This window comes from Gymnogyps californianus, chromosome 2 (genome assembly GCF_018139145.2).
Source record: "Gymnogyps californianus isolate 813 chromosome 2, ASM1813914v2, whole genome shotgun sequence".
In the NCBI taxonomy this organism is placed as follows: Eukaryota; Metazoa; Chordata; class Aves; order Accipitriformes; family Cathartidae; genus Gymnogyps; species Gymnogyps californianus.
In genome coordinates, this window is record NC_059472.1 from 79084933 (window position 1) to 79220162 (window position 135230).

The 135230-nt window shown below is 40.7% G+C and overlaps 3 protein-coding genes across 5 annotated transcripts; 2 read left to right on the plus strand and 1 right to left on the minus strand.

Annotated features, from left to right (window-relative positions):
• Positions 1-1860: 1860 nt before the first annotated feature.
• Positions 1861-59188, plus strand: MARCHF6 (membrane associated ring-CH-type finger 6). Of its 3 annotated transcripts, XM_050890713.1 has the most exons (26): positions 1861-1879; positions 6774-6870; positions 7736-7809; positions 17602-17745; positions 21976-22048; positions 24674-24842; positions 26287-26473; positions 26778-26839; positions 28849-28881; positions 31181-31232; positions 34666-34724; positions 35340-35420; positions 36646-36714; positions 36829-36903; positions 37721-37855; positions 38345-38464; positions 41257-41357; positions 42063-42200; positions 44052-44253; positions 48589-48658; positions 49852-50033; positions 51431-51565; positions 53680-53769; positions 55234-55366; positions 56341-56476; positions 58791-59188. In XM_050890713.1, the coding sequence occupies exons 1-26, from the start codon at positions 1861-1863 to the stop codon at positions 58879-58881; spliced, it is 2727 nt and encodes a 908-aa protein (XP_050746670.1). In that variant the 3' UTR covers positions 58882-59188. The 3 variants fall into 3 exon arrangements, with proteins under 3 accessions (XP_050746670.1, XP_050746671.1, XP_050746669.1); XM_050890714.1 differs by lacking the exon at positions 17602-17745; XM_050890712.1 differs by lacking the exon at positions 1861-1879 and having other exon boundaries at positions 6758-6870; positions 26281-26473.
• Positions 59189-66631: 7443 nt separating this feature from the next.
• ROPN1L (rhophilin associated tail protein 1 like) lies at positions 66632-76973 on the plus strand. Its single transcript, XM_050890751.1, has 6 exons — positions 66632-66666; positions 68328-68485; positions 70563-70686; positions 70858-71019; positions 73370-73545; positions 76516-76973. The coding sequence occupies exons 2-6, from the start codon at positions 68355-68357 to the stop codon at positions 76577-76579; spliced, it is 657 nt and encodes a 218-aa protein (XP_050746708.1). The 5' UTR covers positions 66632-66666; positions 68328-68354; the 3' UTR covers positions 76580-76973.
• A 412-nt stretch (positions 76974-77385) lies between these two features.
• SNRNP48 (small nuclear ribonucleoprotein U11/U12 subunit 48) lies at positions 77386-87146 on the minus strand. The gene is made up of 8 exons (XM_050890752.1): positions 87033-87146; positions 86750-86810; positions 85766-85840; positions 82910-83098; positions 81866-81987; positions 81284-81399; positions 79470-79634; positions 77386-78536 (listed from the first exon to the last, which is right to left on the minus strand). The coding sequence occupies exons 1-8, from the start codon at positions 87054-87056 to the stop codon at positions 78497-78499; spliced, it is 792 nt and encodes a 263-aa protein (XP_050746709.1). The 5' UTR covers positions 87057-87146; the 3' UTR covers positions 77386-78496.
• Positions 87147-135230: the final 48084 nt, after the last annotated feature.

Here is a 135230-nt window from a genome sequence, read left to right on the forward strand (position 1 = left end):
TTAGGTAATTTAAACGTCTGAATAGATAGATACAGACAGGAATGAAATTATTCACTGGCAACATACAGCGACTCATTTCAAAAGCTTTCATCTAATTTAAAAAAGCCTACCATGAAAGACTGAAATTGGAGAATTATTTACATTAATCCTGCCATGGTCTTTTGAATGCAAATGATAATTTAGAGACTTCTGTATGACATTTAATTTATGTTTATCACAGCAGAGTAGCAAAAATGGTTACATGTTTGGGAAATAAAGAGTGGGAATTACAAATGTACCTGGAAGTTGAAGTGCCCCATTTCTTGTTTTTTTCATCTGTTTTTTTCATTGATTTTTCCTTGTTCAGACAAACTGAATATCCTGGCATTTCTCACATCCTCAGTACTACGCTGGCACTTTTTTAATATGCGAAGATAATTTGTCAAGATGAAAATGAGCTTACTTTTAAAATAAACTGATTTTTTTTTTTTAAGTTACAAGTGGGAGTTTTTTCACTTTGCCTTTCTGAGAGGGAGGACACAGAAGAGCTTAATATGATCGCACAGCCCACGTGTTTTATTGCAGCACTTTACCGTAATTATACAGCTACTGGAGAGCCACACCAAGCCTTCACATTTTCCTGAATTTTTTTGCTTACACAGGCCAGTATCATATATCCCACCAGCTTAAAGAAGGTAATCTTGAAGGTACTAATGTGGTTAAAGTTGAGGAAAAAAAAAGAGTTATAAAATCGTAACTTGGGCATGTGCCACCTCTGCACTCTAAGTTCAGACTTGAACTACCATCCACTGTACTGCTGACACGATGGCCAAGGGCTTAACGCAAAGGATTTAATGACTGGTTGGACACAAAGGGTCATATGGTAAAGAGAGCTGAAAGTTGCTACGACTCGTTGATCAACTAGAGGGGTTAAAATAGCTGCCACCATGGAAAACTAAAATAATACACACATGCATTTCATCAGTATAGAATTTCTCTTTACCCTTAATAAAATGAACTTCTGTTCTCTTCCTTAATAAGATTCTTCCCAACTCACCAGAGACTGTCTGACAGCTTTCTGTGCACCCGGCAGAGCACAAAGTTTTAATGTACGCTGCCTCAGCTACTTAGGCCAGCAAGACCTGAAAAGATAAATGATTAAGCTAAAAGATATTTTTGTGTTTTACTGAAGAGTTTATTAGTTCTGTTGGAAATTTCAGGCTCAGGAAGGAGCGATGGGAATTGAAGAAGAGCACAGGTAACAACCTCCCCCTGAAGAGGAGGAAGGCTGTTTCCAGGGCGGCCACAAAACCCGTGGCCCACGCATTCCTGATCCCTGGAACACTGACCCTCCCAAAAGCTTGGCCGACCTCGACTATGAATGCGGTGTCTCTCTTTGGTTTGGGGTAGAATTTAGAATCGGTTTTCGCTGCGTTTTGTCCCACTTCCGTGCTCTTCCCGGCACAGCCGCGGCCCAGAGTGCGCCTCCATGGCCACCGACCGCCCTGTCCCGCTCGCCCTTCGCCGCCCTGACCCCCGCCTCCTGCACGCTCCCGCCCGCAGAGGCAGGGCCAGCCGCTGCCGCAGGGGGCAGTAACACAGCAGCGACCATCGCGCTGCCAGCCTGAACGCCGGGCGGCCCGCCCCTCCAGCCCGCCCCGGCACCGGGTAACCCGGCCCGGCCCGCCGCCCCGCAGGGGCCCCCGCTGCCGGGCCTCCCGGCACCGCCACCCCCGCCAGGCGGCGCCCGCGGCGACAGCGGCGCTCTAGCCCTGCCGGCTCGGTGGTGCGGTCTCTACGGTGCCCGCACCGCTTATCCGCGCGGCCCCGCCCCCCGCGGTCACACCACTCGCTCGGCCGGCGCTGCGTCAGCCAGACAAGATGGAGACCGCGGAGGAAGGTACCGCGCTCGCTCTGCGCCCGCCGCTAGCCCCCTCCTCCCCCCCCCCCTCCCCCGGTCGAGCGGAGACTCTGCCCGTGCTGCCTCGAAGGGTGGAGGCGGCGTCACTGGGCCCGGTAGCCGCTGGGCAGGCCGGGGGCTGTTTATGCCCGGAGGGGCTTCGCGTACCGGGGCTGCAGGTGCCTGAGCCGCCCCCCCTCCCCCCGCGCCCCGCCCCTCCTCTACCGGGCCCGCTGGCCTGCGGGGGGGGGGGGGTGGGGGTGGGGGAGCGTCGCGCGCGCGGGCTGGTGCGCACGCGGGTGCCCCTTACATAACTGCGGCCGTTGGGAGCCGGGCGCTGCGTGGGGGGTGGGGGAGGGGAGGGCGGTGCTGTGGTAACACCCCGGCGCGGGGCTGGCCGTTACCGGTGCTCGCCCCGGCCGCCTCGGGCGGCGGGGACCCGCTGGCGGCTTCCACCGGCTACGTTCTTTTCCGGCTGGGGCTTTGCTGGGGGGGGAGTGGGGGGCTCGGGGGCGGGTTAGAGGTTTTGTGAAAGGAAATCCCGGCGCGGAAAGCAGAAGCCGGGGTGCTTACGCTGGGGCGGCGTAAGAGGCCGTGAGAAAGGGGCTGCCCCGAGTCGTGCAAAATCCTCCCCGGGTCCGGTTTTGTCTTGGCCGGCAGACGCTGTCATACCCGGTCCTGTAACTTGGCGAGTTTTAAATTTCCGCTTTCAGCTGAACAGTAATCGCAGCTTTAGCTGCTGCTGCTTCTTTTGCAAGGCTAACTTTGTCACGTATGCTGGAAGATCTATTTGAAAAATTGAAATAGTAAAATGATGCAGGAGTTGGCATGTTTCTCTGTCTCTTCTACAAGAGACTAATAGATAGTAACTTGCCTCATTTTTAAAAAGAAGTTGTCAAAGAGATCATAGTCGTGTTTTTTAATGTGTAGTTTCCATTTTTAAGGGTATTGCTTTACTTGAGATCAAATGTGGTTATGTTTTGTCAGCACGTTTGCTCTGCTCAGATAACGTTGAGGAACTATGTAGTTCAAGCTGATAATGCAGAACTTTCATAAACCAGGACTTCACATTGTAGTGTAAACCAAAATAAATAAAGGATGTGTGTTGTGCTATGTTTCTTGCAGTATTTGAGCTTTGTTTGTCATCTTAAGCAATAACTACAAATATATATTACAGTAACAAGACAGATCCAAGGGTAGTGTTTTGTGTCTTGGCTTTTGTTACTTTGGCATCGTTTTGAATGTAGCTTTTTATCTAGTGGCACTTGATTTTCCAGCTTGAGAGGATTAAAAAGAAAAAAGCCTGGAAAAACGTGAAACACCGGATGAAATAAGACAGCACCTTTGTAGAAATGTCCCTTGGGTTGTGCTGTAGACATGTTTAGTACTTGTGAAAACAGATGGTTTGTCAAAATGTTAGTGTTTTTAAAATCTGACAGCTTTTAAAACTGCTTGCTGCAACTCTGTCATGTCTCTGTAGACCAACAGTTACTTACACTGATGAAATTAACAAAGTGAAACTTTGATTGTTTGGCCTCTGTTTGCCCAGAAAACCTGGATTATTTCACACTGTGAAATGGGTACTCAGAAATGACCAGCTGAGTTCCCACCGCTCCAGTAGCTGGTAAATCCATCTCGGTGGATTTAATTCAAACAGCATAGTTGATAATTTGTTACAGGCTGTTAACAGCAGTAGTCTTTGATCATACCTGCTTTTACAGGAGTTAAGTAGGTGAACAGAGAGGTGAGGAACAGAAAGAAGAGGGGGCTGTTAGTTACATCCTAAGGCATTGTCTTCTTTAACTAAACCTTCATGTTAAACTCTGCACTTGGAATTTGGACTTTTCTGATTTGTTTTTTTATATATATATATATAAACACACACACGCACAAACACATACACATGTAGCCTTAGATATTACATTGTAGTCTTATCAATGTTACCTTAGCCTTAGATATTATATTGTAGTCTTATCAGTGTTACCCTCAAAAGCTCTGAGTAGTAGGATGAAAGTAACTAGTCTATATACTCACTTTCCATAAATACCACTAGAATGTTACAACTTCTACAGTTTCAAACTTCAGTTCCCACTATTAGAATTTCACGACCCTTGCCAGAACGCTGAAGAGACTTCCCAAGGTTAGAAAGCTTTAAACACTAGTAGCAGAAAAGACTGCGTTAGTGCCTTAAGGAAGAGGAAATCTGTGCTCTAATATTATTGTGTGCCTGAACTGCTGCTGCAAAGCGTCAGATGGACTTCCCTAACTATTGATAGCCCATTAACGATTTTATGGCCATTGTGTTTCTGATGGGCTTCCTGCTTGACTGAATTGTATTGTGGAGCTAGAAAACTTAACTGGATGGTGAGAGCTCAGATAAGAGAGGCAGTTTAGGGTAATGACAGACCGAAGTGGCAGCTTCTTCACCTCAGAATGAACGTGAGAGTTGCATCTCTGTAGCACCTGAAAGCACCAGATACCAGGTTTTGCTGATGAGAGGTACTTCTGTTTCTTTCTAGTTAAATCAGTTTGTTGCTAAATAACATAATCTTCGCTTTTGGATACTACATTGGTGAACATTCAGTTAGAGAGGTGATAGGCAGAGAATCATTCTCTGGGGGAACAAAAAAGAACTCTAACACCCAAGGTCATTCTTTCCAAAACACATGCATGAAGAACAGGATGCAAAGTGTGTGTGTAAGTAGAAAAATAGTGTCTGTTACACAGTGGAATTCCGTCTGAACATGACAGTAGGTCATAAGGTGCATAGCTTTATATGTTAACCCTCAGCAGAGTTTATTGATTTGAAGCTATGGGCTGCTTGGCAGTCCAGATTGTTACACTCATAATATATTTATTTGGATTTATAAAACAAGTAGGAATATCTAGAAATTCTTCTAGCCTTTGAAAAAATAAAATTTAGGTTTAACTTATTTTAGTAAGCTAACAGAGGAAATCCTTTTCCAAATAAAGAATTCATTTGCTTTCAGTAAGGCAAATTATGTTTTTTCCCCAACAGTCTTGAGAATAAGTGAACAGTCTGCTGTGAAAGCCAGTGGACCATTAAAGAGTGGGTTCAGAGAGCTATGGGGGTCTTTCAGAGAACAGCGTGCTTTTAACTTGCTTTCTTTGGTGCCAGAGAGTATTCTTAAAGCAGCGGTTTCACATCCTGTCTCTCTTGCTTGCTGTAGTGCTTGTCTGACCCTTTATGAGGCTGATACAGCGTACAAAGTTGTCAGCTTACTGTAGTGAAATAGCTCTGTTTGAAAGAATGCTGGAGGAAGGTGGGCAGGCCACAGCTAGTGGGTAGGTCCTGCCTGTTGGTTGAAGAGACCTGTCCTGTGCAGCCATCTGGAAATACTCTCTATGATAAAAGAACCATTTGTTAGGTCAAGTAGCGGTTCTGGTCATACTTGTTGGCAAAGAAACCAGGGGCTCTTGATGTTTGCAGCGATATGTCATTGATCGATATGGCTGTGATGGAAGTACTCTTTATGTCTCTGTAGCATCACTGATGTGGTATTGAATACGTTTCTATTAATTCTAGGTTTTTGGCCTGCATGAATGAATTCAAATCTTTCTTTTATAGATGGAAAATTATTTTTCTTTGGAATCACTTGAATTCATATACTTTATATGTAGAAACTGTTCTAATACTGTGCAAACTATGGATATGGTCATATTGTGACGTCTTTGTAGAAGAACATTCATATTTTAATGTTTGGTACCTTTTGGAGCTTCTTGTGGAAAAACATTAACTTTTGGAGATTTCAACCAAGAACAGAGATAGGTGATTCAGACTTGAAATTGCATATTTTCAGTATTCTTACATCAGTACTTTAAGTTGGTATTTTCCTAACAAATATCTCTGATGTGTATCTGTTATACTCTTGCAGCTTTGCTGAATGGTAGTTGATAGAGAAATAATTAACAAAAGAGAAAATCCTAAACTTAAATCTTCTATAAAAATGGATGTTTTATGTTCATTTCCTTAATAGAAGTAAAAGGACAAGTAAAGGGAAGATAACATGCATCTGTCAATAAGCGAATAAAATACTTGATTTTTATTTATATTTAGTTGTGTGTTTAAATGCTCTGGATAACCAAATGGTATTAAAATAGACATCTGTTCTTTAGAGGGAGAGGTTTACACTCACTTCTTTGTCCACAAAACATCTTGCAATCTTTAGTTGTAAGAAAATGTCAAAAATAGAGAATAAAGAGGGTGCGGGACCTATTGGAATATTATTGAAATTGAAATTACAAAATAGAGAATGTCTTTCCTCTTGTGACTGAACTGTAGACTAAGTGGATGGCCTTATTCAACTCAGGTAGCAAACTCACAAAATACCTATTTCTGTTTATTATGATGGGTTTTTTTCCCCCTTTCATCAAGAGCACCAAGGAACATCTGTTTTAGGTTCAAGAGTAGCAAATGGCCTGTTTAAGTCATTGTTAGAAATTAGTAAATCTCTTCTGCTCAGCCTCCATTTAACTTGTTCAAAACTCAGATGGAATTTTTCCATTTCAAAGTCTCCACTTTCAGGAAGATTATCCTTGACAATCTATATGTTGTTTTAGTGATAACTTTTTTAGGGAAAGAGCACCTCTGCATGTAGTTTTACTGTGTCTATTTCCTAGAAATCTTAAAAATATAATAAGACATGTTTTGGGTTTTTTATAACATGATCAGGCAGATAACATTCTTGTTTTTCTGGTGATCTCTCAGTCGTCATGTCTTGCATCAGATGAAATCTGTCTTTCATCCTCTGTCAATTTATTCTGGCTTCATTTTGCTACATGCCAAACTTTCTAGAATTTAATTGTATAATTTGTCTTGTAAATTTGAGTTCTTTAAGCAGTAGTGTAATAAGCTTTATGTCCTTGTCAGCAGATATATGCAGAGTCTGTCGGTCTGAAGGAACTCCTGAGAAACCGCTCTATCATCCGTGTGTGTGTACTGGCAGTATTAAATTTATTCATCAGGAATGGTGAGTTCTGTGTTTATGGGTTTTTTAATTTTTTTTTTAATAAAACATGTTAACGTGTTTCTAAAAACAATACTTCCTAAGTCTTCAGGTTAACTAGTAAGAAAATCCAGTTTTCAGTGGAAATGTGTTAGGGGTTTTGATGTTTTTTACATGATGGTTCATTACAGTTCATAAAGAATTTAGTAATTATATATGAAAAGAAAGTACTCATAATTGTTTGTGTTTAGGACTACAGTTCTGCTCATATGTCAGCTTTATGAAAATTAGGCAGAAAAATTAGTATGTTGGGGCTTTTTCTGTCCACTTATAGTTGTGAATAAAAAGAACATCTAACCTCATAGCAAGAAATAAAAATACCCTAGTACTTTTTGGTCGTTTTGAGGTGCGTGTTGGATCAGGGAAATGCTAAAGTGAAAACTGTAATTCTGGTCTATAGGACACGTTCCTTTTGATGCTATTTTAATAGCCATTCTTTCACAAATACAACAGTTCTAAATCTTAGCTGTGTGCATATATGTGTTATATCTTGAAAAGGATTGGTGTCACTAATGGGTGTCCATGTCAGGATATATGCTTTTGAGTTATTAGCCTTTTCAATAACGTACTCAAAGAATGTACTTTATCAGTAATGTAAGTGATGTAATTAAAGAGTTGCTATTACTCATAGTCAGCTTATGTTTTTTACTTTTTGAAACTTACTTGATGGCCTAAATGGACTTAATAAACATGCTAATTTAAGTCCTGACTGATAGTACCAATATCCTGATTTATGTTTGGAAACAGAGAAGTGGTGTGTTTTCCTTAATGGAGGGATAAGGTGGAGAGATACAATAGCGTGTATTAATATGATCACCTTTTATTGCAGCTTAGTTCAGTGGCTTAAACACAGCAGAAAAGAATACTGTGAATTATGTAAGCACAGATTTGCTTTCACACCAAGTAAGTATGTTTTACTGCTCCTATTTTTTCAGAATTTATTTTCTTTTTTTCTCTTGGTATGTATGAAGTGATTACTTTTTCATTCAGCATGATAGATCCAAACTTGTGTTTTAACATTTATATTCTTGTTTGAATTGCAGTTCTTATTCCTATTATCGCAGGCTGCGTGAATTGTTTAAATAATGGATAATCTGGTTCTTTCATAATCTTACGTGAGCCATAAAAGAAGTATTACTCTGTACCTTTTCTGACTGCCTCAGTCCCATTCTTTTGTTGCCAACATTACAGCGTATGGCATGTTTTCAGCTTCATTGATAATTTTGAGTGTTTGGAAGTCTGAATGTTGAGGTGAAACCACAGCAAAATTTGAATTTGAAAACCAGTTTTCAGTTACCTTTGAACTATCCACCTGCAATGCTACGACATGACTTCTGTCAGTTTCAGGTCAAATGATCCTGACAGGTAATACAAATGATAATTATTCCACTTGCATTTCAGTCAAGATACAGCAACTACCTAGTATTACATCGCCTTTTATGTTAGATTCAACTAAATAAGTTAGGCAACTTATGGTGAAGAATGACTGTGTCTTTATATAGTTCCCAGATGATTCTTAATTACATTTTAACAGATAGTAGTGAAAATAAGTGAGGTCCTTTGGTTTGGTGGCAGGCTAGGCTCATTATTTAGTATTGCCAACTTATTACCTGTTGAACAGGTAAAGTGGTTCTTGTGCTATATATTTTTCTCATTAAGTTTATTTGTGCTGGTTTATTCTTTACAACTGCTGAGCTCGGTTATTCATGATGCAGATATGTAATTTAATTTTTTTTTTTAAACTGACAAGTATCTGCACTGTAGAAGCTGTCCTGAGTTGGGAAAGATGATGAGGTTTGACTATTTTAGGTGTGTGGTACAATCAAAATCAAAGCTCCTTTTCAGGGTAGCTCATCCCAGTTTAGAAGGATAGAGTGCTCATCCCATTTCCTGCTCCCCTCTCACCTTTTTTGGTTTTTTACTAGTTTTGTACATTGGTAGAGAAAACTGAGGCTAAGGAGCCAGGTGGTTTAGTTCATGTATTTTCTGTTCCAAAAATCCTTTAATCCACCTTCCTTCTGTATATGGAACCTCAGAATTTTCCATTTCTGCCAACAATTAATTAAACACATTAGACCATTTTTTAAATGATCAGCAGTGAAATGTACAATATTAACTCTGTCTTACTACTGTGAGGAGAACAGCATGTTTTATGTTGGTCACAGCAATGCTTTCAGGTTATTCTTTTTAAATACTAGAGAGACCTGTATAAGAAATGTAAGAGAGATGTCATCTGCTTGCAGGTTTTATTTGTTAAACATTTTTATAAAGGCATTGTATTGCTTCTGTTTGGAAGGTTTGCAAATTAAGAGTGATCCCCAGTTGTGGAGCTCCCTACAAGCTAATTAGCCACTTTCAAAATTGCATTCTGCTACTAGGTCCTGTACAGAATTTAGTGTGCAAGACCAGAAAACTGCATTTCGGTGATTTACTAGTTGTTAAAAAGAAAGAAGACTTTCTAGTTTTGTGTGAAAAAAAGACAGAAGTGTATAGTGTTTTCCTTAGGGTATAGAAAAAAGAGGATGAGAAGTTCTGAATGAAATGCACTTTATATGTGTGTTACTATTGATACTAGAAAGCTTATTCACTGCCCTTATCAACAGAGGTGTTCGTGCAGAAGTTTAATCCTTGACTGACATAGCCGTTACCAGCACAGCTTGTAATGTAGCTGCAGATTACGGACACGTGAGAAAACATAATTGAATTACTGTGGCTTAACAAGTTACCATTTGTCATAGGAGCCTTCAAGTTGGTAATAAGTGAACCTCTTTCTTCCCCATGTAATAGAGTACTTCCTCCACGTTCAGCCTCTAGCAAAGGTCTACTTATCTTCCTGTCACACGCTGGCCACTCCCCACACTGAGCACCGTCCGCTGATAATGTTTTCTTCTTGGCTTTCCGCATTGCGCAGTGTGCTTTTTCTCTACCAGGCTGCACACACTGGTAGCATATGTCAGGTACCTAGCACAGATTCCTCCAGCGCTCTCTACCCAGCGTGTCTTGTTTCATTGTTTCCCTTGCACCCAATGCTCATGCAGTTAAGGTTTCCTTAGTTTCTCTTATCCCTCTTTATTTGGAGGATAATGTGGATGTCCAGTCTGGAAGCTGGATCTGCTTGTGGGAGCTGGGAAAGAGTCACAGGTACTGGAGAGAGAATGATAAGGCAGAGATGGGATTGGTGTATATGCCAGTCATCCAAAACGAAGTTGAATCTGGCCTGTAACCGTGCCAGGTTTAAAGCACTTTCGGATAAGTTAATTCACCATGGGATGTGGTCAAATAAACGCATGTACATAATTAGTATCTGTGCTTCAGTGGACAGGCACTAAGGTGAGAATAATAGTGCAGTAGTACCAGCAACTCCTCTTTTAGTTTAGCTCGGTTCGCTTGTTAAGGCTGTTGCTGTCATTCTGTCAAAAATGCTCCTTTGCTAGTATAACTTTTTGTGTATGAAGTACTCGTAAAATATTCCTAGTGCATATATTCTTTAAGTCCTTTACTATCTTTAAGTTCTGTAACATCTTGTGACTTTAGCACCTAAACTGCTAGGTTAGTTACTGTTTGGAAGGAAGGAAGGAAAGAGTAGAAGGTTCAACTTGCGTCTTGGCAGCAGTACAAAGGAACTGATTTTTCTTTTGAATAATAGCATCATTCTCTAAAAATGTTTAGTCATGTAGGCAAATGACTCAATTTTCAAATGTGCACTTTGAAGCTAAATTTTGTGTTTTAAAATTCATTCCTTTTCTGCAGTTCTTCAAGTTATGAATTAATACAACTATTTAAAAAAAAAGTAGCTTTGGACTTTTTTGAATTATGTCAAGGTGCTTGTTCATTTTTAACTTGTACGTTTTCTTTCTCAGTTTTTAAAGAGCAACTACTCTATAGTCTTCTCCTCCCCACACATGCACTTTCCTTTGTCATGTGCTAGGATGCACTTTTCTTGATGTCACACTAAACATTCATAAGCACTGACCCATGAAAGGTGAGGCTGTATTTCCCATGAGAAGATAGTTTTCAAAACTTCGTTTTTTTGTAGAAGGTAACATTAACATAAATTTCTTCAAAAATACAAATACGGAAGTAGACTAGCCTGATCTTTGGCTGGAGATAGGGATGGGTTCATTCCTCTGCTTCCTAAGCAGCTGCATTGCTGGTAATTGATCAATACGATGTCACAAGCTTATTTAATACAAAGATTGTAAAATGGAAGGAAGACATGTCGGTAGGATATTCTTCAGTTTATGAATTATTAGAATCTGAAATAAGCTTTTGATTTATGCATGCAAAGTTACTAATTCAAGGCTTGCATGCACTTGGACCGCACTGTTTGTATTGTAATCCTGGTTTGTTACTCTTCTTCCTCTTTCTTGTTGTTTGCCACCTTTGTTCACATGTAACTGTTAATATGAAAGTTTGTTGGATCAGGAATTATTTGTTCCTATGAATCATTTGGATTGATTGAGCTCCTAAGCTATCCTATAGTACATTGAGATTCTCCATGTTAAATACTTAAGGTGGGTTTTGGTTTTTTTAATTAATCCATAAACCTTGATACTTTTTCGATCATCTTAAAACCTTCCAGATGTGACTAGCATATCCAGCTTAATGTGAAAGAGTTCATGGTTCATAGACTTTAAGGCAAAGAAAAATGAGTATCACTCTGACATAATTGTAAAATATTGACTTATATATTCATATTTTTAAGTAACTTGTGCAAAAACTATCACTTAGTAACTGCATGTTGTTTGTAGTAGCACTGAATTTACTAAGTTCCAGACTTTTGGATCTTTAATTTTGTACAAAATGATCTGTAAGAAGCTATGTAATTATAGTAAAATGAGTGACCCATTTTCTTGGGCTCATCATTCAAAGTAATTAAGATTTTATTGAACGACATAATGGGCTAATTTTTTTATCTGTTCATTTTGACAAACCTTAACACAGTGGTCCATATCTTCACCATTTCTAGAAAGTCTAGTTTGGAAAAACGTAAGCTTCTGAAACGAAATACTACATGCTGGCACAGAATTCAACATGTCTGCTGCCAGCTCCAGGGTGTGGAGTAAACATGCAGTTGAGATGCATATGAGTGTCATTTTGTATGTTTTGTTAGACCCGTGGCTTGCACGAGAAGGGGTGGTGTTTTTCTCCTTTTACCTTAGCAGTCTGGAGCAAAGTCTGTGTATGTCTCGAGTGTAAAACGTAGAAACATAGAATGGTTTGGGTTGGAAGGGTCTTTTGAAGATCATCTAGTCCAACCTAAAGAATAACTTACAACCCGTGTTTTACCAAACTAGTGGTTTAACCCATGAGCTATAAAACGCACAGTTTTATACTTATGAGTTATATAGTCTTAATTCGTGATTAGTGCACAAGGATGATTGAGGTGGCATATAAATGGCTTGCAAGTGTAATAGTAAATAGAAAATCTATGGGTAAGAGGGCTGTAAGTGTGGAGAGTCTATGAAGTAGGCTAAATGACAGTTTTACCTAATCAAAGAAAGATGTCTTGCTTTCTTCCACACCTAGGCATGCACCTGTTTAGGTTATGGGCAAATAAATAGGCTGACTTGGATGGGGAAAGAGTGAGAAATGAAATAGGATACAGTTGCATTGTGACAGCTGTGGAGAAAAATAAGGCTATTAAAAAAATTTGGGCCTTCATAATAAATAGTGGTAGGGGTTTTCTGATGCAGCATATGTCAGAGGGCTGTTGCTTTTCTAGTGTCTTTCGGAAGCTCTGCTTCCCTCAGTGAAAAGTAAGATGATACACTATAGGAAGGGACTCATGGGAGGCATGAAATCTGTAGGTATAACATAAATAACGTAACTGGGGAAATATATTTAGGATCTTTATTTCCTTCTAGGGGAAAGATTTGCGTTTTCAAAATGCTACTGGCCAGTAACATGAAAACTACGGATAACTTTCTGTTGTATTTTATACTAGTTCATAATGATCATATATCTGACTTCTCTGCAGATGTTTGCATGCTTCAGAAAGTATCCACTTTTTACCTTGTGGTGGAACTTGCCATAAATGGGGGAGATAAACATATTTAAACCTGCACAACCTGTTCTGATTCATTGGGAGTAAGCCCTTAGGAGACAGAGAAAGTCTTGGACTGTTGCTTTGGGACCAGCTACACATTGCTGGTGATTCGTTGTGGCGGTGGGTTTGTACAGGGATTCTACTGCTGGTGTGGGACAGGAAAGAGGAGCAAGAGAATTTCGAGATTAGGAAGAGCCTGGTGTTCTCTCTGTATTGGTCATTTGTTTTTGTTGTGCAGCTGGCATTTATAACTGCAGAGAGTGCCAGTGCTCCTGATGTTGCTGCTTCTTTTTTTCTTCTTTTTTCATTTTTTAATACAAGCAACAAAAGTGAAGTCTGAAACTATCCAGGTTTGCTAATATTTATAATTATCATTACATATTACATTATCATGACAGAACATACAGGTATTCAAAAAGCCCCTGTTATTGCCCAGATATTACTCTCATGAGAGCTCCTTTCTGTACTGCCCATGTCATGACTAAATATCTCTCATATCTCCTTGCAAGGGAAATTGTGAGGGCAATATAGCTTTTGTTTGGATTAAGTTTTGGTACTTTGAAAAGATTGGGAAAGAGGTTAAATTGAAAGTGTTAGTTTGTTTTATTTCTTCATAAGTTTGGTGGGAATTACAGCATTCGGGTTCAGCAGATTGTCCCTCTTGTGTTTGTCAAAGTACAGTTGTGCGATGTTTGTACTAAATAGCTTCTGAGGAAATGGGAATGATGAGAGAGCTTCCTGTAATAAACTTAAAGGTATCACTTCGGTAGGCCAGAGCATTGGGAACTTCTTTTTTTTTCCCCACTTTCCTGTTCTGGAGTTTTTTTGTCAGCTGAAATCTGTTGACAAACTGTTTCCCTGAAGACTACTAATCATTATTGTTTGCTTTCTTCCTTATTTTTTCTAGGAAAAGGAAAATTTCTAAAGACAGCCTTGTGTTTTTCCTACCTTCTTTGTGTCAGTGTAATAGCAGATTTTTGTCCTGAGCTGTCTGCTTTGGAGAAGCAAAATTAATATTTGTGTTCCTGAAAAAGTTAGGCTTACGTGGGTGTCGTGGTTTAACCCCAGCCGGCAGCTAAGCACCACGCAGCCGCTTGCTCACTGCCCCCCCACCCCTGGAATGGGGGAGAGAATCAGGAAAAAAAACTCGTGAGTTGAGATAAAGACAGTTTAATAGGACAGAAAGGAATGAAAAACAATGATAATGATAATAATAATAATATGACAATAGCAATACTAAAAGAATTAAACTATACAAAGCAAGTGGTGCACAATGCAATTGCTCACCACTCGTTGACCGATGCCCAGTTAGTTCCCGAGCCGCGATCCCCCCTCCCAGTTAACTCCCCCCAGTTTATATACTGGGCATGATGTCATATGGTATGGAATAGCTCTTTGGCCAATTTGGGTCAGCTGTCCTGATGGTGTCCCCTCCCAGCTTCTTGTGCCCCTCCAGCCTTCTTGCTGCCTGGGCACGAGAAGCTGAAAAATCCTTGACTTAGTATAAACACTACTTAGCAACAACTAAAAACATCGGTGTGTTATCAACATTCTTTTCCTACTAAATCCAAAACACAGCACTATACCAGCTACTAGGAAGAAAATTAACTCTGTCCTAGCCGAAACCAGGACAGTGGGGCAGGGAAGGGTGGAACAAAAACCCACCCCCAGAAAACAACCAGCCAAACAAAAAAACCCCACCCAAATCTAGTATTCACAAGTAAAATAGCCGTTGTACTGCACAGGTGTGATCTGAGTATCCAAAAAGCTTTCTGGTAGTTTTCCCATGGCCTGGACAGCTCAAAGAAGTTGAACTAAAGCTGTGAAAGCTCACTCACACTCAGCCAAAGTCTGTTTGAATTGCATGTTGTAATAGCAAAAAACTATTGGTTTAACTGGCCTCTAGTAGAGAGATTTTTATTTGGAGGAACTGTGGTAAATAATGCAGGAAATTGGTTTCTCAAACGGAGTTAGGAAAGGTTACTGGGATGGGAATTAAGGGATGGAGGAAGGATGAGGAGGACAAGTGTGCGAAAGGGAATGAAGAGGATGTATACCATGATAGCAGGGGTCAAAGTCTCAGACCTCACAGTGGTAGTGGGGAGTGGATAAAAGGGGGTGGAATGTGGAGAGAAAATGGCAGTAAATGACTGACACAAGTAGTGGGATTAGCTTTGAAAATCACTGGCAGTAAGCTTCAGTGCTGCAGTGTACTTGCACACCAGGGCTTCCTGTTGTGCTAGGAATTTTTTTATTTCACCCACCCGAATGTTGTAGGACATAGAAGGGCTTTATCTTACCATCATGGTATAAAGCTTCTAGTGGTAGAAGCTTTATATATTTTCAGGTGTGACAAAGCAGAGGAAGAACAGCAGTCTTCCCCCTGCCCTGCCCCCAGCTCCTGAAATCATCAAAAGTCACCAAATTTTTAAAACTTGGGGGATGTAGCTTGTCTTCTCTGAGTAGTAGCTACATTGTGCATATATTTGAATGCTCAGTTGTAATCCTAAAGCCTTTAGAAAAATGAGTGTGTAGAGGTGCTAACATTCATAACTACTTCAGCTTTACTGAGTTACTATGGGCATCCTTTTTTACAATCCCCTGTGTGAGTGTTCAGTAATTCCTGAAAGATGCATTTTTTAAAAAAATGTTAAATCCTCCCCACTTCCCCCTAACAAATAAATAATTAATGCAAAGTTAGTGTTTTCCTTGTAGCCTCTGTTGCAGTTCCAAAGTGTTGATCAAAATATATTTTTTGAAAATGGAAAAAATAAGCCTCAAAGTATCTACTGAGTTCAATTTTGTCTGATACTGTAAATGTGTAACAAATATACTCTAGGTAGGTATTCTTTTAGTACCCTTAACAAAGGTCTGCTTGTCTTCTCTGATAATTTTCCAGAATGTTTTTCAGTGTGAGCTGAGAGATCATTAGTAAGTCTTCAGTTGGCATTTTCTATGGTACTACCAAATTGTATACTAAATCTGTTTCTGTAATAAGAAAATTGTAAATTAGTAGACAGTGTCAAAATATGTTTTTGTCCTGCTTTCAATTTACTGCTCTATGTTCTCACACTACACTTCCCTACTGTTATATTTTCAGTCCCTTTTTTTTTTTACGGATTCCAGTTCTTTGCCAGATACCTGACATCTAACAACCTTTGAAATTTAAAACCAGTTACTATTTGTCTTACGGTTACTGTTTTGTTGTTACTTTGTATCAAATATAATCCATGTATTGTTGAAATGCACCAAACTCTCCACATTATTTGGCTATTTCTGCATGTTGATACTGCTTTTCTATGTTCTTGAGTTCTCTTTACAATACAGAAACTTGGGGAAATATCCCTGGAGAGAAAAGAAGAGGTTTTTTTCTCCTGTAGAAGCTTCCTCTCTGAGATTAGTAAAAGGATGATTAGGAATGTAGGTAAAGGTAGCAGGGATGTTCATTAGAGAAAAGGGGGGATGCAGGTAGATTGCATGAAGCAGTATTTCTCAGACTTTTAAGTCAAAGGATTGTCCATGAGAGGGAAGGAAAAATTTTCTGTAGTAGTTCTTATAAAAATTGAGTTTCCTTATGTAGTTAAAAGTATGTGATGTTTTAAAAAATAGTCCATTAATTAAATGTGTTGAAGTCTTCAAGCTCAGCTGTTTCCAACATAACTGTTAAACATCTAGGCGCCAATGTCTTTGTGCAACTCCTAACTGTAGTTTATCTTCTTTATTCAAATCTGTTATTGATACTGTGCATTACCACTTCTTGGCATCCATGTAAATGTGTAGAAGCTAACTAAATGGAATGAAATTGTTAGAGATAGGTGTTTTCTAATTGTTTGCAAAAGAAACCCTGTCACTGTTTTTCTTGGCTTTTGAGTAGGGATGGGTTTATGTAATATATAGGTGTTGAATTTTAAAAGTCAAGAAAATTTGCTATTATGAAAATGTCTATACAGGCTCAGAGATTTGCATTATGTCCTGTAATAGGAGTGACCTTAGAAGAAACCTTGCATGGTATGAAATAGATATCTGTTGAAAGTAAAAGTCATTCTGTGTCTGTATTGTATTCAGTGTCTGTAGATACTTAATCAGTTCCCTTCAGTTTTCCTGTCTGTGTGGTGCTTTCATTTTGCTGTTTTTTTTTTTTTTTTTTTTTTTTGTGCTGTTGGATAGCAAGTGGAATCTAAATTATTTAGCACAAACAAATTGACAGTATGCAAAATTGCTAATTGCTCTTGTTCCTTGTGCTCTTTCCTTGAACTAGGTTTAGAAATAACAGACAGGGATATCTTTGAGGTAATGCTGAGTGGGAGGGGTACTGAATTTAGAATCTGCTTTTCCTTGCAGGCTTGAGCTTATTTTGAGATAATCAGAGTTTAAAGTTGATAAATAAAGCTATTACGAAAACTTCTCTAAGTCAAAAACTAGCATGGAGTTTATTCGTTTTCCCATTCCACTCAGTACACAATGTAACAAATGTGTCATGTGAAGTTTTTTTGTTATTTGTTTGGGGTCATCTCTTGGGAATTTATAAAATATGCTTATTCTTCTAGTAAGCTTTTGCCAAACACAAACATTTTGTAGTTGGCAGGACTTTTACATAAATGCTTCTTTAAAGGAAGAACTGTTTCATAAGTGCCTTTTCTACACAGTTTATTCCCCAGATATGCCTTCACGGCTCCCAATCCAAGACATCTTTGCTGGACTGGTTACGAGTATTGGCACAGCAATACGATACTGGTTTCATTACACACTTGTGGCCTTTGCATGGTTGGGAGTAGTACCTCTTACTGCATGTAAGTATTAATTTTTTGTACTGTAATACTCTTATACGCAGGAAAATATGCCACTTGCAGCAACAAAGGTTTGTGAGACCATTGTTGGTTTATTTTAAAAAAATAATCATAAATTCAAAGACATTATTTCACTTATTTTCACTCAGAAGTTCTAGCTACTTGACTCTTAAGCCTCTAATGCAATGCAGGAAGATGTTAAGAGATAGGAGAAAATGCATAAAAGGGCTTTTAAACTTCTTATTTCAATAAAATGCCTCTCTTCAATTATGTTCTTTAAAATCTACATGGAAGTTTTTATTTGATACCATTCATTACTATTAGGATAGAAGAAATGTCCTGTTTTTTCTAACCATCTATAAATGAAAGTGCAATTTTTTTAGCATGAAAAGTGAAATTCCTTTACAGTCATACATAAATTAATTAGTAAAGCTTCTCTTAAAAAGTCTTAAGCAAAGGCCTATAAGTAGTAAAGGAATTTAACAGAAAAAGAGAGTGCACATCTAAATTACTGTAGTATCCAGTTTGAAATTCACTTTTCAAATACAAATGGAAAGAGAACTATTGATGATCCAACAAGCTAAAAATATAGAGAAGATGAAAAAAGGCAAAAGGGATATAGTGTTCAGTCAAGGAAATGATTGGAAGTGCATCTATATAACAAACGGTTATATACCCCTTGAACAAAAGAGCAGGGAGCCAGTAAATGCATCTTCGTAGACAGTTTCTCAATATGTTCTGTGCTTTTATTTGTAGCTGACACTGGCTTAGTTTGAGAATAGCACAATACTGGCATCAGTTATAAAAGAGTGACCCTGTTTCTGCAGCCTGTCCTTCCTGTGCAAGAAAAAGAACTTTTCTGGGCATGGAGTGAAGAAGATTTACAAACTGCTCTGCATTAAAACTAAAAAATATTTCAGATTTCTTCATTGGATTTTTAGACGAATCTTGGTTTTCTACTGTTGTCTTTCAAAATGCAAATGTTGTACTCCTTTCTTACTAAAACTTCTGAAGGACAGCAAAATCATATTCAATAGATTAATTAAGGTAGTTATGTTTCATAACTGTCTGAAAACCTGATGCTGGCTCTTCAGTAATACTGAAATGTTACCAGAAGTCACCACTTACAACTTAGTTGTAGAAGACTTTTTTTTTTTTTACAAATGTAATTTTTGGTTTTTAATACTCATTTACTAAGCCAATGTAACTGACTTATGATTTTGATTTATGAGTGACTGTTTTTTTTACTTTGTCTTAATTTCTGTCTCTAACATTGCACACGTAGCCCTGTTTATGGATTTCTTTAAGAATTGATGTACTGTGCAGGGTAACATATTTGCACGGGAAGATATGCAACATGATAGAGCCATTCAATCTAACAAACCTTGAAAAATCCATTTACTTTTGAAATTTGTCAGGATCTGTCTCGTGGATGTCATTTTGTATAGGTCTTGTCTTCATATGTTAAATGCCTTGAATGTAATCTTTAATTTTCTGTAATATTTAAATACTTTTTAATGTAATCTTTTGCCTTCCCTGTTTGTCATATGGCTCACATAATTGTGTGTGGCTGGCTTCACAAGGAAGTATTCTTCTCATTATTTTGTATCTGGAAGAAAAAGATGCAGTGTAAAAAAACTTGTCAGACATACCAAAGGAGATGTATGGGTGAACAAACCTGTCTTCCAGATTAACATGCTAGTCATGCAGTTATTCCATTGTGGGATAAATTCTACTTTTTTTTTGGTAATTTCACTTCTTTATTGCATACCCATCTTATATAGCTGAGTAAAAGGAATTTATCTCTCTCTCTGCAGACCCTCAGCCTAATCCCAGCAGGCTCTGATATGCTGTTGCTATTCTGTTAGCACAAAGCATATTTGCATTAGTGGATGAAAAAAGCCAGTTCTACAATTTGCTATGATCTGTTCAGAGAAGTAGGATTAATTGGGCCAATTTAATTCAAAGTGGTTTTATTCTCTGTGATAATTGTATTTAGCTGCATGGTTCCTAGAGTGAAATACCAAGGTACCTGTACAGTACGTGGGGTAAGAAAGAGGTGTACACACTGAGTAAAGCGAATGTGTAACACTAAGTCAGTAGGAAATGCTAGAGTGGGAGTTGGGTTGTCTGAAGCACTTCCTTTATCTCAAATTTTAGAAATCACTGTTCACACCCCGATATGGCACATGAATGTATTTTTCTGGAGTGATTCAGTTGCCATTTTTTTAAAAAAACAATTTAGCTGAAGAGAAATTGCAGAGATGTGTAATAGAACTAATTAAATTGGCATGAGGAAAGTATGAATGGAATTGCATATGTGAGCACCAGAAGAACCAGCAGAAGAAGGGCTAAAAGGAGTATTTGCTGTTTGCTGAAGAGCACTGTATATGTGATTTCATTCAAATCAAGAGGAAAAACAGACTAAAGATAAGGTGTCAAGAAGATGAAGAATGAGACTGGAGTTATAAGATATACAGATAAGGAAAACAGGAGAACTGTGAATTTTGCCTCAGACTCAAGAGGGATGAAACAAAACAATGAGGCGAAGATCCAAGATGGCATCCACTCATGAAGAGTATGAAAGGCAAGTCTAAAATCAGTTCATAAATGCCAATCAAGAAGAATCCAAGAGATATGATGAGGTTTTACTAGCTAGTGTCCTTTGTCTTCAGCGTTGTCCATAAATGATCCTGTCCAGACCACTTGGGCATACATGTCTTAGTGCTTGTATGAGAGTAAGAAAATGAAACCTGTGAGGAAAAATAGCTTGCTTAGAGATCAGTTTGCTTAGAGATTTTGTGTAATAAAATCCCTTTCCTATTCCATAAAATCTCACAATGAGTTTTGTTACATTGGTTTCCTACCAGTGTAGTGTAATCAGAAGTTATAAGGCTTGTGCTCTTTGAACTTTTCAGCCTGGCAGAGTTCACAGTGGTATCTTGCCCCGTTGAAGTTCCCTCACCATGTAGCTAGATGGTAGGCAGAGGCAAACTGTTGAAACTCACTGGCAGCAGAGGATCAGTGTCATCTTGCTAAATTTGATTCAGTGACTGTTTGATATAAAATGTGTAAGTAGTGCTGACTACAGTGAGACTGAACATTTTCACTAGATCAGCTACAGCCATTGTCTCTTTTGTGTTCTAACTTACGCTAGACCTTTTGAATTTTGTATTATTATTTTGTATTATTTTCTGTCCAATGTCAGAACTTCAGCAGGAGGGGTGGATTGCCCTGGGGATGTTAGTGTTAGCTTCCTCCAAGTGCTATATTATGTCTCATGTAAAAAGGGAGCCTAAACAGTAGACTTTTTGGGCATTTCTGGTGGATTGATTCATGAGAGATGTAGAAACATAAACGTTCTGTAAGTTCCAAACAGGTTTAACCAAGAGATGATAACTGAGCTGTCACAGAAGGTCTAGAACGTCTAGGTCGCAGAAACCATAGTGTGCCAGTATGTACTTGGGTACCTATGCCTGCCTAAAGGGTGGAATGAGAATCTTAATAATTGCATTTCTGGGTATAGGTACCTTAATTCTTCCCTCATCCTGTTCTGAGCATCTGTGTCATCCTCCTATGGATCTGAACCTAATTTTCTGAAGTAGGCTATACACACTGATAACCTACCTTAAAGATTATGTGACTGAAGAATCGTGGTAAAAAGCTAATATTAACTAGCATGAAGTATTAATCTATAAAACAATTATTTGAAATAGATAGTGAAATGGGGAGACTCCTTGCTACAAGATATTATAATACCAAAAGTTCAAAGTATGATGGAACAAATTAATGGGGGAAAAAATCCATCAAGGATTAATTAGCGCTGAGATATTATGACACAAGAACTGAGCTGCTTTGCGTGAAGGATATGAGAATGTACTGAGCAAATATTGCTGCAAGTGTCTTTAACCTCCTTCCATATTCTTCCTTAGGCATCCGTTGGCATCTCCAGTGCTGGAGACAGGTCTAGATGAATCTTGGGTCTAACCTAGTATGGCAGTTCTTACACTTTGAATGTGTACTTTATCAAGAATGTTCAGCAAAAATAAATACAGCTTTGTTCCATGTGGTTGTAAATGGCCTTGAGTTCTGTTAGTTCACTGAAAGTTGAGATTTTTTTCCTTGTCGTAAATTTAGTTAAGACACCAGGTGAAAAGAGGGTACCTATGGTCCTTTCCAAGTGAGGCTATAACCAAAATCAAATTTATACCACGCTTCTATTTCTTCATGCAGGTCGTATCTACAAGTGCTTGTTTACTGGCTCTGTGAGCTCACTACTGACACTGCCATTAGATATTCTGTCAACGTAAGTACTTAAACAGTTTGATACAAATAACTTTTCTAGTCAGATTACCGTGAAAATGGTTGCTTTGGAACTTAGTGTCCCTTTCTTCCAGTTATGCTTGTTATCTTCCATCATCTTATGTAAGCAGCTGCCTGTTACCCTTTGCATAATGAGATGTATGGCCAACAGTGTTACAGCAGAAATCATTTCACTTTGAAGTTCTGTTATTCAGGATCTTTGGAGATGGAAAGCTGACTTTACAAAATGGGCCCTCATTAATGAAGATCTGTATTTGATGTCAAGAAAACTTTACGGTGCAAAATTACACTTAATTGTCGTGGTTTAACCCCAGCAGCAACTAGGCACCACACAGCTGCTCACTCACTCTCCCCCCTGGTGGGATGGGGGAGAGAATCAGAAGGGTAAAAGTGAGAAAACTCGTGGGTTAAGATAAAGACAGCTTAATAGGGAAAGCAAAAGCCACGCACACAAGCAAAGCAAAACAAGGAATTCATTCACTACTTCCCATGGACAGGCAGGTGCTCAGCCATCCCTGGGAAAGCAGGGCTCCATTATGTGCAACAGTTACTTGGGAAGACAGACGCCATCACTCTAAATGTTCCCCCCCCTTCCTTCTTCTTCCCCCAGCTTTATATGCTGAGCATGACATCATATGGTATGGAATATCGCTTTGGTCAGTTGAGGTCAGCTGTCCCAGCTGTGTCCCCTCCCAACTTCTTGTGCACCCCCAGCCTCCTCGCTGGTGGGGTGGTGTGAGAAGCAGCAAAGGCCTTGACTCTGTGTAAGCACTGCTCAGCAGTAACGAAAACATCCCTGTGTTATCAACACTGTTTTCATCACAAATCCAAAACATAGCCCCATACTAGCTACTATGAACAAAATTAACTCCACCCCAGCAAAAACCAGCATAATAATTAAAAAAATTAATTTCCTACAGTTTAAATCAGATGCCACATAGTGGAATATTAATATATATTGCTAATAATATTAATGTCACATTCTGTTTACTTTGTAACATTTTTATATTTTGATTTAATTTTATCCATCCTGAGTCTCTTATGTGATAGGGATTATTTTTTTTTATCGGGTTACCTTCTAGCTGACACTTTGATTTTAATGCTTCAGTCACCATATGCGATTGAATATAGTCTATCTTTGTCTTTTTAAATCAGTTTTATTTAAAGAATCAGTAAATACCAACACAACAGAGTTTCAGGCAGGTTCTTACTTTTTTCATTATCTTGAACCTGAGGAACTGAAACTCAGTTTGAATAGAATCAGTTTCACGTCAACCAAATTTTGAATAAACGTCCTGTGCGGTTCAGCTAAGTCATCTCAGTTGGGCTATTTGATTTGAGACATCAGGTCATGTTATGTTTAATTAATTTTTATTAATGGAGAGAGATGCTCACTTGAGAGTAATAACAGTATTTTTCCTGTTATCTCCCGGTAAGCGTAGATTTTATTTTTATTTTTCTGAGAAGAATCTGAAACAACTGAACCTAGAGCACCTCTTCTCGTGTCTTTTACAGTCTAGAGAGAAAACAAAGGACTCAAGTATGTGTCAGATTTTAATGGCATGTGAAGCTGTGCTTTGACATGTATTTCTTTGACAGAGTCAATTTCAATAGCATCTTGTGTCATCTTTTCATTTTGGACTTCTTGTCCCCATGGTATTCACTGTGCTGTGCAGGCACAAGTGTTTCTGCAGCTGCATGGAGAGTCAGACTGATACTTCTTTGGGGATGGCAGAGTACTATGGTGGCATATTTCTTACTGTAAAGAATGTATTGTAGTTGGTTAGTTTTCTGAGCAAATTCACTGTGGTCAAGGAGTAGTGTAAGGGTGGAAACAAGTGAGAGGGGGCACCTGGAATTAGGGATGAGGGTTGCTTAAACCAATTTAAGTACCTGTTGCATTACATGAAACCCTAGTTTCAGTTGGCTAACTGATGTTTGTCGTGCTGCTGCTTTACAGCTATGTATGACTTGATAGATTAGGATTTTTAAAGTATAGAGGTAATATCTGGGGTAAAAGACTACCTGAAATGTAGAGCAGGCAAAGGCAAACCCTGCAGTTCCATTCTTTTAGTTGGGGTAGCTCAGCAGCTAAAATGTTTCAGTGGGCTGGATATTATGCATCTAGCCATTTAAACAGACCTTTTACTGCAGCAGATCATTTACTTAGCGACTATTGTGTTGCCTTTGCTATTCTTGAAGATTGTTTTTCCTGAACTACTCTCGAAGCTTTTCTTCATATTGAGTCAGATCCTGTTTTGCAGGAATATTTATGTTTAAACAGTAGTAATTTCACAAACCAAACCAGAGGGAAATAAAACCTTTTCCAGACGAGTGTTTATCTTGGCACTTAAAACCATTTGTACGCAGGTACATACAGCCTTCCTAAAAGAAACCTTCTTTGAACAGATTTTTTAAAATTAAATAAAAATTATGTCTAGATACTTTCTTCACCTAGACACATAAATCAATACAGCTTTTTGCACAAATACCAGTTTATTTGTTGATTTGGACTGGGAGGATCTGTTTGTGGTAGTTAATGACTAAGTTTAATCTTATTAGCAAAATATATTTGTAATTAATGTTTGGGTTTTTCTTTTTTTAACAGGGAGAACTTACTGGCTGACTGTTTGCAGGGCTGTTTTGTGGTAACATGCACTCTGTGTGCATTTATCAGCCTTGTTTGGTTACGTGAACAGATTGTCCATGGAGGAGCACCACAGTGGTTGGAACAAAATCAGCAACAGCCACTCAATGGCGTTGGTCAACAAAATGAGGTAAAACTTAACTGCTCAGTAGTTCATGATAAATTTAGAAAATGTGTTTTTGTGAATAAAATACATTATTGGAACCCAACAGTAATGTTATTTTACTGCAGGGTATCTTTATTTGCATGTTAGCAGAAGTTGAACATGTGTTCCTGTATAAACTCAGCGACACCACTGTTACGTTTTTGAAGTTCTGTAAAATGGAATGTTAATGGATTTGTTAAACTATAATTTTTGTAAGGTAACTTTAACATTGTTTAGATTCTTATGTCTGTATCTTTACACTTTTTTAAGATAATTTTGTGCCTATAAAGCTGAATTGTCAGCCATAGTCAATGAAGATGCAGCTTGCTTTTATTTTGCCTTTTTCATAAGTATTTTAGTAGTTCATGAGGTAACAATTCACTGTTCTCAAAGCAGTTGGAGGTTTTGTTGAAACCTCTGAAGTTGGAGCTTCTCTGCCCTTGCCCCACCCCCCAACACACACATATGCACCCCTTTAGTGCTTACAGGAGCCTCTTGGGCAGGAGAAGAGATCATAGAAGCAATACAGGCATAGGGGGGAAATAACTAAAATTTTGTTTTCTTCTGTAATAAATGTCAGTTTTTTAAAGACAGAGAGATCCTCAGCATGATGACTGACTGGAGTTGTCCTTGAATTATCGTCTTTCTAATATAATGATAATTTTCATAAGATCAGGAGAGTTCCCCTCTATTGAGCACTGGTGAGACCACATTTGGAGTGCTGTATCTAGTTCTAGGCTCCTCTGGTACACAAGAGACATGGACATACTGGAGTGAGTGCAGTGAAGAGCCAACAAAAATGGTTAAAGGACTGGAGCATCTGACATACAATGAGAGGTTGAGAGAGCGGAACTGTTCAGCCTGGAGATGAGAAGGCTCAGGGTGGACCTTATCAGTGTGTATAAATGCCTGATGGGAGGATGTAAGGAAGACAGAACCAGAATCTTCTTGGTAGTGTTGAGTGACAGGACAACAGGCAGTAGGCTCAAATTAAAATACAGGAAATTCCATTTGGGAGAAAAAAACCCCACAACCAAAAAAGCAGATGTGGGGTTTTTTTTGTTTTAAACTCTGTGATCAACTGCTGGAACAGGTTGCTCAGAGGTTGTGAAGTTTCCATCTCTGGAGTTACTCAAAAGCCAACTGGAAACAGCACTGAGCAACCTGCTGTAGCTGACCCTGCTTTGAGTGGGTGGGTTGACTAGATGATCTTTAGAGGCCCTTTCCAACATCCGCTACTCTATGAAGAAATCTGAATGTTTCTCTTCCTCTTCTAAAAGGTTTAGTGGTCCCAAATCTAATGCTTATCTAAAAAAATACGTTATTAACATTTTTTTAATACTGTTCATTTTTTCTATATACAGGATAAAAGTACAGAGAGAGGTTGATCAGTTTAACTGAATACTAAATCCTGTTTCTGCAGGCTCAGGCTGTTGTAAATGGAGGTGTTGAAAACGCTGTGCTTGATCAACCTGCTAACCCGGCTGCTGAGAATGTAGTTGTAGGTGAGAATCCTGAAATTCAAGAAGATCAAGTAGATGAAGAGGAGGAGGATAATGAAGATGAAGAAGATGCTGTAGTAGAAGATGCAGCAGATGCAAACAATGGAGCACAAGGTAACAGGTGACTCAAAACCGTAATGTTCTAGTTCTTTTTAAATACAAATGAAAGCATTGAAAATAGAACTGTCATAATTCAAGGAAGCTGTGTAAATTCCCCCTTCAGCTTAGTTATCTTGTTTTTTGCAAATTGTGTATTTCTTTTGAGTGCTGAAGCATTTGCTTGCTGAAAAGCTGTCAGCAGTTATGAGTTGAATGTTATGCACTTAAGTCTTTTTGTTCATTTAAAACATAGCACGGAGTGGTTACATCTTGTTTTGGGTGAGTCTAACAGCTGTAAAAATGGCCATTGTCTCCTCAGATGACATGAACTGGAATGCTTTGGAATGGGATCGAGCAGCAGAAGAACTTACTTGGGAGCGAGTGAGTAAGAATCATTTTCTTGAATTGAATAATTCAGATTCATACTTGAAATTATTTGTAGTATTGCTGTGTTAAAATCCATTTGGGATAGTTTTCACAGTAGACAATGGTATCCAAATCTATCAGTAAAACAAAATGTTATTGTGCTACTTATTGACTATCAAAAAGGCATTTCTTTGATTTGAAATATAGTAGCAGCTGAAAACACGTTTTAGCACAGACTTTCCTGAAGTCTTCAACTTGGTCAGGTTTAGAAATGAATTGCAGCTTGCATTGAGGATGCTAGGCCAGATCAGGAGCGCACAGGTGTTGCGTTATATATAGTAATGCTTAATTTCTGTATTCATGAAGGCATTAAACTAAAGAAAAGAGAGAACTGGAAATTTTGGTTAATTTACTTGATTTACGTATTTGCAAAAGACAAATGTATTTCTTAAAAAATGATGGAGCATTTTAATGTAACATTGCTTCTGTTTTGTTTATGGATCACAAATTCCATGATTAGAGCATGAGATGCATGTACATTGTAATCAGAGTAGCGTAGAGACTCAAGAACTAGTTTTTTGTAGCTGCGTTAGAAGTAGCCAACCTCTGAGCTCAAAGCTCAGCACATGCAGCAAAATCTCCCTGAAGGTAGATACAGCAGCTTCGTGTCATTTACCAGTGTCACTAGTGCCTATGGCAGACAGTTGTAAAGCTAGTCACTGTATTCCTAGGCTGTGTTATAGTTGTTGCCTTGGTTGCAGTGTAGTAGAACTATAGTTTTAATCATGAGGGACAGGCCTTGATCTTTGTTTTGTATCTAGTGAAAACTTCTTACTTTGTTTTGAAATATGTTTGGTGAAAAAGGGCATACATAAATTCAGACTTCTGAACCATTCTATTGTGTATCTCAAGACGAAAGTGTTATATTTCTGAACCCAATTTATGTGCTGGGAAATGTTGATGTACTCCCAATTGAAAACATTTTGTCGCCTCTCCATGAATATAGAAATCGGTTTCAGTAAACTCTCATAACCATTTCCAATCCTCTGTGCTGGCATAGGCAATAGACATCTAGTTGGCATTTAGTATCAAAAATGGGGTAGGCTTTTCTGCTATTTCATCTTGTGAAAGTAGCATGCAAACTTTCTGAATTTTCAAAAATATTTGCATCTTGGTTTACTTTGTAAAATATGTGCAACTTCAATATCTTGGAACTTAGTGCAAAATCCTGGTACAAAATAGCCTTGAACCTGGTACTTTACAGCAGTAATCGTGGAGTAGGAGTGTCTGGGTTGAAATACTAAGAAATCCTTGAAGTGGGGGGAAAGGAGAGATTTTTTTAATTTTTTTTTTTTTTAATAAATGCTCTGTTTTTGGCTGTTCTGTGGACGCTTCCCGTAACAGCTGTGCGGAGTGATGGAGGATTTGTTTCCCGTCTTCCCTAGCTGTAAACCAATTCTGTTCTAAACTTAATAACATACAGTGTAGCAACATTATCCTGTTACTAGTTGCTGTTATATGTTGAAGGTAAAATATTAACCTCTGACTTTTCTCAGTGCAACATAAACTGATACTTTGCAATTAGAAAGCAAAAAAAAAAATTTGCTCTTGTATTTTAATATTGAGTTGTTTAAATATGTTTTTAAATAACAGTTCAATCAATCACTAAAATCTTTTGTAAATACAAAATCTTTGTTAGAGTCTTCAAAGTCTTGGAGAGATATAGCCTATAAATTAATTCATCATATGTTTGGTTTGCCATCTATAAATACATGTATATTAAGATATTCCACATGTATATCACTGCCTTCGATCAACTGAGCTTAGTGTGTTGAATGAGAGCTTAGTTTCTGTCTTTATCTTTAAGAATTTATGTCCAGGTTCTGTTGGTTGAGCAATAAAAAAAAGCTTTTGACCATGTTGGACGTTAAAAGTTGGTGTGAAAGAGGCTTCTATGAGGCTTATTTTAGATGCATGTTGCTTAGTTTTTTCTGATGAGTAAATAAAGTTAACTTTCTTCACAGATGCTTGGACTTGATGGATCGCTGGTTTTTTTAGTAAGTAAAATCCTGCATTTCAAGAATTTCTATAGAAGGCTTTTTTTAGTAAACTATATTTTTTAAAATTGCATCATTCTGTTTGAAGTCCCTATTTTCATATGATATATATTCTTTAAAGAGACTTTAATATGATGTCATGTTCAAGCAAACTGTCTTTTTTAGGAGTTTCACAGAGTAGAGTTTTGTGTGTGTGGCATAGAAGTGGAATTTCTTAAAAGACATAGGTAACTTTGGATCATGTACTCCACTATAAATAAAAATTAGACCCTTTAAAAAAGCATACACTGAAAATACATATCTGTTCTAGCCTTAAGTTTTGCTCTTTATGTTATGATTAAAATAGTGTCCTCATTCAGACTTCTCTGATTTGCCCTAATACCACCAGAACACCACTAGTGAATTTTTAGTGTAGGCTAGATTTTAAAATTTAATATCTTCAGTTCTGTTTCTTGACTTTCTTTGGGTTTGGGTTTTTTTTTTTTTGTTCCTCCCTAGAATTTTTCCCCTCTTGAATATTATTTTAATTGATGTCAGTATCAAATCTGTTTTTAAAAGCTTGACAATTGTCAGTCTGTCTTGTGGAGCACTGTCATGGTTTAACCCCAGCTGGCAACTAAGCACCACACAGCTGCTCGCTCACTCTCCCCCCTGGTGGGATGGGGGAGAGAATCAGAAGGGTAAAAGTGAGAAAACTCGTGGGTTGAGATAAAGAGAGTTTAACAGGTAAAGCAAAAGCCACGCACACAAGCAAAGCAAAACAAGGAATTCATTCACCACTTCCCATCAGCAGGCAGGAGTTCAGCCATCTCCAGGAAAGCAGGGCTCCATCACGCATAACGGTTACTTGGGAAGACAAATGCCATCAATCCGAACGTCCCCTGCTTGCTGCTTCTTCCCCCAGCTTTATATGCTGAGCATGACGTCATATGGCATGGAATATCCCTTTGGTCAGTTGGGGTCAGCTGTCCCGGCTGTGTCCCCTCCCAACTTCTTGTGCACCCCCAGCCTCCTCGCTGGTGGGGTGGTGTGAGAAGCAGCAAAGGCCTTGACTCTGTGTAAGCACTGCTCAGCAGTAACGAAAACATCCCTGTGTTATCAACACTGTTTTCATCACAAATCCAAAACATAGCCCCATACTAGCTACTATGAACAAAATTAACTCCACCCCAGCAAAAACTGGCACAAGCATCTATCTCTTTAAATTGGTTCCAAAAATCTTTACGATTACAATAATTTAGCAAAGCACTCCTAAAAAGGCTATTGGCTTTTTAACACTTGTCTGTGGGTGAACCCATGTTGATTATCTCCCTGACAAACTCTTACACATATAATGCATGTCTTTTAGTGGGCTTTGTTATAGTTTATTTGAAGGGCGCTCTCTGCTGCCCATCCTACCTGACTGTTGGAGATGTCTAGCTCTGACTTCAGGGTCAGGGGAGAGAGAGTGCAGAGTTGATGGCAACAAAACTTCAATACATCACAGCTACATTCATGGGGCATCATCTGCCAGATCACTTATTTTAAAAAGAAAAGTTATTTACATTTTAAAGGGAAAAAAGATCTGTGCTCTCTTCCAGCAATGTAAATTTTACTTTATTTAATGTGTGAAAGAAATATAATTCTTAAATATGGATGTGTTTATTAGATACTGTAGTGGATAAATGTTTTGTCTGAAATAAAATGTCTGATATTTTAATGTAATGTCTCATGTTTAAAATAATGTAGCTTATTATGTCATTAGTGATTGACCTTAAATATTAATATCAAGAGAATTAAAATTCCAGTGTACTTATGGCTGAGTTCACATCTTAGCTAAAAGTAATATTAAAAAATAGAGACGTGCTGTCATTTCTAGAGTGAGAGCTGTCAGTTTTGTTAAGGGGTTTCTTGTGACAAAGTCTAATTGTTAAAAGTTCAGATGAACATTTTTCTCATTTATGAAACAAATATCCACATACATTTCATGTAATTGTTTTTAAGGGTGGAACTATTTATATTGATTTTAAAATAAAAGCTTATTTTTACAAAATAAGAGTGTTAAAGCAAATATAAGTGCTCTTATCTAGGTAAATGTCCATGAATGTAAACAGATGCTTTCATAATCTGTCCTGCATGTTTTGGTCTTTGTGTTAGAGCAAATTTCTTGGCTCTAACATGGGATGGGCAAGTTCTGGTAGTAATAGGCAGTTGAAATAAGAAGTTTAGATAAAAAAGTAAAGTCACTTATTTAAACGACTGATATTTATGTACTGTTTCCTTGTCATCTTCCTCCCTCCTTCCCCCATGCTCCTCACAGGAACATGTCTTTTGGGTGGTATCTTTAAATACGTTGTTCATACTTGTGTTTGGTAAGTATCATTTGCTCTTAGGTTTTAAAAAGATTCTTTTTTGTGAAGTGGTAATGCAGGTTAATTTTAAGGCTGTTCTCTCAGAATAAATGAAGTTGTGACATCTAAAAATGGGAACACAAACAAACTGGGGATATGAATAATAAATCTTTATTGCTTCTAGTTTTGTCATTTTAATTCCTTTGAGTGAATAGGTTTAAAATAGGAAATCTACCAAAAACTTAATGATGTCAGCCAAAGCACAGAAAATAGTATTTGTTTGGAATACTGATAAATTAAAGGAGGAACCTCCTGGAATTTAATTTGTGAGCAAATGCAGTATTTGTAGGAACGGCTAGGATATTTTTTTTCTCCTTTATAGTTTTTTCTAGATATAGTTAAATCACTTTTTCCGGCAAGAATCCATTTTTGGAGCTCAAAACTGGGAGGGAGGAGGGCGCGCAAGAATGTATCTGACTGTGTAGGGTTGTCAAATATACTTCCATTTTGTGTCCAAAATTACTACAGAACAACTTTCCTTAGTTCATACAACTTTGACTTAAATTTTAGAAAATAGTAAATTCTACTCAGTGGTGTATTTTACTTTATTTTCCTTTCTCCTTCCTGTAGATGCTGAAGCTGAACTGCAACTTAAATGTTTGCAAGACTCTTTCTATTTCTAGTACAAGATAGGAATATTTCTGTGTTCTGATTCCATGTGTAGTTAGTGCTAGGAAAATTTCTTGGACATAAACTTGTCACAGCTTAAAAAAAATTTAAAAAAAAAAAAAAAGTCCCCGAACCGTAGGCGTATATTTCTCAATCATTTGAACCCTAAAAGAGGCAGGCGTTTTACCCTTTTTATTGTAAATAGCAGTAAGCTCCCCCTTGAGAGTTTCTGGAATTCCTATTTTATATTTACTGCTTATAATATGTAGAGTAGATTTGCATTTCCACCCTGATTTTACTGCAGAAAGGGGGGTGACAAATTTAGAAATATTTTTTTTTAAGACCCTCCTGAGAGGCATTAGACTGTGATTCAGATTCTTTTTTTTTCTTTTTTTTTTTTTTTTTTTTGTACCTTACACCTGTTGAGTGACGTGGGAGAATAACAGCTCTTCCCTGTGCCTCAGTTTTGCCTGTTTTGTTGCTAACAGAAGCTTTTAGATTATGGTGCTCGGGCTCGTTATTGTTAATTTGACACAACTGTGTGCAGAAGCAGCAGCATTTTACTGACAAGATAGAGCATTTTATACACTTGAAGAGATATTGGACACAAAATTTCACTTGCTCTGAATTATCAGTTTAGAAAGGGATTGGTTATGTTGCTTTGGTTTTTTGAGTGGTCTTTCTTGGCAGAAGACTTTGAGCTTTAAAAACCGAAGTCATACTGAAGATAAGAAGTTTTTTCTGGCAAACTAAGGCTCACAATACTGAACCAGTGATTTGAGCATCTAGTTACTGAAATGAATCAGCAGATCAAAAGAAAATAAAAAGAATTATCATGTATATTTAATTCACAAAAAACTATAACTGTTCTAATAAGAGTTGGAAAATACTTGTATTATTTCTTTCTGATAGTCTATTTTAATTGTAGTTATCAGAAGTTAATTAGGTTTTTTAGCTGCTATAAAATTTAGGCTTTTTTCGTAAGTAGATAATAACTATGAAATTTCTAAGTCCTTGATTTAAATTCAATAATAAGTGAGTAATAAGAATAATTAATAAGGTTGTCATACAGATGTGTTTTCAGTAGCTCTAAGTGTGCTTTAACAAGTGGGAAACTAACAAGTAGAGAAGAGAAGGGGTATGACTTTCCCAAGCAAGCGAGCCAGGACATCTGGGAATTTAGTTTGTGCCTCTCAAGCCTATTTTTAGTATCTTTCCCACTAAGTAATACTGCCTAATTGACAACTGCCAAATCTCTAGTTACTTGTAATTACAGTCCTGGTGAGTTCAAATGTCACAGGAGGTACTTTCTAGAAGATAAAACAGAAGGAAAGCATTTGGAACCTTAATTACTGGTCCAGAAATTCTCCTATTATGTTCTCTTGGACAAGTTAATTAAGTTTGACTTAATTCATATTTTCTATAGCTCATTTTAGTAATCGCAGAGGAGTTTGTACTCCTTCATGCTTTTAATAAAAAGGGATCGATTAGAAATTCTCTTTTAAAGGAAGTTTTTTAAAAAACATGATAAACTGTGCACTATTATCTCAAAACACTGTCAAAAAGATATGACTTTCAAGTCAGGAGTCTGATGTCTATAGGAGTTGTGAGTGATATTTTTTCATCTCACTTTTCTTTCTCTTGTTCTTACTGGGCAGGAAGAGCTCAAGTCCTCCTTTTATCTTTTCCATTTTTGCTGTTCCCAGTAACTGCTGATTTCTGTGAAAGGGACATAAATTAACACTTTCTGATCATTGATTTAGGGTAATGCAAGTCCTGCTAAATCTTTTCCTAGGTTTTTTTTACATATTGGTCATATGGAAATGAGGAGGAGAGAGAAAATCATCAGGCTTTTCATTTGAGGGTATGTTAGTCTACAGTAGTCCCCAGAGTGGATTATCATGATACAGTGAAGGCAATATAGGTGAAAATAAAAGCTTGCAGTTACTGCAGCCCCTTTACTTCCTATTGACTCCATCTGCTCCTGTAGGAAAGTGATGCTGAATTCTCTAGTCCTTTGTAGCTTGGTTAGAAGACCACAGAGTGAACTAAAACAACTACTTGATCCTGTTGCAAATACACAAGTGTCCAAAAATGGGGAAAGTGCTGTGTTTTTTTTTAATTTATTCCTCCTGAGACCTCAGAATTGGCAAGAGTGAGTTCTCGGGTATGATGACAGTTCTTAGTGCATTAATTCAAAGTAAAAGACTTCTCAGTTGTTCCTCATCCCTTCACTGGAGCATAGTCTTTCTCCCCCTCATCTTCTCTTCCCTTTGCAAATTTCTGCAGGGCTTGCATTTTTCACAGTATTCTTAAGAATTAAAGCACTAAAACTGAAACCTTGCTAAAGCAAGTCCCGTCTGACCAAGATGTAAAATGGCTACTTAAGTCTTTTAGTGCATGGGAAAGAGTGAATATACAGAATAGCTTCCTACAGCAGTCTATGAGACTGATACCACCCTAGTATGTAAGACTGAGAAATTGAATTAATTTACACACAGCAAGATGAACTAAGAAGGAAAAGACTATCCTCTTCTTCTGTGTAGTTTCGTACTGTTTGTAGTATTTCAGTTTGAATTCTGATCTGATTTTCATTTTGTAAAATTACAGAAATATAACACTTGCAAATATTTGCACAGAAAGTAATTTTTTTTAGTTGTTTTCACCAAATTGATGAGAAGTAGAATAATTACCATGTTAACAATACACAACCTGCAAATAAGGCTCCATTTAGCAGTTTTCATGGCCTTTTTTTCCCCCCCTTCTTTCTGCTTATGTTATGCAGCATTTTGTCCGTACCACATTGGTCACTTCTCCATTGTTGGCCTGGGCTTTGAGGAATATGTAAGTACTGTTTTATAATTTCAAAATGAAAAAACTGCTGCTATTTAATCACAATATTTTCGTAGCATCCTTCCACTTTTATTTGGGATCGCAAAAGTAACCTGGAATGTCTCTCATTTTTTCTCCTCAAACCTTTTTTTAATCTATCATTAAAAATGTTCTTTCACTCCTTCCCACTTCCTCCATTATTTACATTTGAAGTGAAGTTTCCTCCTTTTACAAAAAAATGCATACATTTTTGTTGGGGTTTTTTTGACAGCCTCTTGTTCCTCATGTACATTTCTAATTTGTGTACTGAGTAATTTTCATAGTTGATGGTAATAGGCAGTGAAAGCTAGGAGGTAGTCAGGTAGTGTAAGGTGACACTTTTTGTTTCATATATAGAGGTTGTTTCATGTTTGAAGAAAGTAGTTGTTAGACTTTTCCAGTAAATGTAAACATTTTCTACTCTTGATGGAGATACCAAAATAGTATTAGATTATTAAAATATGTAAAAACTAAAGAATCTTTTCATTCTTGAGGAGTTGAGATTTGGAATTTATTTTAATTACATAAAAAGGAGACGTAATCTTTTAAGAGACTGATAAACTTTCCCTTTTTTTCCCTCTCCTCCAGGTTCAAGCATCTCATTTTGAAGGCCTGATTACAACTATAGTCGGATATGTTCTGCTAGCAGTGACTCTAATTGTTTGTCATGTATCCTTTTGTCAGTAGTTACCTGGTTCAGATTTTACAAGTAAATCATTTTTCTGGCTATATTTTGAGGAGGCACAGACATGATGCAGATGTAACTAATTTACCATTTTACTCTGCTCTTTTGGTGAAATTAGAAGAAAAGATCTCTTCTGTTCTCTTGGACATTTAAAAGTTGTCAGTGTGACTGCATTCTTCAGAACACTTGCACGTGTTTAACAACACAAAATCATAGGCTTTTATGCTTGCTTGAAGGCCTCCCAACTAAATTTTGAAGGTCTGTCTGAGAAGATGAGTATAGAACCGTTGTTTTTTCTTCACTGTCCTTACGCTGTTGCTGTGGGCTACGTAGTTGCAGCAGAAAAAGAAATGGGATTATGAAAATACGTAGGGTATGATGGGAAATTTTTTCACATCTTTTTGATCCTGCCAGATCTTTAGTGTGGCTTGTTTTAGTTTCTCTTATGTCTCTGAACCACTGAGAATTTGCAGCAAGGATTTCTTTCAGGTGATAACCCTCATTATTACAGAGAAAAATTAAGTAATGGCGAAGTCCTGAAAGCTAGAAGGATTTGGTCACAAGTGAAAAGTCTGCATTCTAGCTGCATGTTTTTAAAAGGACTACACCAACTTCAATTTGAAAGAATAAGCATTTGTTAGCAGTTTTCTGTTCAAGCGTACACAAAGCTTGAATATCAACTTTAGACTGCACTATACCAATGTGTGGTGCAAATGTGGTGAAACAGTTGATTGGCATGGCTCTGTTTTGCCTCCTAAAAGAAAACAAAACAAACCTTCAAACTGTAATATGCATCCAGCTTTTCTTGAAAAAGGTGAGAATTTGTTTCAGACTGCATGAAAAGGAAAGCTACCATTTAAGGTACGCCTTCAGTTTTGAAATTTGCTTACTCGTGGCAGACATTTTCAAAGGCAACTGTTTATTTCTTGAGAAAACTTTTGGATTTAAGAAGGGTGGTAGTATTATTATTTATTTATTCATTTATTTTAGATGCATGTTTGGGGGGCTTATCCAGCACATCAGACTGTGACTTCCAGAGTCACAGCCAGTTTTGAAAATAGAGCCCTGACAAAGTACATACTACCTATTTCACTTTTGTCTTTTATAAAATCTTCTGTTGCTAAAAGCCACATAATATAGTGTTTCATATTAATCAAACTATGTTATAAAGTATGTTTTCAGTATTATTTTCTTGACAAAACTGTTCAGGGTTTGGCAGCACTTGTTAAGTTCCAGCGATCACGTCGTTTATTAGGAGTTTGCTATATTGTTGTCAAGGTAATCCTATTTTTTGTGCGTAGCAAAAAACCCTCTCTATTTAAGCTTACATTGTAATTTTCTTAGCAATTTCGGTTAAACTAGTGAGATGTTCTTTTCTTTTTTTCCCTAAAGGTTTCCTTGTTAGTGGTGGTTGAAATTGGTGTGTTTCCTCTCATCTGTGGCTGGTGGCTAGATATATGCTCTTTGGTAAGAATGGAAATAAATGGAATAAAATCTTTTTTTAACGGTGTTTAAAGGAAAAAAAGGTTCTGATGAGAAGAGACTTGTTGATATGAGTTTGACAGCACTCTTCTGTTTTTATAAACATAGTGCTTCCAGAGGGAAAGGGTTTTTTAGCTACTGCTTAATGCTAATTTTGTTTTCCTTTATGTTACTAAATACAAATTAACATGCTATTATTAAAATAATAAGATCCTAATCCTTTTTATTGCATTTACAAGACCACTGTGATAATGAACTTACTTATAGGCAAACTTGTATACTGAATAAACTTCTTTATGTAGCCATCTTATGTGAAATGGTAATGACTTCATATTTTAGTAGTTGTCCAATCTCTTTCTGTTTTGAACAAGATACATGCTGTGTTTGCTTGGAATTGAGAAGGACAGTTTTTCTGTCCTGAAAAGAAATTAAGGCATTAATTTCAAATAGAGAAAATTTCCTCTAGCCTTAGTAGAAACAGAATTTTACTTAAGGGCATAAGTATTTGCTTCCATCACAGTGCCACTTTGTTTGAACTGATTTATAATTTATGTAGTGTATGTTAGTGTTTGAGTTAACTTATTTCTTCTTTCTGTCAGAAGAAAGAAATTGATCTTTATTTGCTGTTCTTATTGTAAATTATTCCGTTTTTTCCTAATTAAATGCTCTAATTATTTATGTGTTAGCAGGAGGCAGACATTTAAATTAAATGCCTAGTAGTGTATATGAACTAGTGTAAACAAAATGAGTAACTGTGGAGGTTTGTCAAACTTTTCATATTTGTTTACTACTTACCTTCTAGGAGATGTTTGATGCCACTTTGAAAGATAGAGAATTGAGCTTTCAGTCTGCCCCAGGTACCACAATGTTTCTGCACTGGTTAGTTGGAATGGTTTACGTCTTTTATTTTGCATCCTTCATTCTTTTACTGAGAGAGGTGAGTCCCTAAGAACAAGATTGGTATGTAGAAGCTTGCATGTTGAACTGTTAGTTAAATTTTTCACATGTGGATATTGCTGCTACTGTGTTTTTTATGTGTATATTGGATTTCAGCCTTACGTAAAGAGGGCCACACTGGTACTTACTGCAGTGGAAAATGATGATTTAGAGTATGTTTTACTTAGAGATTTTAGTTTACAAAGAGTCCTTAAATATGGATGTTGCCTTCAAATGAATCTAAATACATTTCAGTTGTTTAAGATTGATTAATACTTGAAAATTAAGCTTGTAATTGGTTATTGCTTCTCTGCTTCTCAATGATAATGCTTCTTTTGTTCTATTTCTGTACCATTTTGTTGAACCTTGTTCAACAAATACACCTATTATGTTTAAAACTTATTTGCTGCAGCAGTGTTATCCAAAATGAAAAACAAAGAATACAAAGATAATTTTCTCTTCCTGTATTGTTTTCTGTTTCCTACTTCAGGTATTGAGACCTGGTGTCTTATGGTTTCTCAGGAATTTGAATGATCCAGATTTTAATCCTGTGCAGGAAATGATTCACTTGCCCATTTATAGACATCTTAGGAGGTTTATCTTATCAGTGGTAAGGACTTTTCTCAAAAATTTCTTTATTTGGAAAGCAAATTTCATACATCAGCTCCCATATATGCTACTGCGTATCTAAGGAAAAACTTTTTCACCATTGTTGTGGTTTGACCCCAGTCAGCAACTAAGTACCACGCAGCCGCTTCCCCCTCCCCCCTCCCAGTGGGGTGGGGAGGAGCAAAAACAAAAAGCAAAACTTGTGGGTTGAGATAAGGACAGTTTAATAACTAAAGTAAAATAAAATACACTACTAACTAATAATAATAATATTATAATAATTGTAATGAAAAGGAATATAACAAAAAAAAAAAAACACCCAAGAAAAGACAAGTGATGCACAATGCAATTGCTCACCACCCGCTGACCGATGCCTGAGCAGTGATCCACCCCTCCTGGCCAACTCCCCCCTGTTTATATACTGGGCATGACGTTGCATGGTATGGAATACCCCTTTGGCTAGTTCAGGTCAGCTGCCCCGGCTCTGCTCCCTCCCAGCTTCTTGCACACCTGCTTGCTGGCAGAGCATGGGAAACTGAAAAGTCCTTGGCTTAAGATAAGCGCTACTTAGCAACAACTAAACCATCAGAGTGTTATCAACATCAGTCTCACACTAAATCCAAAACACAGCACTGTACCAGCTACTAGGAAGAAAATTAACTCTATCCCAGCTGAAACCAGGACAACCATGAAGGTGGTTAGACACCGGAACAGGTTGCCAACAGAATCTACATCTTTTGAGATACTCAAAACTCAACTGGATAAGGTTCTGAGCAACCTGATGAAACTGGGTCTGCTCAGAGCAGGGGGTTGGGGTAGTTTACCTCTAGAGTCCCTTCCAAAACAAACTTTTCTGTGGTATCTTCTCCTTATGCAAAATCACAGAAATGTTTGTGTATTCAGACAACAAGTGTTTATTATTATGGATACTGTAAATCATGTAACTCTTTCATGATGCTCTTAGTTCTTGCAGTAAACATTGTGTGTGCAATTCAGCTAAAGTAGTGCAGCAGGAGTGGAGTAACTTTCTAGTTAAGTTTTGGATTGGATTATGCTGATCGAGCCAGTGGTGTCTGTTTCCAGATTATCATTGTAAGATATTGAAAACAATGAAAGATTTTTCCTTTTGCTTGTTTGTCTGAAGTTTGCCTAGCATGCAGTAAGGGAAGGGTCTCGGGCTGTCTTTGACATAAATGTCACGTCAACTGTGAAAACTGATATACCAGAAACATTATTATTTGACGTACTGTATTAATACACCTAAAGTGCTTTGAGCAGTGAAAGCTTATAGAGAGATCTTAGTTCTATTAGAGAGCCCTTCAGTACATGAGAGGAGCTGACGTGTCCACCATTCAGAGTATTTTCTCCTTAGATAATCATAATGCTTTAGCTGCCTGAAACTTAGTGTCACAGCAAGTGGCCCAAATATAAGCAAAGATCTGCTTGTTACTAAGGTCTTAGAGATACTTTCTCAGACTGTTGGAACTGGCGGTTACTTGAACTTAATCTTTTTGATTTGCTTAGCTAATTAATTCAGAACTTTTACCAGCCTCATGCTAGAATATGGGACCCGGAATGGTGATCACTTACAGCTTACCATTTCAAAAAACAAGTCACGTTTTTCAAGTTGTGTTTCTTTCTCAATATTTTAAAGAAATTTCTTGTGTAGAATATAAACTATTAAGTTTCAAGAAGAATGGGATTTGATTTTTCTTTTATACATAAACACATAATTTTTTTTGCATTTTTAGTCTCTAGTGGTGCATTTATATGAAGTGCAAGAATGTGTTTAAAATGTACTTGATTTTTAATGTGGTTCCTTAAGGAAAGAAGATTTATAAAAGTCTATGGTCTTCATGCACCTGATCTCCCCTAGTAAATTTTGATCTTTCAGCCAGTTTAAAATGTGAGGAAACAGAAATGGGAAGATCTTTTGAGGCTTCTACAAGTTGCTTGAAAACTCAGCCACTAAGAAAAGGGAGGAATCCAAAATTAGTAATCCCAGTGCTGGAGGAGGGGAAAGAAAGTAGAACTGTCTGACATTATCCTAACTGTCAGCTGGCCAGTCAGTGCTTATTCAGCCACAGTCCTGTTTGGCGAGGGCATCACAGCGTACTGATCTGCCTGGGATGGAGTTAATTTTCTTCATAGCCGCCCGTGTCCTTCTGCGCTTTGGATTAGTGCCTGAAACAATGTTGCTAACACACAGGTGTTTGGGCTGTGGCTGAACAGTGCTTGCACAGCATCAAGGCTGTTCCTCTTTCCTGCTCCGCCCCGCTCCCTCACCACTCCAGTGAATAAGCTGGGAGTTGGGAGGGAGGTATACCTGGGACAGCTGACCCAAACTGACCAAAGGAGTGTTCCATACCATATGATGTCATGCTCAGTAGTAAAAGCTGTGGGAAAGGAGGAGGAAGAGGGGGATGTTCATGGTCATGGCGTTTGTCTTCCTGAGCAACTGTTAACATGTGCTGATGCCCTGCTTTCCAGGAAGTCGCTAATCGTCTGTCTGCTGATGGTTAGTGACCGAATTCCTCTTTTTGTTTTGCTTGTGCGCACAGCTCTTGCTTTCTCTATTAAACTGGCATTATCTCAATCCATGAGTCTTCTTGCCTTCCTTCTGTTTTCTCCCCATTCAGCCGGAGAGGGGAACGAGCGAGCCGCTGGGTAGATGTTGGGCTGTTAGCCAGGGCTAACCCACCACACACAGGAGACGTGTCAGACAGATGGGTGGGAAACTCGGTTTGGTTGTTTCTGCTATTCGGACTAACTTGTTTAACTTCCTTGTTGCAGATTGTCTTTGGATCAATTGTACTGCTCATGCTCTGGCTTCCTATACGCATTATTAAGTATCTTCTGCCTAACTTTCTTCCATATAATGTTATGCTCTACAGGTAAGCATTGAATTTAAAGAAGATGTTTTTTCAGTCTCCCTATAACTAGAAAAAAGTGTATTTGCACTCTTTGAGCATTAATGTGACATTGTTTAGTATGTTATTTTGTTTGTTTTCAATTAAAATAAAATTCATTGTTCTAGGAAAGTAAAAGATAAAGGACGTGGATACATCATACAATTTGTCAAATAAAAAGCTGCTAAAAAATAAAAGGCATTTTGTATTAGTTCTGTAATGATAACTATTTGGTTTTTATATGCCGTCGAAATGCTTCCCCTTCAACTTTTTGATAGTGAAGTTGCTGCCATGTTTGTTTTTCACATTCATTCCTGATAATCATTGCTTCAAGAATAAAAGAATATCTGTAACTGCATTTCTTTTTAATGATAGCAGTATCTTTCTGTTTCTAAATAATAATTGAAACAGCAATGATAGAAGCAAATAGAAGAGCAAATCATATTCTCTGATATAATCTTTCTCAACATTTTTTCTTAAATTTCTTGTGCGCCTAAGTGCCTAAACACTCATAAACATTTAACCTGTACTCAGAGTAGTATTTAAGGAAACACGTCTGCAAAAACCTAAGAATTATTCCTGTTGGCATCCAATATTTTTTATTGTGGTGGTGTTAATATGATTCAGTGTAAAAGATTACTATCAGAATGTTCCTTATGTTTGACTTCCTGCTCTTCCCATTGTTTCTAGTGATGCTCCAGTAAGTGAGCTTTCCCTAGAGCTCCTTTTGCTTCAGGTGGTGCTTCCGGCTTTGCTAGAACAAGGACATACAAGACAGTGGTTGAAAGGTCTTGTACGAGCATGGACTGTCACTGCTGGATACATGCTGTAAGTACAGAAAGCCAAAATGAACTACAAGCATTGTCTCCGGCTTAGCCTTTTAACATGAAAGCAGCATGCTTTCAAGAGAGTTATCCCAACAAGCAACTTTAATAGCTATTTTACAGATAAATAAGTGATGAAGAACTTCTATAGTGATTTCCTATGGAAGTACCTTCCTCTGAGCAGTAGTTGTACCTACTTCTGGACTAGTCTTTGACAAGTAATTCTTTTGGTACACTATTACAGCATTTGCTCAGTAAAAAAATCTATAGAAGTATGACTAACAGCTTGTTAACTTCCTATTATATGGAAAAATTGAAGAGGTAAGTGTCAGCAGAGCATCTCCATGAATCATCTAAGTAAAACTTACCTTTTTTGTTTGCAAAAAATGGAAAACATCTTGCATTTCTTACTATAAGAAGGAAAAAAAAAAAGAAAAAATTATTTAGAACGGTAAGCTGAAGAAGTGAATACCTTTTAAATTGGGGATTTTAAAGCTAAAATTTCAGTCTCTAACGAAGGATGAAACTGTATCTTTGTCAGCTAAAGTAAATGATTATACAAAGTGAGGTTCTTTAGTTTAGACTGCCAGGCAGAGTACTAGCACTTGAAATTATTTTTTAGTACATATGTTGTTTGCCAGATTAGTCAAGAAGAAAATTAAGGTTGATTTTGTTTCTATAAAGTTTTAAATTTAACTTCAAAGTATATTGGCATTCTCCCACTGTATCTTGCTCATTGTGGGTCGTGCCAATCCAGCGCTATGAGGATGAAGATTTATTCTTTGCTGAGTTATGTCTGAGACTCTGAGAAAATGAATGAAAGACTTTTCTTCCACTGCAATCCAAAATGTTTGGTTTAGTTTCTCATAAGGAAACTCTCCCCACCTCTGTTCTCTTAGTTTGCATTTTGGAAAGTTATTGTTTTAATTAATTTGTCTATGTTTTGATAGTGTTTAAGTATGATGCAAGAAGAGAATTTCAGAGATGATGATAGAAATGGCTTTGTTTTCTCCACTGTTGCAGCTGTTAAGAACAATTGTGAAATATCCCTTCAGCAATTTTAGTTGAGCAAAGATGAAAATCTTTTCCTCTGCTTTTCTTAAAAAGCAAACTGCTGTGAAAATGTTTTCATTGTCTGCCAATAGAATATCTGCATGCATCTTACTGCTAATAAAAATTCTGCTAAAGCTGAGGAAAATTAACTTCTAAATGTTCATATTGGATTTTGGGGTTTTTTAATCAGACTGAAATAAATATCTATTTGCTAATGATGTATGCAGGAAATATCAATGGAATACTTTTCAAAGTAGATTGACTCTTTCTAGGATTGATGTTCTTAGAAAGTTGTGAAGAGGTTTTGAGCAATTTAGAATCTTCTTGAAAGACTGCCTGACTGTACTTTTGAAAATATGTCTATAGCAATACAGTACTGTCTTGTACAGTTTAGGTTTGAAGGCAATTGTTTCCAATAGAGCTTAGTAGCAGTAAAATAAAAGCTGTCAGTTGAGCTGCCTGCTTACACGAACTGAAATATCGATGCAATTTTCCTTTTATATGCACAACAACTTTAATACCAGATGTTGTTTTTAAAGCGTTCAAACAGATAAGTGATCTTTATTTGTGGCTGTATTCTCACTGTTCTAATCTGCATCCACACAAGCGTTTTTCTTTTAAACTCTGTGTTTAGGATGACATTGAGTGCATTATCAGAAAATGGTTTATTTTACTTTATCAAGATTCTGCCAGTACTCCTGTATAAGTTTTGTACAACTTGTACTGATTCTGAGTAGGCCTATCTTTCTGTAAGATTCTCATTCATATCAAACAGAACAAAACTGAAATTTTGATTGTACAGGGATCTCCATTCTTACCTACTTGGTGACCAAGAAGAGAATGAAAACAATGCAAACCAGCAGCCTAACAACCAGCATGCTCGCAATAATAATGCCATTCCAGTTGTGGGAGAAGGTCTTCATGCAGCCCATCAAGCCATACTTCAGCAAGGAGGACCTGTGGGTTTCCAGCCTTATCGTAGGCCTTTAAAATTCCCACTCAGGGTAGGTATATCTAATGCATTAAGAGAAAAGGGAAAGGCATTTGAAAAATGGGTATATTTTTTTTTTTTAAGAAAGATTTGGCCCACATGTTACCAGAAGTCAAGTGGTGGGTCATGTTTTGTTTTGTACGGTTTGCATCTTTCTAAAAAGTAGACTTACAGTTATTCTCACATATAGCTTTTTTCAGCCTGTAACTTAAGACCTTCAATTACCATTTTATTTATAGATCCCCTACATGTTGTGTATTATCTATTAGCTCACGTCTTATTTTCCTAACGGTTAGTACTGGAGAGAAATATAATAACCCCCCAGCAAACAGGTAGTTCAGGAGTGTCTCTAACAAGGCATGGCTTTCAAGAGGGCATACTTCAGTCTTGTAGCTGAAGTGTATTTTAAACTATTGTGCTTTATTAACAAATGAAATGGAGAACTTCTGTTGCATGTATATTAAACATAGAAAGGTGTTATAATACTTGAAAGTTCTAAATCCCTACAATTAGAAAGGAAATGTTGTTGGCAAATACTTACATTTCTAGAATAATATATAGGTCAAACTAGATAAATTATTTTGTTGTTACCAGAACTCTGAGTTAATCAAATATAAACTTAAACACAGCTCATTTACCGTGATTTCAGGTATAGCTCAAGAATCGAAGTAATGGCTAAAGTTAGAACAGTGTAGTATTGCTTCTGAAGTTTCCTTAAAATGCTGAATCTACCAGAATTCTCATAACAAAGTACAAAATAAAGCTTTTTTTTTCCCTATAAGTCTCAACCTAATATAACTGAAAGCAAATTTGAAAGTATTTTAGGATTTCATAACTGTTGGCCTTCTGGGTGTTTGAAGTTGGGGCTTTTTTTGGGGGGGGTGGGATGGGGTGGGTGTTAATTCCCTCCACTGTTGTTTTTACCCTCTAAAATGGCTCTCCACAGGAATCCATGAGCTACAACACTGTTGTAGAGGAAACAGTGGGAGGAACTAGGTCAGGGATGAAAAGGATAGGGAAGCAGAATGAATTTGCCCCTCTCATAGCAGCTGCTGCTACCTCAGTTTGTTCATAACAGGAAGTCAAAGCATGCTCTGACTGAGACCAATTTAATCTAGCATAAATATGCACTCACTGCTGAAAGGAGTGGTGCCGGTCATCTTTCCATGGCAATTGCTCCTTTCTTCCCTTCTTAGCATGAATGCCTGTGCTAGAACATACACACGATGAGCTGGAACAGGAAACTGGTCTAGCTGAAAACTGAGGTAATATGCAGAAGGCATTAGTTAGACACATTTGAAAGTTCAGATAAGACTTTATAGTGTTATTTTTAAAGAAAATGTGATACTTGTGACATTTTCACTTAGACTGAGTCAAGTTCATATGAAGTTGCTGGGATGACAGACAGGTTAATTTGAAATTAGTTCCCTGATTGGCTGCTAAGGAGATAATCAAAGTGGATTCTCACTTATTGTGACCAGGCAATATATAACAACTGTAATGTGGATGTGTTGCTTTCAAGGAAGGGGTGTGTTAACCTAGGGACTTATTAAATCCTTTCTAGAACTACCTTTGCATGTGTTATTTTATTTTTGTGGATGCCTCTGGATAAGGACATGTACTGAAATCATCTCCCCTTCTCAAACCATTGCATTAGTGTAAGCTTGCAGTAATTTGGGGTGCTGACCTTGAACTGGTGATAATAACTAAGCAGTTTCATATTCAGCTGTCAAAGACACTTTTTTCTGGTCTACTTACCTTTATCTAGACTTTTTAAGTTGTTCTTTGGAGACTCCTACAGAATGTAGAAATAAAAAAAATCTGATTTAACTGAATTTTTCCATTGTGCAAGTGCTCTTCATATCTCTTGATGAAAACAATCTCAGACACATGGTAGCTCACTGATACAATTCTATGTCCCTGGTTCCACTTGTTTGAAATATTTAAATAATTAATCATTCAGGATCACTGTAGGTGCTTCAGTTGTGATTTTTGGTGTATTGACCTTGGTTCTACTTGGATAAGTTCATCTTACGAAAAATGTGTCTCCCACACAGACTTCCACTATGGAACAACACCGTATTTTAATTACTTTCTCAATTGGGATTTTAAACATTTGAGAAGAAAAAAAACAGTGTAAACATCTGATCTTTTCTATGCTTTCATTAAATTTTTTCATTTCAACCAAGTTGTAAGAACCTAGAAGGTGGTTTATACTCAGTTTTTACTATGTATGAATGTTTTCCACTAGAACTCGCTCATCATGTCCGTGTGAATTGAGCAAGCAATAAGAACTGATCCTTCATGTTATTTCAGTTACAAATAAGTATGTAAAACTATGGGGTTTATTATTTTTTTTAATTTAATTAAGTACATACTGTTAATCTCAAACAAAATAAAAAGATTAGATTTTTTAAAAATTATTCTACCTAAAAGCCTATCATCAGTTTTATCAGGCAATCTAGATACTTCTTCCAACTCATTCCTTTTTTTAAACAAAAGTTCTCTTGCAGGGACCTTCCAAAGCTTCTCCAGAACAAATGCTGTATAGAATTGGTTGAATTTTCCCGCTACTGCCTTGTCTTCCTTTAGCCTTTCTTTCATAATCCATAGTTGTCAGCAGAGCCTGCAAACTCTCTGGCAAGCTTTCTTCTGAGGATTTTTAGATTTTACTACTTTGTTTTGATCCTTTAAAAAAAACACCTATCTATAAAAATAAATTTATCATTACTTTTCGTAGACTTCGTATGTTATTTCTAAAATCCCTTTTGGCTTGTCCTACTGTAGTTTTGAATTTCACTTAACAGAGTTCATCCATTTTCTGTGGTTTTTTTTTCCCCTGTGGATTTATTTCCAACTTCTGGAAATATCTTCTTCTGGAAGCCATTTTTATTTTACTGTTTACTGTGACAACTTTGGGGAGACTTTTTTAAGTCTTATGATTAGTAGTATGATTTTATGCCAAACCTTCACTTCAGTGTATCTACATGCATCTCTTGTGAGCATTTTTCCTTTTGACTACTGTTTTCAATATTCTTGTAATAAATGTCATCTTAGCTAGTTTGCTTTTTTGAAATAATATTATTGTGGTGGATTTTGGAGAGAGGAGGGCTGTCCTTGCAAGATCTTTGAGTCTGAGTATGTTGCGGTCACTCTCAGTGCTGCTTCTGTGATACGAGTGACTAGCTGCCTGTGCATTGTTTAGGTCCAAGTCAAGAGTTGCTCTTCCTCTTGTATGTTCTCTTGCTCACTGATCCAAGAAGCAGCTGTGTATGGTGTTTAAAAGCTTCATATCAGCATTAGTCCTTCATGTGTTGTTTGTTCCCAGATGGACTGACTTTTCCCCAGCATTCCCTAAGTAACTATTCAGACAGTATTGGTCCCAAGCAAGTCACACCACATGTTCCTCACCATTGAGAAGTTCCTTTGCCTGCAGTCCAGTTGTCAGCTACTCTGATTTTCTTCTTTCTGTCATTTGGGATCCCTAACCCTAAAGAGAGTATTCTGCATGAAAAAGGGTATGTGGCTATCACCTGGCAAGTAATTGGGTATTGTGGAATCATCCCTCTTCACGCAGGCTAATGTCTACAAAATCACAGTATTTTCCTTCCTTTAAGCAGTGCTGAAGATCCTAACCTAGAGATGAGACTGTACGTTGTCCCCAAAAGTCTCATCAAGGAAAATGTGTGTTACAGATTTAACTTTCTTTCAGTAGTCTGTTATGATAAGGTGTTAGTTTTCCTATTGTAAGCTTGCTTGTTGTGTGGCTTTGATTAGTGAAGCAGAACTTCATAGCATCTGGTGCTTGAGACATTCAAATATTTAAAGTCAAGTGCATGAGAACTCTCTGATAAGATGTAAACCTGACTAAGAAGCCACCAGCTTTGCTGTCAGCTGCTGGTCACATAAACCTGAGGGCATCTTAAAGAACTTTCTCAGCAAGGTTTTCCTTATTATAAAACCACTGTCCTGCTTATTTGGCATACAGAGCTAGAAACCTTTCAGGGTTATGAGAGTCGTAGTGCTGGTCAGCGCAGAAATAAGAGTTTGGGGGGTTTTTTAATGTAACGTAACAAAGAACTTCAGTCATTCTGGATTCAAATGTTAATTTTTACTGTTGCGACAACTGATGCGAACTCTTAAAAGAAATACACAACACTGTAGGTGTGCTGCATGTACTGTGGATAGGTTTCTTATTGCTGATTTATTTATACAGTGAAACATCAATTGGTGTTTGAACATTGTAGTTTAGCTGCCTTTCTAGGATGATACATCTCTTTATATGGTTTTTTTGGCTTTGGTTAAGTAACTTTCTTATAAACTGTTTCTCTTTTTTTTCCTCTTTCAGATATTTCTTTTGATTGTTTTCATGTGCATAACATTACTGATTGCTAGTCTTATCTGCCTTACCTTACCAGGTAAGTCTATTATTGTAAAACTGTGATTAAAAACAACTCAGAATGTTGCCATGCTGAACAATGACGGATGTTTTGAAACCATTGTTTAAAGTTAAAAGGAGAAAACATGGAAAATTATGTTTCATTTTTAATGGTACACCATCAAATTGTAATAATCTAAAATGTAAATGATAGAGATAATACCTGTATTTAAATGACAGAGATTGCCATTTCCTTTGGTTTGTTGTAGAACAATTTTCTTTTAAGGGCAGGGCTCCAAGTGCTGAGACAATCTCTCTAGTAGTATTGAGAGAAAAAGAGAATTGAAACTTTTGCACCTGCTTTACCCTTTAGAGAAGGAAAATACATAGGTTGTTACCAGGTCTTCTACAGTATCTTCTTTCATTAAATATTCTGAAGGTGTCGTCATGACAGGTCACTAGGAGACTTTGAAGTGATATACGTGCCACCTCCCAAATATGTATGAATAAGTACTTTAACCAAATCAAAAGCACTTTGTAAGTTTTTTAAATAATTTGGAATAAATTAAGATGTGTAAACTCATTTGAATTTTATAAGCTGGCTACCGTAGTACCATGTCATTTTTACCTCCTTGTATTAATGATCCTAAAGTCAGTAATGTGTTGAGATCAGAGTTATGAATTTTGTGATGGTTTTAATAGTAGTACATAAAATAATTCCACTATAATACTAGTGAATAGAAGCACTATTAAAAAATGAAATGTAGCAAATGAGTCTCCCATTTTTGTCAGAGAGCTTCAGAAGTCCCATCAGTAAGTCTTAAAAAATTGTATGAGGCAGTGAAGTAACCCAAACATAGCTCATAAGATTTAAGTTCAAGGTTATGCACTAATCCATTATTGCCTCTGCAGTTCTGAAGATTACTGTTTAGGCTCTGAATAGTGCAGTATTCAGTGCTTTGTTTTGCTGTAGTTCAGATCACATTGCTGGTATAATGAAATTTTAGGGAAAAAAAATAGTTCTACATGTGTATTTGGCATCATCTATGTAACTATTTGCGTAGTGCATCACACATTCATGCCTTGTGGGTATAGTACCAAAATACTGGTTTATGCTGACTACTATTTGTGCATTGATATTTAACAATAAATTTGATAAGTATTTTTTTAATAGGCATCCTTCCTTAATACATCAAAAAGCATTACTCTATTTAACAGTGTTTGTGTTTTCAGTATTTGCTGGCCGATGGTTAATGTCATTTTGGACGGGGACTGCCAAAATCCATGAACTGTACACAGCTGCTTGTGGTCTTTATGTCTGTTGGCTAACTATCCGAGCAGTGACAGTGCTGGTTGCCTGGATGCCACAGGGTCGTAGAGTGATTTTTCAGAAGGTCAAAGAATGGTCTCTCATGGTGAGTCTTGAGAAAAATTTTTACTGAATTATCAAAAAAAGTAGCTAACAAAACTTGTTGTTTCATTTTTGCTTGTGAGTTTTACTCTGTAATGTATACTACATCTTCCTTTTCAGACCATTTTGAAGCTTTTGCAGCTTACATTTCCATTGTATAGGCTAACTGTATTTTTGGAAGCCATTTAGTACAATGTTAAGCAATCAGTGTAAACAAGTTTGCATGTATATGTTTATATATACGTGTATGTTTTTCTGTTTTCCTTTAAAAGTGAATATGTTGCATTACATTATCCCATGTGTGATGTGTCCTCAAATACATTTACGTTTTCACATACACCTGGAAGCTTAACTATTACTCATTTAGCAACTTGATATTATCAAATTAAAAAAAACTAGTAAAGCTGATAATGATGATGAACGTGTCTCTACAAAGTAGCTTGATGCATATTTTCAGAAAGATCTTTGATTTGTAAGATCTTTGTGTTGTTCAAATTAATATTTTTAAAGAAAATATCCTTTTATATTACCAGGAGTTCAGATTCTGACCATGGCAACAAATTTATATCCCACCTTTTTATCTTGGTTTTGGTTTTGAGGATTTCTGTAGTAGATTTCTTGCCTAAGTATAGTAACTTTAAACATTCATAGCATAAATGGTATCTTGTGATGGACATGCTTGTGTACTTATTGGACTATTACAGACAGAACAGCAGTATAAGTGTGTATTTCATGTATTACCACTTTCCCAAATATCTCATCCATCATTTTCATTTAGGAAATCTTAAGCTTGTTTAAGAAAATTCAGAGCTAAAATGTAATGCTCTACTTGTCCTTTGTCCCTTGTCCTGATCATGTTAATTAAGTCAGACTAGTTTTGTATCTGATTTTTGGATGATGCATGTAAATTAAGAGAATCCTAGAATAAAGAAAGATTCAAGCATGGTATTCTGACTCTTTCATTTTTAAGTCAGAAATATTCCATAATGAGCGAATTTTTAAGGTTTGGTTTTCACTGGAGAAAAATGGGCAGTTTTGGAAAGATTCTTCTCTAATTTTCCAACATACAAGAATACTCAATATAATGAAGTGCCATTGGATAGTATTCCCTACTGATAACAGTCAAAGGTGATTTTATGGTTTAAAACTATATGGACACCACTAGGCACAGGCATGCCTTTTTCTGGAGGGGGCATGGAACAGGACCCAATGTCGAACACTTGCATTGCAAAACTATATATGTAGTAAAAATTGTTTCTGGGGGTGTATATGTATGAATAAAAGGTCTGTGTCGTTCTTTTCTCCAGCTTTATCTGTTTGTGTAGTTTAAGTTACATTTTGAAGTTTAAACAAAAAGAATCCTCTGATAAACATATTAATTAGATGTCTTGGTTTTTTTAGATAATGAAGACATTAATAGTGGCTATACTGCTAGCTGGTGTGGTTCCACTTTTGCTCGGTCTTCTGTTTGAACTGGTCATCGTTGCACCTTTGAGAGTTCCTTTGGATCAAACACCTCTCTTCTATCCTTGGCAGGTCAGTTGCTCCCATTCTTCTTCTGCTGTTGATACATTCCTTTATTTAGAAGTAAGGAGTATGGGAGTTCTTGTTTCATGTTGATTCGTGTGCTTCAGAGCATTTGCCATAAGTATGTTTCTATGTGGCAGAGAAAAGACAGCCAGTCTGGATGTGAGGATTATTTAAACCAAAAGGATATGCTTAGGAATTTTAAGTATGAAAAGCTGAATTTTGTGGGATGACATCAGAGGATCTTTGCATTTCAGTGATCAGATAGACACTTTTTTCAGTAGCATAATTGTAAAGTTATGTACAGAAGTTAGTATAGCTGTATGTACATGTGCACAGACGTACATATTCTGTCTGACCTTTCTGGAAAGCTTTGTGCCTACAGTTACGCAGCAAGAGGTTCAGCTTTTTTTTCCATACAAGGTTTTAATTCAGTGATGATACACACTATGAATGGAATTTTGATATGCGTTAGGATCATTCTGGTTTTAGGTTTGAGATGTCAAACCATTAATACAAGATTTTGAGGTAGTAGTGTTTTGGTTTTCTGCAGTAAAGTCTCACAGGTTAAGGGAGTGCAAACTTTTTTTCCTGCAAGTTGGTGGAAGAAATGAAGGTACGGTTGATTGAGTGACAAATGCTTCCATCACCTAGGCTGAATTATGAAAGAACTTGTAACTCAGAAACCATAACTGAGGGAACCATAACTCAAAAGATCTAGAATGCATATTACTAAATAACAAGAAAGTGTTCAGGGATAGTGATTTTCTAACCTGCCCACAAACAAGCTTTCATTTACTTTCAGTATCCAAATGTTTGAAAGCCATAATACAAAGAAGAATTTGACTGCTAATTTAAATATTCCATTATTTTATAATACAAGTATACTTCGGAGGTGTCTGTTTAAGTAAGTGACTAATAAGTTAGGACATCATATGATTGCAGTGGTAGATGATCATGGTTTCCAAGCAGTTTTGGAAAGAATTTGTAACTCTAGAGATTCTAAAAATTCTTAATTTTTGCATGTTAGTTTTTTAGAGGTTTGGAATTAAATATACTGAAAGATTTTATTTTCATGTGGCAGAGCTTCCTCAAAATATCGGATTAGAGGGATTTGAGACTTGTTCTAAATTAACAAGGAGCTGTTGAAATTGAGAATAATTTCCATTTTTCACAAAAGAGAATAGAGTTATACAAAGGTTACCTGCTTGAGCAAACATGAAGCAACTTTAACGCTGACTTTTCTTGTAACAAGTTTTTAAATTTTTGAACATATCTGGGGTAATAGATGTTAACAAAAGCTGTCTTTTTAAATAATTGGTTAAAGAAAATATATTTCCCCAGCAGTTTAAGGAAGTTAATTAACCTATGATGTCTTAAGTCTCACCAGTTCTGTAGCTGATTATTCTGCCTTGTCAACCTATACTTTGCATTCTATTTTTGGTGGTTTTTATTGAAGAATCTCTTGCAAATATCTGTAATCCAGAAAGGATTGACTCATGATGTGCAGTGTTTGCTAGAAACCTGTAGTTACATTGTGTTCTTTTAATTCCATGCCGTAATAATTGCGGTATATGTAAAGCATGAATTTTCCTCTGAATAGTATGATGTTCTTTTGTGAAGAGCATTGCTTTGCTTTGTTTAGCTTTTCTCACATCAGGTAGGGTTTTGTGAACAATTAAAATTTAAAAGAAGAAAAAAAAACTTGTTTCCTGACTTGTGTGAGCATCTTTGTATCTTCTCTTCTTTTTTTAAAGGAATCAAAATAGCTTATTTCTGGGTAAACGTTACCAGTGTTAATTAGTTTGTACCAGAATGTTAGTCTGTTGCTTTAAGTAAGTGTAATGCTTTTATTTTGTATTTGCCTTTGGTTTAATAGCAGTAGCTGATTTTCCTGGTTCCAGGGAGCTAGGTGTTTTACAGATGTCAGTTAAGCTAGAGAGCATCCTCTTTTTCTTAGGAGTTTGCAGAAGATGTCACTTCTTTTAAACAATGTCCCATGTAAATAGAAAAGTAATTATCTTTTCACTTATAAGTAATATTAACAAGTTGCTCTAAAAGCTTTTGGTTGTCAAACTATTTAAAAATACATTAATGCTAACAGTTCATTTTTACAAAATTAGGACTGGGCTCTTGGAGTTCTGCATGCCAAAATAATCGCTGCCATAACACTGATGGGTCCCCAGTGGTGGCTGAAAACTGTTATTGAACAGGTACGAAAAAATTGTCCATGTGAATTATCTATGTAATACATTTTGAATGTTTTTTGAATGGTGAGTTAGAAAACGGAGTTACAGTTGTAGTAATGGAGTAATTTGAGTAACTGAGTAAAACTCAACTAGTCTTGTAGAATCCTTTTAAATTGTATAGCCTAATCCATTAAGGTACACTCAACAATAAAACAAAAATAAACCTCAGAAATCTGAAATCAAGAAAATGCTGTGTATACCTATATGTAATTTTATCAGGTTTGTATTAAAGTGAGAAACGTCATTATTTCTTCAGATGAATCCACATATTTCCAAATACTGGACATTATGTCCACCACTCAAGAACAGAGAATTTCTGCCTTCTCCAGAGCTGTAGAGATTACCTCATTCATAGATGAGTGCATATGAAAGACACCATTTCTGTTCCCCTTCAGTTATGAAGCAAGACAGAACAGTTTCTGTGAGCAGTTCTGAGTCACATGGCCTGTTGCTTTCTTTGGCAGCAGTATTTTTTTCTTGATTATAACCTTCAAGGTCTATGCTTGTTGTCTCAATGAAGTATCTCAATTGTTTGTCAGAAAGTAACTTTTCAGCCCTGCACTATATGTAATGGCTGTGGTGCATGTCCTGACCTCTCTACAAAAGGTGCCTCTCTTGATTAAGTCTAGCACATAGTCCCAGTTATTAAACCATTTACTGATCACTTTAGGTGTCACACTGGAGAAATGTAGTCTTAGTTCTGTGAGTACCTTTTGATGCATGCCATGGCTCTTCCTTCCATTTTGAATGCTCTCCCTGGGCCCGTTTGTTAGATACACACTCTCCTGAGCCATCCTTAGAAATGGTTACATCCAGGCTGTGGGACAGAGGCCATCGTCTAGCTGTATGTGGTAGCCATTTGAAATCAGTCTTTTCCCATGCTTAGTCTAGTCATATTGAGACCTTAGCTCCTGGTAGTAGCTGCAGAAACTCAGGAATTGTGGAGGCCCTGTCTTCAGGCACAGACTCCACATACAGGGGCTCTGGTCTGCCCAACCAAGTACAAAATAAGATCCTATTTTCTGCCTGTGTTATCAGTTTTAATAGATTTGCTCTATTAGCATACACAGGATCCTCTTTCAGCAAGTTAACAGCACAAAGCAATCCCGGGTCACCCACAGACCCACCATCCACAGCTCTATTTAATGATCTTTCAGCTGGTCTCTTGCACTCCTGCAACCAAATCACAACACTATCCCAGATTAAGTTGCTCTCTGGGCACTATTTAAATGATTTCCTGGAAGCCTCATGATGTAGATTGGCACAGGGTTTTTCCTCCTTCAACTGTGGCCATCATGGTTTTCTTCAGGTTGGGAACACCTGTTTCTTCTCATAAGGAGAATTGTGTAAAACCTTGTAATTATTACTGTAAGCGCAAAGCATGGCTTTCTTGATTGATCCATTCTACTTCTAACTTCTTGTTCTTAGGTATATGCAAATGGGATTCGTAACATTGATTTACACTTCATAATCCGTAAACTGGCAGCACCTGTAATCTCTGTTCTGTTACTTTCCCTGTGTGTACCGTACATCATAGCTTCTGGTGTTGTACCTTTATTAGGTATGTATACATTCAGAATACTTGTTTGTCATCTGATGGTTTAGAGCAATGTAAGTATATCTGTGGAAATAAACTTCAAGCTCTAGGTTATTAAAAAAAAAAACAAAAAACAAAAAAACCCCAGTATTCTGCCAGCAAATGTAGATGCTTAAGGATTGCTGTGTCATCTTAAAAGTTTGGGATTTTTTGAGAAATGCAATACATTATTCTAACTGGCTTTTTAATAAACGAAGTGTAGAGTACATCAAGAGTATAGGACTGCATAATGTCTAAGAGCAGAAATGTAGGTATCTAGCTAGTTTGGGAAAGGGTTGATTAATTTATTTCTTCTTTGGACAATCAACTTTTTAATTTTAGTCTCTCTTTAAGAGCTATACTGAGCTGGACATCTTTTCTGACTTGTCAGATTCTAAAGGAAGCTTAGAACAGCTAAAAATACTGGTTTTGTTTTGAGGTTTTCATTCAGTATTAAAATGTAAATTGTAAATATAGTTTATTTTTTTCAGACTTTCCTATCTCCTCATAATTGAGGGAAATAATTTTATTAGAAGCAGGGTAGATGTGCTTTTTCATCAACAGTTGTCTTTTGCTAGTTAGCTTTGATGTTAACAACATGTTCAAGAAGTCCCATTTTATTCTTCAACCTCTCACTTGAATGCAGACTTCTATAGTGTCAACTTTTTTCTGATATGAGGTATACAGAAGTCAATAAGCAAGAAGAGCTGATAAGCCCAATTTTTTTTACTGTGGATTTTCACTGTGTTAATGGAAAAGTTTCAGCTTTAATGCTTCAGATGAAAAAGAACAGCAGCTGTCATGTTGGATCTCTGAGATAAATGGATGTGTTATTTCTTTCACAGCCCTTCTACGGAAGTTACAGTATAACAAAAAGTATAGAAGCAAGTACAGAAGCAGAAATGCATGAGTTACTTAAGCAATGTTAGATTATGTGAGGGTTGTGTCTTGTTTTGTAGGAGTTACCGCTGAAATGCAAAACCTAGTTCAGCGACGGATTTATCCTTTTCTGCTTATGGTGGTGGTTTTGATGGGAATTCTCTCCTTCCAAGTCCGCCAGTTCAAGCGCCTTTATGAACATATTAAAAATGACAAGTGAGTTATTTTAATTTTTCCACTTTAAATTGTGATGATAACTTCAGATTCAATTCAGGTGTTGTAGATACTTCGGGCTAAGAGGAATTTTAAGAAGCTTTCTGGACAAATGACCCTCTAAGGCAGACCTAAACTGTTCTTGGCAGATGTTTTATCTGTGATTCAGTTAAATAAACACAGGAATAGACTGTCTTTATAAATGGAAGACACCCCCCTTTGTCTTACTTGAATGTGTTTTACCACAAATGAAGCTGATAGCTTGTTTTTCTCCCCTTCTGTAGTCTTGAAGGACAAATGAATATAATAATTATGACATAGCTAGAAGTAAAATCATGTCTCAATCTGCTGCTTATAAAACCATTTCTCCAACCTTTTCTGCATAACTGTTTTTCTTATTCTTTCTACTCGTTAGTCCAATTAACCTGTTAAAGAACATTCAGTTGATTTGATAGAGTTTGTCCTTACCAAATTTTGTACTGTTTTCTGATGTTTTCAGTCATTATTACTCTGTATCATTCAGATGCCTGATAAAATATTAATTTTCCCAGTGGTTTTTCTGGTTATCCTGCTTAGTTTCTAAGCTTTTTGTGTTATCCTTATTACCTTATTTTTTGTGTTATCCTAATTACCTTATGTGTTAGTTATTTAGAAAAATAAGTTTTGGACCCCAGCAACTAGTCATCTTAGGCTTCTTTTGTATTGAAAAGGAATAAATGAGTTTGTTGTGTTCATTTCCTGAGTTACCCTAGAACAGTTTTGCTTTCCACTGACTACAAAAGGAGTCAAACCTAAAATAAACTTGTTTGAATCTTAAATGTTAGGAAGTGAATGATACATTAAGAGTTTGGTGTAAATGTGAAATTAGTAGTATCTGGAAATATTAAGAGAGTTGTAACTAAAATTAAACTCTCAGCAGATCAATTTATATTTTAGCACCTTTTATTTGATCACCTGATTTAAATCCTGTTCCCCATGTGCCTTCATAACATGTTCTGTAGTATTTGGCCTACTGTAGTATGTATAGCTGGTATTTATATTTACAAATGGATTTTGAGCTAAATGTTAGTGTCTTTCAGGCAGAATGCATATTGAATTGCAGCTTGCATTAATGTTACAAGTTGCTTTCCTATGTAAATAAGGCATGTAAACAGTATACAAAGGTGTGAAAATATATCTAAGTGAAAATTACTTTGATATTAAATGAACTTATTAAATGTTATAACCATCCTTGTAGATGAGAAGTTTGTACAACTTAAGTTAATGATCTCATTTCAGGAAGTAAGTAAACATAGTCATGCTAGCTAGTAGAGATTTATGGTTTAGAAATATGCTTAATCAAATCTTTCATGTAACAAATTTCAAAAGCATATACAAGTTTTTGTGACATTCTAAAGTGTACAAAAAATGTGATGGTTGTTTGATTAGGATACCATGAGAAAAGGAGCGGTGGTGAAAAAGTTTCTACAGGAAATGGCAGGTTTCAGGGGAAGAATTCATAGGTGTATATGGCTCTTCTACATGTAGAACCAGTGTACAAATAGGAAGCATGGAAAGGAATTTAGATGGCAAAAAGCAGGAGTGTGAAACTGATATAGAGGAAGTAAGGAATAATGTGAAAGGTAGGAAAACTGCTAAGCTCATGAGATGGTGAGATGTTGAAACAAAATTTAAATAAAGGAATCTTGCAGCCCTTAGGCTTGACATAGAGTAGCATTAGGATATTTTCTCTCCCTTTAAGAAAGATTGAGCTGCAGTAAAAGCTCTTCCTTTACAATACTTTTTTTTTTTTTTTCAACGAGAGTGTTTTTCATTGGATATAAGAGAGGCTCAACTCATACCCAATGCATGTTCTGCATTGTGGCAGATTCTTTTTTGAACTTAGAACCTCATTAGCACTCTCATTTGGTTTTATATCTGAGTTGTTGTTCCAGATGTTCAAGTGGCAGTGGCTCAAACAGACACTGTGAACATGCTCTTAAAAGTATCATCCAGCAAAGGGGCTGAGTATATAAATAATGCAAACACACTCTGTATTTCATATCTTCATTCAGCTTATATATGTCTGAATTGTATGACTACCAAAGTTAAGGCTGTAAACACAAACCTGTAGTGCCTGCATTCCATTATGAAATGCCTGAATGTTGAGAAAAAAGTTGAGGATGGTTGAAGATCATTAAGGGGGGAGGGATCACTTGTAGAATAACTTTTATTGAAATGAGAAAGCTACTTCTGCAGCAAAGGAGGTAGAGTGGATTTGTGTTACAGAATTGTATTAACTTCTGTTAATTTCTCACTGTTTTTACTATAATCCCAGGTACCTTGTTGGGCAACGACTTGTGAATTATGAACGAAAGTCTGGTAAACAAGGCACATCAACAACTCCACCTCAGTCTTCACAAGAATAGGTGGTCATATTAAACATCTTGACCTTCCCTTTGCCTTTACGTGTCCTTTTTTCATAGACTCTTCTTCAGTCTTTGGATATCTCTCCCAATAATACTCTCAGCAGTGTTTTGGCTTCTGTTAGCAGCATCCAGATAGCAGTTAAGGCTCTGTTCCTTATCTGCATTTTCTGATGTTATCAATGCTGTCTGAGGTCTGTATATGTGTAAATAGAAGTATCCTGACACCCTAAAACCTTGGATTAAAACGAATGTGCATTGTACATCTTTAAAAAAGTATATTAATTTATTAAATCTAGTTGTCACTTTATTTTGGACTGCTGTTCTGTTGACAATGTGCCACAAAGCAATAGTGCGAAGAGGCAAGGTGTTTTTATAAAATTTGGAGCTTACTTATGGTGTTCATAACAGTTCTTATTGTAGTAATATGGCATGATTTTTCATGAGTGGAAAGGCCACACAGAGAATATCAAAAGTAAATAACTGTCTTACAGTCAGCAATGAAGTGGCTGTGGTGAGAACATTATGAACTGTGTCTTGCTGTCAAGTCTTTTTATTATTTTGTATAACACCAAAGCTGTTGTACATTTTTCTATTGCCTGATTGTTTTTCATGTGTCTGAGTTTGTAATATTGTACAGTTGCTGTTAAATCAAGAAAATATTTCTTCTGAGAATTCAGATGTACTTGTTGAGGCTCAACTGGGTTTTTCTGTTTGGTTGTGGCATGGGGGGGCGGGTTGGCTTTGGGAATTAAGATTTCCTGAATTGAAACAGTAAGTAAAAAATTTACTAAGGCTAGATGATGGAAGCATTTAAAGGTACCAAGGAAAATTAGATAGGTTCACAACTTAAATTGTAGCCAATTTCTTAACAATAATAGAATTTTTCAGGACCTCAAGAGGAGGGATGAACCTTATCTGATGTGTTTGCACAGAAACAAAGAGCATAGTGTAAGTAACATACTGACCTGGTCCTTAATTAAAGAGCTTGAAATCTTTTTTTTCTATAAGTTACCAAAGTTGCAAATTGTAGTACAAATTTTATATTGCACAATTAGTTTAAAAAAAAAAAAAAAGACCACCCACAACAACAACGAAAAATCTTTTCTTTCAGAATTGGTCACTGTAAATTTTTATGGGAATAACATTGAGGAAGTGATTCATCACATACCATTTATTGCCTGTGGGGCAGGGAAATACATATGCTATTAAACAGGCAAGGAAAAGTTAGCAGATTCCTTTGCAAGGACACAGTCAAGCAAGAGCCACCAAATCAAGTCTATGTTATTTCTATATGTAGATAGAGTTCTTTTGCAGTAATGTTTGGGGGTTTTTTTATGTAGATATTTTAAAGAAAATACATAACAGTATCGCAAAGCTTTAAGTACCATCAAATCACATGCTTAGATTGCAGTATCTTTCCTAGATTAAATGGGGGAAGTGTGAGTATCCATTGCAGTAATCAGAAAATTGAGGGAACATTTAACTTGCTACTCAGTACACTGTCCTTCAGTATTCTCTACTTAACCATATGTGTATATAATTCATACTTGAGAATCTGGCAGGTGCTTTAAGAGTGTCATCTCCTTTTATTGATGTTGCATCTCTGATCTGATGTGTTTTGAGCTAATGTGGTCCAGGCTGTGATGGTGGTAGTTCATTTTTTGGTATCTGCACTCATGTTCTAAGGCAGTGAGCACAAGCCAAATGCATCTGAATCTAGTGGCAGGAGGATTGGGCTGTCACTATCAGAAGGTCAGAAACTACTATTTTACAGAATTGCTGTTGCCCTGATGGTTTTGAACCACAAATATTACCCTTTGGAATGATTTATTAGGAAATTTCCAGTGAAATGAAATCATAGAAGACTAACCAAAATATTTCTCTCTCATTTACTGTTGCTGACTGAATGCTAAATTGAGTATTCGCCCCGTATATTTTTTGATGTGCATAAATATTGCATTTGACTATTTACAGTGGTGTACGTTGTGGGACAGATTTATTTTCACAATATTAAATTCACTGGTAACATACATTCTTACTTAGGCCACGTTTCTGTCTTTGACATCTCTTTCATAAACAGTTCCAAAATGGTCTTGCCACTCAAATATTGCGAGCACTACTGTGCATCATGCAGAATTTGCAGTAGTGTGGTTCTTGTAACTTTGTGTTTTTATCCAGACAAACTGGTCTTAACATTAAAATTTATTAAGAAAAAGCCTTTGTGCTGTTTCTTATTACTGTTATTTGACAAGTCATGACAGAAAAAAACTGAATCGGGCCAGTCATGTAATGTGAACTGTGGCTATTTTAATGTAGCTTACATTATGTGTATCCACTCCTTGTTATGGAGAACTGGTTTCAAATCAAACTGTTGTGCTTGCTTTTGCACTGCTTTACAGATCCCAGGTAAAGTTTGTTTCTGAAACTGTCCATTCTGAACTTTCAAAAAATCTAACCTCCATATCTCCTTATTTTTACATGTGTTTTGGGAAAGAATATGGAGGTTGTATAGAACAAGAATTAAATAACACTACTTTTTTATTGTTTTAATAGTTTGCCTTACTGTGCTGTGTGTACTCCTCTGGCGTAGAAACTTGATAGTAAGCATGTAAGTTAACTGGCTGTTACTAAGACAGCTGACGAGCTCTGTACCAGTGGCTTCCATCTGTGCTAGAGTAATACAGCATGCAGTTGTCTCATATTACTCTTCAACTGGGAGACATTCTGTGTGTGTGCTTTCACCACAATTTGTGTTGACCTTGGGTCTTGAATGGAGGACTTGGAGATGCGTACTGGCTTAATTGTATCCCCTTTGTGGTGTTGAGAATCTAATGCTGTTAGTAGTTCTACAGGCCTTCATCCAAGAACTGTCAGATGGCTCTGTAGCTATCTTCTGCATACTGAAAGAAGTTAATTGCAGCATGGCTTTGACTGTTTTTACACAGATTATTTTATATTGATTAAAAATAGTTAAAACTCTGCGTCCTTTCTCTGACTCCCCCTTCTCCACTGGGTAAAGCCTAAGTTACTTGTTTTTGTTTCTGAGGGCCCTCTGGAACCTGTAACTATTTTCTGTCAGTAACTTCCTCGGTAAGATGCCAGCTCCAACACCAGTTACAGTATTCACATCACTTTTCAGCTGACTGCATTAATTCTTTCCTTGCTTTCCCCGAAGCTTGAGCAAAGGTCTTCATAAAAATCTGCACAGCAGCCCCACTGTTCTTCAGAGAACTCTGTAAAAAGCCCTTCACCTTACAAAGCATGAATGACAGTGGTTTGTTGATTCCACTGCCTGGCATGCTGATCAGTGTCATGTTGTTTCCTCGTACTCCACTGTCTGCCTGTTCGTTTATATCTAGATTGGAAATTCGTTGTGGCAGGGTCAGTGTTCTTGGTCTGCTTGCCTTCCGAATGGGCACTGGACAGCCTGAGCAATGAGTGGGGTTCTTAGCAGAAATGATGATACAGTAATAAAAACATTATACTACCAAGATTCAGTTCCCTGTTTAATGAAGTTCAGGATGCAAAAAAAGGAACGTGTCTTCTGAAACAGATAAGGAAACAACTTTTACAAAGCATAATGGTAAGTTAGAGCTCTCTTACTGTGGTATTTCAGTTCTTAATTAGATTAACTGGAACTAAAGAATGGCATAGTTAACAGCAATTTTATTAAGTCTATGATTATTCCAGACAAGCTATGCTTCTGGTTTTAAGTGCTTCGTTTGGAAGTCACCATAAATTGAGAAACGACATGCCGAAATCGAAGTTACTCAATAATGGAAATTTTTAGAAGATGGTATTTCCAAAGGTCAAATACCGTTCCAAACTAGAGTGTTTTGAATTCAATATAATACTGAGGGATGGAGCAATGGCAAGATTATTTCACAACTCTGCACATCAGTTTCATTGCTTATATGCTTACTTGTTGTTCTCTCGTACTTGTTGAGTAGTGGCCAATGCCAAAGCTGCATAGGCGCGCTCCCCCCCCCCCCGTATAAGGAGAAATCAAACATATCTGGAGTTGTCTGACAACGGGGGGAGGCACTTAACCTTACTTGTCTGATTTATGTTAAATCACTTAACTTTCAAGGAGTGTTTCGGTTCCTGGAAAATGACACTAGTTTTACTTAGAACAGACTTCCTTGTTGCTTACAAAAATAGAGAATGCTGCAAAGCTCATATTTATTTATATTGAATAGAACTTATGTAATAGAACCTAAATAGTGAAGATCCGCGTTGGTGTGCCTTGTTCAGCAGGTGCAAATCGCATACATGGCCTGGTGAAGTTCGGTAAGGAATGCGCTGAATCTAAAAATACTGCTGCATTAGAATGGCGTATACATGGGATATTTTGGCTAGTTGTGACCAGGAGTCGTGGAAGCAGAAGAAGAATTTTGAAGGTGAAATCAGGCAGTGCTGCTATAAAGCAACAATTATGTCCATGGATAGACTTTTAAATGCTCTTAATATAACAGAGTAATTGGTAAAATGCATAGGGGGAAGTACTCGGTGTCTAGGAAGAATGAGTTACTTCTTTCACTGAAGCTACACTTGTGTATGTACTACCTGTGTTTTCATAGAGTTTCATCAGCATAAATTGTTTAGGCCTTACTACTTTGGGCCAAGATTCTCAACATGATCCACCGATGTCCCTCTCACTGTGCCTTTCTGTGATCTCTTTTTCTTCCTCGTTGAAAGGGATTTGTTGACCTAACAGCCACGTTACTTACCTGTGTAATCCCGAGTTTCCTTAAACAACCTTGCATTAACCTGTGTATAATTAACAAGTGTTGTCACATCACCAGCCCCCAAAGCTGAAGCCTCCCTCCCTCACCTACCTCTTGATGTTAATTTTACTCACCAACTATCTTGGAGGTTATTCCAGTCCTTATTTTTTACACTGTCTCAGTCTTCTCGCTTTTATATCCTTGAATTACAGTAATCTTTAAGCAGATGTTTTAGTGTAATTACACGTGAAAAGCATGCTACTTTTAGCTAAAAATATTAGTTCCCTGAAGTATAAATGACTTCAGAAGGACTCAATGATATCCCAATATGCCAGACTTAAAACAACATGAGTAATTAGGCACATACTTTGGGTACTGTTAACACAGGAGTAACGAGTAGATGATGTGCAGTACATCTGGTTCTCCTTAGGAGACTGCGTAGTAAGGATGATTGTAACTCATGTCACTGCAGGTTGTCGTCGCCCCATCCCCTCCGTCCCATTGCATGCTCCCCCCTGCAGTTAAATATATGATGATCTCTGGCCAGTTGGGTTCAAAGGAGAGAGGAGAGCAGTGCCCATGCTCCTCTTCCTGCAAAGAGCAACCAGCGTATCCCGCCCCGAGGTTTTATTACTTGATGCAGTATGTCTTGTTAATTTTTGTTACATGTAAGCATTTATACAAAGATTAATTTAGTCATGCCTTTATAGATTAAGCATGTTCTGGAGCAGCATGCAATGAATTGGTCTCCTGTTTTCCAGTTATTTTTCATTCTTATATGAAAGTTTTAGCCTTTTGCTGTCTCCACCAGTTTGCAATTCATATAAAATAACATTTTAAGAATACACAGTTTTTCATGAAATACTCATAGAAAAACTTTCCATCGACATGCTGCTGTCTCTCATAATATGGTCTGGCAGCTTTATGCATGATTTTGCTGCACTTGACCAAATAGCTGGAAGAATGAGGGTATGACATTTACTTTTTGAGCATTTTTAGGATAGTTCCAAGTGTGTCCAAGGACTGTGGATGAGAGAGAATGTGAAACTTTTGCTGTTTACCTGTTATCCCTAGACACCTTTGAAAAACTGCATTGTGAAATTAATTAAATTCCATTCTGTAAACCCCTGCAGGATAATGTTTGCTACAGGTATTTTTTGCTATAGTGTTCTTAATTGCTTTAAAGCATCTAACCATTTAAAGAACAGGTATGTCATGATATGTGAGAAGTTTGCTGTTTTCATGTAGTTGCAGGACCCTGCAAAGTATTTTGAGGCCCAATACTTGGCCTGTAGCCTATGCAGAGTATTCATGTTTTATGAAAGATTAAACAGTTGTTAAAATGTGTGCTTTTTGTTTTCCAGAGACCACCATTTTATCTTTGTCTTGCATGGCCTTACATGTTCATCAGTGGGGACATAATGTGGATTAGGAAGGGCTTCAAATAAGATTGTGTTCTTTTTCAGTAACTGTTTGGCCTGTTTCAAGCATGCAGCACCGAAGTTTCTTTGGAGTGATGGCTTGTGAAGGCTTTCTGAAGCAAATAATCCTATTATCAAGTTCATTTGAGTGCTCAGGCTACTTACAGCCCATGCCAGAAGGGACAGGAGGGGCATTGCTTTATAATCAAGAGGTGCACTGGTGTCTTCACAGAGTAACCATTCAGGTTACCTCTGGCACTGTTTTTATCTGCAGTGGAAAGAGCAGAGGTCTTGTCCTCCACCAAGACTTCCAGGCAGAGAGGGCGCTTTGGCTCCTTGGCGTTCTGGAGCGGTGGGAGAGCCCACGCGGCCTTGTCGGCACGTGTTGTGCCGGGTTTGGAGCAGCAGGTGCTGAGCAGCAGCTGGTACTGGCCGTGCTGTGAACAGTGGGGCCAGTCCATCAGCAGTATTGCTGTCCTGAATTTCCAGGACTGCGGAGGCTGACCAGCAGAGGTGCTTGTGGCTGAGCTGCCCTTTGCAGCAGCTGCTGCTGCTGCGAGTAGCAGGAATTTTAGGGAATACGTTGCCCTGTGTCTATTTTGCAGCTCAGACGGCGTTTGTTCACATCTCATCCAAGCCTGGCATCGAGGTACGAGAGGGCCAAAGGCAAGATGGACGATGCCGCTAACCAAGCGGTGCATCACTGTGGTCGGGGGACAGGCAGGGGGCCAGCGGGCTGCAGAGAGCCCGGGGGACCCAGAGATCGGCCTCCCCGCGAGGGGCTCTGCCGGTGCCTCAGCGCTAAGCTGTTTCAGGTCTTTTCAGAAGTTTGTAGAAAACAGGTGTTGCTCTTGCATTTTAAACGACGTGGCCGACCACCCTCTTCCTTCCCCTGGCCCCCGCCTTCCCCCGTTAAGCTCCCGGGCCGGCCTCCCTACCGCCCCGCCCCGGCCCCTCCCTCCCGCGTTGCCCGGGCAGCGGGGCCGCCAAGAGGGGCAGGTGAGGCGCCCTGGCCGGGCCTCCCCCGAGCCCCGGGGCAGCACCGGCGGGGACGGGGAGGCCGCTCAGGGACGGCTCGGCCGGGCGCTGCCGTTGCGGGGGGTGCCCGGGGGCGCTGCCCGCCGGCCGGAGCCGTGAGACGCCGGTTGGGCTCCCGCCGGCCGCAGCTCTCCCGGCGCCGGGGCCTGGCGGCGGCCTCCAAGGGCTGGTGTCAGGCGGCTCGCAACAATCGGCGCTGCCGATGGCTCGGGGCGGCCCGGGGGGAGGGAGGGAGGGGGCAGCCGGCCCTCAGGCCGCGGGACAGCGGGCGGGCTTCCCGAAGCAGGTAGCCGGGACGTTGGCAGCCGGCTACGGTCCTCCTCGGCTCTGGGCTGGCGGATTGCTGTCACCCACAGCTAGGCGAGTCTAGTCTGCGTGCGCCTACTTGTTGGTTTTAGCTTTGTGCCCAGAACACCTGGGGCTAGTTTCGGGTGCGTGAACGGAAAAGTAGAAAATAAGAGCAAACGGGAGGTGAGAAAGATTAGATGACCTTTGCGTTTAGGTAGAGAGTAACCTGTGTTAGGTGGGTATTGCCCTGGACTGATGGTGAAAAGTTGCAAAGGCTGGCTGACCTGACTGCGTTTTTCTTTGCTTATTAGGTATGTATGTGTACAGCAGGTTCCTTCTGAACCTCAGGAAACCCTTTTTCACTGTGAGAGTGACCAAGCACTGGCACAGGTTGCCCAGGGCGGGTGCGGAGTCTCCCTCCTCAGAGATACTCTGCACTCATCTGGACATGGTTCTCGGCAGCCTGCTCTCAGTAGTCCTGCTTGAGCCAGGGGCTTGGACCAGACGACCTCCAGTGGTCCCTGCCAACCTCGAGCCCTTCTGTGAGGCTCTGTGATTAATGGCTTACTATAGAAAAGCAGGTCTCGTGCTTTTTTTCGTCTCTACTTTTTCTTTTCTGATTAGTTCTTTATTCTTTTCTCTGCTTCCCAATGGCACATGCACACACACGTGTATTCCTTCATCAAGGTTTTTCTGTTCTCTAGCTTATCCTGAAATCCCCAACTTTTTGCGTTCAGCTTCAGTCCCTTGGCTAGAGCTGTATTTTTGAATCATTACTGAAAGAGCGTGACCAATGTAGTAATTAAATGCACACTCTGAAGTCTGTCCCCCATGCAAATTTGCTGCGTTGGAGTAATGAAGACGCTGTACCCTGTCTGCATTTCTCCAGAAATGAAGTTCTAAGTATGGTTTGATCCTCAAAGGAGCCTTGAGTCACAGCAGTCCCATTCCTCCATCGCTGACTTTTAATTTCTTTTCCAGTACAGGAAAATTCACATGATAGGGGAAGAAAGCCACCTGCCAGATACTCTTATTTTCATCTTAAAAATTAAAAATAAAAGAATCTAAAGGGATAAAGGATGCTGTTACATTGATTTCTTTCTTGATGCCGTTGCTTTCACTGCTTTTCCCTTCTGCAGATAGCTGACATGTTTTCAGCTCTTGTTGCTAAATCAACTGAAGTAGGCTGTAGTGTGTCCTTGAAGTGATGAGGAGAGTGCCCACATTTCCCACCAAATGTGCTCCATTGCTATAATGGGAGAAGGACCATCCAGTAACCTATGTCTGTCCCTTCATTTGGATCCTGGGGAACAGGACTCCTTGCAACAAATAAGTTATGTCCTGAATGAGACAAACCTACCTGTAGAGCTGTATGAGCAAAGTGTAATGCATAATTGCAGCGCACGTGAATGTTTTGTTTGTCACTGTAATTTTTTTGATGTAAAGTCTGCAGGAGGACATATCGGTAACTTTTTGCTACAGTGCTTTTTGAATAACGTAACCACAGTAGAAACTTGGTAATCTGCATACTCTAGCTTCTGTACAAAAATGACAAGACTCTCCTTGGCGTGCAGTAGTGAGTTGTCAACATAGCTAGCTTTCACGTTGGCATGTGTGGTGTGACTTGTCTGGACTGGCTGTTTTACAAATTCGTGTTGTGGTAGATTTGAGGAGAAAAATGAGTTTGAAACTGTCTAAAGATACCTGTTAAAGTAGTAGCTCTCCTTACCCAGAGCTGTGGTTGGTGTCCGAGCTCTAGTCTTTTACTTGGTGTTGCCATCGAGTTTAAGTTCTTCAGAGACACGCAGCGCTTGTCTGTTTACACTTCTGAGTCTCTCAGTTCTCCAGTAGCCCCAGCAGTCGGGTAGGACAGGAGGGACTTTGGGTACAAGCGCTGTTGGCCCCCATGTGCACACGCAGTTTTTCATTCCCATTCTGCATCTGTGAACTGCTGTTCTATTATTTCTTTCAGGTCCTTGTAACGGAACACGAACAGACCATGCCTCTTCCGGAAACCATGTTTTGTGCTCAGCAGATCAAAATCCCCCCTGAGCTACCTGATATTCTGAAGCAATTTACTAAAGCTGCTATTAGGACTCAACCTCATGATGTTTTGCAGTGGGCGGCTGCGTAAGTATGATGTTCACATAACGATGTAGCGCTATGCGTTTGGACCCACAAAATCTGACTGCTCCTGTTTATTGTACAGTGGAGCTGGCTTTGAATATTAAACCAACCTGTATATTGCATACATGCTTCTGTGCATTAATGCAGCATGTGAGCCTTTTAGAAAAAGTGTAGTACTTGATTTATTTTCTGTTTCATTGAGGTTCAGGACTGGCATATTTCTGGAATAGTTTGATTTCCATACAGAAAAATGCATCTTAATTTTTTTTGTTATTAATTTCTCTGTCCTGAAGACCAACTTGTTTTTTTCCTTTTCTCCTCTCGTGTGAGACTTAATTCTTGGAATTTAAAGGAAACCTAGAAAATAGCTTTCTAATTCTTAAGCTTGCTTAGGTTTTTTTTTGTTTGTTTCCAGGAACAAAATTAAAGAGTCTCCTTAAATGTTACTGAAATAGGAAAAGAGGCTGAAAAGTTGCAACTTTTAGGTGATAGTCCACATAATAAATCTCTCACTGTAAAGTTGATTTAAGATGTTTATATGTTTCTTCTTTAACTTCTTTTTTTTTCTTTTACCTCAACCGTTCACTATCATTTTTTCCTATCCTACAGTTTGTGTGGACAAGCTCTTGAAAGGTATCTGTGAGATGTTCTCAGTTGAGGGGGATTGAAAAATGTCTGTACTGTGTACATGAGGGAGGGGAGGCTGTTAACAAAGCCAGGCTGGAGTCTGGCTTGTCCATTAAAAAGAAAAAAAACCCTGAAGCTGAATTGCTGCAGCTGCAGTGTTGGAGAAAGGCAGTGGGAACATCTTAAAATGGCATGGCGTTTCTTAGGAACGTGATGGAGGTGGGGTGCAGCGTACCTCCGGGCGATGGATGTGCAGGGAGCTTGCCCCAGCCGAGCAGTCAGAAGCAGCGGCTGCCAGGTAGCTTGAGCCTGCTGGGACGTGGGGCTGGTGAGAGCAGGGGCAGCGTGGCACCGCCATGGCCGTGCCGCCGGCCAGACCCCGACCTCTGCTTAAAGATTGCACCAGCTCGGTCGGAGGAGCCCCTGCAGATGGGTAGGCGGCTGCTGCTGCTGGCACACTCCTCTTTCTGGAATATGCTCTGGTGTGACAGCGCCTGGCGTGGAGCAAGGTCTGGACCTGGGAGCCACATGAAGCAGAGCAAAGCTGTGGTTTCACACGCGCTGCTGGCGTTGTAGTGCTTGTCCCTGTGAATAATCAGATGGGGAAATGGATCTAGCTGAAAAATAGCCCAGGTGTTGTATGTACATACATACTGTGCATCTATTTCTATACAGTCACACTAATTCAGTTCTGCAGTGCTGCTTGCTGTGCATTTTGGCAAGTATTTGCACAGCATGGGATAGCCTGGGCGTGGACATGGGTGACCAGGGCAGATGAGGGAGCACGAGTGGAGAAAACCTTAAATTAGACCTACCACTGACTGAATGAAAACTAAGTTTTCCTTAGTTCCTTGCACAGTTCAGATTGCTGGCCAGTTATGGCAGAGGTGGCTGCTCTTAAGGCTGTGGCAGACTTAGATGCACATCCTTTTAATTATAATTCCCTTTCTGCTCTAGTCTTAAAGTTTATTTTGGAGTGGACAGAAATAGCAGAAATGCTGATGATAGAGTTGCAGCGTAAATAGCCAGTTGTGCTTTTCAGGTAGTGTGTGAGGGGAATGTTTAAACAAACGAGCCCGCAGGTGCTCATCAATCAAATGGGAAAAGCCTGCGCTTTGGTTTGCAAGCACACTCTGATGTTAATAAATCACTCTCTGCCTTTGCCAAGAAGGGCTGAGTGTATCATGCACAAAATAAGTTAAATGCCTTAAGAATTATTAGAATGCCTTAAAAAGGAGTGTGTCTAAAGTCTAAAGATTGTGGTTTCCACTAAAAAGAAAGGTGGTATCTGGGCACAGGGAGATGGGAGTTGTGCGTGCAGGCAACTTGCCGAGTGCCGCTGCTCCTGCGCAGGAGCGTGTGGATTCATTCACTGAACTGTAAGAGCATTTACTTCTATGCAGCTTGTAATGGCCATGGGCATTGAAGTGTGTTGCTCTTCCCATTCGCTTAGGTATTTTTCAGCGTTGTCAAAAGGCGAGCCCCTTCCTGTGAAGGAGAGGATTGAAATGCCTTTAGCAACAGAGAAAACAGATGCTGGTTTGACCCCAGGACTCCTTAAAATCTTGCACAAACAGGTACAAAACAGCCTTTATCAAACGCACAATGCTATCGAGGAACGCTGATGTGTTGGGGATGGTTGAGGAGACTGACTGTCAAGTATTAGGTGTATTTTGGGCAGGGACTGTGGTGTTAGTTTCATTCTGGTTTTCGGAGTTCTTATTGTGGTACCATGATTATGTTTAAAGCTTTCTCCCAAAGGCATGGTGAATGTTGCAGAACTGAAGGAAAAATGGAAGCACTTGTGCTTGCCAGAGGCGCAGCTGAAAGCCATCCTGCAGTTGGACAACTTTGGTGAGGAGGTGGAATGGATGAAGGTTCTGGCACTTGGGTGCAGCGTGCTCGGTGGGGTACGTTCACAGCAGGAGCCCTCGTATCCAAACACAAACGGTCGTATATGAACATATATGAGGTAGACCATAGAACAATTAATGCAAATGGACTTTGGGGAATGGTGATTGCTTTTCCAGCAGCTGGCAAGATGGCTTGTGTGTTTACTTCTGTTCCCCGTCAGCTTTTGATCAGGGGAGCTTAACCAGGAAGAGGGCTAAGTCCTCAGTTTGCTGGGATGACAGTAGAAGAGCAAGCATGCCTGCAGGGAGCTTGGACCATAAGAGAGAGGATGATAGAGGAATGATGCTTTATGGCATCAGTGTAAATGTCTGTGGAGGAGAACTAGAGGGAGAAATTAAAACATAAATTTTTAATTGATTGTGTAGTCAATTAAATTTTCACAGAGGCAGTTAATGTTACTAAATCTACATTTAATTCTTTTAATGTCAGTAATAAAATCTCAGCAGAGCATTTCAACAGAATGAGAGATTATAAAATGCACTAAGCTGATGTTCTTATGAAGTATAATACTTCTAATGATTTCTACGGTAGGGAAGAAGGGGCACTAGAAAGAAAATACATATTAAATAGTATTCTGAGAATGTTGCAATATCTGGAAGCCCTGAATGTTGATCTGGCCTGGCGATGCAATTGTGTATATATATATTTATTCATGTCAACTGTGTATTTATTTCTTGATTCCAGTCCCCCTCCCAACATGATTTTGTAGTTTGAGCTCTTTTCTTCATTTGAAAAAAGTAACAGCAACATTACTTACTTAAAAAAAAAAATAAAATCAAAACAAAAACAGAGTCACAGGAACATCATTCTGATGGAGCTAGATGGACTAAATTTACCTCCATCTATACATCCTTTCAGATATTAAGTGAATGATTTGATTTCAGCTCTACATAATGAAACCTAAACTTCAGTTTCCTCCAGAGAGGAGGACGCACACAAGAAATTTACATTTATTTCCTGCAGCTGTAAATTGTGTTCATAGTTGAATAGGGTCACAGTTAAGATACAAGAGTAGACAAGTATGAACTTCTTAAGAACACCAGTCGTCTGAAGTATCTTTCTGTAAAGCACTGATGTGTTTTTACAGCCTTGGAGAAATGACCACACAGGTAGCCTGTTAAATTGTCTTTCAAAGGTGGCAAAATCGATGTGAATAACTTTACTGTGTTGTGAGAGACAGACAGTGGCAGCTTGGAGTGGCAGGAGCGGGAACGGCAGTAGAGGGGTAGCAAACTGCGGAGGGTAGAGTCTGCCATCATATAGGCAGCTGCCTCTCCTTCCCCAGAGAGGCCTCCCAGGGGAGGAACTACATTATGTAAAACTGTTAAAGGATTGTAAAACGACACTTCTCTGGCCTGTGTTCTAGATCTTGAACAGATATTGCATTTATTTTAAATATTGCTGTTCTACTGTTAGGAAATACTTATCTTCGTAAAAAGTCACTGCTTGATTGCTTGCTTGCTTAATGAAGAGGTAAGGATAAATTTTGAAAAAGTTATAGCAAAAATATTACTACTTGGGTTAAAAAAGGCCTGTGTGGGGTTTTTTGTTTGTTTCTTTGTTTTAATGGCATCCAACCAGTCTTTGACTCAATGAAGCTCAATACTGAATTTTTCCACACATTTCCCTGTATAGCTCAGCATGCGTAGGGCACTGGATTGTAGGCACTGTATTGACTAAAGGATTTTTTCAGAGTATATTTGGAACTAATACTTTGAGGCATGTTTGTTTTTAAGGGAACTCAGAAGTTATTGGGCTTTGACTAAACTGAAATAGTCTTGAAATGCTTTTTGCCTCAGTGCTTTTTGTACTAACTACTAAAATGGAACTTGCATACAAATAGGGAAAACAGTAAATATCAGCACTCCTAAAAATTAATATCATATAATATGATGTCATAATAAAAATCATCAAACCCATATGAATTTTCTGGGGTTTGTAGATTTGTCTGTCTTAAATGCTCCTGAGAATTCATTTAGATCCATTGAGATAATAAATACACACACACACATCACTAGGTATAGTCATGTTGGAGCTTTTACAGTAGCAGAACAGAGCAATTTGGCCATATTGGAGATAGAGTTCAGACTACCCTGTGCAATCTTTAAACATCACAGGATTCTGGTATTTTTAACTCCTGTCTCTACTAGAACTTCTTTATTGTTTCCATTCCTGGACCTGCACTGGAGGGTCAATTTGAGGTTGAAAGCTAGGTAACGATGATAAAGCCTTCATCTCATTTACACTCACTTTTAGTGGCTTACAGTGTGGATTTTGTCATGGTGTGCAAAGGATGTTCATGGCTCTGATACTGTTTCTCTCATTTCTTGATTGAACCCCCTGCAGTCCTTGCTGAGTTCAATGAAGCATGCCTGCGAAATCTTAACAAGGGACCCAGAAGGTGGAGCAGCTCGCATTCCCTTCGAAACATTCTCGTTCCTTTACTCATATTTGGCCAGTATCGATGGAGAGATACCGGAGGAGAAAACTGAAGCATTCCTCCACAGAATTAAAGAACAAGCGTAAGTAGAAATCCGTGCATGGAATTTTAATGTATTGATCACCTCTGGGTTCTCCATAAACCTTTAATTTCAGGTGAATAGTCTATCTTCACTTTGGGCGTAGCCGTGATGACAGGAGTAAAGGTTGACTAAGGTTATATCAAAAGTGTACATAGTTCTTTCTTGTTAAGTGGTCAACTGTTAAATGATAAATTGTTATTTATCCGTCTTTGAAATGTTGAAGTCACTATCTGGTGGTATATTTTTCCCTGTAGGAAGCAATTACATACAGGTTTGTATCATCTGCATATTACTGGTACTGGAACCAGCAGGATCTTATGGGCTGCTCTTTGGATTTAACATAGATCATAAACCAGAGAGAGAAACCAGGAGTTCCCACTTGGAGTCCGAAGTTTCTATTGTGTTTCTCCTGAATTACTTCTCCCTATAAATTTTCTTGAGAAAACATCTAGTATGCACTTGGTCTTAAATGGTTTGGCTCTTCAATTTTTGTAGCATTAGCTATGGTAAATTGTCCTTCTTGGAATGGTCTTGGTGTTGGTTGCCTTCAGTGGGTATAAAGGACAAAGGCACGACATAGTCCCACCTGAATCTTTCATCCTGTTCTGCTATTTGGACCAAGTTGGGGTGGTTGGGTACGTTTCTAGTCTGTTGCGTTCCTCTTTCTGCTTGCTCTGAGGTTGGTTTATAGTTTGGTATCAGTCTTGGCAGTAAGCCATGAACTGGTGCAGTTCTTCACAGCAGGAGATGTGTAGGTTGAAGGTTAAGCAAAAATTCACTGCCTAGCTGTTTTGCTGTCAGTGACAGCTGTGTTCAGGTCTTTTCTGTGCTGTTGTGTAATCTTTGGCTTGCTTCATAATGAAGAGGCAACCCCGTTCTCACCTCTTGACTTCATCAAGTAGTTTGTTAGCAAATGATGGTTTCCCCCAATATTATTAGGTGTCCTTTTTACAGGATTGGGTAGAGAATACCCTGTTGATGACTGGTCCATTCAAATGCCATTTTCTGATGTGCTGTCACCATCGTTGGTGCTCACAGCTTGTTTGTTCTGAATACTTCTGGACACCTGCACTTCCTGATGATCAACAGGGTATTTGCATAATTTGGCTACCTCTTTTCTTGAGCACACCAACGCTATTCTGTTGCTTTAGACTGATGGTTGATCACATTTTTGTCAACTTCTACAACAGCAAAAACTGAAAATTCATAGGCTTGTACTAACGGCTCTGCTAACTAGGCCTAACTCATGCTAACTGCTACAGGTGAAAATCTCATCACTAATAGACTTTGATTGGTTATGTGAAGTCTTGTGCCCACAAAATTCAGTGTCAAAACCTCTTAACTTTTTAGCAGATGGAGGAAAGGATCCATCAAGGTACTGCATATATTCCTGCTAGAATTAGCATGGAATTAGCATTAGGAATGTATGAAAATGCCAGTGTCTTCAATCCAGCTCTCAGTGATAAACTCCCACTCATTTTATCCATAGTCACACATAGGTCACACAAAATGCACTTTATTTTTAACCAATTTTAAAAGATCCATAACAGGCTTGTCCTCCAAGTGCTGCCTGTGTGGCATGTTTGCATATGGATACTCTTCCTACCATCTATCTGGAATTGTTCTTTCTGTCTGTGGTTGGTTGACCCTGGCTGGACGTCACGTGCCCACCAAAGCTGCTCCATCACTCCTCAGCTGGACAGGGGAGAGAAAATATAATGAAAGGCTCGTGGGTCGAGATAAGGACAGGGAGAGATCACTCACCAATTACTGTCATGGGCAAAACAAACTCGACTTGGGGAAATTAGTTTAATTTATTACCAATCAAGTCAGAGTAGGTAATGAGAAATAAAAACTAAATCTTAAAACACCTTCCCCTCACCCCTCCCTTCTTCCCGGGCTTAACTTTACTCCTGATTTTCTCTACTTCCTCCCTGCCCCAAGCAACACAGGGGGATGGGAAATGGGGGTTGCAGTCAGTTCATCACACATTGTCTCTGCCGCTCCTTCCTCCTCACACTCTTCCCCTGCTCCAGCGTGGGGTCCCTCCCACGGGAGACAGTCCTCCACAAACTTCTCTAATGTGAGTCCTTCCCACGGGCTGCAGTTCTTCACGAACTGCTCCAGCATGGGTCCCATCCACGGGGTGCAGTCCTTCAGGAACAGACTGCTCCAGCGTGGGTCCCCCACAGGGTCACAAGTCCTGCCAGCAAACCTGCTCCAGCGTGGGCTCCTCTCTCCACAGGTCCTGCCAGGAGCCTGCTCCAGCGCGGGCTTCCCATGGGGTCACAGCCTCCTTCAGGTGCATCCACCTGCTCCAACATGGGGTCCTCCACGGGCTGCAGGTGGATATCTGCTCCACCGTGGACCTCCATGGGCTGCAGGGGGACAGCCTGCCTCACCATGGTCTTCACCACGGGCTGCAGGGGAATCTCTGCTCCAGCACCTGGAGCACCTCCTCCCCCTCCTTCTTCACTGACCTGGGTGTCTGCAGAGTTGTTCCTCTCACAGATTCTCACTCCTCTCTTCCAGCTGCTGTTGTGCAGCAGTTTTTTTCCCTTTCTTAAATATATTATCCCAGAGGCACTACCACTGTCGCTGATGGGCTTGGCCTTGGCCAGCGGTGGGTCCGTCTTGGAGCTGGCTGGCATTGGCTCCATCGGACATAGGGGAAGCTTCTAGCAGCTTCTCACAGAAGCCTCCGCTGTAGCCCCCCGCTACCAAAACCTTGTCACACAAAACCAATACACTTAGATTGCTACAAGCTCCGTGTACATGGGAGCTCAAAAATGCACGAGCACACAAATGAACTGATTTGTCATTACAGTTACCAGATTGACAATTTTTAGTAAGAACCACTTTTTAATCACACTGCTCTCACTTGCAATAACCCTCAATTGTATCTTGTCCAACACTAGGATTTACCATGTTGAAGTACTGTTCTAAAACATTTGGTTTATTCCTTTCCAGTGACAAGCAAACAGGCATGGTGCTGCTAAGAAACTTTCTGACCCAGCCCTCAACACTGTTTTGATCAAGCCTACTCTTCAGCACCAGGTGAGAGGAAGGAAAAAAAAAAGGGAATAAATGCATGCAAGACAATAATTTGTGTTCAAAGGACCGTTATTTGCACATTACAATACAAGAAGATCCTCTTCTCTGGCACTTCCTTTTCTTTATCCCACTCTTGAAATTGCCCTTCAGTGGATGTTAATTGAATACATGGTTATCCTGTTCTCCTGCCTCTCAAATACTGATGCTCACACCTAGGGAGTGATACCTTCACTCACCTGTTTATATTGAGTAAAAGGTATTTTGTTATGGATCTTCCTACCTGTACTTCATGAGTGATTGTAAGAAAAGAAGTAAAACACAGAATTAAATTTAGAGAAGACTGGACAGCTGTAATTGCTGCATTTCTCATTACACTTCTGGTAGGACTGACTTTTTTTTTTTGACTCTTACACAAATACAGCTTGTCTTTTGACTACTTTGTCTGCATGAACATGCTCTATTAAACAAATAGTTTTACCAAGCCTTACTCAGGAGAACTTCACAAGACCCTGCTGTGGCTGAGCTGGTAAAAGAAACATCAACTGAAGAAAGGACTGCAATGGTTCCATATTGTTTTCCCTCTCATTAGGACCTTTTCAGAACTTAAATCTTTTTCCATTCTTAGATGGACTTGTCTAATTAAGGATCTGTTTTAAAATAAGTCTTTTTTTCTGACAGGAAAAGCTACTGCATTTGTGATGTAGGTGAAGAATGCCTGACACAGACTTCAGTTTGGTTTTGAGTTGAACAGCTGTAGTAGGTACAGAAGTCTAAATCAGTCAGAACTAGACTAAAGGTATTTAGTGGCAGATAATCACACTTAATTGCAGAAACGATTGAGGTAAGAGACAGGATACTAGTGGCTACAGTAAAACTGGAGAGATTCTATTGACAGAGAAGGCCAAAACCAGGAGCATATGGAATGCCGTTTCCTGGCAACTTGATCAAACAGACAAAAGTATTGTAGGAAAGATGGATCTGCAAGCTTGTGCTTTTATAGTTGCTTACTTCGTTGAGGTAACAAGCTTGGCTGATGATGACTGACCTTGCTGTAGTAGACTGTGTGAGGAATTAACAGGACTAGAAATTGTTATGATAAAAATCTCACTGAAGTTAAGTGGAATCCTCCTCCGCACCCTTAATATGTACCTGCATGTCTTAAGTCTTACTGTTTTATCAACCTCTAATACTTATATGTTAGTCTACAGGATGGGAACTCCTCCTAGTTATTTCTGGAAGGAAATGGGTATGCACCTGGTGTTTGAAAATAGCGAGCAGCAATATTACAGGTGTCCTTGGTGAGCTATATTCTCATCATCTTTGCAAGATGACATTGATCCTAAATTTCTTTGAGCATGAGCTTGGGAACAGTAACTTTCCCATTATTGTCCTTTTACCACTAGCTGCAGCTGAAGATATTTTAGCCTGTTGGAGAACTCTGAAGTGCTGTCTTTCTGGAACACTGCTCCCAGAGGTGACAATGTCAGGTGGGAGGGTAGGAGGGGAGCTCTCTTCATGCCGTTTCCATTTGTAATTGATCCTAGACTCCAGGGATTAGCTCTGTTCTATATCCACTAACTATGGGCCAGGAAGGCAGATTAGTACAGCCTCTCACAGATTTCATTCTTCAGCCTTCTCAGACTAAAGTAGATGAGAGAGATCAATATAATTCATTAACAGATGCATTAGTGTTACAGATTTACACATTTTCTAATATATACTGCTTCCATCCTGACAAACCTTAACACTATTTCATTTTTGTCTCTAAGCACAGCTGTGATGCAACACCAATATTATGTACAGAGCGTTACTGTCCCAGCACAACAGTAGTAACAATAGTTCCTCTGCAAGTAATTTTTTTGAACAGCTGACAAACAAAATAATCAGGTTCTTGTTTCTACTTTCTTCTTTTATGGCTGTGGTACTTGTCTTCATCCCTGAAACAAAACCACAAACATTGTGTGCGCTGTTAGGCTCAGACTGACAGAATCTGAAGGAAAAAAAAAAAAACAACCTGGAAAATGGAAAGCTCTCATTAAATATAGTCATGTCCTCTTCTAAGGAAAGAAAGTAAACTACTTTAAGAGAGTTTATTTCCCATGCTGTTTTAATTAAAGCCTTGTCATGCAGTGCCATAGTGGCAATTCATCACTGTGTAATGAAGCCAGTTTTGAGACAAGCAATCATTCCCATCCATGCAGTTATCTACAGCATTTCTTCCATACATGCTAGGGACAGTGGAGCATTTCTTCTGCACAGCAGCGTAGGTCTTCACTCAAACACAGGTCCCACACACCTATGCTCTTGCAGATGCAAATGTGCCCTTGTCGATGGTATTAGAAGGTGTGGCCTAGATTTGTTTTCTTTTACCTAAAAATATGTCCAGAACTACTGAAGAGCAACAGCATTGTTTTGAAGCATCTACCATGGAAAAGCTAGTCAAGTGATTGTACGTGTATACGTATTAGTGAAACAAACTCCTATTTATTCAGTCCCAGTGCAAACTAGAGCAGAAATCAGCATTAGACATGACAATCACACTTAGTTGGTTAAATGGACGTTTCTATGTCCCCCTATGCATATGTTGATCAAGGAGTAAAATAGCCTGCGACAGTACTGCACTAATCCTGTAGCGTGCTGTTGACAGTGTCACCTTTCAGCTGCGAGAGTAAATTCTGAAGTCTGGAGGATCACAGTTTATGATCTCACAGCACGTTCTGTTTAGTATTAGTAGCCTCATGCCACCGGTTTGTTATACTGTATATGAGATTAGCCTAGCTTTTTAAAATTCTCTCCACTAAATTCTCATAGACAATGGCTACAGCTGCCTGATTCAGAAGCAGGAGTCAGCTGTCACTATTTATGCTCACCTCTCTCTTTTTCTCCGAGAATCTCTGTCTTTGCCTCTTTCGCGACTCCTTTTTCGTTTATTTGGACTCCTGCTGGTCTCTCTCCTATGTCTGGTGCGTTCAGTATCCTTACAGCTTCCTCCAGACTGTCGTGAGTCCACTGAAGCTGACCGCCTGTCTTCCTTTCTGAAAAAAAGGTTATTGATTTTAGTCAATATAAATAGTTTCACAGTCACTATTGTTTTCAGTACCAGTTTTGTTATTACAAAATGACCTCCTAATGGTGTAAGACAGAAGATGTATCTTTTATTAACCCTTTCTATCTCCCTAAGAAATACAATACCTCGCAAAAGAGGCCTGAAGTCCATGCTCTTATATGTGCACATCTCAGCACACTATTTAATCCAGTTGTTTCTTACAAACACTGCCCTTCAGTCTTATCACCTCTGCTCATGAAACAGGAGACAGTAGAAGGGGTTCATTCTGTTTTGCTTTAAATCCCTAACTCTTCAACTATCTGCCTTAAGCTGCGACCTACAGTTGGAGAATCCAGCAAGCCTGATCTCCTGTATGGCCTTTTCATTCCCCTTCATTTTAATGCTGAAAACAAACACCCCAAGTGTCACCTTTTAGTTTGTTTCAGCAACATTTTCATCTCAAAGATCTCCTGAAGAAGCACAAATAGACTGTCACGAGGTCATGATTCCATTTTTATTTCAGCAACAAATGTTTCAAAGAGTGTGCAGTGTTGCTTGACACAGGAAGAAGTATGTATACATCAAACACACTCCCAGTGTCTGGTTTCGGCTGGGATAGAGTTAATTTTCTTCTTAGTAGCTGGTACAGTGCTGTGGTTTGGATTTAGTGTGAGAATACTGTTGATGATAACACTCTGATGTTTTAGTTGTTGCTAAGTAGCGCTTATCTTAAGCCAAGGACTCTTCAGTTTCCCATGCTCTGCCAGCAAGCACGTGTGCAAGAAGCTGGGAGGGAGCAGAGCCGGGGCAGCTGACCCCAACTAGCCAAAGGGATGTTCCATACCATGGAACGTCATACCCAGTATATAAACAGGGGGGAGCTGGCCGGGAGGGGGGATTGCTGCTCGGGCATCGGTCAGCAGGTGGTGAGCAATTGCATTGTGCATCACTTGTCTTTTCTTGGGTGTTATTTCTCTTTTTTTTTTGTTATATTCCTTTTCATTACAATTATTATTATTTTTTATTTTACGTTAGTTATTAAACTGTTCTTATCTCAGCACATGAGTTTTACCTTCTTTTTTTCAGTTCTCCTCCCCATCCCACTGGGAACAGGGAGGAGTGAGTGAGCGGCTGTGTGGTGCTTAGTTGCTGGCTGGGGTTAAACCGTGACACTCAGTGCAGCAGCATTCACAGTGATAAGAACTGTAAAGGGTCTCCATATAAAATACCTCAGAGAAAAGGTTTTCATGTTACAATATATCTACCATAGCATTTCTTGTCATGCGGTAGGGAAGGGGAAGAAATTGTGTACTTGTATTTTCAAGTGCCTTTCTGTCCCCAGCTATCCCATATATATGCATTTGGACACAGAGGGAGCACTACTTACTCCCCAGAAACTGCCTGTTCACCTGGATCACTTGCAGCTTACCTCCTTACCCCTGAAAGAAAGCTAGTAATTCATTTTTCCCCATCCTTCGTGCAGGCAGAGCTTCTCAAGCAAGAGCTTAACAGAATTAGTAAAAACTGTGCATATGTCTCGGCCAAGGTTGGTACACGCTATTAGAAGAAGGTGGTAAGATAAAATTACAGGCTATCAGCCTGCTCACATGCCTGAGGAATTTGTCAACTGTGGCATACCTTCCTGAAGATTTTGACTTCCCTCCTTCACATATCTCTGCATTATCCAACCTATTCTCCTCCTGCCAGTGATTGCTGAGTTCTTCCATATGCACACCAATCACATCCCGAATCACCTGGAGATTAAGATATATTAAAAACAAACACCATGAAAAGCAGCATGTCATGGTAGTGGCCTGAACTAGCAACTAGACAGCAGAAGGCAAACATCTCCAAAAAAAAAAAAAACAACTTCCACCCCCCAAACCCTATACATGAGGTGTCTGAATGGCAAGTCTAACTTGCAGAAACAGGTATTTCAGCATAAATTTAAATACCACCATTTTACAATAGACAGTCAACTATATCTTGCTGGCATTTTCACATTCAAAATTTAATAGTCAGAAATGCTGCTGTTATTTGTAATTTGCTGCAACAAACCAAAACCCCCAAAAACTCCTCTATAGTTTGCAACTCTAATAAGGCAGGGTACAAGAAGCAGAAAAAGAGAGACATTTTCTTTGTCTGAAAGGGTATATCATTGTTTATGCTGATATACAATAAGCACTTCTGTGCAAAAAACTCTTTATTTTCCGATCTCACCTCCGTGTAAGACTTCTTTGTTATATGAACATTCTTAGCCCTGTATGACTGCCGCCGCCTTTTGTAGTCTCGCATTTCAGCCAGAATTTCAAGATGGGACTTTGGACCTTTCTGACTATCATCTAGCAAAAAATTGGAAGTAAAACGAGTGGTTGTTAGCAGGACATTAGCACCTGCAGGTATGCAAGTCTGGTGCTTTAGTAATAAAAGTCTGAAACATAAAATATATTGTGTTCTTTCTGAAGTTTCTCCAGTATTTAGTAACTATTATGAATTTAGCACAAGCTTCCTCTCCAACCTTCCTGCTAGCTGTTTACACAAGACTAAGAAGCCACCAAGCAAATGTTATGTGATCTCAGTCTCCTAACAGTGATCCACATCAACATACAGGCTTGCGATTTGGTCAAATGCCTACAAAATACGGGCCATGTTTTCAAAGCCAGTATTACAATAAGACACAAAGATTGAGAAAGCCAGATTCTGTAAAACATTGATCTGTGTAGATGACAAACACTACCTCCTAAGCATAGCAGGGCCCACAGGATAACACAGATGCTTATGTTGCACTTCATACAGTTACAAACTGGCATGACTCAACAGGGATGAGAGGCCTCGGTCCAATACACCCGTTTGTATATTGCTCAAGAGCTCCATCGGATGACTGCCAACCTTTCTTGTTTGGCTTTTACTCTTAAGTGATCTTTAATCTCATCATCTCTTATAGCAAATGCTGTTCCAAGCTGTGCAGTAAGTTGGCAACATTAAGCAACCTGAAGTCAGTTGCAGCAAAGACAAAAGATTCATCCACTAAGATACACACAATACGTGTGCCAAGAGCAGAGCACCAAGGCTTTCTCAGAAGGAAAACAACATAAAGGATACCAAACTAATATTTTCTGATACCAGGTCTTCATTGTGGCTTTTAAGAACAGTATGCTTTTCACAATAAAAATAGCACACGCAATACTGTTTGGCTTTCAACAAAACGCATCCAACTACACAAAGTTCTGAGCCATAAATTCAACAATAAATCGTTCTTCAAACCTTGGGTGATTTTCGCTGCTAAATCCACAAAGAGATCACTGTCATTTTCTGTTATTTGGGATCTAGACCTCTGTTTCTTTGTTTCCTCAACAACATAATCATAAAGAGCAAGGCGATCAGCTTGAGTCAGGTCACAGGTGAAACGCTTGTGATTTTGAGGAACTTCTACAGGCAGTAATGAGTAAGATCCTGGAGGTTGAATAGACAGCTGTTATTAGTAAAATAGCATAATGATAAAGGAAAACTCAAACAATGTTTGAGAAGCTCAAACAAACAAACAATGCAGTAAACACCCATGCTGTTTTCATCCTTCCCCTACATAGCTGTAAGAAGTTTCATCCTTCTTAATTTGAAAGGATAAAAATTGCTCAAAGAAAAAAAAAGGCCCAAATCCCTCCCCAGCCCCATGCAGGCTGTATAACCTCTCTTGACTGCTTACACTGTTAGTTACAGGTTTTCATGTACTTTGAAGGGGTCGTACTAGATTAGAGCAAAAGGGCACTCTATTGTCCCATCAATTTCAGCTCTTGGTTTACAAGCTAAAGCAAGAGAGAGGAAGCTGCAGCTCTAACTTGTGATTTTGTCTTAGTCCTAAAATTTTCTGTAAAGTACTAGCTGCAAAATACCTGTTGTTCTGCCAGCAAGAATGAAAGCTTCTAGGAGACTAGGTAACTGGGCACTGTGCAAATGAGTCTCACACTGTCATGTTCTCTACAGAGCTTTTACAATAGACTGCCACAGGCATTTATAGCTAAAAGGGCTACAAAGGCATTTTCAAAATGCTCCAGATATTAGTTCTGGTAACTAACTTTAAAGTTACAAAAACAAACACACTGCCTGCACACTCTTCTTTCCCTGAATGATCAGCCCGGTACTCACTCTTCCCATTCCCCAGTTAAAATACATATCCTCCAAACAAACAACAAATCCATTCTCAATCCATTCGAACAGCAGCAAAGTGACTTCCCTAAAGATACAGGATGCAGTATTCTAGGATATTGCCTGCAGAAAAGCATTTTACTTGAAAACATTCGAATTCCCAGCAACCATCGACCTGACCTCCATAATCCTGCTCCCCACAACGCAGCCTTCTCCCTGCAAGGCACAATCCCACACAGACAGACGTCTCCAAGCAGACAGAAGAGCCAACACATAAGACGGGGTGTAGGCAGGAGCCTTCACAACAGCAAAGCTACTGCTTCTCTTGATTATTCAGCACTTAACGGAAACTGAGCAATCTTTCACATCCCGCTTTCACTAAAGACACCAAAGAAGAGGAAGAGGAGCCACGATAACTCTACAACAGCAAACCTAAAATACAAGATTTCCTCATTACTGTACTTGGAGCCTAAACCAGAACTTTTCTAATCTGAACTAACAGATTTAAACATGAACACTAGAATGTTATTTTTAAAATGCACTGTTCTTACAGGGTCACGGAAGCCCATAAAAGTGCCCTAATAGTTACATGCTTGTGATTTTACAAGAATTTCACAACTTGTAATTAAGACCAGCTTTTCTGTCCTGTTATATAGCTATTCTAATATTCCAAATATGGTTAGAATTTTTTAAAAACAAAGAAAGAAAATTACTTCCTTTGATATAGTCAAAAGGAAATGTACAATGAAAAATGCTTTCCATTTGTTTATGTTGCCAAAGACTTTAGAGTAAGCAAACAATTCCAAGTCAGTAAATCTTACAATAGGCCAAGATGCCACAATGAAACCCACCCCAATACAGTTTCAGTGTTATCTTCAAAGAAATGCAAGCTTGCAGTGAAAACTGGATAGCAAACACTGGCATCTAGTGGCTCACTGATGTATCTTTGCAATGCATCACTTGATAAAAGGGTTTATCTATTTCTTCTCTGCTTGGATGTGCTGGTGTCAAATTAATGATCTACCACTTCCCTCCAGAGGAAATGCACCCAACATGCTCCAAACACAGTGCCCATCACGTGAAAGCTCCTTCCCAAGCAACTGACTGTTAAGGCTCCATTTGCTATGCCAGAGAAACAAAGACAATATGAAAAACAATGCCTGAGCAAGCGCTGCTGTATTTATTTGATTGTCAGGGAAGGAGAACAAATGCACTTTTCCTTTTGCATGCATATGTATGTTTACCAAACTAAAGGACTACAGACAGTGAATGCTGTATCTTTCAGGTGTTGCAGTAATTCCCAAAGCATACGCTGCAGCTCTGCAGTGGTTTCTATAGGAGCCCTACTTTTCTACTCTGTCTTGGTCTGAACTCTCAAAGAGAAGCATAGCTCAGTCTTAACCTGGCCCCCAGACTGGTCTCAAAACCCACCAAAAAATGAAAAATGAGAGAACTAATGAGCTGAGAGCAGTGGCAAAGGACATCATATTTGCAGATGTGTCAGCATATTTCTTACACAACTTCTTAGGACAGTCTTGAAACAATCCAACATAGTAATGCGCATGATGTTTGGTTTTTGATCTGAGGAGTGATGGACAAGCACATACAGCTCACGTCTAGCAATTAATCCTTAAACAAAACATTACATGAAGAACCATTACATGAAGAACAAGGCTGGAGGCAGCATTAGAAGAGTTTGGGCCACAAAGAGCAGAAGGATAATATCACAAAACGCAGGCAGAAAGTAAAGTGTAGGTACTGGGATGAGATGTGAAGGACTAGTGCTTTAAGAAACTCCTGAATTTTGCAGTGTTGATTTTCCAGTCCTGAAGAGAACTAGAGGTATGAGCATAACAGACTCAAATTCTCTTATCTAGTTGCCGCGAGTAGAGAAAGTAGTTATCCCACTCCACGAGAGCTGACGTCCTCCCCACATGAGAGCTGACAGAGTCATCTCGGTATCTGCTTGCTATTTACCTTCGCTGTAGCCTGTACCTTCTTTCGCACTTTGAGCTCTAGCTTGCTTAACAATGTGAAACTGTAGATCTTTATCTGCAGACAGAGGAGACAAAAATATCACAGAACTTTTACATCAAGTACTTGGTAAGGTTAGTCTTTATTCCCCAACCTCTATTATGAGACTTATGGTATGTTACAGAACATCATAGTTTTATTTATGCATAAGGGAAGGTCTGAACTAAAAATATAATTTTAATCTATTCCATATTTGAACTGAGGGGAGGCAAAAAAAAAAAGTAGTATTTCTGGGCTACAGGGACATGGCAAAAGAAATGTATGTATATTGCAACTCTCTTCTGTACCATTGCTATATCCCCAAATTCTAGGGCCAGTTTTTCCACCTTCTAAGCATGCATTTTAATACACTTTCTGCACGTGATGCAAGGAGAACATAGGAAGAACCTGGAAAATAACCTAAGAGGAAAAAAAAGGTTCTCCTTGGATTCGAAGATGAAACAGCCAAGTAACCTACAGAGCAGAATTACACATCGACAGAAGCGTAACAAGCGTAAATTAAGGCAAAGTACAATGGTGAGAAAATAAACCTACTGATGGAAACACTCAGGTTTTTTAGGAGGCCTTGGAGAGTTTACAGCTGACAAGGCAGTAGCGTGTGCTACTGCGAGGACCCGGACTCTGCCCCACGGGGTCTCCCTCAGCCCCATCCTCTGCCCCCCCAGGGACCTCCCCTCAGCCCTATTCCCTGCCCCTCTCCGGGGGTCTCCCCTCAGCCCCTCATCCTCTGTCCCCCCCGGGATCTCCCCTCAGCCCCTCATCCTATGCGCCTCCCCGGGATCTCCCCTCAGCCCCTCATCCTATGCGCCTCCCCTGGGGTGTCCCCTCAGTCCCATCCTCTGCCCCCCCCGTCTCCCCTCAGCCCCAGCTGACCCCCCCCGGGGAGCGGGGACGGCCCCGTCAGGCAAAGCCCCCGCTGCCGCTCACCCATGGCGACGGTGGGAACCTTCAGGTTTTCGTAGAAAAAGCTGGAGTCGTACATCTCAGCCTGCGGGACGAAGCGGCTCGGTCAAGGCCCCGGGGCCGCCCCCAGCGACGCCGGCTCCGGGCTCGGCCGCCGAGTCGCCCCCGGCCAGCGGGGACCCCCCGCCCGCGCCCTCGGGCCGCTGCCGCCCGCTCGGCCGGGCGGGCGACACCCCCAGGGCAGAAGCGCCAGCCCCGTACCCCCTCCCAGCCGGGCAACCCGCCCTCAGCCGGCCCGGGCGCCCACCTCCTCCTCGGCGGAGTAGCCCATCTTGCGGAGCCGGCAGGACGCGGCGTGCTTCTCCAGCGACGCCCGGGGGACGCGGTGATGGACGTCGTAGGGGCACGGCACCCGCTCCACCTGCCGGCGGGAACACGGGTCAGCGCGCACCGCCAGCCCCGCCACCTCACTCCCCCCGGCGGGGCCCCCGCCGCCGCCACCTTACCGGATCCCCGAGCCACACCGCGCAGGGAACAGCCATCGCGGTGCGGGCGGGGAGGCCGCTGAAGCCCCGTGACCGGGGAGAGGGCGGAGCCGGCGCCATGTTTACTGAGGGCGCTCCCGCCACAGAGGGTGGTGGGGCTGCGGCATCATCTTGCCCGGCGGCCGGTTCCGGGGGGGAGGATACGCTAACTGCGCGCTGCGGGCGGCAGCCCCGCTCCTTCCCAACGCGGGGAGGGTCGCAGCAGCCCCGGCGCGGCGCGGCGGGAAACCCGAGGAAGAGCTGGGGCGGAGAGGCGGCACGGGGCGCGCTGCCCGCCCGCCTGCCGTCGCTTCCGGGCAGGCGGCCGCCGGCGCAGCTGCGACAGCCGCCAGGACCCGTAGCGCGGCGAGCGGGGGAGAGGGCGCCGCCTACCGGCGGGAGGGAGCAACGGCGGCGCGGGGAGGCCGAGGGTCCCGCCGCCGTCCCCAGGTGCCGGGAAGCGGCCGCCGCGGAGGGGGGAGCCCGCAGAGCCCGGGGGAAGTGCCGTGCCCGAAATCGTGCTCCGGGGACGTGCCCTGCCTCTGAGGGGCAGCCGTGCGTGGGGCTGAGGCCCGGCGGGCACCAGCAGCAGCGGGTTGCCCGGCGCGGGCGGAAGGGGGCCCCCGTAGCCCGGGTGGCCGGGCCTGGGCCGGCAGCCTGAGGAGAGCGCCCGCAGCGGGAAACCCGCCGCCGGGTCTGAGCCCGAGCCTCAGCCCTGGCGGGTCGAGTCCAGGCCTGCTGTGGGGCGTGCCCCACACCGTGCCGTCCCGCTGGGGGAGAGGAGCCTGGCAGCAGCGGTTTTTCCGTGAGGGCGCTGGTACCGTCCTGCTCCTTTTTGGGCTTTTTGCCATAAAGGAGCAAAGCAAACGCTGAGGGCAGCCTACTTTTTCTTCGCTAGACCCAGGCCTGAAGTGCTCGCCAGCTTTAGCAAGGGCCGGTTTCTTTTCTGAGCACAGCTGGTGCCTACCTGGGCGCTTCGGAGCGGGAGCCAGCCCCCAAAAGCACATGCCTGTTACCGACGGGGCAGGAGGAACGTCAGCCTCCTCAACACCATCGAGCCCCTGATGCCTGTTTCCCTCTTGCAACATGAGGAACGCCATGCAAGACGGCAGCCGCTCCAGCAGCCTCCTGCCACATGCTGCCAACAAGACTCATCCACAGGAGGGGATCCATAAGGAGCACGCTATGCAGTGCAGGGCCAGGATGCGTGTCTCCCCCCAGCACCACTCCGTGCACATGCAGCACAGGGGTCGGTGGCGGGGGGGCAGCTGCATGGCTGCAGCACGCCCCGGGGAGTCCTGCCCGTTACTTGGCCAAAATTATGAGAACCTTCGCCTGGAGGCTGAGGGAGCATTAGAACTCAATAAGACTGTAACGTAGGATGAGGAAAGAACAACTGTCCTAAGGAATAAATTTCACATGATTGACATTTGTGCTTGCCTATTTTTGTCATCTATGCGAAAAGCACATATGACTAGAAGGCTGAGTGGGTTTAACAAGGCAGGGTGGGGGGGAGGCAGCATGACAGATGTAGCTGCCAGAATGACTCTTGTACATCTGCTTTCGTTAGCAGATTACAGCCCTTTTTCTCCTGCACGGTGAATTTGAGACTCAGCTAGGATTTTAGCCCTTTGAGAGATTTGCTGTCCCTAGCTACGTTTGCCTGAGGTTCTTTGACTTCACACGATACAGAATATTTATAGTGAAGACTTCCCAGCTGCCCTTACAACTTCATCTGTGCTGTACTAGAGTACTCTCACTAACATTACCACATTTTATCACAAGAGTAATAAGAACAGCTAGGAAAAATTGTTCTGACCATCTCCACTGGAAAATACGATTTCTTCAAAATTATGAAAGTCAAGTTTGACAAAGTATCCAAGCAGATTTTTTTTTTAAGAGTAAAGATCAAACAACATTTTGATTTTGTTATAAATTAAAAATTGATAGTTAAGAATCATGATCAGAATAGATGTTTTGCTCTACTAAACAACAACATTTTGAATGATTCGAAATGATCTTAGGGGTTTCTTTTCCTTCAAAAAAACAGTTCCCAGGATCACGAAACAATCCAAAAATAGTGTCTCTTGTCTTTTTTTTTTTCCTGGCCTTTATGGATTTGGGGAAATGCCTGAGAAAAAAACCACCGGGATGAATGTTTTCCTTTCTAGAGCTCTGGGAGAAGCCTCCATCCTGTGATACAGCACATCAGTTAGGAGGCAGCTCGTGCTAGGAAGTCTGTCCTCCCAACATCCAGGTAGCATTACAGCTCACCCACGCTGGGCAGCAGAGACGTGCCTTGACTAATCAAAATAAGGCTGCCACGTGGAGACCGAGTGCTCAGCAGATAGTGTCTAGGTCACTGTCTGGGACCCAGAGAGACGTACCCACAGTGCTCGGGCTCTGGAGAGGAGCAGAAACCCTCTTCAGGGTCTTTCAATCTGTCTCACGGATGCATTAGCACAGACCACAGCAGGGCCTGGAACAACACAGGGCTAAGATTAAGCCTCTGAAATAGGTTTATAAGAAAATCAACAACAGTACAGGAAGGTACTATGAAGCAGGGGTAAGGCCTTTCTGTGAGCCACTTTGCCACTAGGTATTCTGGCTGCAAACTTTCCAGGAGCAAACTGACTGATGGGAGACAAAGGCCATCAGCTTACAAAAGTTCACAGCACCACTTTTCCTTCCAGGCAATGGCATGCTTACATTGGTTTCCCATCAAATAAGGAGTGGGATCACCACAGACTTTCAGCTACATCATCTTTCCCAGCTGGTTGTCTCCAGTCTGTGGCATACCCTCTTCTCCGGCACCATAGCACCAGGCTGGCTGCAACCAACAACGTGGTTAATAATGTTCCTCCAGGTTTAACACACCTTGGTCTCTGTGGTCCTTTCTGAGGAGAGAGGAAACTCCACAGCTGCATTTCCCCAGGCAGGACTGCCACCTGGTTGCAGCTTCCCAGAACGGGGGTACGTGAGTATGGCCCAGCCCCTTTCCAGAGCTGCAATGCTGAGCATGCCAGTAGTGCGGTGTTTTTCTAGAGGCTCTTTCTGGGCAATATTGATCTCCGGAGAAAGTCTCTGTGGGAACCAGCCCCAAATATCTTCACAGTGCAGCAGAACAGTCTTAAACTGCAAGATAAGCAGAAGGTACAACAGGGAAATAGTGTATACATTATGCCAACATAAAGACCATACAGCGCTCCTGGAGAACTCCTTAAACATACCACGTTGTGTCCTCCTCCAGATGGAATTTATACTGCTAGATAATTGTCATGGTTTAACCACAGCCAGCAACTAAGCACCATGCAGCCGCTCGCTCAGTCCCCCCCACCCAGTCAGATGGAGAGTAGAATTGGAAAAAGAAGTAAAACTCATGGGCTGAGATAAGAACAGTTTAATAACTAAAATGAAATAAAATATAATAATAATAAAAATATAATAATAATAGTAATGAAAAGGAATATAACAAAAAGAGAGAGAAATAAAACCCAAGAAAAGACAAGTGATGCACAATGCAGTTGCTCACCACCCACTGACCGATGCCCGAGCAGTGATCCGCCCCTGCCGGCCAACTCCCCCCAGTTTATATACTGGGCATGACATTCTATGGTATGGAACATCCCTTTGGCTAGTTCAGGTCAGCTGTCCTGGCTCTGCTCCCTCCCAGCTTCTTGCACACCTGCTTGCTGGCAGAGCATGGGAAACTGAAAAATCCTTGACTTAGGATAAGCGCTACTTAGCAAAACTAAAGCACCAGCGTGTTATCAACATTATTCTAACACTAAATCCAAAACACAGCGCTGTACCAGCTAGTAAGAAGAAAATTAGCTCTATCCCAGCCAAAACCAGGACAATAATCCAGCTGTTGGCACATCGGGGACCACCTAGCTTGGGACCATACCCTGAGGCAGGAACACAGGTTCAGTGATCCCAACCCAACAAAGACACTTGGTACTCCCCTGGAGTGCCAGGCTGAAACCATGCTGAAATCACACTGCTCTTACGGTCCAAACCTTTCTGACGGGTATCCACCAGGAGTGGGAGGCTCATTCTGAGCAACAAAACCCTTCCCCACACAGATCACACAGGGAGGAGCATCCCTCACCCACGGCTTGTATTTGTTTTTTCCTTCACTGATAACAAAATCTTGAAGGCTTTCTGCAGCCACTTACTTATTTAGAAGTATATTGACTCCTTGAATAAAATGAATTTTTCTCTAATGTGGAAGAGAAGACAGTTCTCGTATTTAGCATTCCTTCTATTCCTTAGATACAAAACATTACTTAGAGTTGTATTGTGTTTACAGTTCCTCGTGGAAACGGGGAAAAAAAAAGTGAAAGCTCAAATTATTCATTCTTTTAAACATGCTTCTGGTAAAAATAAATGAAATAAGCTTTATAACAGCTTTCTCAGGCCTTACCGTGTTCGGCATGCACATTTCTGGATGGGGAAAGGGCCAGGGAGCCGGGGAAGGCAAGCTGAAGGATGAAAAGAAACTTCTCGGGACTACCCAAAAGCCAAAATCGAAGCAGCCTGGCTTATGGCCCCGGACAGCCCACGCAGGCCTGGCAGGCAGAAAAGACAGCTTTCGACCTGCAACTGTGACAGATTTTTGCCGGGCTCCACCCCAACTTATTCAGCAAAGCTGCAACCAAGTTCTCTGCACCTAGCCTAGCAAAGGGTATGGAGTAAGCAGCCAGCGCCTGGCAGACCACAGTCTGTCCTGCAGCAGGGGATTACTCCCCCAGGGCATATGCCGTGCAGAAACCGCCTCAGCCCTAGGGGGACTTAAACCGCAACTGCTTTGTTAACACTCACCTGTTGGACTGCAGGAACAGGGGACGTTGAATAGGGAGGCCGGGGGTCCCAGCACCCCGGTGGTAAGATTGACCGTACTCATCTCAGAGCAGCTCTGCTAGTTTGCCTTTGTAGGGATGCTGCCTCTTCTCCCGCGACCCTAGAGCCCACGTGTCAAACTCATTTTCTCCAGGGAAGGAGATGTGGTATCCAGGCTGATAGCATGGGCGTCACTCAGCAAAAGCTACTGAACTAGAGAAAGATTTGTGAAGATGAAGCACACAGACACTTGAATTTCAATTTTTTGTCATTGCTGTTGTTACTCCCTGCTGCCTTAGACTTCAGCTGAGACGCCACACTCAAAATCTGTCGCACAGATTCAGCTGAATCAGCTTCGTTATCTACAGGGACATGAGGTGAATTTCTCTAGCACACATGAATCAATTCATAGAAATATTCTTCATAGCATAGGCAGATTTTTCAAAATTCCCTTCACCGGACCCTGACCAGAGTTTAATGTTCATCGTTTGCTCTCTGAGTTCTAGTTTTGTTGCCCTTCCAGTTCATCCCAAGGTGCCGGTGTGGAGCAGTACAGGTGCTGATGGCAACCAGAGAAGTCAGAGACTGCTCAGACCTCACTGGTTCCTCTGCTAGGGGAATGCAGCTGATTTATTCCTTCAGCTGTGTACCACTCAGAGCCTGCTGCAAGTCCTTGGCTCCCGGATCTCGATGCTTATTCTTTCATAGCTTAGTCCAGTTCACAATTACAGCCTAAGGTGTATTTTACAAACTGCAGTACAGTGGACACTTCCAAATTGATTTACAGGCGGCAACTCTAGCGTCTGTTAATGCCTTATTGATTCCTCTTTCTGTATCTCCATGTGATCTCTCATGGATTCATCAGATTTAGATCAGTTTATCAGGTTGGTATCATCCTTATCTTTAAAGATAAAGCAATTGAAAGCTTGGTATTGCCTCCACGTGCCAGATTCGTATGGAAGCTACATAACCATCTGTGCTTAAACATAGTGACAAGACGTATCACTGCGGGAATATTGACAGAAAACATTCTCACTTGACAGAGCTGGGAATTCACCGTTAAACAGCCAGAAGTAAATCCAATGTCCTCTTGCACGCTGAAGTTTGAATATGTGTGTTTTTGAGCTTGCATGGGTTTTTCCGTTTAAGCCCTAGCACCTTCACAGTTGCTGCACTGCGATACTTGATCCTTTGCCTGCTCCCTTTGCCCTTCCTTTGCTCTGAGCTTTCTGACTGGGCAGTACCTGCTGCCTGCTCGGAGCCAAGGTTCCTCACCTGCCTTTTCCTCCTGGGTTGTTAATGGCCTGGCGGGCACAGTCTGGCATCTGCTTTCAGCACATTCATTTATTTAACACACGTTGTGATTAAGCATAATCCCTGCGAAGAACGAGAGCCTCTTCCACACTTTTTGTCACAAATACTGCCGAGATGGAAACCAACTAAACCAAAATGTGGCCAAGACTCCGTAACTGTGGAAACTGGCAACTTCTGGCTAGTGACTCGGCCCCTGCTTGTGCTTAGCTGTGCCAGTGCCCCGTGCACCGCAGGCATGGAGACCCTTCCAGCACGGGGCTGCTTGTGCTCTTTGCCAGGAAGCACAGAGGAGCCTGCCATTTTCTTTTAAAAGCACGCTATTGATGTCCAATTGATGTCTGCTTGAAATTAAGAGATAAGAATTTACTCATCTGCTTGCTGTTTCCATGTGTCAGTCTTCTTGGGGAGTCTTTACAGCTCTGTGCTTGACGTGAGGCTGTGTAACGTGTCCCAGCCAGGAGCCTGGGTGCTGCCTTAGCTGCTGAGCGGCGTTGTCTTGCCTGGAGATAGTTCCCTGCTAGCGAGTGCAGGCTGAGCAAGAGAGCCCATGCTGCGCAGAGCCCCGCGTCGCGCTGCAAGCTGCTGCGCTCTGCTGACCGGGGCTGCAAAGCCACTGCCGAGGTCAGCCAGATGACGCTGACGAAGAGGCGGCATGGCATCAGGTGTAACACAGTATAAACTCTTCTGGCAATACCCACAGGTACTCTGGATTGCACGTAGCCTCAGGCTGCAGCCCCAAAGGCATCAGCATGAGGGCAGGTGTAGTGGGTTTGGGAGAGGCACGAGGGAGGCTGGAGCGGGGCCTCCTGTGGCAATGTCGTAAACCAGGATTTTAGACGAAGATGCTGCGTGTGTTCATGGGAGGTGGTCACTTATCAGCACTGCTTCTCTGGGAAGGTCTGAGAGCAGGGTCTGAGTGTCCAGTGGGCAGAGGACAGCAGAAGCGCCAATAACATGCGGCCACCTCCAAAAATATATGCTTTACTGCCTCTGCTTTGTTTTCCACAGTAACAGGTCCCCACCCCAGAGCAAGAGCTAATGAATTAAGTATTTGTTAATTTGTTATGTGGCTGAAAGGTGTTACCCAAATTACGTTTCCCTCCCTCTGTGAATGCATCTAAGGCTACAGTGGCAGATGAATGCTGCTCCATGTGTCACTGTCCCAGCTTTCTGCCAGGCGTTTGTCCTTGGGTCACTGTTGCTCCTGCCTGGTGTGCATTAACAGGATTGTATTTCCTGAGCACGGGGAACCTGCCCAGCTGATGACCCCCCAAAGATCAGCTGGAGTGGGCTGTCCCCTTGCTGCCCACCCAACCCTTTGTCAATGGGACACATGGAAGTGCCTTCCAGGGAAGGACAGCATCCCTCCCTTTGTGCCACCTGCAACCTCTGAAGCACCTCACGCTGCCAGGCGAGCCAGCTGAGTCCCAGCCCTACGTCACTGCACCGCAGCCAGCTGGAGCCCTTCCACGCTCCGGCAGATGAACTGCCACACGGGGCAAGGCAACGGGGAGCCGAAATAGCACAGACCTTACAGTGCTCTCAGCACTTACACCACTTCAAAAGCTTTAGAGCAACACAGAAGTCATGTGTCAACCGCATGTTTCAGCTGGTGCTAAAGTCCCCCTTGCATTTGCCATGTGGGCACGTCCTAAGCGTGCCCCACTCTGTGCTGGTACAGGGAACTTCAGCTCCTCCCTTGGGGGCCCTGTCTATGCCCCAGTCCCCGGGGGATCCTTGTCTGCATGGGGCCAGCAGTTGACACCTGGACACATGGATCAAGCCGCCTGCTTTTGCTGCATCTGCAGACTTGTGCAGCTTTAGAGGTTGCTTTGAAAACGTAGCCTATCATGTTCAGCACTATTAGTGCAGTGAATAATGATAGCTGTCCCTAGGGGTTGCCGTTTCTTCTCCTGAGGGTGTGTGAAGCAAGCAATATTACTTTAACCTGAAGCAACGTTTCAAAGGAAGTCCACAGGAAGGAGAAACTGACTCATCCGCACCAGTTTCTTTGGAAACAAGAGTGAGCAGACACAATGACAGGCCAGGTTTTATAACAAGCTTAATATTCTGGGTGTGGATTTGCAAGTGCTGCCTACAAGCATCCTTCCTCTTGCAGAAGGATTAGCGCAGAGGATTACAGATGCCCTTTGAAGAGATTGGCGTATGCTCAGATGGTCACACCGTCTCAGGCTTCCCAAGCATGTGGGGGTGGGGAGAAAGAGAAAGCGAACACGGGAGAAACAGAGGTCCCACTCAATAGTTGGCAATGGGGAGAACACAGTGTGACTTTAGCTCTCACAGGGACTCATAATTCAAGATCACGGTATTTGCTGAGCTCATCAGTGATGGGATTTCACCAGACTCAGCACAAAAACTGCACCCCAGCAGCATCACGTTTAGAAGATCAGCCTCTCGGCTGAGACATGAAAGAGAAGTGCTGCTTGCTTGCAGTCAGAAACAGTCCTCAGGCACTTGTGCATGCCTGAATTACAGTGTCAAACTCCACATCTTGGCCACTTTCTCTTGACTTTAAATGCACACACACATGAGTCATTACGAGTTTGCAGTTGAAGTACCGCGCTTACCACACATACTGTGGTCTCCACATCCCTCAGTTCCTTGGTGCAGGCTTCTTTCCATCGGCTGTTACTTCTTTGCAGGCTTTCCCCCATTTGCTCCCCAGTCAAACCCGTGGTGTTGCAGTCATCCCCACCTCTTCAGTATCCTCACCCATCATGTCAGCAGCTGCATGGTCCCAGGTCTTTCTGATACTGTTCACTGATATTCAAAACCTTCACTGAAAAGCAGCAACTGCTCCACTGTGCTGTTACAATATTACCTCCAAACAAGAAATTATTCCCCTGCCAAGTAAAACACCCTGTTTTGCTCAGCCCGTCATTGTTTTTGCAGTTCTGAACCATTCTGCTGTGCATCCCATAACACACGCTTTGTCTCTCACAACAAGGCACAGCCTTGCAAAACAAGCAGTGGCCTGACTGTAGTGAAAAGGAAAAGCACCCACCCTCACCCACTTCAGCAGGTGCGTCTTCCATCCCAGCGCACACAGCACCCCGGCACACGCTTCCCTGCAAGTGTGCATGAAGAATAAGGTTATTTTCTTTTAACGGTTATTTATTCCACTTTCCAGACACTCAGGCAGAACCTCGCCTGTGCTGTTCTTCGTGCCTGTCAAATGCACTGTGCAGTGAAGTGTCTCACCTCAGATATATCTCTCATCCACCACAGCGGAAGCAATATAGAAACACTAATAGGACATATCTTAAGACAACAGCTCCATTCACATCAACAAAAGTTGTTAGCAAAGCAAAATCATGTCAATAATCAATCCATGGTCCACCTAATACATGCACACAGTCGTAAGCTGTGTTAAAAGAGCTGCTTTAGAAGTACATCATTTAAGCTGCAAACTCAAATGTAGGAAAAGCCAGATTTGTAGCTGAGGGTCCACGCGCGGTGCTGCAGCCTCTCATGTCTGCGGCACACATGGAGAACAGCAGTGCCTTGGTGGGCGGGTGGCAGATCATAGCCGTACGTATTGTACGTGGCAACGCCCCAGCCAAATGAGCTGAATTAAGATGTCACGCATACGGCTGTGAATTACAAAACTATCTGTAAGGCTGCCGGGCACCAGGATTACTCTGGTCTATTCCTGGCTCTGGCAGCAGAGTCTTAATGGGTACGGCTGTGATTACGAGCAGGATAAGCAAGCGCCCACGGCTGGAAGGGCTCCCTCTGAAAAGCTCTGTGGCTGTTCTGCAAGCCATACCTCCTGTCCCAAACCTGGCAGGGACTCCCTTCTTGCTAAAGTAAGAAGGATATTTACACGTCTTACAGGAATGGAGATGCAGGCAGGGAAGTCAGGATACCTTAACTCGGTCTTGCCTTTCCTGGACTGTAGGTGGCTACATAGGAAACCAGAAGAGGAGTCAGGCAGAAACACTGATTTAAACCAGATATTCATGCAGGGTATAGTAGCATCATCTCTGCTCTTAAAGTTCCTCACTCAGTATTGGAAAAAAGCAACTGCTACTGTGTACCACTGAAAAATGCGAGATCCTGCAAACCAGGCTTTATTTTTTGGTTGCAGACATAAACTCCAAAGCTGAAGATTCAGGATCTCATTCCCTGATACCTGGGCTTCCCCCTGCTTCCTCATGGGATTGCTCAGGTGCAATCACCCAGGCAGCAGCTGCAGGGCAGGAGGCAAAGAGCTCCTTGGCTACCTCCTCTGTCTCCTCACCCTGGGATCTGTAGGGGCAGCAGTGCAGCAAGTTCTAAACACACAGTTACTAAAAAAAGCCTTAGCTGTGGCTCCTCTTGCTTACAGAAAGCAAGCCTGATTAACTGGGTCGGTGCATTTTTTTACCGCATGACCCTGTGGTGCAGAAGCACGCTTCAGGTTGCATACAGGGTTCGTCGCTGCTCACGGCCTGGTCACACTGATAAATGAGAAGGCCACCACCAGTTTACCCCAGTAAGTGATACTTGGTGTAAGAGCCAAATGCCAATCGATCCTTTCTTAGAAATTCCAGCTGCCCAGGGCAGCTGCAAAGCTAAAACCTGTCTGGTACCAACGCTGCTCCTGGAAAGGGGCAAAGCTGCCCTGGGCAGGGGGCGGTGGTACTCGCCAAGCACGTCAGGAGGCTTGCACAGAGAGGAGAAGAACAGAGGGAGGTTTTGGGATGGGAACGGCTCTGGAAACGCTTCCCTTGCCACGGCCCGACACCAGGTGGGGCTATGGAAACTACAACGAAGCCCCGCAGCACCGGCTGCTGGTGCAGGGCGCACCGAGGTGCTCCCTTTCCTCAGACAAAATGTCCACGGCTTTGTCTTGTGACCCTGGCTCTTCTTTGTTGCATCCCTGCCTGCTGCAGGCAGTGGCAGGGAATCTCACGCCTCGCTGCCTGGGAAAGGCGTAGCAACATGGATGCAGTGATATTTCAGTAATGAAACAGTTGCACAAGCCTTTTCCTTAAGCTTCTGGAGGGGTCTGGTGTCTTTACATCACTAGGGGTAGCCCTCAAACTCCTCTCGGCATAAACCTGGAGCACGTCCTTCACCCTGCCTTTGTCCCATTTTATTTGGGGGTTTTTCTTTCCCAACCCCACGAGGGACCCTGGAAACCTTCCCTGTCCCACCAGCAGCTCAGTGCTCTCCTACCGTCCTGGGGCCCCTGCACAGGCTCCAGGAGCGGACAAGGATGGCAGAGGCCAGGGCTGCAGGCAGGTACCTATGGTCTGGCTATAAGAGGGTGGGCAGGAGAGACATAGCAGCTCTCCCGAGGCCCCTGCCGAGGGGCTCCCCAGCCAGCCTGAGCCATGGAGTGCCCTGCTCCTAGCCAAAACAGAAATGCTTCCAGGCTGACATTTGCATTTTGCCTGCATTTTTCCTCTCTGGAGCTATGAAAGAGAGATATGAGAAGATTTCAACTGGAGGAGCTTGTGCCAAACTCAGACTGAAGGCACAGTGGGACAGGCAGAACGGCTGCGCTCAGGCACGTCCCACAGCAGTAACGTGCCACGAGCAATTCTGCAAAAAGCCCGTTTCCTGCAGCCAGCGAGTGGACTTTTTGTGCTTTGAAAATTAACATCTCAAATTAAGATTGCTCCTGTGCTTGTCAATGGTTTGGCCTATTGCAACACTATTTCAGACAACAGAGAGGATATTAGAACTTGTCAGCTATTCCTTGATATTTTTTTTTTCCTCAGTTTGAGATGTGAATTGTTTAAAGCCCAGAGGATTTCACAGGTCTCTGTTCGTTATGACAAAATGACAGTGGAAGCGAGGCAAGGTTCCTTCAGCTTGACATTGCTCTTCTGTTTCTGAACTATTGCTTCTAAAAATCTTCCCCACAGTAGCAATTCCCCAGTCCGGCATTCTCTAGCTCTTGCTCAGAGTCTGAAATTATAAAAAAAAAAATCACAACAATTTCCAGAAACAAAACAGGCCCCCACATTCATCTGTCTGGAGATATTTTTCAAGAGGCTCCTAGGAATTTTCTAATATCTTTGTTTCCCTTATACTTCTCCAGCCTCACTCATGACCTGTATGAACTGGAAGCCAGAGATTTTTAAATTAAAGAGAAAATCCCCAAGGAAATGAGATTTTTTTTTTAATATATTATACACATATATATAATGTATATTTATAAATTATATATTATTTATGTATATATTTAAAAGGTCAATAGTGTTTATATATACATATATATGTACAAATGAATGTGCATATATTTAAAAGGTCAACAGTATGAGTAAAGAGAGTCTTGATATTTTTAGCTGTTCTGCCTAATTGAAAAAAATACTAGAGGTCACCTAGGATGGCAGTAAAGGCTTGTAATCATTACCCTCTTCTGCAGGTTTTATAGGCTTACCTGCAGAAACCTTCCAGCTTTGGAGAAAATCCCCCCACACCCTTTTTCCACTAAGCCTGTTAAATTCAGCAACGCTCTTCATCATGGGATGTTTTCCATCTAATTAGTGGGGAGAAAAACAACGCGACTGCAGATTACACTATGATTTTCTCCGAACAACCCTATTTTAAAATGAGCTAAAGGGCCTGTGTAAAACCAATCAAGGAAAGAAAAAAAGTGAGGTGGATAACAGATGGTCCCACAGGTAGGGGAAGCTCTGAAATGAGCTGAACCAGACTAAGCTCTTAGAGGCTTCCAAACAAATAGGCCAAATTAGCCGCTGCTAAATACTGGAATCGTTATCAAATATACAAATCTGCCTGTAAATGAGAATGTTTGTACTGAAAGCAAGACTAAAAAGTACAACCTCCTTATTCTGCATATTTACCATGAGTGCCTTTATGAAAAGTATGCATTGCTGTTTGCTAAAGTGCCAATAGTGAACGTTTATAACATACTGCTCTTCGTCCTGTCAGCCCAATACAGGTGTGAAACCAAGAAATGCTTGGTTTATCCTTCTTACTAGGAGGTAGAAAAATCTGGTTGCAGTTAATCTTACTTGTATTTCTGTATTCACATCTCATCTAAAGATTAAGGCCCTGATCCAGCAAAGCAAAAATCCACGCTTAGCTTCAAACAGGCCTTGCTTTGTAGTTTCAGTGACTTCAAACCAATGGGAAGAGACACATGCTGACAATGCATGCTGGAGCATGTCTGGGTGCAACCTGCCAAATTCTGCATGTTCTAACATCCTTGGGAGAGCCTCAGGCTACACGGGCAGCCAGGAGCAGAATCAGGACTCGACTATGACTGACGATGCTGGAGGATGAACTTTTGGATTTTGAACAAAGTTTATAGTCACTACTTTTCCCTCCTACTGCAAATGTAGAGCAGCCAGTGCAACATGCCAAGTCTTGAATTCTCCTCTTGTTGCAGCTTTTTACCAGTTTCCTAAGGATGTGAGGTTACTGTGACCATATTCACCATATTTGGTACATCACTGTTTTACCTCCTTCCCCCAAATGTACCAGAGGCAGGATGTGAATTTAAAATTGACAAATTGGAGAAACAGACTGCAAAAAAATGAGGATGAAATTTCGTCAAGACAAGTGCAAAGCACTACGCTTGGGCAGGAATAATCAATTTCATGAGTACAAATTGGGACCAAATAACTAGGAAGTGTTGGAGAAAAGGTTCTGGGGATTACAGTGGACCATAAACTGAACACAAGCCTGTGGCAGACTGCTGTGCAATAGGTAAGCACCACACAGGACCATGTGAACAGGACACTAGCGAATGAGACCTACAAGTAATCCTGCAAGTACTTCTTATATTCTGTTGAGCACTTGTAAGGCCCCTGCTGGAGGTATATGCCTAGATTGGACACTGTTCTTCAAAAATGAAGGACATCTGGAATAAACTGATGTCAGAGAGGCTGTGGAAACTCCAGTGCTAGAAACTTGTAAGTACAGCTTAGCTAAATACTAAATTGACATCAGTAATGTTTACTCCTGTGCTCAGGCAGATGGCATCCTGGAGTTCATGTCACCTCTGTGGTGACCAACCATAAAACACATGTTGACAGGACAACGAGGCTTCATGCACTCAGGCTATGCATGGAAGCCCTTGCTTTTAGCTGGTGGTGAGAGCACAGTATCTTTGTACCCGTGTGTTTGAACTTCAGAAAACAGTATTGTTTCTAGCATCATTGTGCTTATGTTGAGGGGATCAGAGAATCCCTTAAGTGCAAGAGAAAAATCCTGTGAGAGGGACAAAAAGTGTAGTCACCAAAAATCTCTTATCTCTTACGGAAACCTGGAAGCAGCATCAGGGAAGAATCTTATGGAAAAAGAAAGCAATGCTTTAAATCACCTGGGCATGTTTTTTTCACATGTACTATGGCAGGGCCCTGTCAGTTGTCTTTTCTCCATTTCACACTTTGTGATTTGTAGGCAATAAGGAAGATCATTGTGCTGCTCCTCTGTACAGGCACTGATGGCAGGGATCTTTCCTGTGTTCCCCTGTGACGGGTTTCATTGCTCCTCTGCAAAACACTGTGCAGGTAAAGTGCAAAGGTGCAGCAACACAGATTAGCTAATGAGATTATGCTCTTGGTTTCCCTAATGGAGAAAGGTCATGGGAGATCAGGGACATTCCTGCCTGACCACACGTTGCTAAAGAGAGACTTCCACAAAACCAGCAAAACAGTTTCTTAACATGCCACCTGAGTTCCTCACAGACATGCTTGGCTTTACTCTTCTAATCTTGGTAGCAGGAAGGAAAATCTGATTGCAATTAATCTTACTTGACAAATGGAGAGCAGAGAGAGCAGGGCATGCCAAAGGCAGTGATGCAGCTGGGCAGCAGAGCCAGGATGAGCATTCAGTCTGACCTGACTGGGACTCCCCTGGGGGGCATTGCTTCAGGTGCAAGTGGGTTACACCTCCCCTTGCAGCTGTCAGTAAGCACACCTTAAGTATCCATAAAGAAAGCACACTTTTTTCAGTTCTTGCTCAACTCTAACTACCAACACAGTCAATAAATATTCTTATCACTTTTGCAAATGAGTCAGATTCTGCATTACATACTGTGTTACAGTGCTGTCAATGTCTACTCCTCCCATGCTGCCACACGCAGAGCGGCACTCTGGCTATCTCACACTGAAAAGGAGGTATTTTGGTAGCAAAAATGAGACTTGGCGAGCAGCACTGCTATTGCACACATCAGGCTGGACTGGGGGTAAGGAGAAAAGCAGACAGAGGGGAAAGTATAATATTGCACAGTACGAGTAGTACTCTGAGATCTCAGCTTCTATATATGTAGAAGTACAAATAACTTCTAAGTGCTGGTATGAGAGAAAAATATTCTTTCGTATATACATGCGTAGAAAGAATGGGAAACAACATGTCACTATGTAGTACAAACTAAATTGCAGTTGACACGTAGATTTTTCAGAGGAAACAGATTGGGTTTATACCTACACTTTTATTGAAAAGACTGTAGAGGGACAGACTATTTTACTGTTCATCGTGCTCATCTTAACTCTTTATTCCTTTTCATTTAAATGCACATAGTTTTAAGCTGCTATATGTATTACTTTATGTAGTTTTCACTGGTCACGTTGGAAGGTAAACTTGCCCTAGAATAATTGATTACCTCACCTGTAAGTAGCACAAAGGCTAATACAAAGATTTCTGCTCTTTTTAAGCTGTGATACCCAATATGATGGCTTTTTCTAAATCGCTGTTTTAATGGTTTAGCTATCTCAAAATATGTTCAACTATTTTGCTATCTTGTTTTGAAGCTCGTTATTTCCCAGCTGGGAATATAGCAGACTGTGGGCTGAGGCAGCTGCCAGATGGACAGAGAGGAAGAACTGCCATCCCTCAACGGGCTACATCCACAGTTGCTGGGGAATTGGTTTCCCCAAAGCACAGCCCCAATTTAAGTTAGCTGGCAGCAATTCAGTTTTGAAGAAGTCTTATGATACCCAGTGTTAAAAGAAACAGAGTCAAGAGCTCCAAGATGTATTGCTACATCTCACCCACCTTTAGAGCAGCAAAAAACCCTACAATACATGATAGAATTTTTTGTTAATCTATCACAAATGAAGACACTATTTTCCCTCCTCACACTTCATTTTCTTATGTTTTAAGCTATACACATTCAGAACTAAAGGAAAAACCCACACAGCTAATTTTCATTTTGGCATGATAGCTGCATCAAATGCTTGATACAGTGGAAATACCAGTTACTTCAGTCAAGCTCTTTGAGGTGGGGAAAGAAGGAAGTCCAGGCATTCTCTTTTAGAAGTCTAAGAAAAGAAGTAGTCAGAGTGGACTTTTGAGTGATGAAACATGGGGATTCCCAAGGGCTATTTTAATTGGTGCTATCTACAACAACAGCAATAGACAGGGCTTATCCTGATCTTCCACTTCAGAAACTGTTTGACTACACAGATGGGAAAGTGAGTTTCTTGTGCATATGTGGTCTGTATTCCAAAATACACAAGAAAGTGCTCACAAATGCATGTGGGACTTGACTGTGCGGTTTTTACACAGGCAGCAAAACAAGGGAGTGGACTGGAGGACCACAAGGCTGGGCCATAAACACTGCAGCTGAACAAGCACTTCGGTTTTGGCTGCTCTTCAGAGCCCTGAAGGGTACCATCCCCACTGGCTCACAAGTGACTCCCCTTGTCCCCTCCAAGTGAGCCCTCATTCAGCTGGTGTCAAGCTGTGGTGACAGTCCTAAGAATGGCAATTGCAAATTTAAAATAGACAAATAAAATGTCAGATCACACATGGCAAAATTCCCCTTCCGCTACCACTGACCTGTTAGCATAAAAGAATGCAGAGCGCTGTGCCTTCACCAACATTAGCCACTATGAACAAACAAAATTTATGACTTCTCTTAGACATTTATCCTGCAGTAAAGTTGGTACTACTAAATTACGGTGATTATTTACTAATGACAAGTTTTAGACTACTAGTAAGATCGGTGCTTTAGGGGCTTCTGTCTGTCCAGTCAGAGGGCAGAAACTACAGGCGCTTTAGGCAAGTTGTTCATTTCTCTGTACTCTCAGTGCGGTTGCTGGCTGTAAATAACCATTTCCATGTTAAGGGAAAGGCACGGTATATCCCGGAGGCCTTCTGGGATTTACAGAGGCTCATCACAACAGTATTCATTTGGCAATCACAGTGAGTTATTGGAGCTGCCCTACTCTTCCTAAAGTGAAAGCTGCCTTGACTTTACAAGAAAATAAAGCGTATTAGCTAAATTAAAAAAAAAAATGAGCACTGGGTCCTCCCACGCAATTTTCAGTTCTGCTCTAGGAAGGCCATAGTCCTGTGACTGACTGCTCCCCATGCAACTGACTGTGTTGGCATTGCATACAGATTAAGAAATGCACTCGTATACGGTAAATTACAGGACTACAGTCTTAGACTTTAAATCCTTCAGGACAGGAGGCCCCTTTTAGCGGGAGTTATATACAATGCATAATAAAAGCCCTATGCATAGCATAATAATGGCGTACTATGTCTACTTATTGTTATTGATGATCATATTATAGTATTATTAACAATTTGCTTTATGCCAAAATTTCCCCAGAAAGCATCTGGATTGTTGAAGGCACTAAAAAGTTTTCCTTTGCTATCCTAACCTGTAGCACGAATATAGAACACTAAAACCCTGTAAAAAAAAAAAAAAACAGAACACAGGCATTCTTCATCCTCTTATTAAAAGGCACTTTCTTAGGGGGAGGTTAATTATTTAACAAGCAATTTAATTCACCTCATCAACCCACTTCACTTGGTCTTCTGCAGCTGGCTGCTCAGGGCTGCTATGCCTGCTCCCAAACTGCCAGCTCCATGCAGCCCCGGTGTCCCCAGCTGCTAGAACCATGGCTGTCACCCACTCAGCCCCAGGCACCAGCCCTGCCACTGTCCTGCAAAGCTGCTGTGTGGTCCCCAGCACATCACTCGCCTGCACCAGCCAAAGAGCTCCTAGGCACTGGACAGGTGTGAGTTGGGGACGGCTCCCATCAACAGCCTGGATACAGCCATGTGGTTTTGGGAGGTGGGAGGGAAGAACTGGATGCATGCACACTGTACCATGTCAGTTAGGCTCAGAAAAGAGGACTTGACCTGTTTTAGTGACTGCCACAGGTGTTGCTTGTGGGTCTCAGTGCACTGCAGCACTCTCTCCTTTCACCTCTTCACATTTGAGCACACTATTACCCTGACTAGAGCCCTCATCTTCCCAAATGTCCAGACCTGGGACACAAGTCTACATTTAGGCATGCGTTTTGGCTTTTTTCTGCCCCCCCAAGCACAGCAGAGGGAAAGCTTGCATCTGCACTACATCCCCTCGAACAATCGCTCAAGCAAGTTCCTCTCTACAGAACTGGGCAAATGGCAACAGGTACAGCTGCATGTGTCTCACCCAAATCTACCATCAGCAGCCCTTGCTGTAATGTCACACAAGATGGCTCTAGGGTCCTTAACAGGAATGGATTTATTAAGAGGATGAAGACTTCCCCTTTTAGCACTGGCTGATGCAGTCTTGCAGTATTGAAAGAGAGGAGAGTAACAGATGTAGGGACCCTCATACAGCCAGTTTGGGATTGCATCTGTCCTCATTTAAAAAAAAAAAAACTCAAGAAAATATGTTTGCATGTAGCAGGTGCCTACTTTAAGCAGGTGCCTGAGCTGCCCTTGGAGCAACGCAGGGACACCACATCATACAGGTGACAGTCAACAAAATGGATAGATAAAGCAAAAGGGCAGCAATAGCCCCAAGCATGTTTCTGGGGCATGGACCCTCTTCATGGAATTGTAGCTCTGCATCCCACCTGCTGACCTCTCTCCCATCTGATCCTTCCAGCACCTGCTCTGATTTTAAAAGGGTTAAAAAAATTAATCATCTTTTTTTAGCTTCCCAGACCTCTTTCATAAGTCTTCCTTGATCAGTCTGAGCAGATCCCTATCTTGTGACTTTGCTGGGAAAAGACCATTTTTCTAAAATTTGGAGCAATTGTCTTTCCATGGAAGATCACTGTTGGCTCTGTGAGCATCGGTGTTCAAGTCCAACACGGAGTAAAAGGATGGATTAGGCAAGGGACTGCCTTTCAAAGAGAAACCTGTGGTTTGAAACAGATAAGTATTGAGACCCCCAGGAGCAATTAATACCCAAGCTGGACATAAACACATTTTCTAATCCAATGCACTGTATTCTACTCCTAAACATATTGTAAAAATTATGGAAAAGAAAAAAATGCTTTAAACGGCCATTATAGACTGTTAATCATACTTTAGCAAAACAGCATTATGCCTAAAAGACAACCAGAGTCCTATGAAAGAATCAAGGGAAAAATTAACAGCACCAGAAAGAAAACTCACTGCTGTGGAGACTGGTCATTAGCAATACGGCAGTGCTGCAGCAGTTCAGCCAAACAGTCCAATTTGACTGTCAGCCTGCTGGTTGTGAGCATTTTCAGGATGTGGCTGGTTGTAATAACTTACAATTTTTTTTTCTTAACACTGTAGGTTAAGTTGTGATCACTTTTAATATCTGTTACCAGTAAAGAAATATCATACTTGAATAATAACTGTTACTCACAAGGTTTAAGATGGACCTATACATTATTTAGTTTCATTTTCAATAGTATCCTGAATTGAGGCTTATATGTTGTTTTTAACTAAAAGCATGTTAACTGCGTATGATCAGAACATTTGTTCAAGCTTAGTAAAAAACAAATGGGCTTGATTAATAAGTACCTGCTGAAATACTCACTTTAATCAGAAACTTCGTGTCAATTGTTTTAATACATCAAAGACCAGGAGAAATGGAGATTCACTGATTAGCTTATTAGTAGCATTCAAACCTTGTCTGCTTCTGCTCTACAAACTTTGCTTTGGTAGATTAAAAAATTTCTTGGCTCCTAATCCAGATATTATTTTCTCAAGGAGCTTTCGGGAAAGGAGGGCTTGTAGCTAGTGGAGAGGTCTTATCTGTACTTCTAAATGAAACAAATATATTGTGTGACCTGGGGGAACTCATTATGCTGTTGGTTGCTTCACTGTCCTCAAAGAAACTGAATACATCTTTTATTTACTGTGGGGAATATTTCATCAATACTTGTAAACAAAAGAAATCTTCAATGGAAGATAAGACCTAAGTACAATTTCTTTCCTCTTTAGAAAATTTTTGGAGCATAATGATATGAAGTTAAATTTAAAACAGATAAAATTTTATAATTTTGCTTCTGGGTGAAGTATATTTTCCTGACTTGGCGCCGTTTGCTGATGTTGACCCATGTGTCAGCCCCAAATTAAAGTAAACTCACTGTACCATTGACAATATGGCCACCTTTATTTTTAGGATGAGTGTGTGCACAGCCAGTATGCAAAGGTAGCTACACATAATGTAAACTCCTTTCCAGCTGCTGAATTAATTAAAATTACATGTACAATACCATAAGATGGAGTCCATCACTCTAACAAAGGCCAAACCACTAGGGCTGCCCATTTGATGCAATGTGCCCATCAATAGCACATTACATGTGAGGCCACACCGCTGTGTTAGTCTCTCAGCTTCTGCCATAATCAGGCAAAGGGTTTTTTTTAATGCTCTAAGGACTGGTTTTCAGACACTCTTCTCTGTACAACTAATGGGCTCAGACAGCTCCATCTGTAATAAGCATATTCTCCTTAGAGTATTGTCTCAAGGTAGCACTCTGCAAATTTACTTTTCTGATACAGTCAAAAATTTGAAGTGAAATACCACAGTAATGTTTAATACATTTCTAGTCTTGCCATCAGAAAGCCTTGTGGCAGTAACAGGGAGAATCACAGAAGGGTTGAGGTTGGAAGGGACCTCTGGAGATAATCTAGTCCAACCCCCCCAATCAAGACGGGGTCATCTAGAGCAGGCTGCCCAGGACCATGTCCAGACAGGTTTTGACTATCTCCAGGAACTCCACAACCTCTCTGGGCAACGTGTGCCAGCACTCAGTCACCCTCACAGTAAAAAAGCATTTCCTGATGTTCAGAGGGATGTTTCAGTTTGTGCCCATTGCCTCTGGCCCTGTCACCACGCAGCACTGAAAAGAGCCTGGCTTCATCTTCTTTACACCCTCTCTGCAGATATTTATATACACATATTAATAAGATCACGCCCAGCTCACTCAGCCTTTACTGTTTTGGAAGAGATGCTTCAGTCCATCATCTTTGTAGCCCTTCACTGTACTCTCTCCAGTATGCCTATGTCTCTGTTGTACTGAGGAGCCCAGAACGGGACACAGCGTACCAGGTGTGGTCTCACCAGTGCTGAGCAGAGAGGAAGGATCACCTTCTTTGACCTGCTGGCAATGCTTTGCTTAATGCAGCCCAGGATACCATTCACCTTCTTTGCAGCACAGGCACATTGCTGGCTCATGGTCAACTTGGTGTTCGCCAGGACCTTTTCTGCAAAGCTGCTTTCCAGCAGGGTGGCCCCTAGCCTGTACTGGTGCATGGGGTTGTTCCTCCCCAATAAGGTGCAGGACTTTGCATTTCCCCTTGTTGAACTTCAAGGTTCCTGTCAGCCCATATCTCCAGCATGTCAAGGTCCCTCTGGATGGCAGCATGACCCTCTGGTGTATCAGCACTCCTCCCAGTTTGGTGTCATCTGCACTCTGCCCCATCACCCATATCATTAATGATGTTGAACAGGATTGGACCCAGTATTGACCCCAGGGGTACACCACTAATTACTGGCCTCCAACTAGACTTTGTGCCATTGATCACCACTCCCTAGGCCCAGCCATTCAGCCAGTTTTTCAATCCACCCCACTGTTTGCTCATCCAGCCCATACTCCATCAGCTTCTCTATGACAATCTTTTGGCAGGCAGCATTGAAAGCCTTATTGAAGTCTAGGTAGACAATATCCACTGCTTTACCCTCATCTACCAGGCCAGTCCTTTCATCACAGAAGTTTATCAAGTTGGTACCATGGTTATAGAACCCAAAACTGTTGCCAACACCAGCTCCACAGCAAATTATTGCCCTGTATTATCAGGGCCTTCTTCCTCCTCATGCCCTTTCCCCTCACCAGAAGGATATTAAACATCACCTGGGCCCCCATGCCTTAGATTACTGCCCCTAGAGCTCTGTAGTCACTTTTGATACCATCCAGGTTTCCCTGGCAGTATCATCTGTGTCCATACAAAATAACAGCAGAGGACAGTAGTCAGAGGGTTGGATGAGCTTCAGCAGTCCCTCCACAGCATCCCCAGTCTTGGCCCCCAGCAGGCAGCAAACCTTTCTAGATGATAGGTCAGGTCAACAGATAGGCATCTCTGTCCCCTGCAGTGGGGAGTTACCTCTTTACATGGACTCACCATTTCTTCCAGGTGGTCTTGCATGGTTTAGGGTCAGGTGGGCCAGATCCTTTGCTTGAAGGCATATCTGGCTCCTCTTCAGCTTTGAGGGTGGTGAACATATTTTGCAGTTGTAAGCCCTTAGGTAGGGCTTTCTCTTGGTGCCGGAAGTCACCAGCTCCCATCCTTCCCATTCTCCAGCAGTTGCACTTACCTTAATATTAGGGGTAGACACTGCCTGTTGCAGTTAGGGTCTGGGGTTCTTCAAGCTGCTGTGTCGCAGAGAAGACCCTATCTATGTCCCTTTTCATCCTCTCTGATGCTGCACAGCCTGCTCACTTCCTCCTGTAACTCCTCCACTTGGCAGCACAGTTCCTCCAAGGTGGCACACATCCTGCAGGACAGCAGCCCATCTCTCTGAGCATTGGAGAGAAGCCCTAGGTACTCACTGCAGCCCAGGACTTGGAGGGCTGCATCTGCTATCCAGAGCTCAGTCTGCATCAAAGCCTCTGCCCTAGCAGGGACAGCTGCTCCAGCACCTGCTAGGCAGACTGCCCTGCAGCATGTCACCACCGTAACTGAGACTATCACAACAGTACAAATTCAACTGAGGCCCCCTTCCTTATGCTCTGCTGCACAAACTGCTGCCTCTGGGAGCTGTGCTCTGGGCCAGGGCTCTTGTATAGTCCTCTCCTGAGCACCGGCTAAAAGGTGCCTCACCCTCCCTGATCAGGGGCAGCTGCAACAAAGGCTCCAGGCACCCTGGGTCAAGGGCAGCTGATCATACTCATTAGAAGCTGCTAGAGCTTCCTCGGGCCCACACCCTGCTGCCTCCCCTTCCCTCGTCCTTGCCTGGCAGCAGCAGGCACCCTCCAGTTTCTCAGAGGGTTCCCAGGTGTACCCAATGATCCTGGACCTTGTCCCCCGAAGGTCCAGAAGCTCCCAAAGCAGAATGCAGAGACTGCTGCTCAAACAGCTGCCTCCGTTGGCTGCACCCAAGAATATCTTACTAAAATCTCCAGACACTTGTTCCTAGAGACCTTTGTGTGCTCTGTGTGTCTTAACTCAAGTATGCATTTAATCTGTGTGAAGAAGCTTCAAATGTATTATGTATATATATGTAAATGTATTTTTTTTTTATATATATATATGTCTAATATATATATATATATTTCAGGTCCCCTTTGTGTTTGAGATGTAGGCAGCCTGAATCACTGGTTGGTCTCCCTGATATGTTCAACTGCCCATCGTCAGAGCTGTGCATAAAAATTTCCGGAGAGTGTGCTTGAACTCTCGTTATGTTTGGCACCCAAAAGACTGCTGAGGATGCAAAAGGTGAAACTCTAGGGAGTTTAAACATAACGGCATAAGAATAGCTGCACTGCATCAAACCAATGGTCCATCTGAAAGTGTCCTATACCAGATGTCTATAGGGGAGCATAGGGGCAGGGCAAGTAGGTATAGGTGCTTGCCCAGTCTCCAGAGGTCTGTGCAGCAGAGAGAGTCTCCTTAACTCACTTTATAACTCCTCTGCCCAACTGTAGATTCAGGCTGGGATGAGTTAGGATTTATTCACAAATTCAGCTTCTTTGACCACGTGAATCATTCAGGGTTTACTGACAGCCATTAGAACCAAGTGAGCTAAATGTTTTCTCTTTTAGAGCTATCCTTAGGGTATTTAATTAAAAATAGGCTCCTGACCAAAAGAATTTAATCAGATTATTTTTCATGAAATCATTACTGTGAAAGAAAGTAATTGCTTGGGAAAGACTTATCCCATAACATGTTCTTCTATTATAAAAGCCCTTTCCCTTCCCATTCCAGGTATTCTGCCAAGAAACGAAGGACCATAGCTGTGTATATGGCTTTTTTCCTCTGTATAGTGTTTTAAGATGATTTGACAAGTATTTGACAAAAAACATTTTTGTGCTTCTTCAATAAAGCAGAAATTAAGCTCTTGTCTCTCATGGAAGGCTGTGATGACCAGGTTAATACTGAATTGTCAGTCACTTTCTTGAAAACAGAGTAAAAAAAAAAGACTCAAACTGCTTATACACGTCAGAGTTTATTTGATTTTTATTATGCTTACTTAACTTAAACATGTAAGGAACACCATGGAGAAATCCCATCGTCGTTAGGATCCAATTAAAAAAAATGTGTTGGTAGAAAGAGCATCGTTGGCATTCCAGTTGTCTTGCAATTCAGTCATTTGTCTGTGATACTTCAGCATGTCACATTCATTAATGCATTTCTCCTTTAACACATCTGTGAATTGCTATTATTCACATGTTTATAGCTAGAGAAATGTGGCCCAGAAAAAGCAAGTGATCCATCTGGAGCCACAGAGAAAGTCTGCACAGCATGAACCTCCATCATATTCTCAAGCTAATGTGTTAACTAACTGCTGGGACATCCTGACTCACCATTCTCCAGCCCTGAAAACATGCTCTTACCACCGAAAGCCCAAGCTACTCTCTTCACAGACTGCAACACCCCGTTACTGAGCTGTTTGACAAATAGAATTTCTGTTCTGCAACGAAATTCTGGCATTTTCAACTTTGAATTTTTATATTGCAATTTAATACATAATACATTAATTAAAAACAATATATTCGGATATTTTAATACCACATACAAGTCAAAATGGAATAAATTACAATGGTAAAGTCAGAGAAAAATGTATCTTGTTTTGCTTCTAATGGTTTTTGAACATTATTGAAATACTTTGGTGAGATAGTGAAAGCCATTGTATAGATTTGCTCCCATCTAACATGTTGTTAAACATGCTGTGCTACCACAAAGTGTCTAAAAAATCTGCATTTTTTTGTGGGAAACAGCTCTTTCAAAAAACTTCCTCCAGTGCAAATCAATAAATAAGGTCTTGTAAGCCAAATGCTTTCAGTTGTACTTGTCCAATCTCATTGTTTGCAATGATGTATTTACAGCATAATCTTTATCAAACACAGCTCATGAATGGACAGAGAGCAACAGGCACGGTTAAAAATTACTGTTACTCTAATCCTCAAGAAACAGGGTTTGGGAGACTTACTGGAAAACTGGTATTCCCCAAAGTTGTTCAGCTGTGATGCCATCTCATCACAAGGAGGAGCAAGTAACAGAGCACTGGTGTTATCTCCATTTCTCTGCTTGTACGGAGTTGGCATTTTGTCATGCACTGGCAGTGGGCCGCTGCCCCATTCGGGAGGGAGCAGCATTTTCTCACTGGGATTTAAAGACTTGTTTGCAGTTGATTACTAGTGGCATTGCTAGTATGTAACAGGACAACCAGGAAAAAGCCCAAACGGTGAGGACCATCCATAAGGACATAACGGTTACCTTTTTCAGATGTAACGTGTAGGATGGATGGCAAATTGCGACTGAGAAAATCGCATTCCCAGGCCAATCAGTTTGCGACACCGTTCAGGTTGTGTTTCTGCCTGTTTCCTTATGTATAGCCTAATGGTAGCAAGTCTCCGTCCACTTAAGATAGGTTTTTTGCAAGGCTAACTTTACTGCATGAGTAAATCTCAGTAACAGTGACATCCACTTGATGAATTTGGGCTGCCATCAACTGCAACATGGGAATAAACCCCCCTCACCACCACCACTACCAGCTATCTATGTCATTGCGGTATCTATTGCAAAAGATACCCAATTTGGTATCTATCTGGAAGGCTCTTCTGCCTCAGGCTGCTTCCAGAAGATGCGTTATGCCTCTTGGCACTGAAATCTACATCACTTCTGGTTGGAATTCAGGAATTTTGGGCACTGGTAGAAATTGTCAAGTCTCTTGAGCAGACTGTGTGAACCTCCTCCTGGTGGAAGGCCTTTGCTTACCCAGCCGTTGTTCAGTGCTGGCAGAGACTCAGCTGCCGTTGGTGCACCTTTTTTGCTGCCACATGTAGGTTCCAATCTGGTTGCTTCAGAGGATATGAGTAATTTGGAAGGGTGATGGATTACTGCTCATCTGAGGTCTTCTGCAAATTCCCTGGTGTCGGACTAGTACCATCCCCTGCCTCTCCTCAGAAGAGGCAGAGAGAGATCAGAGAGATCTCACCTCAGACAGAGGAGATCCTGAGAGGACATAAAGGACATGAGTATGCTGAGGCTGAGGTCCTCCTCCACTACTCGAGGTGAGACACTCATCCTGTAGCAAAGAAGCAGAAATGCCAGAGGATTCAAGGAAAGAAGGGGTGAGTGGGGCCATGAATCACTTATTTCATCTCTTTTTGGCTGGAACAATTTCTCTCCATCTGTACATACCTGGACTACGGTTAATTAATGCTCTCAAAGCACGTTTGAACTGTGCGTACTCTAGAATTGGTTAGGTTTTTTTACCTAGTTACCTAATTAGGGGGAAGAACCGTGTTACACCAGCAGTCCAGGGACTGCATTACTTTTATTTGGGGCACAATTCAAGGCAAATTGTCCTCTGTTCGTGCCAAGTGCTATATGCCAGGCTTCACCTCCTTACTCCATAGGTTCTGCCATGACAGATGAGCAGTTCAAGCGAGGGGATGACTTGCCTTTCCTCCAAACTACTCCAACAGCCATAGAGTTGTTCGACAGTGTAGTTAAAAAGAAAATCAGGCAACTACGTTTATGCAAGAAGGGAAGAGCATTTTAAAGGAGGAGCAACGAGCGCTGTCCTTACGTCTCCACTGGTCCAACCTGTTTGCATCAGAATCTAAATGCAAACTTGCTCCCTTTCTTTGCATTGGTGTCAGCCTGATAAAAGTCATGTTTTGCTTACTTGTTCTTCAATAACCTTCTTTTTGATCAAATAAAAAACCCATCCCTGTTACTCATTTGCCTGAAAATATTAGCAAGGCTGTAGCTTTGATAAATCAAACAACTCCTGCATGAAGACTTGGCTCACTGCCTTGATTCTGAAAGAAATGTCAGGATTGCCTTCCCATTTCCCCTGACCCACCTCCGTAGTTTTTACCATCTCTTCCACCTTCTCTGCCTGTGGAAGCTGAGTCACGGGTCACAGTCCCTGGACTAATGAGCTGTTCCGTCACCTCTTTTACTGCCTTATTCTCCAACTAAAACCAATGCAATTTTTCTTAATGGTAAAGGGAATCAGTAACCCAATTAAACAAGGGAGTGTTTTAACCTCCTGGGAAACATGCCATTCAGAGACAATATTTTTGCCCAAGAAATAATTAACCTCTATGGAGCACGGAAAGCACAGATCCTATGCATTGAAGCCTTTCTCAGATGTCAGATACTTAGTTTTTTACATACCTTGGCCCTTGATGCACTTCATTATGTTGAGCCCTCCAATGATGCTGTGCTGAGACCAATGGGATATCAGTACTAACACAGCCTTGCCCTAACACAGCCTGTGCAGTGAAGAAACAAGATGTCAAGACCTTAAAAGGACGATGTGCCAAAAGACACCACACATTGTGTAACAGCATACCCCTCCAGTTAGGCAGAGACTGACCTTTTCAGAAGAAAGAGGGCAATATACATTCATTGGAAAAAAATAATTAAGGTGGGATATTTAAAAGCACAGCACTGGCCTAAAACGCTGCTCACATTCAGAATCGTGGCTGAACTGCCTTACTGGTAGGAGGCCAGATATCCTGGGTGCAGGTTCACAACGCTCTTGAAGTGGTCTATGCCCACAAGTCCTAATGCAAGTCTGATTCATAAGTGATTTAGACGTTTTGTTAAAACCTCACTCACTCTGTGGGAGCACTTTTTACTCTCTTCCTATCCCAAAAGCACTGAATACTGACACCAAGAGCACTCAATCTGCCTGGATGCTGTGATAAAGATGTACGACTGTTACAGTAAGCACACTCCTCTTGTTCTCCAGAGTGCAGTACGGTGGCTAGTGGCGTTGCCAGACCTCCCTCCTGTATACATCGGTAGCTGTGGGTTCAGCTAGGTTACATTAACCTTGGCTTAATCCAATCACCATCGCTTGAGTAACAGCACAGTTGTTATCAAATACTCAGTGTGGTCTTCTTTATCCTGGAAAGAGATTTTTACTTTCTTAGCTGGCCCCTTGGCTGATATAATTCTGTAAGAACCTGGAATAATATGTTCTTCACTGAAGTTGCCATATAATAACCTCGACAACACTGCATCAGATCAATGTCCAGTTTCCCTCATTTATCCCCCCAAAACAGTACCTTTGGGTAAACTGTGTCTTTCATCATTCAGCATTTGACAACGGTAACTTTATTCGCCACACTGAGAAGGAAACATTTTGTTTACTCCATATATAACAAATATCCCAGAGAGTTATTTCTAGATTAAGCGTGAGGAAAGATGGTAATGAAAGATCTTGTTTCACTGGACAACTAATTACACTTGCTGGGGATGGCAGCTTAAAGAGTAATGTAAACAAACACAGTGATGCAGTAATTCCCCTCAGGACACGCCACGTGCAATTCTGTAGTGAACAAAGTCAGCTGAGACCCTCTTGGCCAAAATGTCATTAGTGACATTAAGAAAATGCCAGTGCTTGCTGATTTATGCAAAGTCCAGGGACTCATCAGAACTAGAGAAAATGTTGCCTGTAAATTTTAAGTCCACCAAACATGCAGTTTCATATAGTTTTTGCAAGTATTTTTGTCATTCCCACACTTTATCCTAAAAGAAACCAAAAAAATTGTGTGATTTCTTACTTCATTCAGCCACTGAACTAAGAATATAATTATTTACACTGGAACAACAGACTTCACACTACAAGATTGCTAGAAGATTTAAAAAATGACCTTTTTTAAAATTTAAATTCCATGTGCCTCTACAGGGAATATCTAGTTACACCAATCTTTCTTGTTCGCTCACAGTTCATATGCATACTCTTTAGCATCTTTTCTCCCTGCCCTTAGACAAATCCTGAATAGTTCAGACCAACAGCAGTCTCCAAATAATTTGTACAAGAAATATGTAATTACCCCTCTTTTGTGCCATTGAGGTCTGCAGCACCGGCAGAGATGCAATACTCAGGCTAACTGCTAAAAAGCTCGGTAGGATTTTTATTCCTTAATTTTGGGTGGCCACAGTGCAGTACCTATATCTGGGCCAGGTGTAGGATCCACCTAATGCTGTCAGTGGAGAGCAGAGTCACACCTAGTCTGCACAGACTATCCTTGCAAGACTCCACTGTCTGCAGCTGGAGCCCACATAGCTGTCTCAGATGTAGGTACAGGTACCTCATGCCCTTGTGGACACAGCAGAGCATCCCACCTCCCTCCCAGCTGCTGTGTCAGAAGGGTACAGGTATGCTGTGGGCCCTCTGTTGTATCTGACTACATGTCACCTCATGTAAAAATCCTAAGCTTCACGCAACATGGATGTAGGGAGCTCACCGCCACTTAGATCACTGACCTGCTCCTATCACAGTGTAAAATCTTTTAACGTAGACACAGCCTATGCTGTTTGCTTCCCTGAAGTTAAATAAAAAGTATCCCATCTGCTTCTGCCCTGTTGATCTTCTCAGTCATATATAGCCACAAAGCAGTCTAGAAAGATTTTTCACACCTATTGTTGGAGCTGATTTGTGTGTGCTGTATAGCAGTAGCAGAAATGCTGCGGATGCCCTACCCTCACTAAAACATGCATATTGGCAATCAGAGAAAATTGAACCTCAGAGTGAATTCCCAAGTCTTTAAATTCCTGCTACAGCCCTGACTCCCAGTCCCAGTTTAGCAGGTTTAACTAGCTCACGCACAGCACCACGCTGCTTCGGTGCCGGAGTAATTCAGCTCTGCACCTCCTGGTTCTGTGTGGCAAAGATGTGGGCAAGCCACAGGACAAGTGAGACTGCCAGCTCCTATGGTTGCAAGGCTTGGCACACAAGTGGTAGCAACTCTTTTAGGGGTGCCAAACTGGTCAAAGCTTTCTGTCTATTTTTGAAATACCTGTGTCTCCCGATCCAATATTTTATTTACTCAACATTCGTTGTATTTCTTTGTGACTTCATGTCATGGCTTACTCCTTTCTGCTCTACATCCAGTTCTTCCCAGATTTCTTTACTTGCCTCTAAATTGACCAGTGGATGTCTGACCATACTGCTCCCACAGTTAACCACACCAGGGACTTGCTGGAACATCTCTAAACCCCCATCTGACCTTTGCACCCGTTTCCTTTCTGAAAAAAAAGAAAAAACAGAGTGGAGGAAAAAACTGGTGCATGGCTTAGCCCTGTACTGGAACAGCTGGATCATGCACCCAAACCCAAAACTTCAAAACACTTCACCGAACTGAAACTCACTGCTCCAGTTCTTGGAAGGTTTTTACCCCATCAGGCACTAGAGCTGCCTCCTCTTCTGACATGGGTGTCCACCTGCGATACTAACTGATACTGGAAGATCGTCTTTTAAGTGGAGAAGAGAGAACAGTTCCCTGCTTGGATACACTCCAAAGGTAAATTGTTTTATTTTCACCTATAAACCAGACCTGAAATGGGGATGGTCAAACAGCTTTAAGGGCAATCCCTTCTTCTAGGAATCTCAGGCCAACATTAAGGTCCAGTGCATCAGGAACTGGGTATGACAGGGTAGCAACAGAGTAAGCAAACTCCATTTACAGCAGCCTTTCCAAGGAACACGGTTTCTCCAAACAACTTTATAGCATCTAAATATTAACAAGACACACAACATAGCAACTCATACACAAATTAAAATCATTTGGAAGGCTAGCACCACCAGCCCATATTTGTCTCAACACTGTTGGCTTCATCTTGTCTGTTCCTGAATCATTTTTCTTTACATCACAAAACCTGGAATGACTGAACATCCTTGAAAAATCTGTGACTATTTCACTAGTTGCTACAGCTTTTCCTTATTTTCAAAAAAACCCCTTTTCTATTCAGCTTCTACAACTTTAACCAGAGGAACTGCCTTTCTTTTCTTTTTCAATTTTCTTTGAATGTCATTTACCCATGATTCTGTTAGGAATAAAGCATAGTTAAATGAATTTCTTTTGTCTGTGGTTAATATAAGCAGAATTAATATAATTGAGATGGGAGTTCCAAATCCAACCTGCCTTTCAATTTCTTTCAATTATGTTTCATTAAAATTATCCTATGTCATTGGTAACAGTTATGTCAGGTTTATATGCCAAGGAGAGAAGCCCGCTTCAAATGACAATTTTCTACCGTACCAAAAACATAACATTTCTGTAACTACATTACAGAGCATCTGTATTATTATTCATCAGATGCAAATTTCTTTATGTCATTCCTGAGTAAATAAATGCATTATTCCCTAACAAAGCTCTTGGATGCGCCTCTTAGTTCTTGCACGATTTGCTTACATTGTTTTAACTTATAATCAATAGCCCTCTACATCTTCGTATTCAAATGAGAGGCTATTTTCGGGACACAGACAGGAATTGCACATCACTTAATTCTGCTCTAATAATATTTGAATCATTTAGGGGAGTAGTCATCTTGACAAAAACTATGCAAATCTGATCCAGTCATGGTGTGAGGAATTCCTTTCCAGAGATGTCAAAGTCATAAGAAGCCGTGTAATTAGCAGCACTGATGATTTTTGTTTTTCATGTTGCTTACACTTTTATAAAAATCTTCATAAGAGCTCTCCTTAACCTGTTAACAAGTTATAGACAATAAGATTGTATGCATGCAAAACGAGTGTTCATTCTACTGTTTTCTCTGGTTTTATCACCTGAATCCTATTTACTCTGAATCTTGTGATTTTCTAATTTTGTTTACTGCTATGGTAAATTTTCTCTTTTAATTACTTTCTCTCTACACGGCACAAAGACATCACTGAAAAGCTCAATACAGAGAAGCTTTGCAAGCTATTTTAAGAAAAAAACCCTGAAGATGATCCAAAATCCAGTGAAGTCTGTGAAAAACCTCCCTCCCAATGTCCTTTGGAAGGGGTCCCAAATGAGGTGCTGCACTTTTGTGCTGGACTTCCCCCCCAAAAGGAAAGCAACAGTGACCTGGCTCCGGCTTTTTTTCCTTGCACAAAGCACTGGAGAAGAGATGGTAACACCTCAGCTTCTCACTCAAACAGTCCAAACGATGAGCCCAACACGTTTATACAGGAATGTACGCGAGCGCTTATATGCCAGCCCTGTTCTTAGAGACTCTCACTGTAGGAAAATGAGAAAATAAACTACTTAACTGTGCAAGTAATTTCAGCTGGAGCCGATTATCCATCTGCTAATACAGTGCAGCCTGGAAGCTTTGCCAATGACAGATTAAGGTCAAACAAATGATCGTTCCTACGAGATACACTCCTCTTCCTAAATGTATTTTTCTTTCATTATGTTGTGAAATGCTGATCAAAGAGCCTATAATAATATTATATTAGTATAAATTTCTTGTAATGAAGCTACAGCAAGTTTCTGGAATAACGCTGGGGTCCAGACAAGCCAGACAGTATGTTTAAGACAGAGACTCTGGTCTCAAGAGCTTACAGGCCAAAAAGGCGAAACACAGGAAAAACTGGAGAAAGAAAGTGCTGTTATTTCATTTTACAGGGGCAGAACTAAAGCAGAGGGCTTGTGGGAATGGGGCATACGAGGTTTGGAGACACTGAAATAACAGTGGCAACTTTAAAGCCTGCATCCAGTGACAGGATGAGGTTGAAACTCCCCAACGATATGCCTATTTTCCCCAAACTTCAATTGGTGCTGACTTGTTCTTGCAGAAGCACTTTTTCTAAAAGGTTGTTAAAGATCAGCTTGAGACAGCTTTGAAAATCCCAACCTGCACAGTTGTGCACACACACACAAACTGCATGCAGCTAAAGACAAGGTCTTAGTATGAAAAGTGTTAAGCAAACCGAGTTATAGGGACTGCTACATCTGCAGCCGAAAATATAAGATGTCAGAGACAGACAGGTAATTAGTAGTATTTAATTTTATGACTGGAAGGTTACACAAAGGTAATTCAGGCATGTTTCAGATTCAGACACAGTTCTTAAGTACTAAATAGGTAAGCCTCATTCACTCAGGCACATAGCTCAAGTCTTTTAAATCTTTGCACAAGCTGTCTTGTCTTTTACCACTGCTCTGACCACGAGAAAATGCTCTTTCCTCAAAGCCAGACACAGAATATGTAAATGGAGGATGATAACACTGACCTCTTTTTTTGGGTAGAGCACTTTAATACCTACTGATGAGAAACGCTGCCTGGAAGCTGGGTACCGTTACATAAACCGAGCATCCTCATGCCAGTAATCCACAGATGTCTCGCAAATTCTTGTGTAACGGACTGGCAGGCGTGATGCGTACGTTGCCTCCTCTCAAAGAAGCTGCTTTGCACAGAGGATAAGAGCCTGCTTAGCCTGTCCCACAGTAGCTGAGCTCTGATGGTGCCCCATCTGTGCCGTGCACGGCACAGGTAGGAAAAAAACAGCATGTCACTGCCTAATTAGGGACCACAGTGCAATGCCAGGCACCTGAGGAATCGCCATTAAAAATGTTTTGAGCTACACTTTTGAAGGGGGGCGGGGAGGGGCTGGTAAAAACAAGAGTTTGCTGAAAGTGAAGGCAGTCTGGCAGAAATTCAGATTTTTTTAAGGTAGTTCAGAAACTATTTTGGTTCCCATCTCTCCTTAACTTTCATATTTCCTGGTAAAAAAGGAGAAAAAAGGAATAATAGGAGAAGTGAAGTAAAGTCTGACTTTTTGAAGAGAATGGTTCGCTGTGAAACAAATTTTGTCACACACTAAAAAAGCTTTTTCAAAGGAGATGAAGCACAAAGGGGCAGGGGTCATGAGTGTCCACTAATTTAGAGCACACTGCTGGAGGTGCTTAGGACCTGGATTTTATCAGTGCATATAAGGCAAACAATTTAAATGTATTTAGATACCAAACACACGTGCCCAATTACCTTCATCTTTCCCTTAAGAATTTCACAGGATGCTCTCTCTCTACAGCATAGGTATGTTTCAGTTGCAGTAGTGAACGATCAGTATTTTTTTGAAAAGTGGATCAAAGACCTTGAAAAGAAGGAATCAAGACCCTCTGAAAACCAAGAACACACAGCTAGTGATCACTAGTCAGCTTGGTTCAAAGAAAGGGCTGAAAGACAACACCACTGGGAAAAAGAATTCATCATAATATTTATGGAAAGTCAACTTTCAAAGAGGACAACAGAGTTTTTTTAGCATGCCAGAACAGCACACTTGTCCTTTCTTTTTTTCCCTTCTTGAAAGTAGCAAACTAAATTAGGGTAAAAAAACCCCAGAGTCATAAAAGCAACCTTCCAAAAACCTAAGGAAATTTGCCTGAGCATTTAAAACTTGATGAATTTTTAAGTAACGTAACAGAGTTCCTTATAATGGGAAGGTGTTAAGCTGCCTTAATTACATCAGGACCCAAGAGGCTGAATGTCTGTTATGGAAGGCTTGATATTGATCAGCAACTGCAGAAACTTCTCTCTTAAAGTCCAGCAGAGATCTATAGATAATGAAATCTGTGCCCCTCTAATGAAAGGCTGGTCATATGAGATCACTTTATTATGTCCTTGGGCCACACATGAAAAGCTTGCAATACAGGAACTGAAATTAAGGATAAATGCAGAAAAGTAGCCAAGAACTTGTTGGGTTATAGATGCTGGACTGCCTATTATTTCTGAAAGATTATTCTGCCTATATAGCAGAGTAATGCGGCAATACAGTGTGGGAGTGCCTGTTGCACTACTAACCCATAAATATATGTTCCTCACCAGAACTGTCAGCCGGGTGTACTTCCAAACCACTGATTCCTAACTGCTAAATTACAAATTATGCAGAGTTTTTACTAATTAATTACTAACTTGCGAAGTCATTGAGATACTATTGCACTGTAACCATTAGCAAGCATTGGGGAAGTGGGATCTGTAACCCAGATTGCAGCAGAATTAGCTCAGACAGGCCACAAATTTGGGGGCTACTCCCAATTTGTGCGTTTTGTAGGAAATGTATCACAGTGAATTCACAGATTTCAAGGACCGCCACATTCAAGCTTTCAAAGATCCTGTCCTCAGCAACATAAATCACCAGATTATCTTCAAAATCATCAGGTATTTAAAATAGCAGACTTATTATTCCTTTTACTCACCTTTCTAGTTTACAAATGTGATTTCCAGATAAGCAGATTATTTCAGGAGCTCTGACTTTCAGCAAAAAATGGGAGCATCATGAAACTCTGTTGGAAACCGAGACAGTTGGTTACACAGGACCATGGCCTATTCCTATTATTCACAGGGAGTTTTCCCACCAGTATGTACGTCATTCTCAAAAGTTACTCCCAGTGGATCTCAAAGCTTTTCAAAGCCCATTAGCGTGTCTTTCAGCATCAGCCTTTGCTAAAACCTCCGCTGTAACCCTCCAGTTGTGTCAGCAGCCTCCCTGGCAACTTGGACCAGGGAGGTAATCCCTAATTCAGAGTCTCCAGCCTGGGCGTGTTATTGGTATTGACATGCAGAAGGCAGTCCTCCTTGTCTTCTCCAGAGGAATGAGGAACCTTTGCTGGCACCATGCCTCGCTTCCCAACCGGACCAGAGGAGCACCACCAAAGAAATGTGCCCCTGCTCCACATTTGTAATTAGCTCAAATGCTGTAATTTAGAAAGCGCATATCTATTGGCTTAACGAACGGTTGAAATACATTTTCTCTCAAATCCCTGCTGACAGGTCAGGTGTACCCTGCTGAGTAGCCCCTGCCTGGCATGGTTTTGAGCTGTGGTGCTGGGCTGGGGAGGTCACCCGCTCTTCCTTCACCCCTGGAGGAAGCAAACCCACCCATTGCATGAAGCCGAGTGTTTCATTGATGGGGGTTTGCACCATCTGTGCTGAGCCGACACACCACCACGCAGAAAGAGAAACACTACTTATTGCAACACTGGTGCTGGTGCACTTGGCATACGCAGCCCAAAATGACTCACTCCAAAACATTTAAGTGGGGAAATTATGTGTGAATTGAACTTGGCTCTCACAGCCCTCAGCTCTGTCTCTCTCACAATTCTGAAGTGTTTTAAAGTGTTATTAATGTATTTGTCTTACCTGCTAAGGGGTTTACTAGGCGGAGGTAAACACAACTGGGGTGAAGAGCGTGGAGGATGCCACTAGAAGAAACCCTGAATCCCAGGAAACAGCTACTGCTGTCACTCCGGGAGAGAAGGAGGATGTAACCTGCTCACGGGCCAGCCAGGTGACGGGCCTCTCCCCGCTGGTGCACGGCCTGTTTGTCTCCTCTCAGTCCCCCTCACCTAGGCCAGCCCCCCGCCCTCCTCCCCATCCCCGGAGGGACTGTGCTGGCCTCGCTCCTCACTCTCCTGGCTGTGAAATCACCTGGAAAGCTCGCTCACTCTGCTCACTTTGCGAGTGTCAGGAGCCTTCTGACTGCGCTATTCAAATACTTAGGAATGCCTTGTGTGGTGTAAAACCAGTGACATCTGCTGAAAACATGCATTTGATCCAAGACATACCCGTTATCGAAGACTCTGCCCATTTTACACCGTTGCGTCTTGCTACAGAAGTTGTCCCAATGGCATCAGCAAAGGATTGTCTCCGCAGAAAGATAGTGGTGCTTCGCACACATAAAAACAATTGAATCTTATCAAGATCGCTGTAGCAAGTCCTCATTTAAATGGCAATATTTCTTAGCTATTTAAAGGGCATTTCATCATCTTTCACAACTATCTTTCTAAAAAAACCATTTTTTTTTACAGAAATGCAGGGGATCCTTTTGGTTTTAACACAAGGAAAGGTTTATTGGTAGCACAGTTCCAGAGTTAGGTTTGATATGGGTAAGCAAAACGTAAATTTCTAAAAAAAAAAGTTAGATCTCTATTTTTTTTCAGCATTGAAAAAGGTATTTTTAATTTAGGTAAGAACAAGAGAGAGGTGCAGCAGAAGGGTTTTTAAGTTGAAGACCACATCACTATTTTTGATTAGCAAAAACTTATCTCTTGTGGTTTAACTTTAGAGCACACCATACAACATAGCACAATGCAAAATCTTACAGCAGTGCTGACAGTTTTGTTATAGCTAGAATGGGTTTCCCTATCTCAGTAACCTTATTTGAATATATCTACCTTTACAACAAAAATTAACAAGTCTTTCTTTTTTAAATATGTTGTATCCTATTATTCCCAAAACAACATTTTCAGCAGAGTTTGCAATCAAACACAGCTCAATATACAAGTCCCTGCTGGTAAATCTCATTGCTAGGTGACAAGAAAAATGCCATTTTTATAAAAAAATCAACAAAAAAATTAAATCAGCTTGCTAGCAAGTTCTCAGTTCTCTCTTACTATTTTGTAAATAAAATTTCTAGGAAAAGTCAAGGTTTATTTTTCCTGTTTGCACTCTGAAATGGCATTTTTTCCAGATCAATTAGTTCACACTGAGCCCTTGTACCAATTACGTTTCATTATGTTGCTTGTAATGCTAATATGCTAAGTGGTGTAATGAAACTTTTACGAGTAATGTAACAAACTGCGTTCACAATTAAGGCAAAGCATGTACCTTTCCCGGACTGCCAAAATACTGTCTCCAGGCTTCCGATGGGAGGGTTATCATCTGTCTCAGCAGTGGCTCCCAGCTTGTGTTCCCCCCTATCGACTGGCCACGTGTGGGGCAGAACATGATCAGGATGCTCAGTGCCTTCAGCCAGGACATGCCACTTCCAGGCAATAACCAGAAAGGAGATACCTGACTTGACTCTCACTCCTCTGCCAGGGGAAGAGAAATATACAGCACGAGGGGGAGTCAGATCATGTGAATGCAGAGGTAAGATAAAGGAAGCGCCTGTCTTCTTCCACCGCTGATTACTAAATTAAGCAGCATAACTGTATTTTCTGTGTCATGTCTGCTGAAAATGGAAAAACCTCTGCTTTGGCCACATGCCTTAACGTGGGGGAGAGAACTAAAAGGGCCAATCAGTCCAAAACATTCAATTTCTACAGTTAAAAACCCCAACTTTTAAAAGTCCTACAAAATCCATCCATTCATGCGATGCATTTGGGGTGCCATGTGGTCAGCACTTCATTAACAAATTACCCGTTAGTGAAGAGAACGCACCAGTCATGCTGCTCCTGGTCTGCATCACCGCTCGCCACCATACTCTGGACTCCCTTTCAAACAGGACTGCATGGATGCAGAAAAGAATCGAGTGCAAACCCACTTCTAGAGAGCTGCGTTGTCTGGCCCTGGCCCGTCCCTACTACTGTCCTCTGGGAAAGCAAGATGCTCTGTCTTCCCTCTTCTCTCTTCATCAGGAAAGCACATGTTTTCATCTTTTCCACAACCACCCACAGAGCAGATGATGATTTTTTTTTCCTTTTGTGTGCAAGTTCCTTCATCAGTGTGAGACAGACCGTAGTGAAGGAAACTGAAGAAATCAAAATACAACTTAACTTTAAGAGCAACCAAGATATTTAAGGAAAATTTCCTCCTAAGATCTTGGTACTACACAAGTGCAAATAAATAGAGGGGGTTAATGTAAATTCAGATATCTACTGCTGAACATAAGACAAAACTCCAAAACCTAAAGAGATTCAGGATTATCTTGACCGTGACCTAACATTGCCCTAATCATTAAAGCAAGAACATTTAACTTGGTTACAACACTTCTGGCATATAAATAAGTGTTCAGATTTCCAGGATTCCTGAGAATGTGCAGTCCTTTTGATTTTGTACATTTCAAAATTTTGCATTTCATGTCACTAATTTAGCTGTCGAAGTCCAACCATAGATTTTAAATTGGAAGATGTTGACCTTGACCTCTTTATTTCAGTTTCACCAACTGAAAAGCAGAGATAACAATATTTACCTATCTCAGTGTCTTCTGATTATTAATTGCTGCTTCTGAAGCAGTTTGACTATGGAAATGTCATCCCTCGATGCTGCCTTCTCACAGAGGAAGTTAAAGACTTTCTTGTTGCTGGATATGCCAGAAGCAATCAAAAGGAAATCACACTAGACTCATAGGATGTCTCCAAAGAAAATACAACCACACGGAAGCATCCATTTCCTTTACCGAATCAGTAACAGACTTTATTTGGAGTTGTAAAGAAAATACAGGCAATGAGAACAGTGCAGGATTGCACTTTCCATTTGGTATTACTTGTTAACTAGCTCTGTATAGGTGTCAGAAAGACCCTCCGTACATGCCCTCTATGGCACAATATGCTTTGAACAGTGACAGCTCTTCATTTTAATACACTATATCCATATAGAGGAGTATGGATAGTAACAGAACTGAAACCAGTGGAACTGCATAGAATTTACCACAAAAGTGTAGTCAGTGTTATCTTCTGACTTATCCCTCTAACTTCTTCTGTAGCAAATTATGGAATAATTTGTAGTAAATTTGTAGAATTCTGTAGCAAAATGGAAATATATTTTCTTAAGTGGGAGAATTCTGATAAAAAGAGATGCAACAGAGTGAGTAAGATATTTAAAATTGCTTAAATAATGACCACATGGGAGGTATGGTTTCTAAAGAGGTATGTTTTACAGATAATCTGCTTTCACTTGAGCATTTCCTGGGATAAGTACCATGATGTTTGTGATTTGTGAAAATTGTGTTACGAAAATACCAAGAAACAAGGAAACCATTGGGTGAGATGAGCATCTATTTATTTTAACCTGGCAGTATGCCAATTTAAATGATTTCTGGAAAACATTAAATAAATAATCTCCTTGAAGAGCACCGCATTTCTGCAAAGAAGAAAATGAGTATGATCCTATTAGAGACAAGGAAACCTAATAGATAATGTGCACAATATGAAAATAATAATAGCCTCACAGTTATTCTATGAGTTTCTAAAATGTTTTCAAACCACACACACCTTTATCAGGGCACTAATTCTCTAAATCGCTTAAATACATGCACAAAGCCTTTCCAGAATATTTAAGCGTATTTGTCTTTCAATACAAGCCTCTAGTTAATTGTATGATTGCATACTCTGGTGAAACGCCAATTGACACCAGAAAGACCAATTATCTCAGGAAGAGGTGGGAGAGGAAAAACAAGAAATCCTCTGAGCATGATTCATTGCACATACAAGGAATCACATTTCCAAATATAGGGTGTTATTATTTTGATACTGTACGAAGGAACAAATGCAAACTCTGAAAGCCTGCACTGAAGCAACAAAGTGGTCTTGTATCCACGTGGCCTTGCTGGAGACCGCTTTGTTTCTCAGTGTCCTGGTTTATGTTTAAGAATGTAGAAGAAAGAGTGGGAGAAAAATCCAATATACTGAATATAATAACTGTGTTTGTCATAAAGTGCCATTTATAATATTTGCTGGCCAGCATTCATTATGTTCTGAAAAGATAAATAGTTCCACGATGACCACTTGTAGCCCTTGATGGAGCTACACCACAAGGATTCAAATGGATTTCTCTAACAGTCTCAGGGAGAAGCCATACCCTATTCCCCGTCTGCCTGGCTATACAGATTTGGACAAGCCATTTAAACCCTGAGTCATTTAAAGCATTTGAGTAGTGCCAAAATAAGACATCTGTATGTTTGATGTTATATTATACAGTGCTCTGCTGCATTTGAATAGTCTCTAATTCAATTTCAGCACCTATAAAACGAGCATGGTATTCACCTTTACAACATGAGCTGAGATGCTTTGCTGAAACATGTCACTTGATGCAAGTTATATTCTAAAGCACTCCAAATTCTCACAGGAGGGCGGATAATAAAATGAGATGGTATATATGAATACATTATGGCAGCAAAACTTCTAGATTTTCACTTTAATTTCTTTACTTTGCGAAATTATTTCTGTTTCTGCTTTTGTATCAATGTTTCTCCAGTACTGGATTGCATTATATAGCAGTGTCCAACCCCCAGTTTGCATCAGAAAAAAATGAAATAGAAAGAGGATTAAAAATATAATATTTCAGAAATAGAAACTGGGTCACGTATTAAGGCTTTCTCTGGGGTTTGCCAGAAAAATTAGAATTCGGATGAATTCAGCACTGATTTCTTTACAGTTTACTGATGCGGGGCAACAGTAAGGATAGATGGACACGTATCTGTGGTACTTCCACGGCTTGAAGTCAAACACCATCTGAACCTCTATAAAACCGTAATGTCCTTGGGTCCCAAACATCCCAGGCGTAGAGAGATGTACCATTATTGTCATTCAGGAGCAAAACCTCAGGGATGGAAATGCTCAAAGCTCCCACAGTCATGCAGGAAATCTGTGGAAGAGGAGTGAACTGATCTTAAGCTTCAGAAGTGCAAGGGTAGATGTGCTACACACTTTCTCCATATGGAACAGCATCAGCAGGCTTATTCATACCAGTATCAAACCAACCTATTTTTGGTTGCATAATTTGACAATAAAGGAAGAGGAATAATTTTAGGAAAATGTGAAGCAAATGCATGGTTTATTCCCTGCATGTGGAAAGAAATTCCTTTAGGGAGGAACGAAAGATTTTGGTATAAAGATAACATTACTTATTTATTTTAGATACCCGAGTGATACATTTTCACACATGTATGTGGGGAGTCCTCTGCTACACTACAGATCAAAAATAAGATAACAGTTCACAAATAAATTCTCATGCACACTAATCCAGTCAAAAAACCCTGATGATCCAATAACTATAATCTAGTAATGGAATATATATGGGATTTTTTCCCTAATCATTTTTATACATGTATTAATTTCTAGTATTGTGTTCTTTTGGTAAAAGATATCAAAATACAGGAAAAAAATTAAATTTATCATTTGAGAAACATTTTGCTCTCCTACTCTCAATTTTTGTTAGCCTTTGTCCTATGAAAAGTCAGCCATTGACATTTCAGACAATGAGTGTTTCCACATATTGTTATGTGCATGTGTAGCATTTTAGGAAATAATATGCAAAGTAAAAAGAAAAAAGAAGTATTTTGAAGTAGAGATTTCTGTAATCCACTCTTCAGAGATGGCAGAGCCCTGGATGAAGATTTTATGCAAACTTCCATTTTCCCTTGTGCTGATTTTGGCTGGGATAGAGTTAATTTTCTTCACAGTAGCTAGTATGGGACTGTGTTTTGGATTTGTGCTGGAAACAGTGTTGATAATACAGGGATGTTTTCATTACTGCTGAGCAGTGCTTACACAGAGTCAAGGCCTTTTCTGCTTCTCACACCACCCCACCAGCGAGGAGGCTGGGGGTGCACAAGAAGTTGGGAGGGGACACAGCTGGGACAGCTGACCCCAACTGACCAAAGGGATAGTCCATACCATATGACATCATGCTCAGCCTATAAAGCTGGGGGAAGAAGAAGGAAGGGGGGGACATTGGGAGTGATGGCGTCTGTCTTCCCAAGTAACCGTTATGCATGATGGAGCCCTGCTTTCCTGGAGATGGCTGAACTCCTGTCTGCCGATGGGAAGTGGTGAATGAATTCCTTGTTTTGCTTTGCTTGTGTGCGTGGCTTTTGCTTTACCTATTAAACTGTCTTTGTCTCAGCCCATGAGTTTTCTCACTTTTACTCTTCCGATTCTCTGCCCCATCCCAGCGGGGGGGTGTGAGTGACTGGCTGTGTGGTGCTTAGTTGCTGGCTGGGGTTAAACCGTGACGACTCAGTATTTTAATAAAGCAACATCTGAACAATAACAATAAATTTTCACCAGTTTACTCCTGAGAAATTCCCTAAGACAGAAATGAAGAGAAATATGAAAACAGAAATTCCACGCTGGAGAATTATTGAGAAGCCTCAAGGATCTTCACCATCAACGTAGTGTACAGTAGCGTATACTTGAAAAGAGCAGCTCTGTGGGAACTTGAAGTCTATCCATCTCTCCCCCCTTCACTTGCATTTGCTCCTCCACTGTCAGCCTTCTACCCACCACCTTCAAAAATATCAAAACAACACATGAAAGCACAACATTCACACGTTTGATGTGCCTTACCAATGCTACAACAGTTGTTCTTTACAGTCTTGAGGAAATAATCCAAAAAGAGTTAACTAAGTGGCATCCAAACTTCCTCCAGGGAAGCTGAGCCCCACCAACCAGTGCAGAGGTGGTAGGCGCACACCTTCCAGGTGCTCCTCGCTGTCAGGGAACTGCCCTACCTGCTCAGAACTAGCACAGTTTACCTTGAGAAATCTACCTGCTACTAACCGCTGCTGTCCTGAGGGAGCTCAGCACTGGCAGGGCTTGCCAGGTTTGACTACGAGCTAAGCCGAGATCAGCTAGACCCAATACCATGCCTTGAGGAAATAATCTTTTTCTAGAATAGGCCATGCTTTAGATTTCAAGTAGAAACAAAATACAGGTTCATATTAAAAGCAGAACACCAATTATTTTCAGTCACAGCTAGTAAATGAAATTAAATGAACTAGTATCAACTTTTTACACTTATGTCTCTTTGTTGTATTAACTGCACAGAAACACCAATGGGCTGGTATTACAGATACTTTAAACAACATTTAATCTGACTGAGTACCAGCTGGAAAATACCAGCAACTGAGAAAACACTAACATTTAGCAAGATGATTGCTAATATTTCTTATTCTCTGGCTCCACTCTCATCATTCATCTCAAGCCTTTGGTTTCTAGGAAACATATTGCAACTTCCACCCATAGCTCCTTAGCAGATGTTACTTCTTAGATCAAGCAGGATTTAACATCAAATCTTGGCCAGAGCTTAGGAAAACTAAGGCTCCAAGCCTGTTCCTTCCAAAGTACTTTATAAGTGGGGTGGTCTTAGCAAGTTCTGCTGAATCTGTTCATTTGTAAACGCTCTCCCCACCCCCCACCCCCCCAATCAGGTAAATATGAAAACAAATGCTGTCTCTCTTTGGCTCTTTCTAATTGACAGAAAATGTTTCCTCAGTGATCTCTTCAACTTAATTCTTAGCCTTTACCTTGAATGTCTTCTTCACACGTACCTTGCCAACAGTAAAGCACAAATACGCTACATCACCTGATGTCTTTTGACTGGGTTAATTGCACTTTTATGCCTCATAGCAGCTAGCCTGTTTACAGTCCTGGTACAGCCCTAGCAAAGCATCCAAATTAAAAGTACATTATCAGGCACAATAAACACCGGGTTGGATTTATTAGTCTGCCAGCCCTGCCAAGAACTCAGCAACTCCAGAAACTAGTTTGCTTAAATCCATGCCTAAATATTGTATTGAGACTAACTTCAAGCAGCCAGTTCTTGAAGCTGCAACCAGCCTGTTTTGAGGACAAATGCAAGGCTTGGAGGCAGTAATGCTGAAAGTGCAAATTGCTATCAGTCTGTCTCCAAAAATCCAAAAGATGCTGTCAGTAAAAAGCAATACCCCATCTCTTTTAGCGCCTTGTTCCCCTCAGTGCCCACGTTTCCTCCACGGACCACTTGTTGTGAACCTTGGCATGGACCAGGTTAGCACTGGGGCAATGCTGGTTTAGGTCACAGCACCAAACCCGTTCCCCACATTGGCCTTTTGGAGGTTTCAGCTCCTCTCCCATCTGTGAAGATGGGCAGATTGCTCAAGGGAGGTTTCCTTGTGCTCTGAATACTTCCTTTGGTGGCTCTGGTGGAAGTGCCGTGACAGAGAGGTCCAGTGTCCACAGAAACATCTTCTATGCATCTCAGAAAAAGTGCTTTTAGAAGCCGTTCAACAGACAAAGAAAGTAAGGAAACGAGACAGCTCTTATGTTTAACAGCGTGGTATTGCTACGACTGCTGGTACTGCCAGGTAAGGATACACCGCTCCATCCTTTCACGTGCTCCCAGCACAAAGCTAGAAAGCAACGGGTGAGAGGCCAAATGGCTGCAGAAAAACCTATATCATCTGATGTGCAACCGAGAATTTATAAAAGCATTGAACCATTGAAACCACTTGAGTTGCCAATTTGTGGGAATACACCAGGAAGGTGCATAAACAGTGTAAACGCCTTACCAACAAATGCTAACTAAGCGTCAGATTCTCATCTGGTAGATTTTTACAGGCAGATAAACTAAGGGAGAGAGAAATACCCTCAGAATTTCAGAAGTGAGTGCACAGATGTCAGATGGGTAAAAATAAAACATAAACAGGCTTCTTGTTAATCAGAAATTTCAGATACCTAAAGAATGTAAGCAACCAAAACTAAATTTAATTTAATTTAATTTAATTTTATTTTATTTTATTTTATTTTATTTTATTAAGGAAACCAATGCTTTTGTTCTGACTAGGCTTCATTTTTAAGAATACTGGCAATAACTCTCAGTGTGTCGTGAATTTTTTCCTTAGGTTAAATTATTGAATGTGAGAAGGACACGTAACACTCGCTGAATCTTCATACTAATTTTACTATTGCATGTGAATCTTATTAAAACTCAATCTCAGAATTGTTTATAAATGGAATGGCTTACAAACCTTAACAAGGCAAATTGGGGGCCCCTGATACTATAGGGGCTATCGTAAAAATCGATTTCTTCAAAGGAAGCTTTGTCTGCATAGGGACAGGTGGGATCTGCTCTGGATATTTTAATTTCGTGCCTTGTTAATTCCCAGCAATAAATTTTGATGAGATAGTGGTGATGATGATAATGACTAATAATTCTGGGCTATTTGCTTTAAGGTGATACTGTTTATTTCTTTGCTTTTATTACAAAGTTTATAAATACCAGCATTTAACTTCAATTATGTTAACCGGTATCTTTTCTAGATGAAAGGTTTGAGGCTGTCCTCTTACAAATGCCATGCAAATGGCTTTTTTTGATAATTTGAAAGCATTTGCAGACTTATTCTATGGCCTTCCTTCACGTTGTTTTAATTTTATTTTCACACTGAGGCACAAATGCTGAGAAACCCTGTTTGCCACGTACAAGCTCTGTCACTGAACGTACTGAGAAACCAGGCATAATCTGTTTTAAATCTATAACTGTGCCCAAGCAGACTAGCCTTGGTGGGAGCCTCTATGCTGACATGATAAATGGCTGCAGCAGCATCTTAGGGAACCATGTAACAGTTTATGTCCAATTAGCTGCACCTTTCTGTGGTAGCTTATTGTCAAGCTGCACAGAGATTAAATAATTTGAACTACAGTCTCAACAGCAGTTGTGGAAGTGAAAAATTCAATGGGAAACACAGTGTCTGCTCTGTACTAGCCTGACACCTTGCTTTGAAAGCTCAAGCAATATAGCTCTATTCTTTGAGAGAAAGGATGAAAGTGTCAGTCTCAGGCGACAGAAAACAGTTTTCAATTCTGAGGTCCCCGCAGAACCACTGCAGCTGTGGGAGCAAACGGATTCATTTCTCCTCCATTAATAAGCCGATAAGGTAAACTCTGAACACAGGAAAAAAAAGGATGAGTTTTCAGAATCAAACATTTTTTTCCTATATTGAAATAACTGTTGTTTCCCACTACTTAGAATTAGGGGTTTTCGGGGGTTTTTTTGCTCTTCAAAGTTACTGCTGCCTGCATCTTTGTTAACGTATTTAATATATTTTTTTTAAAAACAATCCCGTAAATAAAGTAAAACTTTATTCTTGTCAAATTATTTTATAAGACAGAAACAAAACAAATATATTTGATGAATCGGTTCTTACAGATGAGTTGAATCTTCACCCTCGAAAAATTTTTGGTCCCCTCTGGTTAGAATTAGTCTTTTTATTTTTCTGCTATTCAAAGTTACTACAGCCAAAAGTCTTCCTGAGCTTTTACAATGAGTTCAGGCTGAGAACAACACAAATGCTCCCTGCCAGCTGCAGGGTCTCGAGGAAAAATGAAGTTTTTCCAAAATACAGGTGCTGCTCTAAGAAATAGCATCTGTTGAGCAGATCATTGGCCACACTGACTGAGTAGGAAACAAAAACTTAACTGAATGAGCCCTTAGACTTTGTGAATGCAAATATTTAACAAACTGATAGGCAATAAGAGTAAAAAGTGAATCCTATGGAGCTGTCATGCTGCAATTAAAGCCAGCTCCGAAGCATTTGATTTGGGTACAGACACATACAGCAGTATCAGAGTAAGGGCCTTTCTTTGCACGAAGAAGTAACTGGAGACTGGCAGCATCAGCATGAACATGGCTGGTGATATACGTCAGCTATGATCTCAGAGGTGTCTGGAGGTGAGAGAATAGTTTAATCTCCTTTCTTCCCAGTTTAGCTTCTTTGCAGAAGCAGCCAATCAGGGAGCTATTTATTACTAATTCTGATTACAAATATCCTTCTGCTAGGTGCTGGGCTAACCCTGCCAGTTAGAGATCAGGAAGAAGCCACTGGGCTTTGTATCACCAGTGACGTCTGGTTCACAAGATGTTTTCTTGAAAGACTGTAAACACATACTACTCGTGCCCCTTTACTCACAGTTACATTTTACTTTCCATTCTTACCTTCTTTTAATGTAAAAAGTGTCTATCATACTCTGCCTTACTTCATGCAGAAATACCAACTTGCTGTCCTGTCAGACGGACAGGGACTTGGACCCTGGACATTTACCTGCTGAAGCATATCATATAGTTGAGGTTTGCTTCAAAGTGCTGTTGAAGAAACCAGATATCCTATTTTGCTGGCTGAAGGGCTTTCCCCCACCATTTCCCTGCCAGTGAACAGTGCTAATCCATGGCATTTGAAAGGGAAAAAGGTTTCGGAA

Coding starts and splice junctions, on each gene's coding strand:
- ROPN1L (XM_050890751.1), top strand. CDS start 68,355: ATGCCTCTTCCGGAAACCATGTTTTGTGCTCAGCAGATCAAAATCCCC. Junction 70,687..70,857: donor TTAAAATCTTGCACAAACAG/GTACAAAACAGC, acceptor TTATGTTTAAAG/CTTTCTCCCAAAGGCATGGT. Junction 71,020..73,369: donor GGTGCAGCGTGCTCGGTGGG/GTACGTTCACAG, acceptor AACCCCCTGCAG/TCCTTGCTGAGTTCAATGAA.
- MARCHF6 (XM_050890712.1), top strand. CDS start 6,758: ATGTCCTTGTCAGCAGATATATGCAGAGTCTGTCGGTCTGAAGGAACT. Junction 6,871..7,735: donor AAATTTATTCATCAGGAATG/GTGAGTTCTGTG, acceptor CTTTTATTGCAG/CTTAGTTCAGTGGCTTAAAC. Junction 36,715..36,828: donor TTTGCTATATTGTTGTCAAG/GTAATCCTATTT, acceptor TTTTCCCTAAAG/GTTTCCTTGTTAGTGGTGGT.
- SNRNP48 (XM_050890752.1), bottom strand. CDS start 87,056: ATGGGCTACTCCGCCGAGGAGGAG. Junction 85,841..86,749: donor GGTTCCCACCGTCGCCATGG/GTGAGCGGCAGC, acceptor CTCTGTCTGCAG/ATAAAGATCTACAGTTTCAC. Junction 79,635..81,283: donor AAGTCAAAATCTTCAGGAAG/GTATGCCACAGT, acceptor CCTTTTTTTCAG/AAAGGAAGACAGGCGGTCAG.